The sequence below is a fragment of the Corylus avellana genome, chromosome 5 (assembly GCF_965113065.1).
Source record: "Corylus avellana chromosome 5, dhCorAvel1.hap1.2, whole genome shotgun sequence".
In the NCBI taxonomy this organism is placed as follows: domain Eukaryota; kingdom Viridiplantae; phylum Streptophyta; class Magnoliopsida; order Fagales; family Betulaceae; genus Corylus; species Corylus avellana.
Window position 1 is genome coordinate 12577964 of NC_142494.1, and position 143670 is coordinate 12721633.

At 36.4% G+C, this 143670-nt stretch overlaps 11 protein-coding genes, 1 long non-coding RNA gene and 1 other non-coding gene across 16 annotated transcripts in view; 7 read left to right on the top strand and 6 right to left on the bottom strand.

Annotated features, from left to right (window-relative positions):
• Positions 1-7872: 7872 nt before the first annotated feature.
• Positions 7873-14819, top strand: LOC132180991 (shaggy-related protein kinase eta). The gene is made up of 12 exons (XM_059594018.2): positions 7873-8066; positions 9665-9757; positions 10262-10321; positions 10407-10679; positions 10763-10837; positions 10916-10972; positions 12198-12338; positions 12454-12504; positions 12588-12683; positions 13015-13098; positions 13395-13496; positions 14271-14819. The coding sequence occupies exons 1-12, from the start codon at positions 7944-7946 to the stop codon at positions 14364-14366; spliced, it is 1251 nt and encodes a 416-aa protein (XP_059450001.2). The 5' UTR covers positions 7873-7943; the 3' UTR covers positions 14367-14819.
• A 254-nt stretch (positions 14820-15073) lies between these two features.
• Positions 15074-21474, bottom strand: ASP1 (aspartate aminotransferase 1). Its single transcript, XM_059594017.2, has 10 exons — positions 21184-21474; positions 20289-20374; positions 18756-18962; positions 18318-18423; positions 17709-17813; positions 17437-17609; positions 16536-16695; positions 15524-15619; positions 15347-15441; positions 15074-15256 (listed from the first exon to the last, which is right to left on the bottom strand). Exons 1-10 carry the CDS (start codon positions 21355-21357, stop codon positions 15184-15186), a joined length of 1275 nt encoding a protein of 424 aa, XP_059450000.2. The 5' UTR covers positions 21358-21474; the 3' UTR covers positions 15074-15183.
• Positions 21475-29537: 8063 nt separating this feature from the next.
• On the bottom strand, positions 29538-29643 carry LOC148585795 (small nucleolar RNA R71). Its single transcript, XR_015912584.1, has one exon. It is a non-coding gene; the product is annotated as a small nucleolar RNA R71 (small nucleolar RNA).
• Positions 29644-43662: 14019 nt separating this feature from the next.
• On the top strand, positions 43663-47359 carry RPL16A (ribosomal protein large subunit 16A). Its single transcript, XM_059594762.2, has 5 exons — positions 43663-43772; positions 43912-44019; positions 44192-44234; positions 45533-45728; positions 46855-47359. Exons 1-5 carry the CDS (start codon positions 43770-43772, stop codon positions 47048-47050), a joined length of 546 nt encoding a protein of 181 aa, XP_059450745.1. The 5' UTR covers positions 43663-43769; the 3' UTR covers positions 47051-47359.
• Positions 47360-48658: 1299 nt separating this feature from the next.
• LOC132182918 (uncharacterized) lies at positions 48659-50706 on the bottom strand. The gene is made up of 3 exons (XM_059596286.2): positions 50394-50706; positions 49547-49657; positions 48659-49089 (listed from the first exon to the last, which is right to left on the bottom strand). The coding sequence occupies exons 1-3, from the start codon at positions 50619-50621 to the stop codon at positions 49009-49011; spliced, it is 420 nt and encodes a 139-aa protein (XP_059452269.2). The 5' UTR covers positions 50622-50706; the 3' UTR covers positions 48659-49008.
• A 520-nt stretch (positions 50707-51226) lies between these two features.
• Positions 51227-60932, top strand: LOC132183280 (DNAJ heat shock N-terminal domain-containing protein). Its single transcript, XM_059596682.2, has 9 exons — positions 51227-51612; positions 53040-53168; positions 53272-53401; positions 53851-53971; positions 54660-54741; positions 55624-55677; positions 57111-57149; positions 58275-58374; positions 60657-60932. The coding sequence occupies exons 1-9, from the start codon at positions 51385-51387 to the stop codon at positions 60785-60787; spliced, it is 1014 nt and encodes a 337-aa protein (XP_059452665.2). The 5' UTR covers positions 51227-51384; the 3' UTR covers positions 60788-60932.
• Positions 60933-67426: 6494 nt separating this feature from the next.
• On the top strand, positions 67427-68200 carry LOC148585796 (uncharacterized). Its single transcript, XM_088516762.1, has one exon. The coding sequence runs from the start codon at positions 67427-67429 to the stop codon at positions 68198-68200; it is 774 nt and encodes a 257-aa protein (XP_088372888.1).
• A 9075-nt stretch (positions 68201-77275) lies between these two features.
• On the bottom strand, positions 77276-78029 carry LOC132183225 (uncharacterized). The gene has a single exon (XM_059596625.2). It carries the CDS (start codon positions 77993-77995, stop codon positions 77327-77329), a length of 669 nt encoding a protein of 222 aa, XP_059452608.2. The 5' UTR covers positions 77996-78029; the 3' UTR covers positions 77276-77326.
• A 2133-nt stretch (positions 78030-80162) lies between these two features.
• Positions 80163-81283, top strand: LOC132183044 (uncharacterized). The gene is made up of 3 exons (XM_059596440.2): positions 80163-80269; positions 80429-80514; positions 80598-81283. Exons 1-3 carry the CDS (start codon positions 80174-80176, stop codon positions 81160-81162), a joined length of 747 nt encoding a protein of 248 aa, XP_059452423.2. The 5' UTR covers positions 80163-80173; the 3' UTR covers positions 81163-81283.
• An 11021-nt stretch (positions 81284-92304) lies between these two features.
• Positions 92305-97803, bottom strand: LOC132181445 (uncharacterized). Of its 4 annotated transcripts, none has more exons than XM_059594671.2 (5): positions 97527-97803; positions 95748-95920; positions 94613-94711; positions 94365-94516; positions 92305-92973 (listed from the first exon to the last, which is right to left on the bottom strand). In XM_059594671.2, the coding sequence occupies exons 2-5, from the start codon at positions 95916-95918 to the stop codon at positions 92586-92588; spliced, it is 810 nt and encodes a 269-aa protein (XP_059450654.1). In that variant the 5' UTR covers positions 95919-95920; positions 97527-97803; the 3' UTR covers positions 92305-92585. The 4 variants fall into 4 exon arrangements, with proteins under 4 accessions (XP_059450654.1, XP_059450655.1, XP_059450653.1 ...); XM_059594672.2 differs by having other exon boundaries at positions 97515-97803; XM_059594670.2 differs by having other exon boundaries at positions 95748-95926; positions 97515-97803.
• Positions 97804-100139: 2336 nt separating this feature from the next.
• On the top strand, positions 100140-101416 carry LOC148585797 (uncharacterized). Its single transcript, XR_015912057.1, has 2 exons — positions 100140-100350; positions 101253-101416. It is a non-coding gene; the product is annotated as an uncharacterized LOC148585797 (long non-coding RNA).
• Positions 101417-101962: 546 nt separating this feature from the next.
• Positions 101963-104194, bottom strand: LOC132181858 (small ribosomal subunit protein uS15-like). Its single transcript, XM_088516763.1, has 4 exons — positions 104105-104194; positions 102860-102970; positions 102622-102760; positions 101963-102150 (listed from the first exon to the last, which is right to left on the bottom strand). The coding sequence occupies exons 1-4, from the start codon at positions 104192-104194 to the stop codon at positions 101963-101965; spliced, it is 528 nt and encodes a 175-aa protein (XP_088372889.1).
• Positions 104195-137491: 33297 nt separating this feature from the next.
• The window catches only part of FTSH8 (FTSH protease 8), a 6778-nt gene continuing 599 nt past the window's right edge, over positions 137492-143670 (top strand). Inside the window, exons 1-4 of the mRNA XM_059593726.2 lie at positions 137492-137631; positions 139006-140195; positions 140267-140580; positions 143337-143577. Coding sequence (XP_059449709.1) covers positions 139008-140195; positions 140267-140580; positions 143337-143577 — 1743 coding nt within the window. The 5' untranslated portion in view covers positions 137492-137631; positions 139006-139007. The remainder of the gene's footprint in view (positions 137632-139005; positions 140196-140266; positions 140581-143336; positions 143578-143670) is intronic.

Genomic DNA, 143670 nt, shown 5'->3' on the forward strand with positions numbered 1-143670 from the left:
GGAAAGATACCGGTAAAATTCTTATCAAAATTAACAAACCAGGAATGATCAAAGATAGAGGTTTGATAGAGTAAGAATTTAAACCAAGCATCGACATAATCATAGTAGGTACAGGGAATCGAGAATCCGTTAAGGGACCTCGTGACAGAAGGATGGGTGCCCCATTCCTTTTCAGAAATAATCCGTTTGAAATAGACACTATGATAAAGTATCTTATTAGGATTAAGTCGATCAGGAATAGACTTGAAAGAGACAGAATCAGTCTGTTTTAAGACAGCTGAATAGAAGGCCAAATTTTTCTGTGGATGTTCAGGAATCCAGTGAAAATTTGGGGGAAAATAGGAGACGGCAATATCTCCGGGAGATTTAGAAGAAGAAGCAGAACGATTTAGTTCGACAAAGAACAAGTTCTGGTAGTAAGGGAGAACAATATATTCAGATTTAAAGACAGACGTTTTATCATGTCTTATGAAGGGGGGTCTTGGTTTATCAGCAAAAGGATCATAGGAGGAGGCAAGCGTACTGGAGTACGACATTTGAGAATCATAAGAGGGAGCAAAGGGAGCAAATCTGTTGGTTATGGCAACAGATGAAATTGGCAAGGAAGAAGCAAGGGGGGAGGATTCTGACTTTATAGTCAGAGCTTTAGAAACAGTTTTTTCTTTATTTTTTTTGTTGGCCATGGTGGCATTGCAAAAATTCAAAAGGAAGATAATTAAAATAAAAAAGGTAAAAACCTTTATAAAATAAATGCAGAATAATGTTAAAATTATTCTTTGTAAAACAGAAATAATAATATGCGCCATATGACAGGGAAAGGTATGATCAAAGAATTCTGGGTAAACACGACCGTTAGGGGGGTGTTTAGACAAGACAAAATTCTGATGGTAATAGGGTCCTCATCCGTTTCTAGATCTAAGGACTGCCTAAACTTAATATCCAACCTATTAACATCAATTTCAAATTTTGACGCAAAAGGTATTTGAATATTAACATCAAATTTAACAGTAGAAACACCAATTTCGTTAACAGAAAATGGATAAAGCAAAGCAAGAAAAGGCATACCAAGAATTACCCTTTCACCAATGTTTTTGATAAGCACAGTAGGAATATGAAAATGAATATCATCAAAATAGACAAATGCATTTTTCAATTCAAAATCAATGTGCAATTTGCTTCCACTGGCTGAATGCAACCGTTGTGTGGATTTTTGAAAATATTTGCTGGGAATGAAACCTTCTTGAATGCAATTCAAATCAGAACTGGAATCAATCAAAGCAAAAACATCAAAAGAATAATCAGGGGAAATGGTTATTCTGACAGTTGAATACCATCTCGGAGGGACAAATTTGGTAAGCATACTGACAATCTTAACATCATTGGACAAAGATTTATGACAGGATACTTCATCATCATGCTCAGAAGTAGTTTCGTTATCTGAAACACTTCCAGGAAAAATTTGTTTAAGATTTAAAAGCAAAAGTTTTTGTTGTAAATCTTGATTTTCATGCTTTACGTTTTGCAAAGCAATCTGCAAGTTGACAATATCTTTCTTGATGTTACTAATCTCATGCTACAAATCTGAGATAGTAACTACCTTGGTTTTTTGTTTTGAAAACCGTTTCAAGGTATCTTCAAGAGAAATAGTGCCGACAGGTTTTGCAACATCTTCTTTGGTCATGAGTTTCTTAAGTTTTTTAAGATACTCTTCTTTCAAATCAGGGTTTTCAATCTTTGAAATCAGGGTTAGGAGCAAGTCTTCTTGTTCTTCTGATTTCGACAAAACAGAACAGGTTTTTGAATTGCAGCAGGCATCAGTGCAACCAATTTGAAAACAATTTTCAGATATTTCTGATGCAGATTGATAGTCAGAATCAGAGGATTCTAGAAAATCATTATCAGAAGAATAATCTGAAAAAGGCATTGTTTTGAAAAATTCTAAAGATTTTTTGCTTTTCATCGTTATTGATGTTTAAAGCATTAATCTCTTTTTTAATCTTTTTGGGAGGTTTTGGGCACTTGTCAGCATAGTGTCCTTCTTCTCCGCAATTGAGACATTTGTTTTTTGAAAAATATTTTTCAAATTTAGATTGTTGTCTCCGTTTGGGAGGAGGTTTAGAAAATTTAGGTTTATTAAATTTTCTTCTCTTGTTAGTGTTGTAATATGGAGGGGGTGATTTCATGAGAGCTTTAGATTTCTTCCTATGCGTTTTGGAGGGAGCCATAGGAGGTAATCCAAACTGTTCACAGAAATTTCCCATTTCATATTTAGCTTTCTTGGCGTTCTTAAGCTGCTGTCTGATCATCTTTTGATCGATGCACATCTTATATATATATATATATATATATATATATATATATATATATATATATATATATATATACTCATAATTATTTATGTTTATATTCTCTTTGTTTCGTGTAGGACTATTTAGCATTTGCTGGAGATGATATTAATTTCCAAAAGAATAAATTGGACATTTATTTGGAGGAATCTAGGTCGGTGGATTTGGATGATACGTTTGATATCCTTTCATTTTGGAAAGGAAATCAATTTCACTATCCTAAAGTAGCTACTATGGCTCGTGATGTTTTGAGTATTCCTGTTTCTACTGTTTCTTCGGAATCCACTTTTAGCACTGGTGGACGTGTGATTGATCAATATAGGAGCTCACTTAAGCCTGATATTGCTGAGGCATTAGTTTGCACTAGAGATTGGTTATATGGAGATGAAGGTAATACCGTAATATTAGTTATTTGCATATTTAATTTTTTCGTTTACTTGTATTATTTTTTTACTACACTATAATAAAATAACACTAATTCTTCTAATTTTTTGATATAGAACTCATACAAATGAAGTTGGACTTGGATGGGAAAGAAGATGATGTTTTGCCAATTTCCTATGACATTCCAAATTCATCTGGAGCATAATCTATTAATATTTCTTAAAATGATCATATTTGTATTTTGTAGTGTTTTATAATTCATATTTTTGGACTTTGATTACATGGGTGGATCATGGATGCCTTCATGGATCCTTCAAGACTTCAAGTGAAGTGGCATAATAGCCATTGGCCCATGAGAACCTAATTTGCATTTTGTAATGAATTATGAATCTAATGTTGATGTAGTTTTGAGTTTTGTTTCTTTTGTTTCTTTTTTTTCTTTATTATTTTGTTTTTGTTAGCTTTTTTTTTATTATTATTTTTTATTATTATTTTTTATCTTTTTATCTTTTTCTTTATTGCTATGATGGAAATGTTGACACATTTTACCCCTCAATCTCATTCATATTTTGAAATAGAAATTTTAGTTTTGTCCCTACTTAGACTTTATGCTTTATGAGATATCAATGACTATAGATGTATGAAGGGAGCAATTTGATAGCAGCGCATGTCTTAAAGAGTGATTTGTTTAATTTTAAACATTAGGGACTGTTTTGATAAAAGGTTAAATCTTAGGGAATAGGGACCTCTTCAATATTTTTCCTATTTTTTCTGGCAAGAATTGGAGGCATTCTTGATCATCTGTTATGATTGTAATGGGTCATCAATGTATATTTGTTGTATCACATATTTTAATTTTAATTTGATCCCACTTTGTGCCTAAGGTGTGCAACAATCTTTTGCATCATTTTATACGCGTTGCGGGCACTTTAGCTTTTTCATTAATATTCTTGTGGAAGCTTCTTCATTTGTATGAAAATTGATCTAGAAGAAGAAAAACAGTGCAAATATCATGCAATTTTGAATTTTGAATTTTATTTTATTTTTTTATAATTTTATAGTTTAGGGTAATTGGGTCGTATCGAGTCGTGTCTACCCGATTAGACCCAATTATTTTAAATGGGTAAAACGGGTCGTGTCGGGTTACCTAGCTATTTTCGTGTCATAATCGTGTCAGACCCATTACCCGTTTAGCTAAACGGATCGAGCATGTGTATAGGCTAATCGTGTAATTGGTACCCGTGGGTCGTAATCGGGTTGTGTCAGATACCTATTTTGCCACCCCTAAGTGAGAGACCGAGACTGTCACTTGAGAGAGCAAGCAGAGAGACTAAGAGAGTGACCACTGACCGGTGAGTCGGTGACAAGTGGGAGAAGGTTGAGAGGCAGAGCCCTTAGGTTAGGTTGAGTTACTTTACTGAATGACGAGTGACAAAGTGAGAGAGGAGAGGCAGAGTGACTCTACCTTATCCCTTAAAAAAAAAAAAAAAAAAAAAAACCGGGTCTGGCGGGTCGACCCGCCATACACAAAATTACCGGGTCTTAATCGGGTAGACCCAATTACGACCCGAACCCTCTAAGCCCAAACCCAATACATGTTTTTTCGTGTCATGTTCATGTTGGGTTCGCGGGTCGTATCAAAATTGCTGGCCCTATCATCAGTTATAGATTTCAAAAGTGAGATAATAAAAGAAAGGGAAGAGCTAGGGAGCCAAACAAATGAACTTAAAATTTTTTTAAAACTGATGTGGTAGACCGTGAGTAGCAGACAATAGAGAGGGAATATCAATTTTTTTTTTTAATTTAAAAATCTTTGTCACGTCAGTTTGAAAATTTTTTTAAATTCATTTGTTTGACTCCCTAACACTTCCCGAAAAATAATTTTTCTAGAACGGTGGACTGAAAAGTCAAAAGGCACTACCGCGAGACTATAACTTTTGGAGATCTGTATAACTTTTGGAGTGTTGTTTTACTATCGAGAATAAGGCACTACTTTGCTACGACAAGAAGAAAAAGGGGTTTCAGAAGACTAATTTTAATACAAATTAAATACTTATATATATTTATTTATTGAACAATTGAAGTAGATAAAAATAAAGATGAAAACCATCACTCCTAAAGAAACATTCTATAAAGAGTGTATACCTATCATGGAACCATATATATTAATTAGATTCTAACAAAGATGAGGAATGAGGTCTACGCTCATACGTCATACCCTCATTCCAAAATTCAACAATCTTTTACTCCAATGACAATATATATAATAGTCCTTTCTTGGGTTAATTTGAATCATTGATGACAATTTGCATAGCCACCTTGAAATTAATTAAGCAATTTCTTTTTAAGGAAATCTTTACATAACCCTTCTTAAACTATCACTCAATTAACACTCAATTGATAATATTATCTTAAATTTTTAATTACGACAATGTCCCCTTTAAGCTGCTAAAAAATTGATAAGAGCACAATTAGCAGTCTGACCAAAACCACTTCTTGATTATTTTGGTGAGCCAATTTGATGAAAATGCTTAAAAACTCTATTTTCAGCCTCACCAATTTGATGAAAAAAAAAAAAAAAAATTGGTATGTGGGAAGCACGTGTTTTTTTTAATAACATGTAATTCTCACATCTTTAAAAGACACATATCACTCTTAAGAGTAATTTATAAAGAGAACTAGAGTCATTCCAAATATGACATATCTTTTAAAATTACCATTGAATTTGGAATCTGATAATCATTATTAAGTTTTGATTTATTAGTGATTTTCAAAGTCACGTCATATTTGGGAGGACTTTAGTCCTCCTTATAACATTACTCCACTCTTAAAGGTTGATTTGTAAAAACACTCATACAAACCAATTTGTATGAAATTTATGTCCCCGATTAAAATGGTAGTAAAATTCGTTCAATCCCTAACATCAATTAATAATTATTCCTCTTTTGCCCCTTTTCCCCTTTCCCTCCTCTCCCGCATTTAAAAAATATCATTATTCTCTTTATAGTGAAAATGTGTATATTGTTTTCGTTTTTAATGAATGATGTAGTAGACTACATAAGAACATACATATAGAATTTACCTCTTCATAGAATATACGGAAAATATCATATATTTTATGTATAATTAGGTTGATATTGGAATATTCTCTATTTATTGGTTGATTGTAATCATATATTGGGATCATAATCAAATCAATGTATTTAGACACTACCCTATAAATATGGACTTTTGTATTGTTGACAAATCAAGTTAATAAATACAATGTAGTCCTTAGGAATATTTCAAATGATAGACGTAGATGTCTAATACCGAACCACCCGTAATTTTTTGTATTTATTTTCTATATTGCTTCCGTTCATATTTCCGCATCATCTTAATTTCAACATGATATCAGAACTATTCATCGCCTCGAATTTAAATTGTTGAAAGTTTCTCCAACTTTATTTATAAAAATATCGAATGTCCCGTTGTATATGTAACACTAGCAATGACATAATTGAAAATTTTGGAGGTTGGAAAGGAAGTAAAGTTGTTGGGGGGCAGTTAAAAAGAAGGATGACCGGATTCCAGAAATAGCAAGCAAATGCATGTTGGTTGATTGGTACAACAACGCCATCATATTTCATCATCTAATATTATCTTCACGTATTTTTTTTTCCAATCATCTAATTGATTTGACAAACTATTTACGTCCCCATAATTAAACCACCCATTTCATGCTCTCTCATCTATTATCTATATATCATTACAAATAATGAAATAACCAAAATACAAAATCATATTTCAGCCCCCCATAATTGCTAAAATTGAAATTTTTTCTTTGTTGCATAGCTTATAACCGTGATACTCTTTCAAAATTGATAATTTGGAAAGTCTTTATGTGGGAGCATGTTCTTTTTGGGATTGAATAGAAAAAAAAAAAATTATTCTTTTTGGGGTTAAATTCATTTTACTCCCTAAGTTTTAAGAGTTTTTTAATTTGAATTCTAATGTTTAAAAATTGGCAATGTACTCCTTAATGTTTCAAAAATTTTCAATTTAGACATTCTGTTACTAATTTCCATCAAATTAGACAAAAATCTATGGAATTACGTAATTAATTTCAATGCTTTTTTTTTTTTTTAATTTCCATCAAATTAGAGGAAATTAGTATTGGAGGGTCTGAATTGAAAATTTTTAAAATATTAGGGGGGTACATTGCTAATTTTTAAACATTAATGTTCAAATTGAAAAATTTCTGAAACTTCAGGAGATAGAGTGAATTTTTCCATTCTTTTTGTTATTTTTTTATTAAAAAAATTGATATGATTTTTAAAACTATAATTAGTTTTTGATCTAATAATCATTTATCACAAATTTAATGATAATTTTAATAAAGAAAAAACAAAAGTCTTTCTTTTAATATTAAGAGAGTCTCACACCATTAACTAACATCATTAAGAAAACTTTGTTGTGTTTATGATAAAAAATAAAATAAAATTGGGTACAACACAAGAACAACTTAATTTGTTTTATAGCTAGCTATAACTCGTACCTTTAAAATTGATATGGGGACTCAATTCAAATATATACATCATGTCTCCAATAGATAATTCAATCGGCTGAAAATTACATCTTATGAAGTGGAAATCACTAGTTCGAATTTCATCTCTCCCTCTTATGCGGACATATATATATATATATATATATATATATATATACTAATTCCATTAATTGAATTAAATAGTTTATAAAAAAGAAAAAAAGTTTAAAATAATTGAATTAAACCAAAAGAAAAGAAAGCAAGGAAATAGTAAATTAATATAATGAGGTTCCATGTGACTCCTGTCTCTCTGTTTTCCATGCAAAAGAAGGGCATGAGTACCATCCCATTAGCCGATTTCAGACATTGATAAGACAACAGTGCCAAATGGTGCAATCCGATTGGTCCGTGGGGGAGCTAACCCCGAAAGTCGCGTGGGTCTTCTCTCGTTCCTGCTTTATCAAACATGCTGGGACCCATCACGGCGTTCGTTTGAGAGACATAGGAGGGAGAGAGGAAAAAGAAAATGGAGATAAATTCTAGTTTTAGAAGCTGACTAGGAAGGAGGACTGGAGGAGGAAGAGGAAAAAATTTAAAAAACAAAAGGATGATAAAAATAAAAAGGGAAAGAGAAAGAGAGAGGGTGTCTGGGAGAGTGTGATAGTGTGTGTGTGTAGGCTGTCTCTCACATGGCCACCATGCCGTTGGGGCCAAGCCATGAAGCACCAGAGCCACAAACACAAACACAGCCACAGATCAATGAGCCGCTGAAGCTTGTGTCCCGCCGCCCCTCCGATATGGACTCCGATAAGGTTCTTCATTTTCTCTCTGCCCTCTCCCCCTCCCTCTCCCTCTCTTCTACTTTTCCCTTTTCTTCTTCTTCTTCTTCTTCTTCTTCTTTGTTTCCTTTTACCATTTTACCCCTCTACCTCTCCGAGTGTTTTTGTCCGTTTGGATTGTCTTTGATCCAGCTCGGGACCTTTCTTCTTCGTTGAATTCTGAGTGATCTGGAAGTTTCGCTGCTTCCTTGCTTGGTTTGAGGTCGCCGGCGGTCTCTGATCGGAGTGATTTTCTTTTTCTTAACAATTTTTTTGCTATGTGCTTTTTCCTTTCCTTTTCTTTTTTTGGTGTTTTATTTTGATTTTGCTGGTTGAGATCTTCATCAATTTTCTCTCAGTTTACCGATAACCTTTGTGAGGAAAAAATAAAACAAATAAAATAGCTAATATTTTTTAAATTGCTTATTTCGTAGCCATAAGGTTATATTAGGGTCAGCTGAGGTACTTGGATTTTTATTTATTTATTTTCCATGGACTTCAAATTTCTTTACCTTTCGTTGTTCTAATATTTCTCAGTTATCGAACAGATCAATACGAGTTTTCTCATCTTTCGTCTAACACTTTCCTTTAATCTAAACTTCTTAACTCTTTTGAGTAGTTTGTCAATATTTTGAGGTTGATTGTATGTTGGATCTTCGATTCTTCACTAGGAATTTTGTGGCTCAGTGTTGGTGTTGTTACTCGTTTTTTTGGGCCATGGATTTTTCTGCGCATTGATTTTTCATGTTTTTTTTTTCCCTTAACAATGTTGTAAAATTTTTGAACTTTTGACCTTTTCCTCTTTGGTAGAATGTTATTTAATATGTACTAGTTTGCTTCATGTCGTGAATGTCCTCTGATTCTTTCTTTGGTAAGTGTCTTTGATTGGGTTGCAAGTAATTTATAGCATGTGATGCTTTCTTGTGAGCTATACCCATTTCGATTTTGCTTTTCCTATACATATGCTTGGAGCTCTTTTAGCATTGCGTTCTTCAATTTCGCATTCACCACCGTGCCAAACATTCCTAGTTTGTCGTTGGTATGCATTTGCTAGTGGGAAGTTTTGTTGGATTGTTGAGTCAGATTCAATTATTAGTTTGTTTATCATCAATGCGCAGTTGATGTACTAATAATTTTTTTTCTTTAACCACTGCTCGAATGTTGAGTCAGGTTAGATTCGTAATTTCTTTAGACAACGGGTGTCATCTCATTCATGAGGTGTTAAACATGGCAACTCCCAAAAATAGCATTGATAAAGATGGCAACATTATGTTTGTTTTTGTGACTCACCGTCAATGAACTTAAGTGCAAAAGTACTTTTGCATATAGGTACTTATATGTAAATAAGTGTGTTTAGTCTGCGACTGGATGTTAATTAGTACATAGATAATGGATGTTAAAACTGGTTTTATGCATGTTTTATGGTCAATTAAGGTGGGATTTTTGTAAGTGAGCCCGACTGCTGTTGGCTACAGTTGGGCAAGGGTGTTGTGTGAACAGATTGCTAGACATTAACAGGGAGAAGTTTCCTGCTTATTCTAGTTAGTATCTATTTTGTGGCTTTCTTCATCCTGTGGTGCTATGAATTGCAGGAAATGTCAGCTGGTGTTATTGAGGGGAATGATGCAGTCACTGGTCACATCATTTCCACCACGATAGGAGGCAAAAATGGCGAACCCAAACGGGTTAGGACCTGCTCTTTACTTATTTATTTTCTAGCCTTTTTTTTTTTTTTTTTTTTTTGCTGCTCCTCTAATTCCCTTTAATTGCAAAATTTTAGTATACTGTCGTTACTTCATTGGTTAGGGATAAATAGTTTTCAGAAATGAATAAGAGTAATGCTATTTAATAGACTGTTCTTTGATTGCCATAAACTTAATGATGTGGCATGAAAATGAGTTCTTGGATCAACACTTGTAGAAGAAAAAAAAAAAGAGACTAATTTTCACTGCCATGTCATCCCAATTATATGGTAGTTATATAGTAGTTTACTAAATAGCATTGCTCAATTAATAATGCAATGTAACAATTTTGTTTGGCCTTGGCCCTAAAAGGTGCTACCACATAAGAATTTGATGTAGTTTGAGTAGGATTTGGAATGTTGAATTGCTGATAAGGATTAAGGATTTTCTTTTGTGACTGTCTTATCATCTTGGATGTTGAGGTGTTTGTTGTAATGTTGCTTGCAGACCATCAGTTACATGGCAGAGCGCGTTGTAGGTACTGGATCATTTGGAGTTGTTTTTCAGGTACAGACCTATTCGTGTTTAAGGAGTAAAAACTAATTCTTGGTATTCTTTGTACTTTTGACCATCTGATATCACTATATTTTAGGCAAAATGCTTAGAGACTGGTGAGACTGTGGCAATAAAGAAGGTCTTGCAGGATAGGCGGTATAAAAATCGTGAGCTGCAGTTAATGCGCTTGATGGATCACCCGAATGTGGTTTCTCTGAAGCATTGTTTCTTCTCTACAACAAGTAAAGATGAGCTTTTTCTGAATTTAGTGATGGAATATGTTCCTGAGACTATGTACCAGGTTCTGAAGCATTACAACAGTGTGAACCAGAGGATGCCCCTCATCTATGTTAAACTTTACACATATCAAGTATGACTTGTTTTTTGTTAGCCATAGTTTTTTTATTTTTTTCTCTTTAGAATTCTGACAAATAAATGGAACATACTTCCCAGATCTTTAGGGGGCTAGCATATATCCATTCCGTTCCTGGCGTTTGCCATAGGGATTTGAAACCTCAAAATCTTTTGGTAAGATATCCACTGGTTGTCTTTTTCTTAAATGAATCAGAATGCTTTATCTGAACCTATTTTATATATATTCTGCAGGTTGATCCTTTCGCCCACCAAGTTAAGCTTTGCGATTTTGGCAGTGCAAAAGTTCTGGTATGTGTCTTCTTCACATTTTTAATTTTTATTTCATTCAAATATTTAACTACAAAAATGGTAGAGAGCACAGCTTGATATGCTGTGCCAGTTGGCACTATATGTTCAGAAGAGCTTTTCAACCTTTTCTCTATGGTCAATTGCAATTAAAGCTCCATGGTTTTTTATGCAAAGACCCATGATCCAAATGCATTTGCAGCCAAGGAACCATGAGATATGAGATTGTCAAGGCCTTGTGACATTTTTTTCCCTAAATGTAGAAATAAAGAAAAAGTCACTAGGCTTTTATTTCTTTACTTGTTTTATTAAAAAAAAAAAAAAAGGAAGAGACAGGGCTTTTGTTTCTTTGATATTGATTTCTGTTTAATCATTTTTATATAAAATGTTTGGGGAAATGTCACTTAACCCTCCTAAACTTTCATCGCTTTTGCAATCATCCGACAAAGTTCAAAAGATCTCAATTCATTATATCCAACTTACAAAAATTTGCAGTGTTAGCCCTCTCAATAGAATTACAAAATTATCTTAATTAAAAAAAAAAAAAAAAAAAAAAAACTGCACCATGAGTCTGGTGACCCACCCACCAGACCATTCCTGCCTTTTTTTATTAAAAAAAAAAAGGGAGTATTTTGAGAATTATCAAGGTGTCCGTTAGGATTTAATATTCCCTTTGCTTTCCATACTGAGGAGCAAAAGACCGAGTCATGGTTATTTTTCCAATTTTTTTATGAAACTCATTCTGTGTATGCAATTTAAACTAAAGCTTTCACATGTTTCTGTTTACAAGTTCAGGGGTGGACCTACGTTGAAGCTAGGGGGGTCCTTGGCAACCCCAAAACTTTTGAAATCCCTTTAAAAAAAAAAGAAAATTATATGTAGAAAGGCCTTGCAAAAAATGACTTCAAACCCCCCAAGGACAATTTCCTGGGTCCGCTTCTGTACAAGTTGAATTCATTTAGTATATGTATGTATTCTTTTAAACAACCTTATGCTTTTTCAATGAAAGAAAAATGCATTGTGCTATTACCTCTTGAGGAAAATTAATAATGATTGAAATTTGTGTTTAGTCTTGAAATGCACCTGTGTTTCTTCATGTAGACACTCTTACAGTAGCATGTTTTTTTATACAAAATAGTCTTTTTAGCTATCGCAGTTATTATACTTCCAAGTAAATTATTCCTAAAACAAATTTTTGGTTTTTATGATTTTCTATTGATGTCATCAGGTCAAGGGCGAAGCAAATATATCCTATATATGCTCTCGTTACTATCGGGCTCCTGAACTGATATTTGGTGCAACAGAATATACAACATCAATTGATATTTGGTCGGCTGGTTGTGTCCTTGCTGAGCTTCTTCTGGGCCAGGTAGTCACTTTGGAAAATTCTATACTGAAATCACAAATAATTTTCTCAATGGTACTTCAAGCCATATTTTCTGTAATATTTTGTTTGCTTCTCATAATTTCAAATGTTATGATAGCCATTGTTTCCAGGAGAAAATGCAGTGGAACAACTTGTAGAAATTATCAAGGTGAAGCCTCTTTATCTATATGAATGCTACTATGGAATATGCAACTATAGTAGCTATGTGATGATGTATTTACCGTCTTGCAGGTTCTAGGTACTCCAACTCGAGAAGAAATTCGTTGCATGAATCCTGATTATAAGGACTTTAGGTTCCCTCAAATTAAAGCTCATCCTTGGCATAAGGTGTGCTTTTGACTACCTTCTTTTATTTCACGGCAGTTGCTTAATGGTTTATCGGAATTGACTAATGATAGGAAGAGTAGATAAGCAAATAAGTGTGTTGCCTGGATGTTAAATCCTGCATACATTTTACATGCATCAGCAGACAATCATTTGACTTTAGGGAATGGTGAGGAGCTATGACAACTTCTTTTGACTTTATGTTCTAAACATTTTGTTGTCAATCAGGGTGGCCTGTTCATATTCTTTCTACTCTATCAATTACTATTAACTATGGTGTTGTCTTTTAAGTATTTTTGGATTGTTTGCATTTACAAATTGTTCCTTGGTTCAGGTTTTCCACAAACGAATGCCTCCTGAGGCAATTGACCTTGCTTCACGGCTTCTTCAATATTCACCAAGTCTTCGGTGCACTGCGGTGAGTTAAACTTCCTTCGATCAAATTTTATTGCTGAAGTCTCAAGATTGAAGCCCATTATCACAAGAGATCATATTATTTCATCTGCTTGTTCTATTTAAGATTTAATTAAGCGTACCTTGGTATGGTCTTTTGTTGTGGTGTGCGCTGCAACTTTTGAAATCTGCCCTTGCAATTTGAAGTTCAACTTTGTCCATTCCTTAAAAATTTCTTTACTAATGTAAGCAAGAAACATTTACCCCGTATCTCTATATGACCTTCCAATTTTCCTTCTTTTGTTGGTTTTGCTATTGCAGTTAGAAGCATGTGCACATCCTTTCTTTGACGAGCTACGGGAGACCAATGCCCGCCTTCCAAATGGACGCCCATTGCCCCCTCTTTTCAACTTCAAACAGGAAGTATGTTACGCCTTAAAAAAAAGTGAATCACACTCTTGGGGTTTGTATGGGAGACATGTCATACATTTTGGTGACCACGACGCATGTTGTCATTCTTCTCATAATACTGAAATTTAACTGTAACCGACTGTTTTAAATAAAACCAAGAAGAAAATCAGGTTCCATATAATTAGATTGAAGAAGAGAGATTTCTAATTTCTACCATAAATTCAGTGGTATAGGGATTTTTGTCTTTCTTTTATCCATCAATATCAGATACTTGTGCACTTGTGCTAATAGTCACCTGCGGCTTGGATTTTGGATCATTTCTTGTTATTGTAATCTTAGCATTTCTTTCTCTTTTCAGTTCCTGCTTGTAATTATGAATTATCTTGCCTTGTTTTGTCAAGTAATCGGTATTATAGATTAGTAGAGATCAGAAAACGGTTGTCATATACTGCATTAGCATTGTCTGACATTGTCATTATGCATTATTGTTGACCCTGGATGCTGATCAGCTTTATTCTTCAGAGACTGGAGCTCTGTTGCTCTTACTGTGGGCATGCTCTTAGAGTAGCCTACAAAGTGCCTATGTTTATTAAAATATATGATGAGAGGGCATGTTTTTGGTGTTGCATTTTATGCTCAAATGTTATCATATGGCTTTGGCAAGCGCATGGGTCCTACAAGGGCCTTTGCTTTGTCATTGACATATAAATCACCTTTTTCATTTTTAAGAGCATTAATTTCTGTGGTGGTAGATGATATAACTCTTCAATTCCAATTTGGTTTCAGTTACAAGGAGCATCACTAGAGTTGATCAACAGGCTTGTACCGGAGCACGTGAGGCGGCAGACTGGTTTCTACTTCCCGCATTCAGCTGGTACGTAAAAAGACAATGTAAACGAGGAATCAACTCTGTGGTAGTGATGGATGTGGAAAAAGCAAGGAGGGCATGTTTTGTGGTCTTATGTAACCGAGCGTTGTGACTTAAATGAGCAGTTTTTCCTTGCCCTGTGAAGATATGTATACTACGTCATTTTAGCCAAAAAAACAAAAAACAAAAAACAAAAAATACTGATGTCCCTATTTTTGTACATTGTTTTGATCGTAAAGATTCCAGTGGTAGGAATATAAAAAGTGATGCTATTCATGTCTCTTCATAGATAAGGGCTGAACTGCTGAAGAAGCAGCCTCTAGCAGAAGAAGCTTAAGAGGCTCCTTTACTAGTCTGGCGTGCCTTTTTATATTTCGTCATGGTGTACGTTATCTCTACATATACTTGTGCTACTCTCTGTTTTCCAACTATTTTTCTCACCTTCCCTTTATTCTTGGGATATTCTATTTGTTGGGTTCCAATTTGCTTAAAAGATTTCGATGAAGGAAATATCTGTGAATTATTCCTTCATATTAAAGCAATAACTTTTGAACTTAAAACTATTGAATATGAAGAGAAATGTTTATGCATCTTACATGTCAAAATCCTTGGGGGACCGACTTATTTTTAACATGGTCCATGTATTACAAGATGGATTGAATCCAAAATCAAAAGCCCCCCCTAATTATTATTAAATAAAAATGTAGGAAAAATTAGGAAGAGCACATGATGACGTCTCTTTTATTGCATCCTTCCCTGCTCATAAAAGGGATGGAACAGAAAGAACGTAAAAATGAAGAATTTGGCCTTTGTGTAGCGAGAGTAGAGTCTCTACGCAGACTTTGTGACCTCATGGATGGCATTAGCCAAATATCCAACATTGCCTGTAGTAACACCCGCCATACTGTTGTGCATGCACATATATATTATTAGCAAAAATCACCTCTCAGGAATTCATGTAGAAGAAAAGAAAATTGGTGGTCGGACACATTACCTGATGCGACCATTTCGAGTCATGTAGATATGAAATTCGTTTGTCAAACGATCAACTTGTTCAGGTGTCATCCCACTATAACAGAACATACCAATCTGTTTACAATAACCAGAATTATTAGAAATTAACAAATTCAGCAAATGGATCAAATTGCAGACAATCTTAAGATGCAGATACCTGTTTAGTTACGTGCTCCCATGATAAGGCTGACCCTGAATTTTCAAGATTTTCTCGTAGAGTTGTTCGCATTCCAATTATGCGGTCTGCCATGACCTGGAAAAAAGATGATAATCATAGTCGTCAGATACATCTAAGGAAGAATAATGATGATGAAAACTACACGATGAAATTTTACTTTAATTTTGTTTTTTTTTTTTTAATTTTACAGATCAATTTGATTTTCTTTTAATTTTTTTCTTAAATTAAGAAAAAAATGATGCAGCCTCATATCTCTACACCACACAATTACTCTCTCTCCTCACACACTGCTGCCATGGCAGCACAGCCTCCCCTTCCACCTAGCCTGTATTTTTCTCTCTCTGCTGCTAAAGGTGGTGTGACAATGTCTGGAGTCACCGTCCGCTCCTCTCAACCCAAACCTTCCTCATATACAACGAAAATCACACAAATTTCTTACCTTCTCTTTCGAGTTCTTTATCTCTCCTAATTTGTGATTCGAATGGCAGCACAGAGATGGGGTTTCTGCAAGTTGAATAGTGAAGGGCCTACAACTAGAAATTGATGGGCGGAGGTGTGTGCGTGATGTAACTTGAAGAGAGAATGGGGGTTGGGCCAGTTTCAACAGAAAATGGTTTGAGTTTTGGGTGAAAGAGATCCCTTCCAATTCTTGGTTTCCAAAAAAAAAAAAAAAAAACTGATTATTAGAGACTGGCATAGTTATTGCTGTGGCTGACAAAGAAGGGGAATGGGAGAATAGAAGAAATCATCTAGTACTTTCGTCCTAATGGGTTTTGATGTTACAAGCTGACTTAGCTGAATGTTATTGGAGGCCACAAAAGACCTAATTTAAGCCAGATCTTTATAAAAGTTATTCTCTAATCTTAAAAGCTTAGCATGTGACATTATCCCACAGAAGCATACAATGTCATGCCAATTTTTTTTATTTTTTTTTTATTTTTATTTCTTTTAAAAAAAAAAAATGCCAAAGAATTGTACTATGATAATCTACCTTAACTTCTTTGAGCCATAACTTCTTCAGCTGTGGATCACCAAGAATAGTTGAAACTACGAGTGCACCATGAACAGGCGGGTTACTATACATGGGTCTAGCAAGCTGCTGCAACTGACTTTTTACAGCCACGGCTTGTTTTTCATCTTCACAAAGCACACTGCAAAGCATAGTAAGGTATAAGCGAGTTCTTTCTTTCTGAATTCGCTTGACAAGCAAAAGAAAAGTCCGTGGATTAGCCATCTGTTGAATAATTTTTTATAAGTATATGCTGAATAATTTACCTAGCAAGTAATGTCCAAAATGCTACTCCACAAGAAACTAGACATGGCAGAATAAATGAATTTCCTAAACATCTTTCCATACACAGATTTCCAGGATTTTTGCGGGTAAATTATGATCAACTTTAGGAACCAAGATATTAACTCATCTTAATTAGGAAAGATGTTTCAATTAAAGTTCCCATCTTAATTCAATGTGAACTAAGATTAACTCATTTAGTTTGCATATAAAATCTAAAGGAATAAGCAGACTTTTGTGAGAAGTCTCGAAATGGATTTGATCAGTGCACAATAGTGTAATCATAAAATAAAGTTTACTCCCAAGAATTCATGCTCAATCGTCAATTATCACAATTTCAACACAAAAGACACAATATAATTGGCTTAAACATCAATAATGACTGATCTGCAGGTTGTCACACTATAATTCTATTGATAAATCATGTTCACCCAAGACATTAACCCAGGTAAATTGCTAAAATAATCCCCAATTAATGTGTTTACCATTAATTACAGGAGACAAAGTGTTAAAGGAAAGAGGCATGCAGTTGATGTTTGCTTATTGAAGACAGATGAAAGAGGAAAAGAAATCTGCATTCAGAAGAATAATGGATGATTACCTAAGGCATCCGACTCTCTGGCCGTAGAGTCCCATATTTTTTGCATATGATTGAGCAATTCCAATTAGATGTCCATCATCAAGAAAAATCCTGATGGACTTTGCATCTCTTTCTGGATCACCACTGGCAAAACCTTGATATGCCATGTCAAAGAAGGCAAAATGACCCTTTGCCTAAAAATGTTTGTATTGTTCAGTATATAATTAATGAAGTGCTGAAAATTTAAAAAGGTTAAAAAACACAAAGTAATAATAATATCATTAAAAGTTTACCTTGAACTGGAATGACATCTCTCTCCATTGTTCCTCTGAAGGATCGACTCCAGTAGGATTGTGAGCACAAGCATGAAGCAGGAAGAATGACCCACTTGGAGCACTCTACATCCAATTTTTAAAGGGCAGGGAAAAGAACTGTCGATCAGTAATGAAGATATGAAAACAATAGCCAAATGAGTAAAACTAGGTTAGTATCAGTAGGGCTAGCATTTTTTTACACGAATATGAACTTGACATGAACCCAACATGAAATTAGTGAGTTAGGGTTGATGGGTCTAACCCATTTAATTTAATTGGTTGGTTATGGTTAATCTATATGACTATACCTATGCCTTGACATGACTATAACCTGACATGTGACACTAATGTTGATTATTTTTTACACAACCTGCTTACCCAACACAAAATTAGTGGGTTAGAATTGAGGGGTCTGACATGTTTAATAAAATGGGCCGGGTTAGGATTGACCTATATATAGTCTTATATACTCATACATTGATACGACCTGAACGCGACACACGAACACGAATTGTTAGCCCTAAATATCAGCAATTAGGTACAAATAACTAAATAAAGTAATTGGGAAATTAGATTTGTCTTGCTTACCTTTATGTCATCCATCAGTGCTGCAAAATCTAACCCCCGAGACTCTGGGTGATAGTAATGGAAGGTCCTCTGAGGTACTTGGGCATCTCTCCAGATGTTATGGTGGCTGTGAAATCTCATGTTAGAGGCCCAAAGGGAAAGCAACTATAACTTTCCGACTTTATTAACTAGTAAGGGAAGTGTGGGTTGGGGTTTGGGGGAGAGCATTATCAACAATTTAAGTGAAGAGAAATGCTATACACACTCCTACTCCCGCATTTTGAAATACAAACTCTCTAATGTGGCACTAAAAATCACCATTGGAACCAAAATTTAATAGTGATCAATATAAGATCCAACAGTAATTTTTAGTGCCACCGTCAAGGAGTGTGCATTTCAGAGTGTGAAAGTGAGAGTATGTATAGCATTTATCTTAAATGAAATATGGCCGATACTCACTTGGCCCAGGTAGGGACTGGTATGTAAATTTGTGAATCAGGACGAAAACGCTTTTGAAAGTCTGCAAAAAGTCGGCATGCACCAGTACCAGAGAGAGATTGTACTGCTGCTATTCGTTTATCTTTGATAAACTCAGAATCCTCCCCATAGGCCAGTTTCAGTGTCTCTTCCACCATATTGCCACTCCCTCCCATGGGAAGATACTCCCTGCCCGAAAGAAACAAATGTGCAAAGCATTTACATTGGTTCAAAGGGGAAAAAATGATAACTGATACTGGGTATGAATGGCTTAAAATATTTTATGCCTCCATTATGCCCATGGATGCAAATGTTTAAACAATTATATAACCAAAACTACCTTTTCGCTTCATGGAAACACATCCATGCAAGAATGTGTGTACTAGCAGGAGAATTTTTAAGGAAGGTACTAGCAAAAAATTGGTTTCCATAGACTATAGCAATGTCTTACAAGAGACAAAAAAGTACACATATATATGTCCCTCTTTTGAAGAGTTGTTTTACTTTTATTTTTTAATTCATAAATAACACCATGGTCCTCTACCACTGCCGTCAAACACCTGATAGGGTTCATATTATTTACTACCATTTTATAGACTACAGAAAATTTTCATTTTTTCAGATTCAGGGCAGAACCCTTTCATTTATATATAAAATACTGATGCATTCACATGGTACAAACCTAAAGAGCAAATTTCAGATAGTTTAGGAAAATAGATTGCGAAAGAGAGGAAGAAATCATTTTAAAGGATCTCGGGGCACTCTTTAATCAATGTTGTTTACTGGGTGAATAGTTGATGCGATTTATATCCCACAATATAGAAAATTCTGACCCAAAGTCAGCAACCAGAAACTCAATACTATAGCATGATACACTGATGGCAAATAAAGATCCATTATCATGACCAGGCTTATACTAGGATCTGATGTCGATTCTCAGCAGTGCAATATCAGCTACTCAGGCTGCCCATTGCTAACCCAGTGTGTACTAAAAATTTAACTACCGAAAATCTACCTGAGTAATTACCATAAAAATGTTGACTGTAATAACAAGTTTTCCTGATTCCACACAATTGAAATTGCACGCATATTAGATGGACTACACCATGACCTCTCCAAGAAACATATAAAATAAAATAAAGCAAAGGCAACCCAAACCCACTAGCAAAGAATAAAAAGTTAAAATTCAAAGAGAACCAATAGTATCATGATTTCAGAATAGGGACATTGACTTGAACATGATAAAAGATGAAAAGAATCAAATTGGTTAGTGGAGGATAAAAAGGTAAAGCCAATGGGACCACCACAAAAGTTGCAAGTTCTATGAAGCATATATCTCACAATACCATCACAAAAATCCACACATATAAACGTAATTATTATACAAAAACTGCAGTACATTAAAAGGGAATGACATTAAATATTATATAATGCATGCAGTGCAAATTTACAGATAAAGCGCTCAATCATGACCATGATAAACTGTTTTATGCGACAAGAATATAAGAAACTCACATATTTAACTTTCCAGCGATCCTCCGCTCTGCTTCTCTAACACACTCAAGAACAACCGGTTTTCCGTTATCATCACGGTAAGCACCCTTTTAATTTGTAAAGTAAAAGAGAGAGAGAGAGAATTAGAATGGGAATCCACTAAAGAACACAACTTGATGATCAACTCCTCGATGATCTATTTGGTTGCAGATAGAATTTCAGAAATTCAGAGAAACTAAAATTATTGAATTTGAAATTTATTCTTTGAGGACCATGGAGGTTGAGATTTTCACACAACAGAGCACAATTTTAAAGCTAGTATTGTTAATTTCAGAATTTTATTCCTTGGCTAAGTTAAGGTGTTTCCATCATTTAAAAGTTTTTTAAAAAGACGAGCGTTACGAGAGATAAGATTTAAATTTATTTTCTTTCTTTGGATTTCTCAGCAACCAAACGGAAATAACAAAAACCAAGAAAGAAGCCTGAATGAAAAATGGAAAATGTAGGAGAAGATAACAAACAAAAACTGAAAGTGTATCCTTGTCTTCTTTATCCTATGCATAGTTTTCTAGAAAACTCGAAACAGAGAGCATAGAACAACCAACCAACTGCAAGCGAAATTCTATCCCTCGCACTGTTTGGCTGCTAAGAAAAATGAAACGGAAATACAAGAAAAAGAGTATTTTTCCCCAGAGATCTTAGATTCGTCATTATTAAACAGCTCAAAGCTGCAATTTCAAGTCTAAACTCTTTGGCTTCTGATTCTAATAAAACAGTATCGCCTTTCTCTTTCAAAACAAAAAGAAAAGAAAAAATCTATTTGCCTAGCAACCAAACAGACAAATATGGCTACATAGTTATGGTTCATTTACAGTAACATTAATGTATAAGTGTTTGAAAGTAAAAAGGAGCTTACAACTCCGACATTGACTTTACTCGGACTCGGATCGGCCAGGAAGGCCTCCGTAACGCCGAGAATCGGATCCTTCGGAGCCGGCTGCACGCTCCGCCACCACGTCGACATCCACCTCGCTCCCAAGCCGGAGCTCCGCCTCGCCACCCGCCACGACGCCATTCCACGAAACGCCATCGTCTCTCTCTCTCTCTCTCTCTCTCTCTGTGTCAAAGGCGAGAGCTGAAATCTTAGTAAAAAAGTGTGACGAAGCGACTCGATATTCTTCAATTTCTTTGGGTGACAGACGAGAATTTGTTGCAACCGCCTTGAACTGCGTGACATTGTTCCAAACTTTAAGACGTTTCTGTGCAATTACCAGGATGCCCTCGTTCCGTGTTTCATTTTGTTTTTGCGACAGCCTTGAAAGTGAGTGAAGCTTCAGGTGGCTCACAAGTTAAATTTTGCCGCGTCACCTGAGCCGCTGATGTCATAGATTCAGTTTTCTGGTCAAAATCAAAGTCTCCCTTTCAAATAAAGTCTCCCTTCCTATCTACAAATCTTAAATGACAGAATTCACATTAGTCTCACTAAATTTATTAATCAAAATAAATAAAAAAAATCACTTTTTTTAAAAAAAAAAAAAAAAAAAATTATCTATCCACTTCTATAAAAAAATATCCTTATTTGTTTTAATATTCTAACTATCAACTTTTTACTATTTTATTTAAATATTTATTTTCAAATGTTTTCCCATTAGCCACACATTCTCCATGTCCATACTCCATACTCCTCTCCTCCTAGGCCACCTCTTGTCTCTCCGCCAAAACCTCAACCTCTTTTTTCCCACCACCAAAACCCTCTCCTCTAAACCTTTCTTCACGACTCTCCCCCTCAAACTCCACAACAACTACTCAAAACTCTTCAAACTCTCCACTACCACCACACTCAAATCCACAATCTTTGCCACTATTGCCATTGACGACAAGCTCCCAGACGCCATGCTCTCCTACTTCGACCCCCATCCGCGAGCTCCAGACCAACACTATCTCCAACCTCACTGATAGGGATAAGATAAGGTTGAGTTGGAATTATATTCTTATATTCCAACTCATTAGGATTAGACTGTTAGGATTAGATTAGATGAATATTTGAGTTGAAATAGAATTTCAATTATTTAGCATTAGGTTTATTTGAATATTTAATTATCTTTTAGGTGTTATCATGTTATTAATTGTAGTCTATTTATAGACCCTTTTATTAATGAAGAAGGCCGTGAATGATTTAGTCAAATTGTGATCTTCTCCTACTCTCAGTAGAGTATTATGGTGTTCTTCTACCCTAAATGAAGAATTGTGGTTTCTCCTACCTAAAAGGCAGTGAATGATTTAGGATTAGGTTTATTTGAATATTTGATATGTTATCTTTTAGGTGTTATCATGCTATCAATTGTAGTCTATTTATAGACCCTTTTATTAATGAAGAAGGCCGTGAATGATTTAGTCAAATTGTGGTCTTCTCCTACTCTTAGTGGAGTATTATAGTGTTCTTCTACCCTAAGTTAAGAATTGTGGTGCTCTCAAATCTCATCTCACATCACTACCCAACATCGGATACCTATCAATTGGTATCAGAGTCATTCCAATCCAATTCCGCACAAACTAGAAAATACCCCCATCAAGCCATTGCGACCACCCTACCGAAAAATTTCATAGCCATTACCACCATCCACCTCCCATTAAACCAAAATCGCTGCCATGGCTACAGATTAAGAGCGGATTCAAAAGCTGTAAGTCGATATGCTGGAGGTCAAGGAGTCCATTCAGAAGTTAACCCAAACTACTGATTCCATTCAACATATCTTGAAGGAGCTTTCAGCACACTTCGCCAAATCCCTTGGTGATTTTTCAGCACATTTCGCTAAATGCCATGATGAGTCTTCATGTCATCTAGAGAAAGAAACCAAGGAATTTAGTACTTCTTCGGGAGAAAACTCGATATAGATTTCATCGCCTGAGTCAACCCCGCTCGCCCAAGCCAAGACCCGCAAACAGGCCCAACCACCAAAACTCAGCAACACAAGCTGCACAACCCGTGCCACACCAATAATTATCGGAGCCCGTGTCCCACGACACCATCCCCACAAGCGCCGTTCCTTTCAACCATTGCCGACAGCCGCACGCCTCATCATCGCTCATCCCGGCCGCATATCCAACAAGCACCAAACCCATGAGCACCCACAATGCCAACCCACAGGCCACAACCCAACACCACCACAATTTAGTTCCTCGGATCGTTGCCTAAGCAAACGCAAAGCCCATCTTCACTCCAAACGAAGAAGCATCTTGAAGAAGAACGGCCTATTCACGAACTCTATTCAAAACAATAAAAGAAGAAGAAGATGTTTTGTATTCTTCAATACTCACTTCCTTGTCATTGGACAAACTTGTATCTGTTGGGGACTCAACTTGCTCTGGTTGCTCAACTTGCTCATCTTTTTCTTCCTCCTCATTGTTATCCACAAGGAGAGGCTCAGTTGTTGATGAAGATGAGTTAAGGAATGATATCTCAGTGGTTTTATCATTCTCAGTTTGCATCTCAGAAGTAGAATCCAATAAGGCCTCAGTATCATGTCAAGGTCCAGATCACACTCAAATTGAGCAATGCACTCTTTCAAAGGATCCTCCAAACTTGGCTCATTAAAAGTCTTAGGTTGCTCAAGGAATTTGTCAAGGTCTAGGTTACATCCAAATTGAGTAAAGCACTCTCCCAAAGGGTCCTCAAGACTTGGCTCATTAACTGTTTCCTCAACACTTTCTTCACTCCCAAGTGTGGTGGTGGCTTGGACATGCTCATGATCAAAATTGCTGGAATCATCTTCATCAATCATGTAGTGCATTTCAGCCATCAACTGACTTTGAAACTCTTCTTCCTTATTGTTATCCTCTATGCTTTCATTGTCCCAATATTGAGTCAATGGGGCAAGTTGATGTTTAGATGGATGTTCATTTTCACTCTGGCCAATCCCTTCTTCCACCCCTGCGGTAGCTTGCGTGTTGGCATCTTTGAGCTCTTGTATTATATGGGAGGTGAAATTCTTTAGCTCTTGTATGGTTTGGTTATTTGACTGTATGAATGCTTTGACTGTGTCTTCCAATGAGAATTCTTGTGGAGGATAATCATATGATGAAGGATGGTGGACTTGGTCATCAAACTGTGGATAATTTGGATGGTGCAGTTCATGAAATTGGGGAGCAAAATTTCTTGTAGCCTAAGGCGACCATGAGAAATCAGAATGGTTATTCCATCCTAGGCTGTAAAATAATTGCTAACATGATGATAAGAATTAGAGCACCATGAACATGGTCCATATGGGTAAAAACCTAATTCTAGGTGGAAAATGACTCTTTCCGCATATGGGCCGTACTCTGACTGTGCGAGTGCGCTCGAGCGCATGGCCAGTGCGCTCGATCGCACTTGTGCCTGCGATGGATCTCTTGTGGCGCAGCGCTCACATGCTGATGCTTGTCCGTGGGCAGGGATGCGCTCGAGCGCAACCCTGTTGGGCTCGAGCGCATATGCGCTCAATGACAAGGTTGTGCACTTGATCCTAAGCCTTCAGATTGCTCTTTTTTCATCTTTCTTCAAAACTTTGCAATTTTTCTCTTTAAAGCTGCAGTTTTCCCTCAGCAACCTACAAAACACTAAAAACAAATAACTAACACAAAACATTATATTATAACACAACTAAAGGTTTACTAAATGTAAATTAAGGGGCTCAAATATGCAATATTTAGCACTCATCAACATCCCTAAGGGCTTATTAACTCAAGTCAAAAAGGCTATGAAGCCAAACTATCAATCAACTTGAACTTCACACTTTTTGACACGAACACTCAATGCTTAATTAGGCAAGAGGTCCGGTTATCAGTGAAAAACCCAAAATGATCTTCTTTTTTTATTTTTTATTTTTTTATTTTTAATCTTGCAAGCCAAGGTTATTCATCAATAGGTCATCCCAAAAATCTCAAAAGGAACATGGTTAAGCTCAAATATCATACCTCACAGAAAACATGCTAATGTACTTATTAAAATTCAACTCAAAACAAGTGAAATCTCTTTTATCCAAAATAAGTCTAAGGACTCAGACTCCTAATGACATAATGATGCGTTCAACCCTTTAAGCAAGCTAATGAAATGCAAACCTTAGTTACAATTTAACTTAAACTTGACAGCAACATAGTACAATATTTTTTATTTTTATTTTTCAAAATTTTTTAAAACAATAAGACAAATAAAAGTAAACAAATAAAAACAAACAGACAAATTGTTTTTCCATACCCCCAAACTTGATTTACACATTCTCCCCAATGTGTAGTATAAAAATACATTACCAGAAATAAGGAAACATCAGAGTGTGAAAAAGGTTAGGGCGTCCCCCAAACTTAAACACCAAAACACATGTCAACAAAACTAACAGCAATATTTTCTCACAGAAACAAACATCAAAAGATTAATTGCTATCAGAAATAAAATGACAAGAAATAGAATGACAAAAGAAAAAGAACTCAGAAATGAAGTGTGAAAAATAAAAAAGAAAAATATTGTACTTTCCTTGATCATTCGGATGTCCAACCAATCCATTCCACCCTTTCTTCTTTAAAATTTGATAGCACTCTGGAAGGATGTTTCGCCATCTTATGTAGCCGACTTGCTTGCTTTGAATGATCTTCTTAGGAAAATGGTTCTTAGATTTTCGCACTTGTGTGCATAAGTCCTTGAGTATCTTGACATAAGATGGCTCTTTGAGACATTTAGGAGATGAAGCTTTGGGTTCTTGATGTGTCTCAAGAGGGACAGTGATGCAAGTAAAAGCTTCAGTACTCACTTCCTTGTCACTGGACAAATTAGGATCTGCTGGGGGCACAACTTGCTCTTGGTGCTCAACTTGCTCATTTTTTTCTTCCTCCTCATTGTTATCCACAATTTCCTCCCTCTCAAGTGTGGTGGTGGCTTGGACTTGCTCATAATAAGAATTTTCGGCATCATCCTCGTCAATCATGAGTGCCCTTCAACAATCAGCTGACTTTGAAGCTCTTCTTCCTCTATTATGTTGAATTCATCAACTAGCATCAATCTGTCCTTCCAACCTTGCAATTGCTTGAGTATTGGCCATAGTGGCATCTTTGATCTCTTGAATGGTTGGCTATCGACCATGGCGGAATTCTTAGGCCCTTGTATGCATTGGCTATCTGACTGTATGGCTTTATTGGATGATTGTATGGACTTGTTAACTATTTTCATGCATGCTTTAAGTGTGTCTTCCAATGATGATTCTTGTGGATGATAATTGCAGGATGGAGTGGAAGATTGGTTATCGAACTGCGGATATTCAGGATGGTGCAGTTCATGAAATTGGGGAGCCTAATTTCCTGTAGCCTAAGCTGACCATGAGAAATCAGAATGGTTGTTCCAGTCCGGGTTGTAAAAATTAAAATTTGATTCAAATCTCAGGCTGTAGAAATTAGTGTTCATTTGCTCATATGAAAAATTAGAAAATTGTCCCCAAGATGGACAATTATTAGAACAATGATAAGGATTGGAGTAGTACGAACATGGGCTCATGTGGGTAAAAATTGTGAGGGTAGTTAGTAGGAGCTGGTGTCCTATAACTAGGAGAAGCATGTTGTACAGAAAAATTATTAAAATCATCAAAATGAAAATCCATGCTTCACCCTCACTCTTTAGCATGCAAATATCCCACGTAAAATATTAATCTTTTTTTTTCTTTTTAAGAAAAAAAACTAACCAAAAAAAAAAACGACTAACACTATACCAAAAATAAACAATAAAAACTAAAACTTAAAAAATCACAAAAAAGGACCAAAAATAAATATTGGCAAAATTTTTTAGCTACTGTCAGTTTGTTGGTGCTGCCTGTGGAGGTGCACTCGAGCGCAAGGTGGATGGGATCGAGAGCAGAAGCGCTGATTTGTCTGCTGCTGCTGGTGTGCTCGAGCTTAGAAAGGCAGGGATTGAGCGCAGGCCGCAGGTGCGCTTGAGCGTACTAGATGTACGCTTGATCGCGCTTGCGTTGGTGTGCGGATGGCGATTTAGTAGAAACTACAAAACAATGACAAAAACAAACATAAAAGAAAAAGAAAATCCTTTTTTTTTTTTTAATTAGAAACATGAATAAAAGAAACAAATTGCAAAATTAAAATCCTAATTATAACTAATAGAAAGATAAAATTAATTTAGAAATAAATTGTTTTCAAAAATCAAACAAATCCCCGGCAACTGCACCAAAAACTTGTTGTGAAAATTTTATTAACTCGCAAGTGCACAAATCGTTTGCAATAAAGTGGTTGCAAGTGAGAGGTCGAACACAGGGATAGTGTTTTTGAAGAACACATTAGATCTGAACTAATTAAATCCTAGCCTAGTTCCGAAAAAGATTTGATTTTGGGGTTTTGAAAATCAAAAGACTAAACAGAAACTAACTAAAATAAAATAAGGGGAAAATACATTTTAACCCCCCAAACTATCCACCCATTTGCACTTTGACCTCCAATATTTAAAAAGTGACACTTGACCCCCCCCCCCCCCAAATTTTCAAATTGTTGCAATTCGATCATTCTGACTTTTGTTTTTCCAAAATGCCCCCATACCAAGTTTTTTTTTTTATAAAAAAATTAAAATTAAGGGGTGGCCGGCCACCCCAGTACCCGACTTCAGCCACCCCAGACCAGACACCCCTTCATTTTTAAATTTTTTTAAAAAAATTTTAAAATTTTTTTATTTTTTATTTATTTTTTTTTTAACTTGGGATGGAGGCATTTTGGGAAAAAAAAAAAAAAAAAAAGTCAGAATGATCGAATTGCAACAATTTGAAAGTTTGAGGGGGGAGGGGGTCAAGTGTCACTTTTAAACATTAGAGGACAAAGTGCAAATAGATGGATAGTAAGGTTTTGGAATCCATACTCATCAAATCATAACAACATACTTCCATGTTCATCAATATTATTCCGAAGTTCTCACAAATAAAATCTTGTGTATGTTTTACTATGCTTTAAATGTTAATAAAAATCATCTCATGTATCCATTCGTTGCACAAATCACAAAAGGAATCTAATTTCAATTAAATCATTAGATGTATCTGTAAATTACAAAAGATATCTAATTTCAATCAAAAGACCAAATGTATCTGTAGAACAAATCATAAGGGATATCCAATTATTTAGGCAATTAAAACCAAGCGATCAATTATGTGAAATTACCCCAAATCATTAAATGTATCATTGAATCACAAAAGATATCCAAGAATCATTTCATACATTGAAAAGAAGTAAAACAATTGAAATATTAAACCATAAAATCGGACAATAAAGACTTACATGAAAGTACTCTTGTTCTTCATTGATAAGACTTCATCCCCAACTTTAGTTGAAAATTTAACTCCACATGACTCTAAAAAAATAAAACCTAACCCTAAAGAAAAACTAAATTAAAAAGAGAATAGCTGTGGAATTTTGTTATCTGGGATTGTCCCCTTTTTGTTGAAGCTTTAGAGGTCTATTTGTAGGGCTTAGGAGAGTCCTAGAAGCCCTAGTAATCCGAGGAAATTTGGAGGTCTGTTTCTCAGTCCAAATAGAAGAATGAATTTGCAATCTGGCTTGGAAAAGGAGTCTTGTCTGGTTCTGATCGCACGAGTGCGCTCGATCGCATGGCCAGTGCACTTTGATCGCACTCGTGCATGCGTTCTTCCTTTTGCGGCGTAGCACTTGTGCTGTTGACTTGCTGGTGGGCGTGGGTGCACTCGAGCACAACCCAACTAGGATCGAGCGAATATATACTCGAGCGCAAGATGGTGTGCTCGATCCTACTTCCGTAGCTGGCTCTTTTCCAGCTTTCTTCCAACCTTTGCATTTTTTCCTTGAAAGATGCAGTTTTCCTTCAACAACCTAAAAACACTAAAAACACAAAACTAGCACAAGACATTAGATTGTGACACAGCTAAGGATTAAGTAATGTAAATTAAAGGGGTTCAAATATGCAATATTTGGCACACATCAGACTACTAGCCCATTGTGCAGAGCAATTACAATCTATCTCCGCATCTGCTCAATATGGTTTCACACTATAGAGGCACACCCACAGAGGATCCATATTTGCACATTAGGGACTTCTTTGACCTATGCAAAACACAGAATATCCAGGGCCTAACCGTATAAGGAATCAGGCTAATTCTCTTTCATTTTTTCTTAAAAGATAATGCTAAGCTTTGGTTAAATTCTTTGGCTGTAGGATCTATTCATAGTTGGGAGGAGTTGGCCACTAAATTTCTGAAGAAGTTCTTTCCAGCTCAGAAGACAAGGAAACTTAGAATGGAAATTCAAACCTTTCAACAGAAAGATGGAGATATTTTCTTTAAAGTATGGGAACACTTCAATGAGCTACTTCTCAAATGCCACATCATAACTTATCACAAAAGGATCAAGTACAAGCCTTTTATGAAGGTTTAAATGATTCTAATAAGAGTCTTATTGATTCAGCTTGTAGATGTGTGCTGATGGAGAAGAAGAGTGAGGAAGCCAAAGAACTATTTGAGACCTTAAGTGAGAACTCCCAACAACTCTCATCCAGAGGGAGACAAGGACTCAAAGGAAAGGGTGTGTATGAAGTGAGCACAACTAATGGAGTTCAAGCTCAGATGGTCACCATGGAGAGAAAGTTGGATATGCTTGTAAAAGCCATGATTGCTCAGAGCATTGCCGCTGTTCAACAAGTGGCACAAATTGAGGTATGTGCAATATGTTCCCATTTTGAACACACTACTAAGACCTGTCCCATGTTTCCATTTACAGATTAGGAGCAAGTCAACTATGTGGGACATAACAATTACTTTCCAAAGAACAACCCATGCTCCAACACTTATAATCTAGGGTGGCACAACCACCCTAATTTTTCGTGGAGTAACAATCAAAATGTTCTGAGCCCTCAAGGGCAGCAAAGGAATTTCCTACAGGGAAATAACTATCAGGCTCTGCCACAAGTAGTCCAACAAAATCCTAAACAGAAAAAGAATGATGTTGAAAGTACCATACATCATTTCTTAACTATACAACAACAAGTTAATACTCAAACTAAGGGTGTCAATGCAGGCGGTTTAACCGCCCGCTAACCGCTTAACCGTATTAACCGCTAATCGCCTAACCGCTATAATTGCCTAGCGGTTAGAGGTTATTGGGTTTACTAACCGTATTTGTTAACCGCTAATCGCCTTTTTATATAATATATTTTTATAATTATAATTATAAAAATATTTATACATATAACATAATCACTTGATCATTAAAGCACAATTTTTTTTTTTTAAATAATTAAATCACAATTTGAGTATTAATATATTATCACTATAATTTATATGATTATATCACATGATCAATTGATCATTAAATCATTTGATTATATAATAACAAATTATACATATATAATTTGATATAACTCATAAGTATACCAATTCATACTAATACAACAATTAAGAATCTAGAGACTTATTTTCAATGTATGTTATAAACTTATAAGTCTATATAAGTCTACATATGCATATGAATAATATAAATGTATAATATCAATACTTAATCATATGATTCAATGATAATTCAAATATTTTATTCAAGACTTCAAGTGAATCATATTATTAATGTACAATGATGATGTGATTCGTATAATATCAAATTAAGTAATTGACATTGAATTAAATAATGTGTTACTTATAAACACAATTTAAGTATTAATGTATTATCATTATACTTTTAGTAATTTATATATTATCACTATAATTGATATAATAATATCACATGATGAATTGATCATTAAATCATAAAATAATAATAAATAATACATATATAATATGACATAACTCATAAGTCATAAGTCTACAAGTTAATCATATAATTCATGTACAATGATAATCATAATTGATTCAATTGAATTAAACAATATATTACTTGTAACTACAATTTAATTAAAGCATTATTAGATACTTTAGGAATTTAGGACTTAGGAGTTTGAACATTACCATTAGATATTAAGTTCAATTCAAAGAAAAAAAATTATAAGTAAATATGATAATAATTTAAATAATTAATCATATGATATAATTTAATGAGATTATATGATTATATAATATCAAATTAAGTAATTGACATTAGATTCAACAATGTGTTACTTATAATCACAATTGAAGTATTAATGTATTTTTTGAACATTTTTTAGAAAAAGAAATTTAACCATGTTTTGAAAAAAAGAAAATTAACCATTTTTTGAACAATTTTGAATTTTTTGAACCATTTGTAACAATTTTTTTTTTTAAACTGAATCATTGATAGTTAATAGTTTTACCTTTGAACCTATTAAAAAAAATGATAATAATATAGAAGACAAAACTACGTCGTTTTGAACTTCTATATATTCATCTCTTTCTTCCTAACCCTAAATCTCATGAAAATCATCTCAAAATCACACTCAGCACAGCAGCCTCTCTAAGATTCTCACCGTGACACCGTCTCAACTCTCGTCTCTCAACTCCCTCAAGCTCACCCGCTGCTCACGCTTGGCTCAACAAAAATACTGGGCAGTTTCTTTCTCAAATTAGACAGCCAAGGTCAGTGGTTTTCTTTCTAGCTCATACCTAGATTATTTCGCGTTCATTTTCTTGGAGTTTTTGAAGTGCTCTGTGTATTGTGTAATTGCTACTTTGATTTTTGATTTCCTACTATTTTACAATTCTTTCGAATGATTTTGGGTCGTTTATTGTGTATTTGTTGATTATTGGAGTATGATCGAAATGGGTTTTGGATTATATTGTGTATGGCAGCTGTATAGGGTTGATTTGGTTTATATATATATATAGTCGAAAGGATAAAATCATTGAATATATAGGGATAAATTACATTTTCTTCTTGAATAATGCAAATAAAAATAGGGAGACATATTTGTTCTTTTAACTCCTTTACGAGGCTTTGACAAGGTTCTATGTAGGGGTGGGCAAATTAACCGTTACCGTTTAACCGGCCGTCTACCGGCTTCGACCGAACCGATATAAACCGTAGCCGATATGCCGATATCCTTATCGGTTAAAAAAAGTATACCGGAATTCGGTCCGGTCCGGTTAAGCGGTTCTTATCGGTTAACCGGTTAACCGATAAGAAACCGGATTTTTTTTTTTTTTTTTTTTTTTTAAGTCCTAGTCCCAAAACGGCGCCGTTTAGTCTTTTAGAGAGGTTTCCAAATTCCCACAAGTGACACAGGTTTCCGAATTTGTGTAATGGTGTTGCCCATGACTTATTTTCCTTTTGCTAAGTGACTTTAATTAGTTAATACTTTGTTTATTATTCATTAATGAATTTTATTTTAATTTGGGTTTGGGTAGGTTTGATTTTTTTTTTTTAAGTGATGGCATTTGATGAGATTTCTTTGCCTTTGGTAAAAGCATTTTTCATTAACTAGTTTTGCTAGTCTAATTAGCATTTATTATGTTAATTAGTCCATTTGCTTTGAAAAAATGTATTTTATAATATTAAAAAAAAAAAAAATTGAAGTGGATCAATATAAAAAAGTTTCAATTTTTAGCCCAAAAAACAAATATTTGGGTCACAACAAAAAGTATTTGGTCCCTAAAACAACTCATTTTTAATAAATTATTTTAGCCCAACAAAAAGTATTTGGGCTCTCAAAAGTAAAAAAAAACTCATTTTTGGTTTTTGGCCCCACAAAATAAATCAATATAAAACTCTCGGTTAAATCGGTTAACCGGTTTAACCGGACCGTTTAACCGTGTACCGTTTTAACCGAAATTATCGGTTAAAATTCTTATTGGTTCGGTATCGGTTAATAAACCGTTTAACCGAAAATTATCGGTTAATAACCGATAAGGTCCTTAACCGGACCGTTTTGACCGATACCCAGGCCTAGTTCTATGTGCTGCTTTATACATATAGGCCTGAGATAAATATAAGACCATGAGAAGGTTTGGATATAAGACATCAGGTCTTGCAAACCAATGCACACACAAGTAAATAGATATTTGCATAGTCATCCTGTCTATTGAACAAGTGTTTAGTAAATCTAATTAATCTTATAAATTGTTCTTTGTATTCTTTGATAACCCACTCAAAATTATGGCAGTCATATTGGCGGGATTGATTTGGTTTATATATTAAGAAGTGGTTGATTATTATTTGCTTAGAAAAAACAAAATAATTGCTAAAGCCTAAAGGAGAGCTGATTTTGTAAATTAATTTATTGATTTTTGTTCTTTTCCTTAGTTTTCTTGGCAACAATAAGGCTTCAATCTTGTTGATTGAGTTCTTTAAAGAAGTTGATGACTGTGGAATTAGAGTAAAGAGAATAGGTACTGGACATAGCTGATAATCATGTTTGCGTATTAATATGTGTTTTGGTTGATGGTTTGTATGTTTATGATGATGGCTTGGCTTCTTTACTGAGAAAATATATGAAGGCTAAATAGTTGTGTTTTATATAAGCATTTTTTAGGTGTGTTTTATATATATATTTTGGGATTTTGTCAAGCATCAATGAGTTTCAGTAGATTATTGCTAATCTCAGGTATGTTATTTGTTCTCTTTGTGTATATATATATATATATATATATATATACATATCTATTACAAACTCATTGATCAATGTTTTACAGCTCAATGTACATATCTATTAATTTAAGTAGGTTTTACAAATAGAAGTATGTATATTAAATTATTTAGTGGTGTTTATCAACTGTATTAGATGGAGGACACTTTGAGTGATGCAAGTATCTCGCCAACGAGTAACCCTCCCCCTGTTATGGAAGTGCAAGATGTTGAAACACATTCCTCTAAAAATGTTAGAAGTTTCTCACCTTCCCAACAAACCAAAAAACCACCTACAAATCAATCTATTGTGTGACTCAACCTTCAAGTTCAAGTGTTGCTTCACCTTTTGCCTAGAGGTTTGTTAGTAATGAAAGTTATCATTTTTTGAATTGACATAGTATTTTAATTACAATACAATTATATTAAGCACGTTTTGATATGTGTACATGCTTGTGCCTTAATATTATTATGTTTAAGTTTATAATTTTTCTTCTTTTGATGTCCACAGGATTTGCTAGAGGATCAAATGGGAGGATTGATGAAGTTTTAACATTTTACTTGTATCATTTAATGTTTTATTTGAACTTATTTTATATGTTTTGTGTTGAACTTTTTTTATATATATATTTTTTTTATATGTTGTGACAGTTTTCTGAACTTTGAACTCTTTTTTATATGTTGTGTTGAATTTTTTTTTCTTTTTATATGTTATTGTTGTTGTTGTTGTTTTTTTTTTTAAAAAAAAAAAAAAAAAGTTAACCGATTATGATTTAATATTTAAGGAAATTTTTTTAAAGTACAAGTAAATGTAAATTTTGGGTCAAATATTTTTGATTTTTCAATATGGGCTCTTTTTATAGCCATTGAGCCCAAGAAGACATTAAAAATACAAAAAAAAAAAAAAAAAAAAAAAAAAAAAAAGTGGGTAAAAAAGAAGCCCAAAAAGGCCCAAAAAAAAAGAAAAAGAAGAAGAAGCCCAAAAATGCACAAAAAGCCCTAAAGAAAGCCCAAAAACACCCAAAAAGACAAAAAAAACCCAATTTTGAAAAAGCGGTTAGGGAGCGGTTATCTATTTCACTAACCGCTGACCGGTGGTTAGTAGCTAACCGCTAATAGCGGTTAGTAAAATCTACTAACTGCTAAGACTGTTAGGGTTAGCGGTTATTGCCAATAACCGCTAACCATAACCGCCTTGACACCCGTAACTCAAACCAATCAAGCCATTCAGAGAATTGAGGCCAATTAGGGAAAATGGCCGAAGAGTTGAGCAAAAGAAAGATGAGTGAATTTCCAACCCAAACAATACCTAATCCAAAAGGCCAGGGGCAACTGAAGGCCCTAGAATAGTAACACTAAGGCTATTACCAATAGTCTAGTTGTAGACGTTAAACTTAGCGCTCTTGGGAGGCAACTCATTCCATGAAAAAGTGTCTTACATTCAAGTTTGGGGGTATGCTATAAGCCATACCTAGGCCAACCAGTTTTCTCATCTCCAAGTATGATCTTTCCATTATCTCTACACACTCAGGGTATTGTGTAATTCAAGTTCGGGAGTATGAGAGACACACACACTTTGTCCAAATTTTTTTAGTTTAGTTTCTATTTTATTATTTTTTTGTTTTTCTTTTCGTTGTTTTAGGTAGTTGTAGCCTTCACATAGGCCTGCGATCGAGCTCACCCCAAGTAGGCTCAAGCGCAACTACCCAATACCTACACTATCGCACTTGCACGAGTGCGATCGAGCGCACCAGCGCCTGTGCTGCGCGCACGAGTGCATCCACGCACACACACACCTTCTGCACGAGTGCGATCAAGTGCACCTTACAGTGCAATCGAGCACACTCGACCAGAGGCTCACGTAATCTATTTTTAGGTCACTTTCCCCGTTCTCCCCATCACATTTTCACCTGCGCCAATAGTCCCGTCCACCATTTTTTTTCACTCACTACACACACTCAACGCCGCCCAACTCCATCACCAGCCACCCACCTCCACCATCGTCCCTCCATCTCTATTTTTCCCTTTTATTCCCCCATTGTTAGCGTACCCCATATATACGTTCCACCCCTATTTTTCCTCCATTTTTCTCTGTTTTGTCAAGCACAATCAGTGGTGTTGGATTTGTTTATTTTGCAAGGGGTTGGGCTTGAGTTTACAGTTGCTTTGCATCACTGATTTTTGAAGCTGCACTCCAAGTGTTTGATAAAAGTACTGAACCAACTTACAAGATGCCTAGGACTCGAGCTTCATCAGCTTAGACATCTAGAGCCCAGCCCACTTTTGAGCAGAGGGCGCTCATTTTGGTGACCTCATTTGCGGTCTGAGATGACTTCAAAAATTTTGAAGCTACAAGATGGGCGGTCAAAGAGTTCAAGCGCCGTGAATTGAAGAGGTTGTTCAAACCAATTACCTCAACCACCTATGAGCTCCTGATCAAGCAATTTCATGAGCATCTCACTTATGACTGCAACTGGCCAGGCGTCATCTCATCATCCATTAAGGGAGTTTACATTGAGGTCACCACTATGGACATCGTAGCTGCTCTCAAGTGCCATGATGAGTACCCCCAATCAGAAGATTAGTTCGCAGTTTGTCCCTCACACCCACTATTGCAAACATCATTGAAGACATGTGTGAGGGACACTATGCTGATGAGCATTGCAACTATGCTAGCAAGGCCAAACTGCCTCCACAACTCTTGCTAGTGGATTTTATCCTGCATTAGAATGTGTGTCCCTTGGGACACAAGACTCAGAGACAGAACCTTTTTCTCACTGCACTATATGCATTTCATAAAGGCTATTGGTGCTTCATTCCTCATATCATCTGGAATTAGTTGCATAAGTTCTGGGACGGGGTGCATTTGCGAGGAGCTGTATAACGCTCCCAAAATTATCCTTAGCTAACCTGGCAGGGTTATTGGCAATTACCTCAGTTAAACCAAGTTGTGGCTAAATGAGGAATCGCCCTTCTAAGCATTATCAGAGTTAATGCATAAGAAGTTGATATAAATCTGGGAAAACTATTAAATCATGAAATTGACAAGTATATTGCTTGAAATTAAGACATAGAGCAACTAACAATAATACTAAACAAACCTGATAACCTTTAAAGTAAAGTCTGTAGTGACAGCCATGCCACTCTTTGGTTCTAGCAACAGATTTTCTAAAAAGGTAATAACAGCGTAAGTATAATGACTTAGTAAGTAAACCTCCTAATAAGGTATGATTGAGCCCATTTAAGCAGAAAGAACTGTGCAGTTTTAGTAAACATTAAAATAAGATGTTGTCTCCGTTAATACATCATAAAAATATTGGTTGATTAATGAAAGAGCGGTGTACTTCTGGCAGCAATCACCTAAGTATTTTAATGTAAAAAGACTAGTGTTTTATAGGTCATAATTTTCATGTATGGTCTACCCAAGATATTACCCCTTTTCAGCAGGGTTGGCGCTGTCCCAAGGGACTTGTAATACAATGCCGATGCTCCAGTCATTGTATGCTACTGTACATCCCATTAGTAGTATAACCGAGTCCGACCTCGGGTGGCCCACACCAATAATGGGCTTCGTTTGATAAACGGTTTTGCCATGATTTTGGCACTACACTATTCATCTCACTTTTTTTATTTTTTCAATATTCTCTTACTTTTTACATCACATAAATCATTTTTTATTACTATTCAAATAAAAAAATCACTACAAAACAATTTTTTTTTTTCATTTTTCCACATCAAATATTCTTACTTTTTCACTTTAAAAAAGAAAAAACATTCTTACTTTTTTTCACATCAATCACTTTTTGCTACAGTATCGAACCAAAACCAAAACAAAATTATTTACAAACGAACCCATGATGTCCATCTTATAGTGACCATCCATTAGGGAATGGCTGCGCCTGGTCACGAAACCATTGGATCCAAAGCCCACATAACGACACACACATTTGACCAAAGAATGAAGCCTATATAGTAAGCCCATGGCCGTTATACTGCACGTACCGGTGTACCATGTCATACAATGCATCTTATTAATCAGTTAATTAAGCAGTTACCAAGTAGTTACAAAAATGTAGACATGCTCATATCATGCTCGTGGCCAATAAACTGACATATCCCACGTTTTTAAGAAAAAAGTTCTGAGTTCGTAAGTATTTACTTACCTCGCACGCTCGCTTGAATCGTCCGACATTGCTAAATCTTGCTATAACGGAATATAACACGTTGTTATGCGCAGAATTGGAGGACCCTTACAAGTAAGATACTAGGTTAACCTAATGTAAAGGGTTACTGGGAGCTAAGTTGCACAAATGGCGCTAAGGCGGATGTCTGACCCCCTAATCATAAGTCCAGGCTCGAGAGCGTACGTCCGGTCAGTGAGTAGGCATTTCGGCCAAAAGCTCCTAACGGGGTTTTATGGTTTCTATAAAACCTATAGGCTATCATATCTCCTCATGGGCTATTAAATAAACACATGGATCGTAAGAAAACTCAACATCATACAATACAAGGAATCAAAGAAACTTTTAAAACTCTTTTGGAAACATTTCTTGATTTTGTAAGAAAAGACACAAGAACTTTGACAGGGTGCTCAGAACATGTAGAAAGGCAATAATGACGACAACAAGAGGATAAGGATAGGTAAGGGATTACCTTGGAAAAAGGCAAGAGCAGAACCTTTCTTCTTTCTCTCTCCCGAATCACAAAACTCACAAGGCACTCACACAAGTGATTCCAGAGAGCTTGGGGGCGGAATAATGGTTTCAAAGGGGTGGTGGGGGTTGGTATTTATAGGCCAGAAAAGTTGAGGGCATTACCAACTATTCTGAAAAGTAGCGGACGTCCGGTATTATTGGGGCATACGTCCAGTACTATTTATTTAACAGTCCAAAGGGTGCATCGTATGTACAGCCATTAACCAGTGGTCAACCGAAAAGTAGCGTATGTCTAGTGGTCTTCCATCGTACGTTCGGTACTAGAGACAAAGGTGTACATTTGGCAACCCTAGCGTACGTACAGTCAGAAAGGGTTAAGCTTGGACTTATGTTTCAAAATGAATTTAGGAGTTTTTAGGCTATGAGTGTGGGCTTAGGTCCTTTGTTATAAAATCGGGTTTTACATAAATTCTTTAGTCATTCTTTGTAGAAAATATTTTAATGAAAACAATTGTTTTTGTTAGGATATTACAAGCTGAGAGTACCAATCAATACATGGGGATTACATTTCTCGTTTCTACTCACTCACATCCTTCGGAAAAAGGGCATTAAAGGCACTCCAGCAGATGGACTCGTAATCGTACACCCGCAATTTGGCAAAATTCAGTGTAACTAGAGCTACTCACACATGCTACGGGCGCCAACAGCTGAAGCAGAGAGGAAGGAGGAGAAGGAGCCTATGGACATGGATGAGCCTGTAGCTGAGCAGGAGGAGGAGGAGACCGTCACCATGGGCATTTCAGAGTATCATTCCATCTGTGATGAGTTGGCATACCTCTGGTTTGAGCTGGCTAATTAGAGAAGGAAGGCTCGGGACGACAAGTTCGAGGCTGACCAAAGATTAGAGAGGCAAGAAGAATTGCTACGGTCCATTCTAGCATGATTGCCACCTGCACCAGGGGCATCATCTTCTACACCGTAGTGACGGATCAAGTACTCCTATCCCATGCATTGTTTTATTTTCTATATCCACACACTAAGGACATTGTGTCATTTAAGTTTGGGGGTTTGGATTCACATATTGTTCTTAAATATGCAGTTAATTTTTAATTTTTAGTTTGAAATTCGTTGGTGAACTTAGCATAATGAACACATAATCATGTGACTAGGGAACTAGAGTTGTGTTACCTTCCTTGTCAGCATTAGATATTACCTGTTTCAATTCAATTTTCGCAAGCACACTAGCATGTAGTCTGTGGGGTATGAAATCTGAAATCAATATGTGTGTTGTCATTTTCTTGGATGAAGTTGGGTAACTTGTTGGAAAAATAACCTTGGCATATTTCCTGTTTAATATATATATATATATATATATATATATATATATATATATATATATATATATATATTGATCATTATGAGATTTTCACTAAGTAACTGTATCTTTTGCCTCATTAAGCACTGAGAGCCTGTTTGAGATTGCATTTGAAAAATAGAGTTTTTAAGTAAAAAAGAGCTTTTTAGCAAAAATTTCATTTTTAAGCTTTTTGGCAAAAGTGCTTTTTGGCCATTTTTAAGCTTTTTGAACCCTTAAAAGTACTTTTAATTTTTTTACCAAACAAATACTTTTTTCTTCAAACGGATTTTTTAAGTGTTAAAAGCACTTTTAGATCTCTCAAATGCAATCCAAAATAGGCCTTGAGTGTTCATGTTAAAATGTGAAAATTTTGATTTGATTAAAAGCATGACTAGTTTGGTTTTGTAGTCTTTTTGACTTGAGTTAATAAGTCCTTAGGGTGTGTTTACACCTAATGCCCTAAAAACCATCTGGTTTATGAGCTATTGGCTTAACACTCGTTACATGGATCAATTAGAAAACTTAAAAGAACTAAGCATTGCATAGCCTGACTAAAAAGAAAAAAAATTATGCCTTGGTTATTTTATCCGATGGGAAGTCTAATGAAATTTGAGTATTGATGCATGCATGATTGTGATTAGTTTTTGAAACCTCATGACTATGTGTTAAGTTCACGGCATACTAGCTGAATCTTGTGATATCTCATAATGACATGTGTAGGAGATTGACTCTTAATTTCATGGAATTGTGAAGATGGAGTTTGTTGTGTTAAGCTTACTAATGAATGATAACTATGATTTTTATGATGCTGCATTTTTTGGGATAACATGTTTGCATAATGTTTGTGAGTAACATTTTTGTTAAACCCTCACGAGATTTCTTTCGTCCTCTAGGGATACCTAGAGGTTTAAAAGGCTTGTTACATACGCTAAATGCAATTGTACATCCCACGAAAGAATGATTTATCTTTTTATTTTTATGTTATTTTCAGTTGTATTGCTAAGAGAGTAGCAATATGTAAGTTTGGGGGTGTGATAAGTGTTGAATATTTCATATTCTAGCCCCTTAATTCACATATGTTAATCTCTTAGTTTTGTTATTATTTGATGTCTTGCTTTATTTTTGTGTTTTTTAGTATTTTTAGGGTTTTTGAAGAAAAACAAGTGTTTTTGGCAAGTTTCAAACTTAAAAGACAAATTGGGAAAAAACTAGAAGCTATAGGATCGATCGCAGTAGCGCTCGATCGCACACATAGCCAAGAGCGAGCGTAACCTTGTGCTCGAGCACCCACGCCAAAGATCGATCGGAGACATGCGATCGAGTGCACTCGTGCGCTGGGCTGCGGCATACGCATTCATATGCAGCCGTGTGAGTTGATTGGCTGCATATGAATGTACAAGGCTGTTCCAAACCCTATAAATAGACACTCTATTCCTTAAAATAAAGGGAGGAGAAACAGACACAAGCTTAAGATAAAGAACTGAAGGCTAAATCATGAAGAGTTTTGGGTTTTTCTTCTCTTCCCCTTTTATTTTGTCATGTAGTTAGTATTTTAGTTAGGGCTAAATTGAAGCCATAATCATGTCTCTTTAGGGTTGCAATATTGGCGTTTTTGTTATAATTATATTTTTGGTATTTAACTTGATTATTTATTGTTTAATCAAATTCTTCATATAAATGTGCTTGACAAACATAGGCATGTGTTTGGATTTGTATTTGTTATTTGTGTCAATTTGGATGACCTAGTCCTAGGCATAATAAAGTGACAAAAGAACCCCATCATAGGTTCTTGGATTAATCAATATGGAGAACCGGGAGTAGATACCGTGCCCTAGATTTATGCTTTCTTGAAGAACAACTTAGTGTAACGCTAAATCCTTTGAGAGAGAAAACAATTAGAGTAGATATCATGCCTAATTCATTGCTTATAGAAATCAATAGCTTAAGGAGTAGATACCATGCTCTTAAGTTGGCAAACATTAGGTATCTTGATATAATTGGAACGATTGCATATTGTTTATTTTATTTGAGTATGGTTAGCGGTGGATATCAAAACCCTACCCTTTTTAGTCTTAATGTTTTTAGTTAATATTTTATTTTAGTTCATTAGTGTAATTCAATTTGTGACAGTTGTTTTAAAACCGTTAATTAAATAGGAAATTACATTCTAAGCATAATTTCACAATCCTTGTGGGAATGATCTCGTATTGGTCTGCTATACTATCGTTTTGATCTTGTGCACTCGCGAGTAACATGTACCAAATATTCGCCTATTAGTTTAGGTGGTATTTGGCACAACATCGAACTCTTCTATTTTTTCTGTTACAAGGAACTCTTCGGATTGTAAGTAACCTTGGAATTCCGGGGTGTCAAGCTTGATGCCTGCTTCCTATGGAATAGCATGAGCTTGTGTTGTATGAAATCTCCTCCACGCCCTGCAAAAGGATTGACAGGTTCACTCTCAACGATAAATTTGTCTTTCGCCTCCACATACCACGGTCTTGCTTGATGACAACATCCGTTGTGACCACCCATGTTGGATAATCGGGTAGCGAGGGCTTTGACTTGATCCCTTATAGCCTCGAGTTGTTCCTCTATATGTTGTAAACGAATCACCAGTTGCTCCTTACGTGCTGCTTCTGTGTGCACGTATACTTCGTTCATGTCTGTACAACGGTTGCCCCTCCCCATTCATGAAAAGTAACTTGGGCTTTGATACCAATTGATGCTGCGTAAGCTCCTAATAGGCAAGAATAACAGCAAGAAGAAGGGATAAATACTCCTAAGATCGTGATAGTTTGAGTTAAAGAAATCTTTTCTATACGTTAAATACTTTATAGGGTTTGATTGAAAACAATGAAGAAACTTAACTCTAAGACTTCTTATTGATAAAATCTCACATATAATCAAAAGCTGCATTCTAGAGTCTATAAAGCATGTACTTATAGGCCACCAAATCCTAAACCTAAAATTTAATACGAAATAGAGTCGGAATTGAACTTGTACGAGGCACGTTCAGACAGGACATACCCCTGTTCGAACGATCACCCAAATAACTAAAATTAAAGTACGTAAAACAAGTAAAAACTGAAATATAACATAGGGCCGTCCGGACAGCTTGTGAATGGGATGCGAATGGACATATCGGGTTTTACTATGGTGACTTCCGAAAGAGGCCCGTTCAGACGGCTTGCGAACATAGGCTCTTTTGACTTAGTAAACATCAAAATTTGCAAACTCTCGTGAAACATGAATTTGTAGATCTTTGAACTAGCTTTCTAATGACATAAAGCTTGCTTCAATCCGAGGTCTGAACCTCTTGATATAGCCTTTTTAGTAGGACTTGTCAGGTGTAAATCATCGCTTTTCTTTATGGAATCCTTAACTTTCCGGTCTACATCATTTAACCAGCAAAAATGCGGATGGTTTACTACTCTGTAGCATTACTCGTAGCCATAGAGGGTAGTACTTTTATTTCCACTAACATTATTTTAATATAAAATATTTTTTTTTTCTTTCTTCTCTCTTTCTTTTATCATTTATTAGAATATTTAAATGGCTTTTTTCTTTCTTCTTTCTTTCCCTTAACATTTAATTTAAATAATATATAAAAAAATAAAAGAAACTATAGTAAATTTTATTTGACTAAAAAAGTTTTTTTTTTTTTTTTTTTTTTTTTTTTTTCTGAAGAAAAATCTAACTAAGAATTATCGTGGATCGGACTCCCTTCTTTTGGTCCATTCTGTTTGCGGATCCGGGCTCAGCCCAGATTACTTTTTTCCCCTTGTCGTCGTAACGCACAGAACTCACAATACTTCAATTCTGACGAGGGCATTCTCGCCATTCAGACCCAAATAAATAGCTTGTCCCAAAACCCTAGCATCCACTTCAGGCCTCCTTCCTCTCTCAATTTCGGCTACTGCGAGCTCTCCCCAATTACTCAGAATGGTCTCTTTCTCTCTCTCTCTCTCTCTCTCTCTCCCCTTCTCTGCCTTCTCTCTGTAGGTTTTGAAGTGTTTGCTAACTCTGTTTTCTGTGTTTTGTTTCCGTGCTTTTTGTGTTTCCCTGAAACAAAAACGAAAATCAGGCTTCGGAGAGGAAATTGAGTAACCCAATGAGGGAGATCAAGGTACAAAAACTCGTCCTTAACATCTCAGTCGGCGAGAGCGGTGATCGTCTCACCAGGGCATCCAAGGTACTTGTTTTCTCTCATGTATTTTTGTATATATTCATTTTGTTTAATAGATGAATGTATATATTCATTTCTATTCTCACATATGGTCTCGTGTAAATCGCGTGCTACCCACTTCTTTTTGTTGTATATGGTTTGATCGTTGTTAGTCATCTTATATTTGTTTTATATGTAGGTGTTGGAGCAGCTCAGCGGCCAAACTCCAGTGTTTTCCAAGGGTAAGTCTTTCTTTTCTTTTTCATTTTTTTGGGGGATGGGGTTGGTGGGTGGGGGTGTTTATCCTTGTTTGGTAGATGGGGGGAAGCGTGAGAAAGTAGAGGGAAGGTTTTAGATCTTTGATTGTTTGGGAGCCAGCGTAAGGTTCTCATGACTGAGTTTGATAAAACATCTTCTTGGTTAGTGGGGCCGTGTTGGATAACATTATGTTTTCTTGTTGGGTGCACTAATTTGGATATTGGAATTTAATATTCCTGTTATTTTCGTGAGTATTCTCTGCAATCAAATAGTGGGTTGTGATTATTTTGGTTTTGGAGGAAGGTTCGAAAAGAAAAGAAGTTGGCTTGCAATTTTGGATCATTATCTGTTTAGACCCAAGAATGTTAAAGCTCAAATTAGAGACAGGTTAAATGCTAAATGGTGCCTAATGGAGATGTTTTTGGCTAGTTAATATGGGTTTTCCAATTTTTGGAAGTTTGAAACACTAAATGATGTATTTCTAAGTTTCTCTTTCGCTATGTTTCTTTTCCTTAACTTTATCTGCAATCAAAGTGATGGGTTTTGTTGATTGGTTGAGTTGTTTTCTTGGCTCTGCTCTGACAATACAGTTTTTTCTTGGTGCATTCTAGGCTCGTTCTCTTGCTACAAAAAGAAATTCCAGTTTTTGTATTTAATGTTTTGCATAAACTAGTTCTACTACTGTTTGTTTAGAATTTTGAATGTACGCTGCTTTTGGGAGATAAAACCTGAGCATTTCTTTTGTACCTAAAGTAATTAATTCACCTTGAAAATTGAGAATTTCATATATGCTTATTAGAGACATCTGCTGCAATGTTTCATATACTTGTTGAAGTGTTGTTTATCATCACTATGTTCTTTTCCGTAAGCCTTACATGTCCTGAATGATAATGCGATAAAAATACAAAATTTTGGGTCTTGCATTGGTTGTGAAGTGTTTATTAGGGCATGTCTTGTGTTTGAAACGTGCATCGTGAAAAAAAAATTGCATGAAGTGCAGGAAAAGTGATTCAAGAGGTTCCTTAACTCTAATGTGGTGAATTCAATGATTTGTCTTTATTGAGTTTAACGTTTTTGAAACTGAAAAATTATGAACTTGAAAATGTTTCTTGTCATAAAAAAGTTACAAATTAATAGATTTTCGTTTTTCTTGTTTACTGGTATCAGCCAATGTGGTTTATTATATTTCATTTCATATCTTTCTTGATTTGTTCTGAGGTTTGATCCTTATGGACACCCCCCCCCCCCCCCCCTCTCTTCTCCTCATCTTTACAATTGACAGCAAGGTACACTGTGCGGTCCTTTGGCATCAGACGTAATGAAAAGATTGCGTGCTATGTCACTGTTAGGGGTGAGAAGGCAATGCAGCTTTTGGAGAGTGGTTTGAAGGTGAAGGAATATGAGCTGCTGCGGAGGAACTTTAGTGATACTGGATGTTTTGGCTTTGGTATTCAGGAGCACATTGATTTGGGAATCAAGTAAGCTAATATGTCCTTGAGCCTTCATTTATTCCTTCTTTGCCAAAAAGTGGACTTCTGTGCATTGAATATTGTATTAACTTGGTGTGATTTGGGTATTGCTTATGCAAACTTGATTGGTAGAACATAATGGCTCTCTTTTAAATTTTTAATATCTTGCTGTTGCTAGTTTAAAAATGGAAAAATGAAAACACTTGCTCATTTATTGTAGTTGTTTTTGTGGTCTTAAAAGAAGCAAAACAATCATCTAAAGTTTGTCAATAGTGCATGCTCGTTTCCTTTCCTTCGAGTCTGTGCTCTTAGAGAGGCGTATAAAGGAACTCTTTCCTCTTAAGATATAGAAGTTCAAGAAGATATTTGATAATTCCTTGTATCGTGATTTTGATGCATCAATGTGCTCCAGCATTGTTATAATTAAATTGATTATCCTTTGATTGGTGTCTAGCCCCATCTGATAAGCATGTCTAGCATAAGGTTGAATTATCTCTAATTAACTATTTTGGGCATTCCAGTACCACTAACATTTGTGAGTTGCCCAATAGAGATTGATGAAGATTACTGTTCTTCACCTGCTGGATTCTGTAATGGTCTGTTTGTGATTTCCAAGATGTTGTAGGTTGTACAGGGTTTGTGAAAGAACAAAGATGGCAGGGATTGACTTGGTGGATTTTTTTTTTCCCTGTATAGAATATTACAACCCAATTCATGTATTATTGCTCCAAATACGTTTGATTAGATGGGGACAAAAGTGGGGATATGGATTTGATTTGTGGTAAAATAATTAATAATTTAATTCAGGTGTAATGCATGGGTTGTCATTGCCCTGTACAGAATTCATCTCATTATGTGATCAAACTCATAATGTTGCTTATTTATGCATGCTTTTTATACTACGTAATGTCTTTCCAGTATGATGGATATTTCCTTGTCTAATTGCCTTCCTATGTATACCCTGATTAGTCCGGTAAGGAATTTGGTATGTATAAGCAATTGTTTGTTCATTGAGTTCCTTCAATGTTGTTAATTTTGGTTCCTATAATCTTGATGAAGGGTACTGTGCTTTTGGTTTACGGAGACTTTTCATTTTTTATTCTTCCTGTTTTTAATTTGTATCACTGTGTTTTAGGTATGATCCTTCGACTGGAATTTATGGAATGGATTTCTTTGTTGTGCTGGAGCGCCCTGGTTACCGTGTTGGCCGTCGTCGCAGGTGCAAGTCTCGTGTTGGGATCCAGCATAGGGTCACAAAAGAGGATGCCATGAAATGGTTCCAGGTCAAATATGAAGGTGTGATTCTTAACAAGTCCCAGAATATCTCTTAAGGCCTGGAAGGTTCTTGGGAAGATGCCATAAATTTTGATTTAGGTTGATGTTATGTAGACCAACAATCCTTTACTATTATCCTTGTTTTTTAATTGTTGGGAGAGCCTGGGATATGTTTTCTGGACCAAAATCAGTTGATTTATTTTGCTTCTTTATATGTTTTTGGCAATCACTGATTAACTATTGTGATAGTTTTAGACGGTTGATAATGATTCATGAATGTTGTACTTTGGTTTTCATGCATTTAGCATGAGCCTCCATTTTGTGTAAACTCCGGTCACTGAAGTGTAGGATTGTTCCATTTTGTACATGTGGACTCTTGGAGTTGGAGGATTTTCTTATGGCTTACATGACATGAACGATGGAACATGTAAACAAAGAAGAGAAGAAAAAAAAAAGAAAAGCCATGGTCGTCTCTCCCTTGTCTATAGACTGAAACACCAAAGCCTCAAAAACGAGTTGCTGTGGCTAAAGAAGATTTCTTCCCACCAACCAAATGGCCTTATTTAGATCTCTACATGAAAGCCGAACCAGGTGCTATGCCCGAACCCAGCACTTCTCTAAACCAAAACCAAAACCAGTCCTAGCCGTCCATCCCGAACACTGAAATCTTGCCGTTCTAAAAAATCAACAGAAAATGGAAGAAGCTTGAATATACAAAAAACAACCAATAAAGCTGTTGCCAAACCGTTCATGACACCAAAATTTTGCCCTTTCTCTGAACAACAAAACAACCGAAACATTTTTGTGCCGAATTTAATCGCGCGAGAAAAACAGAGGGAGAGATATCATTAAAGGTTGAAAGTTATCCACACGTTATCCACATTTATTCATTACCGCTACCCATGAAAGAACAAGACGATGTCCCCACGAAAGTTTAATGGGGACATTGTGCTATTCTTTTGTGAAATGGGGCTGAGAAGTGATTCGCGAAGTTACTTACCAATTAATTAATCTTTGAGGTGTTACATACGAATCTAAGAGTAACAATCATTCAAGTATGATAGTATTTATAAGGAATGATAAATCTTGTGGTCTGTTCTGTACATTGCATTCCTATATTTTCGCACCAACATTTTTAACTTTAAGTTTCTACTTCTATTGATCAAGATAAATTATTATATTGATGTGTTACAATCTTAGCTAATAGAATGCCCAATTTCATTGACTGCGAGCAATAAATTATGAACCTGTAAGATTTACGGTTTAACCTCTTTACTCACACCATAAACCATATTCAATACAAGTTGGACCATTTACATGCAGATAGTAAATAATCAATAAAGATAAGCATAGAAATCGATTGTATGCTATATGCTCAATTAAATAAATAAGTGAATAACAACTTTATTTAATAGGGCACTATCTCCAAAAAATCAGCCTGGACTAATTAGTGATTTTTCCATGATGAGCAAGCGATAAGAAGAGATTTCACTGATCTCCTCGGCTATCCTGATAGTGACGTGAGCAAATCCTAAAATTATTCATGGACCCCCACAGCAAATGAATTAGGATCCTCTCTAGTTTATTTGAACTAGAGAATATCTCGTTAGTTATAGTGGATGAGTATTTTTGTCTCCTCAAAAAGTGAAAAGACAAAAATACCTCTAAAATATAACTAACTGGAAAGGATCCTGTTTCACAACAAACATGATTATACTGGTAGCATCCTGTATTTATGTTTGCTGGGGCATCCACGATACATTTTCAATTTATGGGTGATGCAGTTCTACAATTTACTGCAAAAATTGAGCCATCTTCATTTCTCTTATGAAGAAGCATTTGGCATCTAAATTACAAGCACTCATAACCAACAAAAAAAAGAAGACCATCACAAAATCTTTTCACTTACATTTCATACAAAGAATTAGGGGAATCCATAAAACTACAACTGCTGCTCTATTCTTTCTTAATACACATTAAAAATCCTCATAGCATACGTTTGCAGAAGATCACATCAAGGAATAATAATCTTCTTGCCTGCATATATGGTGTCTCCTGTAAGCCCATTAACCTCTTTAATTGTATTTACAGATACCTATATCAGTGTCAGGGAAAAATAAAATAAAATCAAAAGCTCGAAAATAACAAGCCTATAGAGATAATTGATTACATATCTGCTCGTTTAGTAATAGACATTTTCTTGTATTTTTTCTTCTTTTCCCCCTTTTGATCAGTGTTTCCAGGAACAACTTTATTGGGGAAATGATAAATCTAGGGTTTAAGACAAGATAAAGTTTCTTAGGATTGCTTCATCCATAAATAAAGTCTTATTCTCTGTTTAATTCTGAGCAAATTAAAAAAATGTTTGTGGGGGTCCATATATATTAGAATTTTCAGGATATCAATTACTTTTCATGAAAACTTCTGAAAACATAGCTTTTGTGAAATGCACAACGAATAGTTTTCAGAACTTCTATCCAGAAATCTTTCTCTAGAAAGTAAGAAAAAATAAGTATTCAACATGAAATAAGTCAAGAGAGAAGCAAATATACCCCATATTTTCTAGAGAGGCCCCAAAGAGTATCTCCTTTAACAATCTCTATTGTTCTCTGCGGCAATTCAAGGACTTCTGGCACATTTTGGTCCTTAAACGTATGTGGTTTCTACAACAACACAATACAAATTACACTACAGATTTCTTCAATAGTACCAAACATTTCAAAAACAAATGTAATGCTCTTTCTGAAATATCGAAAAGACATAAATAAACAAAATTTAATAAAAGAAGTAATGGGTCTCTCCAAAACCTCACATTCAATATAAAAAATGCGAGTAGTGTGTCTCCTAAATACCTAAATATATATATACAAACATATCCATCCACACACACACACACATTAAAGCAATGAGTTTCTACAGAACATAACAAACAAAATCCTAAAGAACAAGGGTTTCTACAAATAATCAAACAAACGAAAATACAAGCAATTGGCTTCCCTAAAACATCAAAAGAGTGACTATGCAACCAATGAATTTCAAGAGTATCCAACAAATCCAAAAGAACAAGTAATGGGTATCTCTCAAACACGAGAAATAAAAGAGTGAAACAAGAAATCTTTCCAAAATCACCAAACAAATAAACAGCACAAGTAATGGGTCTCTCCAAAATATCAACAAAACATTGAACAAATGGACAAATCGACAATAAAAGCATTGGGTCACTCCAAAATATCAAACAAAGAAAGAAGTAAAAACAATTGATCCCTCCAAAAAAATGACAACATATATTAATGACAAATAATGGGTGTCTCTAATACCAGAACAAATCAATCGCACAAGCATGAGAGATACACTGGTTGAGGAAATGAAAGTTAAAAGTGCGTCATACTCGATACGCACCTTAGTAATGGGTTCTTGGGGAGAGAGAGGCTGAGCTGGTCGAATCGCCAGAGTTGACTCGCTGAGTGATTGGTTAGTAGTCCGAGTTTCATTTCTGGTTCTGTTGAGAGGGATTAGTGCTTTGAGAATGCTAAAGGCGATGCCGGAGAAGACCACGTACCCGGCGGTCTTGGCGATCGCTTTTCCCTTGGCATCTCCGTTGCCGGAGGCGTCGCGTGAGTTTGACATTAATGGTTGAGCGCGGAGGATTGTTGAGGGTTCGGATTTTCTTTTTGAGGGTTTATGGCTTCGACTCTTGAGAAATGCTTGGGTACACACACAAGCTTATACACTAATATGGCGACGTGGCACTGCCTATCAGGTAAAAAAAAAAAAAAAAAAACTTTTGAGCGCGTCTTCTTTCATTTTCCCTGACAAATGAAATGTGCAGAGAAATAGTCTGCAACGACAAGAAAGACATGTCATGTCCGTGATAGAAAACACTTTCATTGAGAATTTGTACAAATTAATCTCTTTATATTATGCCCTTAAGGAAGAGAATTATATTATTGAGTAGAAAGTAATTGATATTAATGTTAGATTTCGTGAAGAAAATTGGAGAGAGTTGATGATTGGGGGGGTCTCATACTCTCATGAATCATGATAAATAACTTTTGGTTTACGGAAAATGAAAGGAAAGAAAAAAAAAGAAAGAAAGTAAAAGACAAAAGCGGTTGCTTGGCGCGTGAGGCAACAATTATCCATGAGGTTGACACGTGCAATTGCTCTGCAAAACATGCTTCAGGCTAGATTCATCTTAGGTTCGTCCAGGTTCTAAGGACAACCTTTGGCTGTGAAGCTGCCATGTCAGCATTCACTCCTTTGCACGCCAGACTTTGTCCACAATTTTTTTGAAGTATTCCATTATCACCCTCCAAAAAAATCTCGCTCTTTTCTTCATTACCCACTCTTCCTGCCTGCCCTCGCACCTTTCACTCCATTGCATGGTCCAATGGCTCAATTGCTCTCCCCTGTGTGCACTGAAGCTCTCAAATTCCAAAACCCATTATTTAATTTGTGCTCGAGAAGTTCATGGGGCATGTTATCAAAGATCACAACTCCTTGGACTGTGTTGGGTCGTGGTGCCAAGAGAAGAGGCAGTGGCAGAGTCAGGGTCGCTACTGAGGGCTCGCCTTCGACCCAGTCGGTTGCCGAGGATTATTATGGGGTGTTGGGTCTGGTAATGTTCCAAAACACCTCACTTTTTTATTGTTTGTATGAAGAGAAAACCAACATTTTATGTTTTAAGATTTTCATTCTTGAGTGAAAAATATACTCCATTGAAGAAGGAGCAGCAACAAAGAAAGTTTACTGTTGATACTTTTTCTTGTATTGATTGGTTTTGATCCAAGATATGTATAAGTTGTCTAGGACTTGGCAGTTGCTGGATAGATGGACTTTTCAGCAGGCACACACAAACACGTGGTTGATTGCTTGTGATCATATGATTAAAATGAATATTATTCATGGTTGAAAGCAAATGACTTTTGGACTTCATATTCTAGAAATTTCTGGGAAGTGGAAAATCTGAAGGATATGAATGATGCTCTTATAAGCATATTTATCTTAATTTAGTTATTTTTGAGGAAATACCATTTATTGGTTGATAAAAGCTAGGTAACTATGGACAATACTTGGGGAATTCTAAAGATTAGATGTGTCCGTTGCAGTAGTGAAGCTTATATATGCCGATGCCTAGAGTTTGATGTTGAGAGACTATTAGTTAGTTGCAGTCTATCTGCGATTCTTCTTCCTAAAAATTCATTTTAGTGTTTTTGTGTCTGTTGGTGTGAATTGGTTTGCATTATGTTCCATCTCTATACAATGTTAAATTAAGGATTATAATCATATCATAATTACCTTTGTTCTGAGGTGTAGATATGATTTTGAATCCAAATTGAGCTTACATACATATTTCCTTATCTTTTTGAATGGCATTGGGAGTGAACAGGATCAGTAAGGTGGATAAAATTTGCCAACCCCATACGTTGACTTCTATATACCTGCTTTTTGTTAGCATCCACCATATTTTATTCTACTTTAGGTAATCCCTGGTAATGAGATAAGGGACAAGTCTGTTGATTACGGTACTCTAAGCGTGCCACCAAATTCTAAAATATTGTGGAAACCACTGCAGCACTGCCAAAAATCAATAGGAGATATCGAAGTTTGGATTGAGCGCTACCATATTGACACCCATCCTGATATTTCATTATGCTCAAGTGGCTATCCATTTTTCTGCATGAGTTTCCTTAGGGTGCTATGGAGTAGACGAATAACAGGGTGGCCCGTGGGGAGTATTTTTAAATGTATAGAAGCCCATGGTAGCGATAAAAGAACTACTTTCAATCGTGACGGTCATATTATACATACTCAATATAAAGCAGCCAAACAACTACTTTTTCAATCGTAGGGGACTGAGTGATTTTGTCAAGGGGTTAATTCTCATTTGTGCAATTAAGCTTTTAGCAAATTGATTCATTCATCTAAGGTTAGCTTCACTTCTATAAGAAAATACCTTTCTCTCTAGTTTTTCCGTTTCTAATTTTATAGACCATTTGTTGCCATTTTACAATGTCTAATCAATGTTTGGCGTGATGTTACTAGCTTCCAGATGCCACTCCAGGGCAGATTAAGAAAGCCTATTACAATTGCATGAAAGCTTGCCATCCAGATCTGAGTGGGGATGATCCAGAGACCACAAATTTCTGCATGTTCATAAACGAGGTCTATGCGGTGGGTTTCCCCCCCATTTGGCATGAAATGCTTTAAGCTTGAAGGAGGATTTGATTTAAATCTATTACCGTGCTTCTACTATAAATGGACTATTGCAGTGCAGGTGCTCAGCGACCCTGTGCAGCGCATGGTTTATGATGAAATTCATGGCTATGCTTTGACTGCAGTCAATCCTTTCCTAGATGGTTCCAGCCCAAAGGATCACACATTTGTTGATGAATTTAGCTGTATTGGTATGTCAGGACAATGGACTTCTAATTGTTTTGCGAATACGTTTTACTTCTTTGAGATTCTATAGCCTAAGTATCCCCACAGTCTGCAAAATATCCACAGCTCCCCTTTTTTGTGATGTCAGCATCATCTCTTTGTATTCTTTTTGATATTTTGAGAAAACGTGTATTATTTATTATTTATAAATCACTTCAAGGGTGGGTTTTCTATCTACTACAAATGGAAAAACCTTATCCAGGTTCTGATGCTGACATCTGATGGAAGTACCAAGGTGGTGCTTGTAGATATCAGGGGAACTAAAATATGATGTGAAGATATATATGCTCTTTCCATGGCAAGTAGCATTTATAGCAGCACCCAGAAAAAAAGAAGTAGCAATTGTAGCAGCACGCCCTTGCAATTGATGGGTTTTGATAACATTGAAATATCCATATCCTTGTGTTCTTCACAGGGTGCAAAAATTGTGCTAATGTGGCATCGGATGTCTTCGCAATTGAGGAAGACTTTGGGAGAGCCAGAGTCTACAGTCAGTGTGGGAAGCCTGAATTAGTTCAACAAGCAATTGATACTTGGTGGGTCCTACTGCTTCATGGATATTTCTGTTAAAATGAATTTGATGCTTTTTTTTTTTTCAGTGATTTAGTTATGATGAGCGTACTTGTTATACAAAATTAGTGTCATTACCAGCATGTGTTCAAGGCTCTAAACTATTTGTATTTTATGCTGCAGATGTAGTTACACCATATCCAGCTTCTTACAATTATAAATTTTGTGGCTATTGGCCTTTTTATGTTTAAGTTTAAGCCAAAAATGATATTTTTCAATCATATTTTGAACTTGTATGAAAATCAAATTTCAGCTGCAACGGTTTAAAAGAAAAAAATTATGTAGACTTGCTTATAACATAAATTTTGGAAGATGCTTGAGCCAAGGTTGGAAACCATCAGTGTAACTCAATGAATGTGGTTTGGCCGATTGCTGAAAAGCACTTTAGAAATACACACTGTGATTACAAAAGTGACTAGACAATATCTCACAATCAGACAACAAGTATACAAGTTAAAGAAAGTTAAACAAGTATTTGGAAAATCTCCACATTAATTGTTAATTTCTTATGCTTGTTGATGCTGCTGTTAGAAAGTTAAAAATTTAAAATCTTTAATTTTTAAAAATCATTCATAATTTTAGTATCCATTGCATGTTGTGGAATTGCTAGTTTATAAAAGTTTAGATAATTGAAAAACATCTTCTGTATTTCAGTCCAGTTGATTGCATCCATTGGACATCTGCTGCACAACTATCCTTGCTTGAAGATGAGATGCGCAGGGTTGAAAGAGTAAATGTAAGGCCCACAATAACTATATTTGTTTTCTGTTTCCATGTTTATATAACTATCTCCACCTTCATATTTTAATGCAACCATCTTGAATTTCTTAACTTGCTATAAGCTAGTTACTTGTTTCAGATTGAGCAAACTGATCTCAAGTTTATCTTATGATTTATACTTTCCTGATCTTTGAATATTTACATACCTTTCATACTTGTTAGACAAACCTTTTTGATGTTTAGTATAGCTCAAGCTGTTGCTTTACTTAACCGCGATCTTGAATGTGGTTCCCTTGAAATCCTTGAGCTTCTTTTATTGATACGTTAAATCTCTGAATATGGTTGCTTTCTAAACCAAATGAGGAAAGATGGTCAGACTTGTGGTAAATACTCAATACACAAGTTAGCAATGTGATGAAGAGCTTTAATTGTGGGCATTAAAGTGTATAGGTTGTTGGTCGTTGATGGAGGTGGAATTTTCTGCTGCCAGCTATGAAGCGGCAAATGATCTCTGTTGCCCTCATTTTTATTAATTTTATTAGATAAATTAGATTTCACTGAATTTAAAATTTTACTCGCTAAAAGTAAAAGTTGTGTGCCAAGGAAAAATTCTCTTCCTGGATTCTTTCCTTGTTTGGTTTGAGATAATCTATTTTTATGAGTGTATCCTCTGATATTTGATATCACTCTTCCCTGCTCCGATCTACATATTTAAATTTGGTAACTCAGCAAGATATCTAGCTGGCAGGAATTGTCCATGATAAGGTCACTTTTGTTTATGATGGCATGTGCATAGATTTTGTTTTTTTTTTAATTGACAAATTAAGAATGGTATTACCATTGTTTCTCTTATCATTTTAATAACTGAAGAAGTGGTGGTTTTCTGTTGGATTATCAGGTTGCATTTATGCTCTCAGGAATGGGATCAGCAGCCGTTGATGTTTTCCGAATGGTGAGTGTGCTAATTGTGTTATTTTGACAATGTTATCAGCTTTCCAAAACAAAAAGGCTTTTTTCTTCCTATTTGTTCCTAATTTAGTTGGAGAAATTAATGCTTAGTTGAGTTAGTTGTATTTATTTTTAAATTTTGCTGTTATTGTGAAGGTTTACTAAGTTCTTCTAGGTTAATTGGAATATCTGTAAAAAAACGACTCTTTAAAATAGCATTTCTTCATTCCTTTTGTGCCAAACCCTAGATTTAGATTTCAATGTAAAATCTTTAGCAAACTCAAAACCACCCAGTGGTTAATGTGGTTTTGCTAGTTTGGCCACAGGTGCATGTCCATGGGTCAAGAAAACACTTAGATTTTGTTAAGAAGAGAAACACATAGGGACAAAGAGTACATTAATATAGATATTTGGACACAACTTTAACTCAAGAGCCTAAACTAATGGGGCTTGGGTCCACTTAGGTATATTAACCACCCTCTCTTTATACTTAATCAATATGAGACAAATCTCACAAGTGCACTCACAACAAATTTTCTTCTCACTTGCGAGTCTCTTCCACATTGACCAAACTCTCCCTCGTGTGTGAGTCCTTTACACAATAGTGTCAGATGCACAGGACACTCCAAGAGCGGAGCCAAACTCTTTTACTGAAGTCAACCAAACATGTTAAACCAAGACACTTGTATAAGCAACGAGAACTAACCATGGCTCTGACACCAATTGTCAGGAAGAGAAATACCTAGGAAGTCAACAAAGAGTATATTAATATACATATTTGGACATCACTCTAGCCCAAAAGTTTAAGCTAATAGGCTTGAGTTCACTTAAGTATATTAACCAGTCACTCTTTATACTTTACCAATGTGGGACTTAAACCTCTCAAGTGTACTCATAATAGATTTCACTAAGAATCTAGCACATAACAAGGTACAGGAACTGCCCTTTCACCCTTCAAATCCTAGCCCAGAGTACACGCAAAAATCCCTCTTTCTTGCACTTGGGATTCTCTTACTCGAAATAACCCTAAAAGTACAAACATAACCAAACCACAATCGGGTTGATGTAGCCAGTTGAATTCGAGAAGCTGTAACTTATCACTTGTACATCTTGAAACAGTTTTTTTTTTTTTTTTTAATAAGTATGGAACTTTCATTGAAAGGAATAAGGAAAGGCCATTGATACATTGAGAGCATACAAGAGTTTTGCAAGAGAAAGGGGTATCTTGAATCGGTTCTGTTATGCTAAAGAGGTGATTTTCTATGGTGACAAATGAAGTAGTCATGAGCTTTTTTTGGTATATTTTCCCCAGTTAACTCTCCTTTTGATGTTCATCTTCTAAGAATATCTTTCAATTTAAAAAGTTTGAGCTGCTCGCCTATCTTTTCTTTGTACCAGCTTACCATTTTAATTGATTTACACTTACTAATGCGGCAGGCAAGTACTCGGTGGGAAAAGAGGCAAGCAAAAGTTTTGGTAAGAACTCATGTATTCCTATTTTTTCCCTTTTGTTTTAATTTTTCTCTTTCTTTCTTTCTTCTAAGGAGGTGTTGTATTTACCTACATCTTCATTTTATTCCAAGCTGATATTTTGTGAATTGTTACCTCTGTATGTGTGACTATTGTATATGTTTAGTTTTTCTTACACCCAATTCCATGTTGTTATCATCTATTTAAATTTCATGCATTGCTGAACCACATGGTATAGATTTCCACTCAATTTAAATATCATTTGTCTTTGGTAAAATGTCAGAAACATGCTTTTATAATGTAGACCAGCCATCAGTTGGAATGATCTGTGTTATATATGGCAGTAACAATGCAAAAGTTCAGCTTCATCATTTGTTTTTGCATAAAGATGCATTTTGTGAATGGTTACACCATGGTTGTTTCTGAAAAGAGTCAGCTTCCACCGAGTCAGCAATGATTACTTTATCATGCATCTATTTAAAGAAAGGCAAATGTGAAGAAAGAGATAATTGATTGAAATGATTCAAATCAACTAATAATTTCTACCATCCCTTTTGTCATAATATCTTGTATAAATCCTTCTCTCTTTTTTTTCCTTGCAATATCAAGTTAGAAAAATTCCAACCTACATACCTTATCAAACATGACTCCTATGGCCCTGGGAGTTTCTACATACATGCAAGGTAAAAAACAGAAAGGAAAACCCTGACAGCCTAAATCATACCACACACCAAGTTATACCCAAGGACTCTTTGTACTTAACAAAAAGGCTTAGCTTATAAATGTTTAGTGCAATCTTTAAAAGTGACAGTTGAGGACAATGGACTAATTATAGAACATTAGATGGGGGAAGGGGAAAATGTAGGCCAATAGGATCCGGCCCATCTTATAAACATCATGTACTAGAATTCACGTATGGTGCTTTGAGAAAGATCATTTCGGTAAAATGAAGCAATGGTTTCCTAAGATATCCTGAATGCTCTATTTGGAAGAGCTCTCTTTATGCCAACAACTTCGCTGGTTTTTTATTTTTTATTTTTGAACTAGTTCATAGGTATATTATAAATATGCATTTTTAGTTATTCATTCAGTTAATAGATAAAACAAATGATAATCCTGACTTTGTTGCAGGAAAAAGCTAAACTGAGAATGATGAAGCAGAAAGGTTCTGATAAAAGTGAACCATACTGGAGCAATCTATGGGGCAAGCCCAGGGACTACCAAAAATCAGGTATGAGGAATTCTGTAAAAGAAAATTTCTAGTTTTTTTGACTGACGTGTCAAAAACCATTCTGGTGAAGTTTTTATTTAATAGCATTTTTTACTTTTACGTTCTTTGGTTTATTTCTTGTCATTTAAGTTTTTATTGCCATTTTCCTAGTAATTTCCAGAGATTATATTAGCTAGTTTCTTTAGATGTTATGATAAAATCTGTCCATAGGGAGCCAAATATTCCTGCTATGGTACAATGAAGCCCTCAGTAGTCTTCCTGCCAGAACTTATATCTTTTTTCCCTGTTGATCAGTGAAGAAATTCCAGGTTGCTTCCCATCTTAAACATAATTTCTCTTCATATTCTTTTTTTCTTTTGGTCCTTTTTCTTCTTTATCCTTTTTTCTGTGAAAAAATTTCCTTCTTCTTGTTCTTTTCTGTTTTTATATTCATTTTTGCTCAGTTCTTTTTCTTCTTTATCCATATTTTTTGGTGCAAGATCCTTCTTCTTCTTCTTCTGTTCACACTAGCACGCATTTTTTTGGGTTTCTTTCTTTTAGTGATGGGGCAGGGGTAGATCTTTAGGACACACTTGTGTATATGCATTCTCTAGTGACCAGTGTGGTTCCTTAGTAATCACCTTGGCTTTAGTAAGTTTTAACAGCCCCTTCTTTTTAACTGGATGCCACCTTGGTTTTCTTCACTTCATCTTAAAATGGAAGTCCGAAGGGCATAAAGGATGGTTCCAAGAGTAATTTGTTGGGAGCAATGAACTGTAGGGATTATATGTATAAAACACTCTGGAAAAATCCCAGCATCAAGAGAACATGGCTAAGAATCATGCAAAACATAAAATATGCAATAGAAGCAAATTTACATGCAAGTTGGCTACCATAAGGAAGATGGAGGCTCATTTGATTTCTTTCCTTCTTCTAACTAAAAACAGTTAGGGTTTGGGTTTTGTGACCTCTAAACCTTCTCCTCAATATTTGATTAAAACACCAAGAGTGTGAGGCTCTCAAAAGTGTGCATTTAATGCCCTACATAAGCTCTCTATTTATAGAACTGGATCCTCTCCAGTTCAAATGAACTTGAGATTATCAATTTAATTATATTTGAGGGGTATTTTTGTCTTTTTACTTTTTTGAGCGGATAAAAATACCACTTCAATATAACTAATTAGATATTAATTCTCTATTTATAAGCACATGTAAACCTAATGGAAGTAGTACTAGGAAAAACTCTAGCCCCCATTACATATACACGGCCACTAGGGTTGGGGTCTGTTTGGGATTGCGTTCGAGGGGCCTAAAAGTGCTTTTAACGCTAAAAAAAGTCGTTTGAAGAAAAAAGTACTCGTTTGGTAAAATTTAAAAGCGCTTTTAAAGTTCCAAAAAGCCTAAAAATAGCAAAAAATGCACTTTTAACAAAAACTTAAAAATGAAGCTTTTGCCAAAAAACGCTTTTTGGCTTAAAAACTATATTTCTCAAACGCAATTTCAAACAGGTATTTAGTGTGCTTTTGTCATTAGGTCAATTCTAATATGGGTAATAGTCAGCTTGGGGAGGAACTTAAAGGGAAAAATAAAACTAGCTCCAATAGGCCTAAGATACTTATATCTCTTGACTTGTCATAGGTTATTATGAATTATAATTAATTTCACTAAATAATTGTAATTTCACTTTAGAGTTTATTTTTGATTATTCAAATACTTCCAATGACTTCTTATATTTTGCATTTGACCCGACCCATCTGTAAAATAATCCGAAGTTGAATTAAAGTCATAAAATAACTGTCATTTTAATTCATTATCTCTTGATCCTCGAGTGCCCAACTTAGTCCCTTAATTATTCTCATACGTGTGGAATCTCATTTCACTTTGTAATATAGTTTTAGTAACTCTAACTAAAATACTCAAACCGATATTAAGAATAATCAATTCCATTTCTATTTAGAAGGGATATTTCATATTGATTTGATAAAATCAAAGAATTATGGATTTCATCTTGAGGAGTAGTTAGTGATCCCACAAAATGCTACTTGTGATCGATCACCCAACACATCGAGGGAGGATTGAAACCGGCTGACAAATACTAAAACGACGTTTTCTTTGTCATTGCAAAAGCATATCATATCAATTGCTTTGGAGGCTCATGAGAATGATTAGATATTGCAACAGCCAACAGGCATATTAAAATTGAAAGCCAACTGCTAACTGCTTGGAAGTTGGAGTGTGGTATCTACTACTTGCTTTGATTTTAAATATAAAAAACTCAAAAGCTGACATATTGTTTGTTGCAGAGGAAGAAGTGAAAGAGAGAGCAAGAAGAGCTGCTGCAGCTGCCAGAAGATGGAGGGAGTACTCAAGGAGGGGCGTCGATAAACCGCCAACCTTTAAACTCCCAGAGACAATCTCCGACAATGAAGATTAACCACCATATCCATATACAACAATTCTACAATCAAAATGTAACTAATTTATCATCCATACCTTTCTTCTCTACTCGTCTTTTTCATTTTGTATTAATATGGTAAATACAATAAATTGATTCAATGAAAAGAAGATGATTTATAGCATGGTATGGTATCTTATGATAATTTGTTTTATGGAAAATATACAAATTAAACACTTCAATTTAACCCTCGCTATCTCACTCACCCAACACTATCGTTAGAATATTTTATAGTTTTTTTAAATTAGGTTCATCAATATTTTTCTTAATAAATTATTTCCCTTTATGTTAGAACATTTTTATTATCTTTTATTATATTTTCTTGTAGGGTTTATTTCCTTTCTTAATTAGTTTAGGTCTATTTTAGGGTTTTTTTTTTGATAATTACTTATCGTCTCTCTATAAATAAAGAATTATATAATATTGTTTTATACAATTAATATAGAAGATGTAATCTATATGTCTCTCTTTTATTCCTTGCAATTTTTTCACCCCTAGTTGGCGTTGTGCAATTACTGTGTTTGTGGGTTTTAAAAACACACAATTTTAAAGGTTGAACTGTAATTTTAATTATTGTGTTTTCATTAACTATGTTTTGAAATTGCTAATTTTTTTAAACTGCATATTTTGAAAAGAATAAACCAAAAAGAAACTAGAAAAGAATAAACTTGTGGGCAGGAATGGTAGGTTATTTTCGAGTCGTACTTGTTAGAGGTCTTTCAATACAACTTAACAAAATTGGTCAGACTTTCCGACGTTGACTTAAGGTATGTTTGGGATTGTGTTTGAGGAGCCTAAAAATGCGTTAAACACTCAAAAAGTCTGTTTGAAGAAAAAGTAATCATTTAGTAAAAAAATTAAGCGCTTTTAAATGTCCAAAAAGCTTAAAAATAAAGTTGTTGCTAAAAAGCACTTTTTGACTTAAAAACTCTATTTTTCGAATGTAATTTCAAACATGCTCTTAATATAACGCATTAAACCTAATTGTTAGGTTGGACAATTTGTTCAATAATGGCACAAGTATTTACCCTTAATCGTAATTTTATTTTTATTTTTATAGATTAGCCTTAATCACGATTGAGAAATTGAAAAATATTTGCATAATGATTTATGGACAAAGTTTTCCTCCAAATTTGGTTGGAAAAATTTTATTCAACCTAGTCTATAAAAGTGACATGTGAGATGCACATGCTTTTTTAATAGCAGGGATAAAGTTGAAATAAATTTTATTAAAAATTCATGTGCATCTCACATGTCATTAAAACTAGCTCAGAACTTGCGCAATGCGTGGAATTATTTATTATAATTTAATTTTAAAACTTAAAACAAATCTCCATTGTATTTTTTATTATAAGTCAAAAAAGTTGTGTAAAAAAATTTATTATGCCTATTTCAATAATAAGAATAAAAAAAAACATACTAAAAGTTATACAATAGTATATTATTGAGCATAGTGACACAATTACATATAAGATTGCATGAATATATAAATCACATAAAAATATACTATCATAAGAACCATATATAATTTTAGTTTTAATCCATATAAATTAAAACATATTAAAATATTCCCATGTGTAATTTAAAATGGAAAGAAAGTGTACAGAAAAAAGAAAATAGCAAGAAGAAAACCTAGAATCAGTCAAAACATAAGACCCTTAATTTATTTTAATTTAAGCACATTAAAAAATACATAGTAAATCACAAAAAAAAAAAAAAAAAAACATAAAACTTTGACATCAATTAAAACATAAGACCCCAAACCACTCTTTGGTTGTCTCCACTAGGGTCCTCTCGGAATGGCTAGGTCAGGAGTGTAAGTCTTCTGCCGGTTTTTAGGCCGGAGAGAAGGTGGGGGACAGTATTCATTGATCTAATATGGTTGCCCTATTGAGGAATGTGAGCAAGATAGCAGAGGAGTTAGAAAAGTTATGTGGGAAGTTTTCTTTGACTGAGACAGAGGAGGGATTGATCATATGTGAAGGGGAAATTGCGGAGGGTCGGACTAAAAGGGAGCAATGTCTGGTGGGTAAGATTGGTGGAGAGCGTAGGGTCAATAAGGAGGCTTTTAGATTTGTGTTATCTCGGATATGGCGGCTGACTGGCACGGTGGTGTTTAAGGAAGTGCAGTATAACATTTGGCTTTTCGAATTTGAGGAGATTGATGATAAGAGACGAGTGCTTGACGGTAGGCCCTGGTCTTTTGATCTGCAAATACTGGTGATTCAGGAGTTCGATGGATGTACTCTGCCTTCGCAAATGGAATTCTCCCATTCACCGTTTTGGTGCAGGTCCATGAGATGCCTTTGCTGTGTATGAATAAAGCGGTGGGTATCAAAATAGGTGAGTCTCTGGGCTGAGTAGAAGATGTCGATGTTGCGGGAGACGGTGTAGGTTGGGGTCGTTGCCTCTGTATCTATGTTAACATAAACCTTCATGATCCTTTGGCAAGAGGAAGAGCACTGCAATTGGGAGGGAAGACGCATTGGGTTCTTTTCAAGTACGAGAAGCTCCCCATGTTATGCTTTGACTGTGGTAGGTTACTGCATGGGAAACAAGGGTGTCCGATTAAGGCTCCCTATAGGAGGAATAATGAAGCCGGGGTTAAGGAGTGGGGTGTATGGATGCAGGCAGATGACTTAAGAAGAATTAACAGCAGCACTGGGAGCGGTGGTAATACTCATTCGGCGTAGAGATCCCATGACGGTGGTGATACATTACATGGGTGGGGTAAACATGGAAGCCCTAGTCGGTTCAGTAACGGACACGAGGATGCGAGCAGTAAATGCTCGGCTTCTTTCCTTGTGGAGGATGCGCGAATGGTGGGAGGAAGATCAGCAGATGACGCGCAGGGGAACCAGGCGCATTCCACGTCTCCTTTATTAGGGGAATCTGGCAATAAAGGTGATATTGGTTTCCATGCAGGTGTGGATGGTGATGTGGAAGGGCTCACAACCAGAAAAGGAAAACAACATTATGTGCCTAAAAGAGTTGTTGAGGAGGAGAATTATGAGGGGCTGAAATCAACGGAGATTTTGGCGAGTGGGGCTGACAGAAAAAAGATAGTTAACGTGGGGAGCTACAATAATTCGACAGAAGGTGAGGTGGTGGTTTCGAATATGGGGGTTCTGGAGGCTCATGCAAATATGGCGTTTCTTGAGCAAATAATTCACGTGGGGGAGGAGGAGCCAAAGAAAAATCTCAAACAGTGGAAAAGGAGGGCACGGGTTTTGGTGGGTGGCAGGGCAAATTTTTCCCACTCTCACAAGGGTTCTTACAAGCGAAAGGCTCCAACTCAGGAGGTTTTGGAAGCTGAGACGGCGAGACAAAAGAAAAACTGCAAGGGGGTCTTGGTGGAAAACATGGAAACCTTGGAGATGGCAGTGGTTGCTAAGCAGCCCCGCTAGACCTAATGAGTCTCCTAAGCTTGAACTGCCGAGGGCTTGGGAACCCTCGAACAGTTTGAGACTTTAACCAAATGGTTAAGGAAAAGAAACTCATCTTTTTGTTTCTAATGGAAACCATTAGCAACAAAAAGCGAATGGAGCTTTCGAGAGTTAAGTTTGGATTTGAAGGACTTTTTGTGGTGGAGCCTGTAGGGAGAAGTGGTGGTTTAGCACTATTATGGCGGGAGGTGGGGGATCTCGAAATTCAAAATTATTCTCGGCGTCATATAAATGCCATTGTGGGGTTGTCGGACAATGGGGTACCATGGAAGTTTATGGGTTTCTATGGGCATCCTGACCTTACGAAACGAGTAGAATCATGGTCTCTTCTCTCACATTTAAAAATTTATGCTTCGTTTCCATGGCTTTGTGTGGGAGATTTTAATGAGATCACTCATCAGTCTGAGAAAGTGGGTGCAAGCCGACGGAGAGAAGGGTAGATGGAAGCTTTTTGGATAGCTCTAGAGTACTGTCATTTGGGTGATTTGGGTTTCTCGAGTCCAAAATTTACTTGGTCCAATAAACGGCAAGATGATACCTTTACTCAAGAAAGGTTGGATCGAGCCGTTGGGAATAGCGAGTGGTGTGCGATGTACAAGTCGGTTGGGGTTCAAGTCATGGCAGCAAGGGCTTCGGATCATAATCCTCTCCTAATCTCCTTCAATAATAAGCAAGCAAGGTGTCCAAGGGGAAGAGGAGGCTTTAAATTTGAAGCTAGTTGGGTTGTCGATGAGGAATGTGGTGCTATTATCCAAAGTGCTTGGGAGGGGGGTGATGTAGGAAGGGGATCTATGTTGAAGGTTAGAAGCGGCTTGGAACGATGTCAATCACGTCTAAAATGGTGGAGTAGGGCAAAATTTGGAGCAAATGATAATATGGTAAAGGAGAAGACTGAACAGCTGGCTAACTTGCAGAAATTGGAGGGACCCGAGCACCATGCAGCCATCAAATGTCTCCAAGAGGAGATTGAAACCTTGCTGGAATTTGAGGACACACGACGGAAACAAAGAGCCAAACAAAGTTGGTACTGAGAAGGAGATAGAAATACCCCTTTCTTCCACGCTTGGGCAAGCCACAGAAGAAGAGTTAACACCATTAAGTGGGTGGTTGACGAAAATAGGAGGGAATGGACTAAGGTGGAGGAGATCAGCAATGCCTTTGTGACACACTATTAGAGCTTGTTTACTTTTGAGGGGACTGTGGGGAAAGAGGCTTTTTTGGAAGGGTTGAACGCCATTGTCACGGAAGGTATGAATGCCAATTTGTTACGGCGATTTGAGGCAATAGAGGTGGACCAAGCTTTGGCGTAAATGCATCCATTAAAATCCCTGGGACCGGATGGTTTTTCAGCCGTTTTCTACCAAAATTATTGGAGTACGATACGTAACAATGTTTGTCAAGCTGTACTTGATTTTTTAAATGAGGAGATTTTTGATAAAACCATAAATACTACTCATATAGCACTTATCCCTAAAATTAAAAATCCCTCACGAATTATGGAGTTCCGCCCCATAAGCTTGTGTAATGTTATTTATAAGCTAACTGCAAAAGTGTTGGCTAATAGGCTGAAGACGGTGTTGGGGGAGGTTATTTCCCCAAACCAAAGTGCATTCATCCCCGGGAGACTTATCACGGACGATGTTCTTATTGCTTTTGAAGCCCTTCATACTATGGATACCCAATTGGTAGGAAGGGAGGGTTATATATATGGCTTTGAAGTTGGATATGAGTAAGGCCGGTGATCGGGTTGAATAGGATTTTCTAGAATTTGTCATGAAAAGGATGGGGTTTGCTAACCGGTGGATTAATCTAGTAATGATTTGTGTTCGTACAGTGAGATATTCGATCCTTATTAATGGGCAAGCATATGGGGAAGTTATACCCACCCGAGGTTTACGGCAAGGTGATCAATTATCACCTTACCTTTTTTATACTGTGTGCGGAAGGGCTCAGTTTTGCTTTGCAATGGCAGGAGAATGAAGGGGGCTTTACGGGTTTGCCTATTACTCATGGGGGTATAAGATTAAATCACCTTTTCTTTGCAGATGATAGCCTATTGTTTTGCAAAGTGAAAGATTCGGAGTTGAGATGTCTTTTACAAGTCCTTGAGGATTATGAGAAAGTTTTAGGGCAAAAATTAAATAAAGAGAAGACCTCTATTTACTTTAGTAGAAACACTCCAACCGACACTCGTAGGTCCATATCACGAGCTGTTGGAGTGCCGACGACTCAACGCTATGAATCCTCTTTGGGCTTGCTAGCGCTGGTTGGGAGATCGTGACTACGTTCCTTTGAAGGAATTAAGGGGCGAGTTTGGGATAAAATGCATGGGTAGAAGGAGAAGTTTCTTTCACAATAGGGGAATGAGGTGCTACTCAAAGCGGTAATACAGGCAATTCCCACATATACCATGAGTGTATTCCAATTACCGAAGATGTTGTGCAAATAGATTAATTCTATGATGTCAAAATTCTGGTAGGGGGATAAGGAGAATGGCAGCAAAATAGCTTGGATGAGTTGGGAGAAATTGGGGAGGTCAAAGGAGTCGGGGGGGCTGGGTTATAGAGATTTGGAATGCTTCAATTTGGCTTTGCTCGCAAAACAAGGGTGGAGGTTGATCCAACATTCAGAGTCTTTAGTGGCAAAAATTTTTAAGGAAAAGTTTTTTCCCAATAGCACTTTTCTTGATGCTCCGATGGGGAAAAAACCTTCATATGCATGGCGTAGCATTTGGAATGCAAAGCCCTTACTTCGGGAAGGCATATTGTGGAGGGTGGGTGATGGGCACTCTATTTCTATTTGGAGTGACCGGTGGTTGCCGATTCCATCTACATATGCGGTACAATCACCTATCCGGCTCCTTGAGGGGAATGCAAAGGTGAATGAGTTAGTTGACAATAATACCCGGCAGTGGAATATCCCTTTGGTGGAAGCTATTTTTTGCAAGGAGGAGGCTAGCATCATCTGCGGTATGCCAATCTGTCCTAGTACTCAGAAAGATCAACTGATTTGGGACCCTGCTAAGAACGAGAAATATACAGTTTAGAGTGCCTACTTTGTTGCCTTGGAGGTTGGTGCTTGGTATTTGGGAGGATGCTCAAAGGGTAGGCCATGCAGTATTGTATGGAAAAGGCTTTGGCGCCTTGGAGGTCCAAGGGTTGTGAGGACGTTCATGTGGCAGGCTTGTAGCAACGTGCTGCCAACGAACGCGAACTTGCACAAACAGAAAATTTTGGCGGACCCTTTATGTTCGATTTGTAATCGAGATCCCGAGAATATGGAGCATGCATTGTGGACTTGCCTGGTAGCGCAAGACGTATGGCATAGAAGTATACGAAAGCTTCAAAAGAGTAGTACGGCCGAGTTGAGCTTTCTGGACATGGTTGAGGGGCTATTGGAACGTCTAGATGCGGCGGAACTTGATATGTTTGCCTGCACTGCAAGACAGATATGGCTACGAAGCAATAAGTGGGTATTTGAAGGGGAGTTTTCTACCCCAGCCCAGCTGTTACAATGGGCTTCAGACCAGGTAGAGACAGCCAAGGCCGCTGTTCAAAGAAAGCACCCCGAAGGACAGCCGACTTGCCCAAGAACACTGGTTTGCTGGAGACCGCCGCCACTGAATCTTTTGAAATGTAATTGGGATGCAGCCATCGACTTGGTGGGGAAGAGAATGGGGATAGATCTTGTGATTCGGGACCATGGTGGAGACGTGATTGCAGCAAAGTGTTCAACTAAGCAGCATATTACCGATCCCATGATAGCTGAAGCTGTTGCGGTAAGGACAGCAGCTCACTTTGTTCGGCAACTTGGCTTAGAACAGGTTATTCTTGAAGGGGATTCACTCGGGGTAATACAGAGCTTGCAAGGGGAGGAGAAAAACTGGGCCTTGGTCGGACATATGCTAGATGATGTAAGGATCTCCCTCAGCAATTGTCAATCCTAGCAAGTACTCCATGTCCGAAGAGAAGCGAACTCAATAGCGGATAGGCTAGCAAAGGCGGCACTGCAGTTGAACGAGGAGCATCAATGGTGGATGTCCATCTCTTTATGCATAAGGGATATTGTAATGGCCGATAAATGTTTTGATAGTTGAATATTATTTTTGAGTTCCACTACAAAAAAAAAAAAAAAAAAAAAAAAAAAAAAAAAAACCCCTTAAGACCCATAAAACATATTAAAATATTTATTCCCATGTGAGTTGTTTTATCTCTTTCATAAAAGAAATAGATAAAAAAATCATGGAAGGAATATTGGAACACAAATAATAATAATAATAATAATAATGAAAAATAAAGTCAATTAAATTTACGAAAGAAAAATAAGAAATTTAAATGAAAAATAATATATAAATTAGAACATAAAATAAGGAAAAAAAATGAAAAATAAAACAACATGAAATAAATATTTCTTTCTCTATATTTTTCCTAGATCCAATGAAATTCAGAGGTATAGGAAAAAAAGTATTATCAAATAAAGTTTTCGTCTTTTTTATTTTTTTTTTATTTTTCATTTCCACTATCCTTCACATATATAACATAAAATGAACTACTTTTAGGACCAAAAAAAAAAAAAATCAATGAACATCAACATAATCTAAAAATTCATACCTCATACCTCACACCTCTTTTTTACTATAATTTCCTTCAATTCAACGTAAAATTTACAAAAGAAAAACAATCAATTTGAATAAAAAAATATATATAAGTTAAAACAAAATATAAGGAAAAAAAAAAAATCAAAGAATGAAATAACATAACAACATATATAACGTAAAATGAACTACTTTTAGGACACACATAAAAAAAAAAAAAAAAAAAAACTCAATAAACATCAACGTAATAAAAAAAAAGTCATACCTTATACCAAAAATAATGATAGGAAACTCTCTCTCACTATCATTTCCTTGAATTCAATGTAAAATTTACCAAAGAAAAATAATCAATTTAAATAAAAAATAATATATAATTTAGTAGAAAATTTAAGGGAAAAATAAAAATGGAAGAACATAACCACATGAAATAAAGATAAAAAACTAAAAATTAAATTTTTAACATAATTGAAAGTATTGTCTTTTTCTGCAGTATACGTTTCCCGATTCCAATGAAACCTTGAAATCCAATGTCATTCATTAATTAAGCATGTAAATAGAAAAATGAATTTCTCAATGAATAACAATGTAAACTAAAAAAATCTCAACTAAAAATAAAATAGAGAACTATCTCTCACTATCATTTTTTGAATTCAATGTAAAATTTATATACAAAAAAACAAAAAAAACAAAAAAGTAATCAATTTGAATAAAAATAAAGTATAAATTAGAATATATATATATATAAGGAACAAAAACGAAAATGGAAGAACATAACTACAGGATAAAGATTAAAAAAAAAAAGTAAAAAATGTGAAAAGAATTATTCTAGCAAAATAATAATAAATAAATAAAAATAAAAACAAAAACAAAAAACAAAAGAAAAAATAAAAAAAATAAAAAAAATAAAAAAAGAAAGAAAGAAAAGAACTGAAGCATATTGTTTCATTCAGAAACAACAATTGAAAACTCTCTCTTTTTTTTCTTTTATCCTAAATTGAGTGTAAAATTTACAAAATAACGTTGAGATATAAACAAAAAGCAAGAGAAGAAAAAAGAAAAATAAAGAGAGAGAGAAAGAGAGAATTTTGAAACTTTTTTTTTTTTTTTTTTTTGAGAAAAACATAACATTTTATTCAATAATATCACAAGCATAACACTCTTACATAACAGGGCAAAGCTCTGAAGCAACCATAGCATTAAGCTACAAGATTTCCAGGTTTAGTGTAAGATTCGAGACCAATCCGCTAACCCATGATTAAAATCAGATTTAGTACTAAATCTGTGATAGACAAACTCAACCAAATGCATGGATAACAATTATTCCTCGACCTTGAGAGAGGAAAGACTCTCATGCCGAAACTCTTCCTCCAGGACCTGAAGGCCAGGATAATGATTATATCCACAATCCAAAGGTCTGGACCAAAACTAATTAACCCGAAGGTGAGCCTTATTACAAGCCTAACAAAACAAGAAAATTAAACAATACAGGGAAAAAAAACACACCGAAACACAAATATATCTTAAAGAAGCAACAAAACAGAAAAATAAAACAAGAAAAGAAACAGCACATTCTGATTATGCACATGTCGAGAACCGAAAACTAAAGGGGCGTTGGAAGCTTATTGCGGCGGGGACTCGTCGAAAGGCCCCAACAGTGGACGGTGGGCGGCAAACAAACCAGCAAAGCAGGACCTGAAAACAACTACAAACAAGAAAAAAAAAAAAAGGGAAAAAAAAAAAACAAGGAACCACCAAAACAGGAAAAAAAGAAAGAAAAGGAAAAAGGAGCACAAAGTGGGAAGACGGTAGCCGGAAGGGAGCCGAACCTGTGCAGGCTGGAAACTGTTGTGTAAGGGGCGTGGGAGCTCTACGCGGTGGGGACGCATGAAAGAAAACCCTAATAGCGGGTAGCGAAGCGATAACACAGATTGGCGGCGACCACAGACAAAATTCGAACCTATAAAGAGCCAAAACAAGGCCAAGGAACCCGCTGCACAAAATGAAGGCGGGGGAAGAAAAGGGGCAGGGAAGGAGCAAAAATGGAGAAAAACAGAGGAGGAAAGGAGCGGCAAGGAAGGGGAACAGAGGAGGCGCCAGGGCTAGGGCATCAGGTAAATAACTAGTACCGGAGCGAGGAGGACGAGGGGAGGAGGGAGGCAGCCAAACAGCCAACCCTCCTCCCCTATGTGGCTAAAGGGTTTCGCTTTTCTCTCTGATGGTTAGAGAGAAAAGAGACGGCTAGGGTTTTTCTCACATATAATTTTGGAACCTTTTGTTTTCTTCACTAAGACATTAATTAAATGCATCATAAATAAAACCCCCAGGTTTTAATTGTAGGATATAGAGAAAGCAAGAGAAGACATAAAGACAAATAGAGACAAAAAGACAAAATTTGGGAACCTTTTGTTTTATTCATTAATACAATTAATTATAAATAAAACCTTTACGTTTTAATTATAAAATTTACAAAAGAGAAGTAATCAATTTGAATAAAAATAATATATAAATTTGAAAAAAATATAAGGGACACAAACGAATAGAGAAAGTAAGAGAAGATAAAAAGAAAAATAGAGAGAGAAAGAAAAAGAAAAAGAAAAAACTCAATGAATATCAACATAATCTAAAAATTCATACCACATACCTAATACCTCTTTTTCATTATCATTTCCTTCAATTCAAATTAAAATTTACAAAAGAAAAATAATCAATTTGAATAAAAATATATATAAATTAGAACAAAATATAAGGAAAAGAAATCGAAGAATGAAATAACATAACAACACACACACACACACACACATATATATATATATATATCGTAAAATGAACTACTTTTAGGACACATAGGAAAAAAAAAAAAAAAAAACTACTCAATAAACATCAACGTAATAAAAAAAAAAGTCATACCTCGTACCGAAAATAATGATAGAAAACTCTCTCTTACTATCATTTTCCCTAAATTCAATGTAAAATTTACCAAAGAAAAATGATCAATTTGAATGAAAAATAATATATAATTTAGTAGAAAATTTAAGGAAAAAACAAAAATGGAATAACATAACCACATTAAATAAAGATAAAAAACTAAAAATAGAATTTTTAATATAATTGAAAGTATTGTCTTTTTCTACAGTATACATTTTCCTGATTCCAATGAAACCTTGAAAACCAATGTCATCCATTAATTAAACATGTAAACAGAAAAATGAATTACTCAATGAACAACAACGCAAACTAAAAAATCCTCAACTAAAAAACGAAAAAAAACAAAAATACTAATATAATTGAAAAGAACTATTCTAACAAAAACAAAAAAATCAAAATAAAAAACAAAAACAAAAACAAAAACAAAAGAAAGAAAAGAACTTAAGTATATTTTTTCATTTAGAAACAACAATTGGAAACTCTCTCTCTCTCTCGTGTTTTTTTTTTTTTTTCCTGAATTGAGTGTAAAATTGACAAAATAACGTTGAGATATAAATAGAAAGTAAGAGAAGGAAAAAGAAAAATAAAGAGAGAGAGAGAGAGAGAGAAAGAGATAATTGTGAAACCTTTTGTTTTCTTCACTAAGACATTAATTAAATGTATCCTAAATAAAATCCTTAGGTTTTAATTGTAGGATATAAATAGAAAGCAAGAAAAGACAAAAAGACAAAATTTGGGAACCTTTGTTTTCTTCATTAAGACAATTAAATATATTACAAATAAAACCCTTACGTTTTAATATAAAATTTACAAAAGAGAAATAATCAATTTGAATAAAAATAATATATAAATTTGAAAAAAAATAAGGGACACAAACGAAAACAGAAAGCAAGAGAAGATAAAAAGAAAAATAGAGAGAGAAAGAGAAAATTTGGGAACACTTTGTTTTCTTTATTAAGACAATTAAAGATATTACAAATAAAATTCCTACGTTTTAATTGTCTCACAATATTGATATATAAAGAGAGAGAATATATTTTTTCATTCAGAAACAATAATTGGAAACTCTCTCTCTCTCTCTCTTTTTCCTAAATTGAGTGTAAAATTGACAAAATAACATTGAGATATAAATAAAAAGCAAGAGACGAAAAAAGAAAAATAAAGAGAGAGAGAGAGAGAGAGAGAAAGAGAGAATTTTGGAACCTTTTATTTTCTTCACTAAGACATCAATTAAATGCATCCTAAATAAAACCCCTAAGTTTTTTTTTTTTTTTTTGAAGAAAAATCATTCTTATCTCATTAATAGAGAAATCAAGAGCATTAAAACTCTCACAATCACAGAACATAACGTTCTAAAAAATCCTAGCCGAAGCTAAAAGATCAAAGTCGTAACTAAAAAATTACACATCAAAGACGCCAAACATCCGCTAACCTATAACTAATTTTCAGTTGGAATAACAAATTTGCGCTAGGCAGACACAAACTAATGCATATGTAGCTCTTATTCCTCGACCTTGGGATCAAAAGGACCCCATGCCGACACACATCCTCCTGAACCCGAAAGCCAGGATATCGTTCACATCCACAACCCCAGGGGTCTGGACCAAAATAACAAGCGAGGAGATCAAGAAAGAGGACAAGGCCTTATTACAAGCAGTAAGAAAAATAAGAAAAATACAGGAAAAATCAAAGCAATACAACTAAAAATTTAAAAATAGAAGTACACTAGGTGGATGACAGCAGCCGGAAGAAAAGCCGATTGCTTGCTTGCCGGAAACCAATGCGTAGATGGTGTTGGAAGCACATCGCGGTGGGGACGCGTGAAAAGACCCAGCAAAAGACGGTAAACGGCAAAGCTGGTGCGAAGGAGATCAGCGGCGCACTCAAAGAAATTGGGGGGAAGTTTGAGTGAATCCCCCATGAGCGGCACCCACAAAGTGTGCCCAAACAAAACCTAGCAAGAAAAAATAAACAAGCAAACAAAGAACAACAACAGGGAAAAGAAAGCGAAATCCAAAAACAAACACAAAAAAGAAAAGAGACACAGATCGGGGAAGAGAGGGGGGGAAGGAAATGGGGAAGGGAGGGGGGAACAGACAAGGAAAGAGAGGGGGAAAGAGAGGAGGGGGGGGGAGGGTTCCCCCTCCCCCTCAGCTATGCGGCACTTCCTTAAGCTCTGCTAGGGTTTTGGTAATGGCAATGTATTCCTAAAAACCCTTAGGTTTTAATTGTAGGATATAAACAGAAAGCTAGAGAATACATAAAGACAAATAGAGACAAAAAGACAAAACTTGGGAACCTTTATTTTCTTCATTAAGACAATTAAATATATTACAAATAAATTTTTTACATTTTAATTGTCTCACAATATTGATATATAAAGAGAGAGAGAGAGAGAATTTCGGAACCTTTTGTTTTCTTCATTAAAATAATTAAATGCATTACAAATAAAACTCCTAGGTTTTAAATGCCCAAAACTTGTTCATTCCTTAAAACACCACGTGTCGCAATTATAGGCACTCTCTAAAACATGGGTTCAGGACACGTGTCGTAATTCTAAGCACTTTCTACGTGAAAACTCGGCTTATTATATATATACACACACAAATAAAACCCCTACGTTTTAATATAAAATTTATAAAAGAGAAATAATCAATTTGAATAAAAATAATATATAAATTTGAAAAAATATAAGGGACACAAACGAAAACAGAAAGTAAGAGAAGATAAAAAGAAAAATAGAGAGAGAAAAAGAAAAGTTTGGAACCTTTTGTTTTCTTCATTAAAACAATTAAATAAATTACAAATAAAATTCATACGTTTTAATTGTCTCACAATATTGATATATAAAGAGAGAGAGAATTTCGGAGTATTTTGTTTTCTTCATTAAAATAATTAAATGCATTACAAATAATACCCTTAGATTTTAAATGCCCAAAACTTGTTCATTCTTTAAAACGCCACGTGTCGCAATTATAGGCACTCTCTAAAACATGGGTTCAGGACATGTGTCGTAATTCTAAGCACTCTCTACGTCAAAACTCGGCTTATTATATATATATATATATATATATATATATATATAAAACCCCTACGTTTTAATATAAAATTTACAAAAGAGAAATAATCAATTTGAATAAAAATAATACATAAATTTGAAAAAAAATATAAGGGACACAAACGAAAACAAAAAGTACATAAGAGAAGATAAAAAGAAAAATAGAGAGAGAGAGAAAATTTGGAAACCTTTTGTTTTCTTCATTAAGACAATTAAATATATTACAAATAAAATTCATACATTTTAGTTGTCTTACAATATTGATATATAAAGAGAGAGAATTTTGGAACCTTTTGTTTTCTTCATTAAAATAATTAAATGCATTACAAATAAAATCCCTAGGTTTTAAATGCCTAAAACTTGTTCATTCTTTAAAACGCCACGTATCGCAATTATAGGCACTCTCTAAAACATGGGTTCAGGGCACGTATCGTAATTCTAAGAACTCTCTACGTCAAAACTCGACTTATATATATGAAGAGGGACACATATCATTTTTATAGATTAGGTTGAAGAAAATTCCTCCAATCCAGTTTAGAGAAAAACTTTATCCATGATTTATTTAAGGAAAAATTACAGTTTACCCCCCCAAAGTTGTCAGCGATTTGCAATTCGACCTTCAAAGTTTCAATTTTTGCAATCTACCCCCCTAAAGTTTCAATTTTTTTCAATTTAGCCATTCTGTCAGTCAAAGCGGCTTTGACTGACGGAACAGTGATCACGTGCGACGCACGCGATCACTGTTGGCATTTTGGGGACCAAAATGCCCCCCATCCCCTGTTCTCTCTCTCTCCCTCTCTCTCTCTCTCTCTCTCTCTCTCTCCGTTTGATCATTTCTTTTTTGTTCAATATCAATCTGAAACCTTTCGAGCTAGATTTCATCCGATTCCGATCTGAAACTGCACGCTGGGACGGCATCTGAATCTTCTCCAATCTCAGGACTGACGAGCAATTTTTCTTTTTTATTTTCTTTTATTTTCTTTATATATATATATATATCTCCAGAGATTCTTATCTCATTCCATTCCAGTGGCTCAACCAATAACCAATGGCGAAAACTAAAACATCCATGGTTTCCCGGTAGAACCCCATTTCGCCCAAGTTGTTGCGAAACCGGAAAAAAGAAGCAGTTTTTCACACAGCTTGCTAATTGTGCAGGTCCCACTTGTATATCCTATTTGGCCGAAGAAGCATCGGACAGGTTGGAGAGGTTGGAGTTCTTACCTTCTTGGGACTCCATGGACCAAGATCTGCTTTCATTATATGGGCAATACCGATCTACTTTAGTATATATATATATATATATATATATATATTCTTTTTTATTCTCATATGATATTCATGATTCTGAAGTTTAAAAAACTCAATAATTTTTTTTTTTTTTAAAAAAAAAAACTCAATCAATTTACAAATTTTATATACTATCGATCTGTTCCTTATTTTCCCTACCGATCTGTTTCTTTTTTCCCTACCGATCCATTGGCTCAACCAAAATAAAATTTTCGTTTTCCAATGAATTCAAAGCCAGAAAAAAAAAAAAAAAAAAAACTTTCACAACCAAAGCTCTCGAAATTCTCTTTTCTCTCAGTTTCTCTACATCCAAACGATGATTAAATCTCAACCTCTCTCTTCGGAATCGGCCGGCCAGCATTAAGATCAAAGGTGATCTCCGACATGCTCGTCGTCGTTCTCGGCAAACACAAGAGTGAGAGTCTGTGGGATGGGGGGCATTTTGGGTAGAAAAGTGTTAGAAGTGATGGAGGCATTTTCGGTAGAAAAGGTCAGAAGTGATCACGTGCGTCGCACATGATCACTGTTCCGTCAGTCAAAGTGGCTCTAACTGACGGAATGGCTGAATTGAAAAAAATTGAAACTTTAGCGGGATGGATTGCAAAAATTGAAACTTTGGAGGTCGAATTGCAAATCTTGACAATTTTGGGGGAGTAAACTGTAATTTTCTCTTTATTTAATGAGTTATTGAGAAATGACTTTCTTTCTTTCTTCCTTTCTTTCTTTCACCTAACGGCTCTAGAAATTCAAATATAAAAAGTGCAAGTGTGGTTGTAAAGTAGAAGGCTTTTTTTTTGTCGTCTTCTCTTTAGCCTCATGATGAAGCTAACATTCTCCAACCGTGGGTCCATTTTCCTTTTTCCTTTTAGATTCATTCTTGTCGATAACTTAAGTTGTTCAACATAAAAGTTAAAAATCAATACAGAAAATTAGGCGAAAACTAGATCAAATTATTAATTAAACCCCAAATGAATACTACAAAATTTCCAAGGAGGAGAATAATAACCAGCCTGCACCAGCAATTCTAACAACATTCACACTCTATAAGAACAAAAATATATATTAGCGAACAAAAAACAAGCAATGAAAAAGAGCATCTTCAACACTTTATTTACACTTACAGAGTTTCAACAGAAAGGCATCCTTAAAAAAGAAAAACCCAAGAACAAATTAAGGGGGGAGAGGAATGAAAGAGTTAGTGTTGGTTATCTCACAGTTGAAGCAACTGTATGAGCCCAGAACCTGAGTTGATCTTTCATATCCATTTCATTACCTGGAGCTGGAATTTTCCAGTTTTTTAGACGACCCAAAACCTCCCAAGCCTCAGACAAATAAGGCCTTGAAACCAAAGTCTCATTAATTTCTCCCTCTTCCTCGCCATCTCCACTGCCTTTCCTTCCCAGTCTTTGCAGGCCGGGGATGATTGAAACCAATCTGGAATCCTTCTCTTCCTCGGAAAACACAAAACCCAGATCCATAAACCCCTTAAGCTCCTCAAACTCGAGGTCTGACAAGCTCTTAGCGCTTGCAAGTTTTCTCCTTTTTCTTTCACTCTGTCTCTTCTTAACCCTCTCTTCCTCTTTAGAGAATTCTAAGACTTGTTTGTCAGAAAGAATTGTTTGCAACTTTGGAGGTGTGGACATAAGTGAGACGGAAGAGATAGAGAGGGAACCATAGGAAAAGCTTCTTCTTGAGCTCGACAATTGATCACTTAGTGACCTCACATGGAGGGTTCGCGGCAACCCTGAATATTTTGCTTCTTCTTCCACTTCCTGATCAGCTGCCTTTGTTGGTGCATCCATCGGGTTGTGAGACAAAAATCTTCTCTCAAACCAATACGAATCCAAGAGCTTTACAACTTCTTCCGCACTCATTTTCTATGGCAACAATATTTTTTGGTAATGTGTAGATAAGAGGACCCCTTCTAACTTATAATTCATTGTATTACCACTATAAAGGATAAAGGGAGTGGTTCAATGGTCCAATTTTTTTTTTAAAGTGATTAAGCATGTATTTAAGCGTGTCTTCAAATTATAAGTAATCCACCTTCGTTCTCATTGATTCTCTGATAGGGCTGAGTCAGGCTATGGCTCAGTCGGACTTGAGAGAGCACATGCGGTTTTCACTGTCTAGTTACCTCCTATGCAGCTCCCAGTGAGTATGTACTATTATGGTCATGTCCAATTAATCGGTAACTGGTAAGGAAAGTCAATTATTTATTTATTTGTTTATTTTTATGGCATATATTTAAAATTGCACCCCACAAAATATATTCTAAAAACTTTCTAAGTAAAACGGCATTATTGCGCGTCAACATCATTCCTATATTTCTTGAATAAATTCGTTGTCTTTAAATATTCTAATGGCACTTTCTTTAATTCAATAAAAATACTGATGGCTAATGCTAATATTTGGGGTCTTATCATCGTTCCTTTCTTGTGCCGTGACCCCCATTCCGCACCATGGGTTGGTTGGTGGTGATATGTCTTGTCCCACAAAAATAAAATAAAATAGATAAAGGTTGATATTTCAAATAAGAATAAGAGATAAGAAGGACTTAAGACTTGCTGATGCTTTAGATTAACCTGTTTTGCTGAGAAGAATTTAAAACAAAGTGATGTGTTTGTGTTGGTCATGTGGCTACTGGATATCATGTAAACTTACATTATTTCTTTCTTAGATAGTTTGAAATGTTTGGAGGTTTATTAGTTCGTTTGACTACATCTATTACAAATTAATGAATGATTTGTTAAAATGATGGATCGAGATGTACAGTAAAATATGAAATTACCTTTCACTTTCTTAAAACTATTATGATATAACATAAAATGAATAAAATAAAGGTAAAACTTTAGAAAATTTCTATCAATTGAGGGGTATCAAACTTTCAATTATTTTCAATTATCTCATTCTATTAGGATTTTTCGTTAAATATTAATGTCAAAATTTTCAAAATAGTGTTGTTTTTTTAGGAAAAACTTCAGAAAACCTTTCTAAACTTCAAAATTCCCAAAATATTGCAAATATGTTTATATATATATATATAAACTTCTGGATCTTTATAATTTTGGTTGTATTTTTTTTATATTAAAAAATGAGTATTTTGGAAAATTTGACAAAATTTAACAAAAAATTCTAGCGAAATTGAATAATTAAAAAATAAAAATAAAAATTAGATACCCTTAATTGAGAGTTTTTTATTTTTATTTTTTTTGACATGTCTGTACAGGAGGGGAGAGGGAGATTTGAACTAACAACCTCCGCTTCATAAGGCGTGATCTTCAGCCCATTGAACTAGTCTTTGAGGATTTAATTGAGAGTTTTTGAATTTTAAATTAAACAAGGGCGGGTCTACTTTTAGGAGTGGGGGATGAATGTCCCCCCAAAAGTTTTAAAATTATTCTCCTTAGAATATATGCGTTTTATAAACTGAAACTGAAACATGGGGTATTTTGCAAGATAAAGGTTACGTATTAATTGCAAAATGCCATATATATATATATATATATATATTCTCGATCATTTGTCAATTGCTGGTTTTCAAACTCAAAAGGCAATTGATTCTTATTCATGAGATACAAGACAAGTCACTACTGGGAATCCCTCCACAGGGAAGAAGTAAGAGGAAGTGGAAGACAAAGTTGTTCCGGCGCCGTCAAGTTGAGGAATTATATTTATCTTTTTGTAAGCTCCACTGGTGAGGTATAACTTTTTATTATTCCATACCTAAACTACCGACCACTTGTGTAGGAAATTGTAGTATTTAAAAAGGGCATTGTAGTAATTAAGGAAAATAAAATGAAAACCAGGAACCCTATTCTTTTCTTTTCTTTGTTGATATATATAGAATTGATTCCTTGGCACGAGGCAGGAGGCAATTGATGAGCATCTTGATCGAAAGGGGGCAAAGTATCCTGCATGTTTTACATAAGAATATATAAGACAGAAAAGCAAAAGCAAGAATGAAAGTATTTATTCACTCCACCTCCACACGTACACATAAATGGAATAAAATGAATATAAAATGGTAATAAACGTTGATCTGGTGATCGATGATCTCGAGGGAGGAAAGCATGAACAATTCCACCAGACGAGGTCTTGTGAATTGGTATTCTACAAGTCCAAGGGGAGCTCCTGCTACAAATTATGTCAATCTCTATCTCTATCTCTATCTCCATCTCTATCTCTATTATTATGTGAATGTATATGTGATTCTGGATTACTACGTACTACTTCGATCTCCTTAATTCTCTATCTCTCTATATATATATAATCTGTTTCTTTTTGTGTACGTACGTGATGAGCAGGATGTCTGGGCAGGCCCGCTTAATTCATGGGGACAATCTCAGGACAGAATCACAACTACTGGGTCCTCTGCCTTAGTACCCGCCCGGTAATCTATTTATTTTTTCAGGAATATTTTCACCAATCCATCAATAACCCAATTTATTTATTATTTTTGTTGTACGTACGTAGCCTTTCAGGACAAGCTCTCTCGGCGGGGCCCAGACAAATGAGCCAGCTGGTTTCCCCTCCAACTCCAGGATTCACAGGGCAACGGAATTCGCAGGAGAACTCCAGATTAATGAAGCGTGATGATCGTCAGAAAAAGTTCAGGAAAGAAATATACAATCCTACCCCGAAGAGGATAACAAGGAGGCTTAGCTTGTACTACAGAGACAATAATGCGAAGAAGAACAACTTGAATCATGAAGCGGCGAAAGGGAAAGAGAATGCAGAGGATGAGGAAGATAATAAGAGGTGTCCCATTTGCTGGGAGGATTTTGAGGAAAGAGAGGAGGTGACGCTAACCCCATGCAATCACATGTTCCATGAGGGCTGCATCATGGCTTGGGTCAACACCAATAGTCACTGCCCACTGTGTCGCTATGCTTTTAGCGACCAAATGAAAGAAACTACCTCAAGCCTAAACAACAACAACAACAACAACACTATTTCATATGCGGCAACCACTGGAATTACTGCAGCAGACCTAATTTATATAATAACTGCAATGGACGATGCTCTTCAATGGGGCTAATTAACATGTGTACGTTTGATCTCAAGTACTATCTATGGCAGGTATGGAATGGAATAATATTCCAATGAATATGATCGATGAATTATACAATGGAATGAAAACACACGATTACAAGGATCAATTTAAGTGCTTCATTTTATATGACTAATTCCAGGTACCCATGCCTTCCAAATTAAATTATGATTGAAATTTGCATAAAAATAAAGGATCGATCATCCAAGTTGTCAAGCCCCACACACCCTTTTGCTTCCCAAAGTGACTTTTCTTCTCCCAAAATCTCCACCGTTTGTCTTGATCATTTTAATCATACTCGTCCCTTCCACCTTATTGTATTAGAGAATTCACAATGGAAAAGCAAAATGTTGTTTTTATCTAAAATGGCTCTTCAAATTTGTAAAAAATTCCCTACATTGGATTAGCAAAAATAAAAAGGTAAAATGGATATTTGATTAGAAGAGGAAAAAATAAAAAATAAAAGAATAAAAAAAGTTAAATGTAGCTGCATTTTTCAAGTAAGCTATTAATAATATTATATTATTGTTATTTACTTTCTTTGGTATTCTAAGTCTATTAGGTTAATCTTTTCTTATTCTACTAGGTCTGTATTATTAGCCTATATATAGGCCCCTTCTGTACATTATACAGTGTGATTCAATATATAACCTTATTTTCAACATGGTATCAGAGCACAGGTTTTGAATCACTTCAAATTTTTTCCGCATCTAAATTTTTTTTTTTAGCGCCGCCAGTGTTATCTGGCGAATCCTTCCCTCTGTCCCTCACGATTCTCTATCTTCTCCTTGAAGTTTTCAGCGGATCACTATACCGCTTAAAAGCCCGGAAGACAACCGTCATAGAGTCGCCGCACACATCCCATCGGAGTTCTCACACGCCGCCCAAAGTTTCAGCAATTCCGCCACTGCCGTTCCACCACCGGCCGCCACGATGGTCCGATTGCTTCTCTTAGCCCACCAATCGATAGATCTACTCCTGGTGACTCTAGAACTACAACCAGAATCCAATTCCAGCCAACCACGCACCCTCACGCGCCACTCATAGTTCTGCGCGTGAGATTCACGCGCCATTCGCCGCCTCATCCAGTCGCACGTGCTCCACATGCGCCTGTCACTCCCACTTGCCACGTCAGCCCTAAGTGCCAAGTCAACCCTAAGTGCCACAACAGCCAAAGTGCCACGTCTGCCCTAAGTGCCACATCAGCCAAAGTGCCACGTCAGCAGTGCCATGCAAGCAGTACCAAGTCAGTCCTTGCCACATCAGCATTGACTATTGACTTTTGCCATGGTTGACTGTTGACTTTTTTGTTGACCTTCAGAGTTGACCAGATGCTTTCTTACCTATTGTTTTCGTCCTGATTTCATATTTGTGGTCTGTTTTTGCTTTTGAGCCTTCTAGATGGCACAAAACGAGATTCTTAATCATGTTCAAACTGTATTGGATGGCACAAACTATATGGTGTGGTCCTAATCTATGCGTAGGTTTCTTAAAGGCCACAAGCTTTGGCTTTATGTGACTGGGGAGGTCAAAAAGCCAATTAAAGGGGCTTCTGAGTCAAATGAGGCTTTCACTACTCGTCTTATTGACTGGGATAACAAGCATCATCAAATTCTTACATGGTTTCGTAATACCACTATCCCATCTATTTCAGCGCTTTTTGGAAGCTTTGATGAAGCAAAGGGTGCTTAGGATATGCTTGCTTCTTGTTATTCTTCTGTAGATGGTGCTCACAAGTATCAGCTTTTGTTTGAGCTTTTCCATCTGAGGGAGGAATCTTATTAGAATATAAATGATTTTCTTGCTCGCATGCAATTTTTGTGGAACCAAATTGATGTTTCTGATCCTACTTGAAAGGATCCCACTAATGCTGAGATGTATGTTACCCGTAGAGATCAACATGGCCTTCACCAATTTTTGATGGCCTTGTGTGATGATTTTGAGCCTGTTCATGTGCAACTATTACATCGTTCTCCTCTTCCCACTTTGGACACTGCCATCTTCGAACTTGTCTGTGTGGAGACTAGATCGCAGACTATGTGCTCTCAGCCTAGTCATACAATGTTGGCTGCACCATCCTCTGGCTCTTCGTTATTCCAGCGAGAGCATTATGACAGGTCAAGTACTCCTCGATTCCCTCCTAAATATCGCGATAACAACTACTGTCGCTATTGTTGACGTCGAGGGCACACGATTGACAAGTGTTGGCGTAAGGAAAGATCTAATGCACCCACAACAGTAGTTGCTCATACTATGAGTGGTTTATCTCCAACTGCTTCATCTCCAGCTGCTCCCTCTTCAGTTGCTCCCTCTGGCCACGCATCAGGATCCAGTGTCACCCTATCTGCAGCTGACTTCGAGACAATAGTCAACCAGGTCGTCCTATCTTGTTATGGTAATGCATCTTTCTCTGTCCTCTTAGTTTTGCCAAGTACCTCTTCTCCTTGGCTCTTTGACTCTGCTTGTTACAATCACATGACACCTCACCCTACTTTCTCTACCACATCTGTACCATCACCTCATTCCTCATTGATTCGCACACCTGATGGCTCCATTATGACTGTTAAAAATATAGGCACTATCAATACACATTCCCTTTCTATTCCTGAAGTTTTTCATGTTCCTGAATTGTCCTTCAATCTTCTTTCTGTTGGCCAATTGTGTGAACTTGGATATGGAATTGTTTTTACTTTTCTGGTGTCATGTACAGGATCCTTGAACGAGTCAGACCATTGGGACCGGGCATAGAATTTGGCGCATATTCAAACTCTCATCCTTACATCTCCCCGCCACAGGCGTCTCTGCTGCTGCCTCTTCGTCATCACCATCTCTTGTACTTTGGCATTCGCGTATTGGTCATGCATTTGCCTCTCGTGTTCAACTTTTAGCTTCACTTCAAAGGGTTTCTTAGGTTCAGTTTCCAATAATTCTTTTGATTGTAGTTCATGTCAACTTGGTAAACAACCGGCTTTGCCATTTAATAATAGTGAGTCTCATGCTACTGCTTCTTTTGATTTAATTCATTTTAATGTTTGGGGACCTTCTCCTATTGCTAGTATGAGTGGTTCACGTTATTTTGTTATTTTTGTTGATGATTTCTCTCGTTACACTTGGGTGTTTTTAATGAAATCTCGTTTTGAATTATTGGACATTTATTGTACTTTTGCCAAAATGGTTGAAACCCAATTTCCAAAACCTATCAAAGCTTTTTGTTCTGATAATGCTTTAGAATATACTCAACATGATTTTCAAGCTATTCTCAAACATTATGGCACTGTTCTTCACTTGCCGTATCCAGGCACCTCACAACAAAATGGTTGAGTTGAACGTAAACTTAGGCACATTTTAGACACTGTCCGTGCTCTTCTCATTTCCACATCTATTCCTACCCCGTTTTAGGGTGAAGCCACTCTTATGGCTGTCTACACGATCAATAGGTTGCCTACCCCTATCCTTGATAATTGCACTCCTCACAAGCGGTTGTTTGGCTCTATCCCTTCATATCACCATCTCTGTGTCTTTGGTTCTACTTGTTTTGTTTTACTCCAACCTCATGGGTGCACCAAACTCGAGCCTCGTTCTCGGTTGTGTTGTTTTCTTGGATATGGAGTAGAACAAAAGGGCTACCGGTGTTATGATCCTGTATCTCATCATCTTCGCATCTCCCGTCATGTAGTTTTTTGGGAGCATCAACTATTCCATGAAGTCGGAAAATTCAGCATGCCATCCGTCCCTTCCTTTACTACCCTTCTTGAGTCTCCTCTTTCTCATACTCCCACCACCAATGTCTTGCCAGAGTCTCTCTCGCTCGAATTGCAGTCATCTAATGCCCTCAACACTACTTTGCTTGCGTCACTAGGTTCTGATGCCCTCGACGCCGCTTCGCCTATGTCCCCAAGTTCTTCGCCTGCCTCCCTAGGTTCTGTTCCATCCGAGGATCCAGTCTGCACTCCACCACTTGACCTTCATCAATCCACCCGAATAAGATCTCTCCTATCTCATTTACAGGATTTTCATTACTTTCATGCCTTAGCTACCTTGCATGAGCCTTACTCCTTTCATAAGGCCTCTACTAACCCTCTTTGGCAGGCTGTGATGAAAGAGGAACTTGATGCTTTACATAAGAACAATACATGGGATCTGGTTGACTTACCTCTTGGAAAATCTGTGGTTGGGTGTAAGTGGGTTTACAAAATCAAGACTTGTTCCGATGGTACTATTGACAGATACAAGGCTCGACTTATGGCCAAAGGTTTTACTTAGGAATATGGTGTGGATTATGAGGAGACTTTTGCTCCAATTGCTCACCTCTCTTTTGTGTGTGCTCTGTTGGCTGTTGCAACCTCTCGACATTGGTCACTTTGTCAAATGGATGTCAACAATGCCTTCCTTAATGGTGATTTAAGTGAAAAAGTCTATATGCAGCCACCTCCTACATTATCTCATCCAACAAACAAGGTTTGTTGTCTTCGTCGAGCTCTATATGGACTTAAGCACCTCGAGCATAGTTTGCTAAGTTTAGCACCACTATCTCTCGCCTTGGCTACTCCATCAATTCTTATGATTCAGCCTTATTTATTTGTCGCACAGACTGGGGTACCATACTTCTTCTACTATATGTTGATGACATGATTATCACTGGAGATGATATCACTGGTATTCAAGAACTTAAATAGTTTCTTAGTCAGCACTTTGAGATGAAAGATGTTGGCCCTCTTAGCTATTTTCTTGGTCTTGAGATCTCATCTTCTTCTGATGGTTATTATTTAACACAGGCCAAGTATATATCTGATCTGCTTTCCCTCTCACAGATAGTAAGATTGTCGACACACCAACTGTAACAATCCTAAGTCCCTTTAGAGTATTTTTTAGTTGACTCGTAGATTTTTTTTTTTAAAAAAAAAGGGTTGGCTTAGGTTAACAATGAGAATGGACAAATTAAAAATATATAATAATAATACATAATAATAATAGTAATAATAATAATAATAATAAGTAAATAAAATAAAAGAGTTAAATATAATAATAGTATATATATATATATTGAAGCCCAGCCCTAGGCGCCGACTACCAAAAGAAAAAAAAAAAAAAAAAAAAAAAAAAAAAAAACCCTAAGCTCCTTGAAAACCTATTTCCTCTGATCTTCTACTCAGCCTATTTAAAGGAGTGAAACAAGCTTGCCGCACACCAAGAGAGAAAGAAAGAAAGAAAAAAAAAAGAAGGAACTTTCCTGCCGCTCACTTTTCCCTCGTCACGTTGCTCTCCCTATGTGTGTTAGGTATGGCCTCACAGAATTGCTTTTCTTCATCTGATATATATATATAATCGTTAATAGCACAATTTTGAGTCAAATTTCAGCATCTTACCTTGGTTGTCGTGTAGCCTTGTAATGGGAAAGAGATTGTCTTCTTGTTTACACCTCACGTGCAGCTACATATATATATATATATCTAGTGATTTGAAGGAATTATAGATATATATACATGAATACTTTAAAGTGTATATATATATATATATATAATGAGTTGAAGGATTTCAAATATACATACACCTGATTGTTCAATATATTTGGTAAAGTTATATATATATATATACATATAACATGCTAACGGACGTGTATATATATATATATGGTATTCAAGTTGTTCACCTATATATATAGATGGGGTAGTGGGCAGTGTAAATATATATACATACATATATATATATATATATATATATATATATATATATATATATATATATATATAGTATGAAAGAACTTAAAGTATATATACATAAAGGAGTACTACTAAATAAAATAAATTCTGAAAATTTTATGAGAAGATATACCTAAATACCTAAGTAAGTTCATTCTCAATTTATTAGCAAGCCAACTCATAATAGTAGTAGAATATTTTGTGGTGACGTGTATGAAGGTAGTAATGTGTCTGTATTTCCTTCAGGAGATTAGTTAGCAGTCAGAGGAAAATTTTACTGCAGTCAAGAGGTAAGTGAATTTATTATCCCTTCCATAAAAATTATCATGTCATGCTATTTATGCAAATTTGTTTTCAATTGCAAATGATTATTTTGTTTATATTATGGAATTTTGCTACATGCATGACAAGTTTGAGAAAAAGAAATATTGTGAAAATAGTGATGTTTCTAAAGAGAATTTTGAGACAATGACCATAAACCCTCCTACATATTGCCCTAGAGAAGTACAAGCAATGAGAAAAGAATGTTATAAAATGAGGGCACATGTAGGGAGGAGTGTATTTTTGGCCCAAGAGAAACAAGAGAAAAGCTCGGTACCGATGCTAAGGATGGAGGCGCAACCGCTGAAGGAGGCTTTGCCAGAAGGTGGTTCCATCATAGTTTTATTTTTTTGCCATGCTGAGTGCACCCAGAGTTAATCGGCTGGCCAGGGGACGGGGCTGCGGCCACAGTATCTCATCCCAGGTCGCAAGGACCGCGCAACCCTAGTATATGGGGGTAACAGTATACATGGGCCCTAGTATGAGATAAAAACTCATAAATTTTATTGATGAAAATATATTTTAATTGCTTTCTGTTTTCTTTAAAAATATACTGGGAACATATGTAGTTATGAGTTCCATTTTTCGAAACGGGACAAGGAGTAAAACTGCTCATGGCTGTGGATTTCACTTACTGGGCCCCCTTTGGGCTCATCCGTTTTTATTTCTTGTTTCAGGTGGTGACCAGGCTGCACTAGGAGGCCGGAATGGGGGCGGGCGTATTTAGGATTTCTTATGATTTCATATTAGTCAAGTTAATAAGTGCGTTGGCACAGTTTTCTTTCAGAAATTGATAGATTTATTTTAATAAGGATATCTATCTCGTTGTGAGACATATTTCTGTTAAACAAGAATATTTCAGTTTGGTTATTATTTTTAGACATGATATTCTAGACTTTCATGCATTCATTGTTATACTAGTATTGTTTAGTTGATAAACCTTATGGATCTTTGCAAGTAAGAAAATCATTAACAAACCTAACCCTAACGGGATGGGGATGTTACACCAACTGAGCTTAATACTCGTCTCACTCCTCATGATGGTGAGTCTCTTCACGATTTTACCTTATATCGGCATTTAGTTGGTAGTCTTGTCTACCTTATTGTCACTCGATCTGATATCTCGTATGCTGTCCATCAGATTAGTCAATTTATGGCTGCTCCTCGCTCCACTCATTTCTCAGCTGTCCTCCACATTCTTCGGTACTTGAAGGGGACATTATTTCATGGGCTTTATTTCTCCTCTCAGTCTCCTCTACAACTGCATGTAGGGGTGGCAAAATGGGTACCTGACACGACCCGATTACGATCGCGGGTACCCGTTACACGATTAGCCAATACCCAGACACGACCCGTTTAGCTAAACGGGTAATCAGGTTTGACACGATTATGACACGAAAATAGCCGGGTAACCCGACACGACCCGTTTTACCCGTTTAAAATAACCGGGTCTAATCGGGTAGATACAACCCGATTACCCTAAACTATAAAATATAAAAAATAAAATAAATAAAATTCAAAATTGTAATAATAATACTAATACAATAATACATCAATATAGTCAATGCAAAAAATTGAGTTCCAAGAGATTAAAGGCTTTAATAAAGGATAAGAAATATATATATATATATATATATATATATATATATATATATATTGGAAATTAGTTACTGTAATTGACAAATTGTACTCCAAAATAAATTACTAAACTCATAATTTCACCTAAACTTAAAAGTTAAAAGTTAAAAGAAGTAAGTTCATTTATTAAAATAGTCCACTTATTATTTAGTCCCACATGTAACAAAAGTGTTAAAAAATTAATTTAAACAATGAAAATCATAGTTTTCTTGTTGGCTTTCTCTTTTGTTGGTAATTATGTATTAACTTATTTCTTGAAGCAGGCTTCCTTGTCCCCAAAGGCTGAAAATGGTAAAGTAAGTCTTAAAGTCTGTACTTAAAAAAAAAAAAAAAAAAAAAAAAAAAAAAAAAAAAATTCCAGGTCTGGCGGGTCGACCTGCCAGACACGAAATTTCCGGGTCTTAATCGGGTAGACCCGATTACGACCCGAACCCGATTAACCCAAACCCAATACCTGTTTTTTCGTGTCGTGTTCGTGTCGGATTCGCGGGTCGTGTCAAAATTGTCGGCCCTAGCTGCATGCTTATATTGATGCTTATTGGGCGGGTGATCCGACAGATCGTCGCTCTATCACTGGTTACTGTTTCCTACTTGACACCTCGCTTATCTCTTGGCGAAGTAAGAAACAGATTGTTGTTGCTCGATTTAGTACTGAGGCAGATTATCATGCTCTAGTTGACACTACCGCGGAGCTTCTTTGGTTGCGATGGCTATTACAGGATATGAGTGTCTCTCTTTCTTTTGCTACTCCTATATACTGTGACAACAAGAGTGATATTCAGTTTGCTCATAATGATGTTTTTCATGAACGGACAAAATATATTGAGATTGATTGTCATTTTATTCGTCATCATCTTCTTCAAGGCTCACTACAGCTTCATTCTGCTACGTCCCGTGATCAACTCGCAGACATCTTTACAAAGTCACATCCTCCAGGGCGTTTTCGTGATCTTGTGTCCAACCTCAAGTTGGTCTCTCGCACTCCACCTTGAGCTTGTGGGGGGTTATTAATAATATGATATTATTGTTATTTACTTTCTTTGGTATTTTAAGTCTACTAGGTTTACCTTTCCTTATTCTACTAGATCATTATTATTAGCCTATATATAGGCCCCTTCTGTATATTATACATTGTGATTCAATATACAACCTTATTCTCAACATAAGCCATTTTATTTTGTTATTTTTCTCACCTGTTTTCTCTTTTTCCTAAATCTTTTTCCACTTTTCAAGGGGTGATTGGTTGTTTTTAGTGTTTTTTTTTTCATGGAACTGGTTTTTTGAATTAAAATTAATAAAAAACTAAAAATAAAATATTATTTTAATAGAATAGATAGAAATATAGCTAATCCGATATAGAGACATCTAAAAATCCATTAGCTAATAAACTAGATAAAAGTGAGTTTTGAGAAGCTATTTTACATAAAAATTTGGCTCCTTCATTGTGAATACTCTTAATTGCTCCCAACAACCACGCTAGCTATTGCGGATTACTCTTCTCACGCCCAAATGCCAATGGTAAGATTTAGCCTTTCAATCTCATCCGTTAATTTGTTAATCTCATGATGAGTTGCTATTGCACACATTATACGACCCGGATCCAGCTTTTCACTACCGCATAGATGCTGTTATCGCAAATTGTACCATTTTGGGTTTAGTAAAAATAGGTCTTTGTCCTAAGCGGTGCAATTTTAATAAAATATAACTCTTGCCCTATAAGACTTACGCCGTTACACCAATGGCTGGAAGATCAAAAAGCTAGTTGAGTTTTGCAAGTTGAAGGAGAAATCTCTGAGCAAAAGAGAAGAAAATAAAACACAACGTTCTGGAGATGCATTTGCGCAGATGGCAGTGAGCCTTGTTGCAGCATGCAATTCTTTTTTATTTGTGCTCTCTTAAAATCAATTTCAGTGTTTTCTTGGTCAAGGACGGACATTCTAAACTTTAACACTTTATGTTAAAGAGAAATATGTAAAGACATACATACCGGACCAGAATCCTATCTCGAAGTGAAAAACAGCAATTGGAGCACCCTTAAAACTGTTAATTTGCAATAAGTTTAAGAAAATGTATAAGAAAATGTCTCTTTTTACAATCACTTAGAGGACTCCTGGTGATGGTAATTTATGAACTTTCACATTGTTTTCATCATTGTTCAGAAATCAGTGCTGACTCATTTTTTAAATTTCTTCCCTTTTATGGTTCTCATGTTTTGAGTTTGCGGCAAAATTCATTTAAAAAGTATGTCATGTAATCTCGAACAAGAGCACATAGCATGTTAGGTAATTATTCACCGTGATACTCCTATGATGATGATTGGGGGATGGTTCCTACAAATTTTCTTGTCATTAGCTACAGAGAGGTCTGAGACGCATGAGAAGAAAAAGTAATTTCACAAGCTTTCCATAGTTATATTCTTGTCATAGGAGGAAAGGGGATAAGGATAATGGGGGAGAGGGAGAAAGTGAAATCATAGATTAAATTAATTATCATTTTTTTTTTTCAATTCTTTTTGTGTTTTGCTGCACACCCAATGATTTTCCTTATTTCTAGGAATTTTAAATCTTGATGTCAAATTAAATAGGTGAAACAATTTGGCATCTTATTTTGGAATCATGATTTGGTTATGAAGTATTTGAAATGCCTTTTATAATTCCACAAATTATACCCATTAAGCATGTTCTGTCTCTAGAAATATTACAAAGTTCCACTCAATAATCTTCGCCATATTGAAATGTGATTGGTAATTTGGTTTGTTACTAAGCAAAACTAATCATCTATAATTTGGTCGGGCCACTCTCTTTCTGCCTTTTAAAATTTGAGTCAGAATGATTTTCTTCAATACTTTTTTATCTCTAGAGAGCTGCATTGTCTTTCCTAATTTGCTTAGTTTTCATGATTTTCTTGTTATTTTTTCTTTTTCTATCTGAGCGTTTCTCTTGTATACCTAGATTACGCCTTTTGCTTTTTAATAATATTTTGATTACTTATTAAAAAAAAGAAAAAAAAAAAAAAAAGTGCTGGGATGGAGTCACATTTTTGGATAACAAACTGTTTCTTTAAACAAACTTTGGACTGTTCATTTAGGTGAAATTTTGCTAGATGATGAATAATCATGCTTGTGATAGCTCATAATAACATTTTCCCCTTTCCTTTTGCTTAGTAGGAGGATCTTGTTTGTTAAAAATTAATATACTTTAATTGTTAATATAAATACATGCAAGAGTCACCCATTTTTGAGCATTTGAGAGTAACAGTTATAGAAGATATGATATATTTGATACATGTGCGAGGACTTGCTGAGCATGTTAGGTTAAGCTTGAGCTCAGAAGCACAGCTGCTTTTTGTGGATCTTGAACATGATCCTCCAAAGGTTGGTTCCTGCTGTAGGCTACTAAGGCCCACCTTGGCTCTTATGCATGCATGATTAGGTAGTGAAGAACCATGGAGAGCTTTTCGTATGCTCATTGAATAAATAGAATAAAATCACAATGAATTTGAAAACCATGTACCCATCTTCTATTCATCGACGAATTTCTGCTTAGGTGTGTCTTCCTACTTCCATGTATTCACTGCTTCTTCCAATGTTTACATATTACATTTCCGATAACACCACAAACAGCAAACATGCCAAAAAGAGAAAAGTTCATAATTGTTGAATATTCTGGGAGCAAAGAGCAGCCAATTGATATAAGATCGAGAAAATTGCTATGAACACAAACTGTTTCTAACTACAGCATAAAAGAAAGCAAGTTATATAAGCCAATTAACACTAATGTTGCCAAGCCATGTGAAAAGTGGAAACTGAGCCAAAGCAATAAAGAGCAAGAGATAGTGGTGCCTGCTCGAATCATAACTCCTCACTTCTGCAAAGAGGACTCTCTTCATCGTCTTCACTAAGAAGATACCCATGCATAAGCAGGTCCAAGGCATTAAAGCATAGTACGAGTATCCCCATATTATCTTCCCGAGGACAGCCAAACACATTCCTGTGAAAGTATATCCTGCATAAGCCACAATGTCCAGCAAGGGTGCCTCCCCACTACCCAGTGAAAGCAATGTCACTTTCAGAAGTGCGACTTGCAGAAACCACCCAAGCAATCCCTTGATAAACAACCAGTTCAGAGCTTCTGGGCTAAACCTGGCAATAAATGAAAATGTTTTAGAAAATGTGCAGACCAAGAAGAGAAAAAGGAAATAAAGGAGATGGAGTGCTGAAACATTAAGAAAATGAAATGATTTGATTTCAACATTGTATCAAGAAAAGGAGACAACACCAAAATAATAACTAAATAACAAAAATTGATGTCACAAAACGGAATTCGAAAAGGACCATGAGGAAGTTCACGCAGCTTCTGCAACTGAACAGAAGGATAATTCTAGATTCACTCAATTGTGAGAGGTGGAATCAACCAACACTTCTGACGAGAAAAACTTTTATCAAACCTATCCAAGCTTTATGATTGATTGCAAAGGCAAGATTCTGCCCCAATAACATGCAGGTCTTGAAAGAATAATGACCAACCAGTAAAACAAGGTGGTCTGGCCAGCGGACAAGGCCCAAAGCTGCATCATACCCCATTTGGAAAAGGGTCTGGTAAACATGCGGTACCCCAATTCACAGTTCCAGAACCTCTCTCCCATAGGCCATTCATTAACAGAAAGAAGATAAATCTATACATATTTAGAGAACCTGTGAACCACTTTTCTAGCTCTGGTAAACATGCGGTACCCCAATTCACAGTTCCAGAACCTCTCTCCCATAGGCCATTCATTAACAGAAAGAAGATAAATCTATACATATTTAGAGAACCTGTGAACCACTTTTCTAGCTCTTGTTTAAGAAGAGAGAGAAGAAGGGGGGGGGGACAAAACAGAAAAATTGAACCCCTAAACACAGCTGGGGTGAAGAAAAAAGAAAAATATGCTTATACTTGGTCATAATGGCTACAGTGTTACCATTGCAAACAGGCAACCACCTCTGACCACCTCTAGCACCATACTGCCATCACTAGTACGTCTTCACTGTTGTTTACAAACTTTAACCTTTACAGTATATCACTTAAGCTTTAAAATGCAGTGAAATTCTTATTTGGGGAGGGGGGGAGGAAGAGAGAGAGGGAGAGAGAGATGATATAGCTCCCAGAACTGCCATCAAATAGCCTGAGTAAATAATGCCATATTTACTGTCAATATTAGCACTTTGGAAATACTCAGATTTATTTTGGAAGCAAAGACAATAATCAATTCTATTTAATTTGTGTTGATTCCAATAATCAATCTGAAAAAAAAATCAGCTTCCAAGGAAAGGAACTTTTTCTATGCTGACTACTTCATACAACGGTATGCAGTGAATTAGGATTATGACCACAAGATCATCAAAATGCAATAGTGAAAAATATAGCAATTAGACATAAGCATTGCTCACTTTAATGCTAACAGAATTAGGGAAAATAATCAGTTTCATGTGATCTGAAATAAAAGAGGAAGATGACTACAATTACATAAATATTAGAAACAATATTCACTTACTTTCCCTGAAGACCCAATGAGAAGCCAGCAAGAACAACATAGGTACCAAATGCCATAAATGGAATGTAGAGGTCTGGCGCATTTATGTCATAAATTGGGGGTTTATAAGAGAGCCTGCCACCTACTGGCTCAGTTATCCGTGTCCAATGGCCCTGAAGACAAGGAAAATAAGAGAGAAAGATGTAACTACTATAGAAGGAAAACAAAATGGGTCAACTAGAGGAAAACAGAATGTGAATAGTGCCTACCCTGTGCAGGAATGGAAACAGAACAACCTTCAATTTGTTCCTCACATAGTGGTCATTCACTTGGAAATAATATTGGGGATCTGAGAAGTACCGACTTATCTGTTTCATTTGTGCACAAAATATCAAAGATAAAGAACAAACAGGATCAAGAATGCAATCGAAAAAATGCTTTTGCACAAGATAGCCCAGAAATTTAAGGGACTGACTCTAGGATTTTTATGACTTTTATACAAGGGGCTTGAGATGTCCATCAACAATGAAAGAGTCAAATATATTTTTCACATAATAAATCCAAAATTTCAAAATGAAGTGGAAAAGAGTAAATGGAAACCTAAAATAACACAGCTAGAAGTAAGGAGTAAAGAAGGGGGTGATTGAGTGTATGATCTTAGATGGGACAGAATGGCTGAAACATGTAAGTGGCTAGACTCAATTAATTTAAAGGATCTACTAATCCAATACTAATTTAAATAAGATTAGAGCTTAGTTGAGCAATAGCTGTAGTTGTAAGTAGCCTTTTAGATATGTATATGGTATTCTCAATAATTGGTTAAGAGGAAAGGCAATCACATATTTTGATTTAAAAATATATACATATAATCCCTCCATCCTATAGATAGATAGTGGGTTTCCTTTTTATGTTGTCCCAAAATAGATGAAGGTTTTAAAAATTGAAAGCATTTATCCATTTAACTTCCCAAATCCCCTTAAATTTGAACCCGTGTTTCTTGGCCCATCTAAGGGTATTTTAGAAAGTTCTTTTTCCATTAACATGCATGTTACTTGCAAAGTTTCAACTACTATGGGACTGAATGAGTAACAAAAAAAGAGAATTATCATTTTATGTTAAATTTACGGTGATGTCCCCAACTACCTATGTGTGTATTGAACTGCTAGATAAAACACAATTAACTAATCCAAGATGGAGCATCATGCTACCCTTGAATGAACAGTTTTGAAAATAAACTTCAAATTTTGCTAATTCTGAAGATCCCTAAATCAACTAAGATCCTGTCATATAAAAAAATATAACTTGGAGCACATACATGACAACATCCAAGTTATCATGAATATTATTTTCTTTCAAGCTTAAACAATAATGGTATCTTAGATCATAAACTTATGTGCTACTTACATTGCTTTGCACATATTCAGAGCTCGATCCTAAGATTTTTTCTCCATATGCACCCAATCCACCTCGGATAAGCCCTGAACCAGCTCCATAAAAAGCATTTCCAAATGGATTAGGCTGAGAATTTGTTGGCGGTATTGTCACCCCAGCCTGGCTTCCTACATTGTTGTACATTTCTGTAACTGAACCAAAAAAAAAAAGTTTACTATAGCATCCAAAAGGATAGATCAAGAAGAAGCGCTGTTTGGCCATAAGATTCTTATTTGAGTCATCTAAAGAGGCCATATTGTGAACTTTTAGTCAATTTTGTTAATGCCAATTAATAGTCTGTACAGTGTCAGATAAAAAATCAAGCATGAAGACTAAAAGCTTCTTAACCCAGGTGTTGCAACCAGAGAGCTATTCCATATTTTAATTGTTAAACAAAAATCTATGACAACAAAGACAAAGAGAACAATAAAGCTGGGGTTGATCTGTGTTCATAGATTGTTCAAAAAAACAATCAAAAATAAACCTACAGCATTGATATTTTTCTTTTGAGTATGGCCTCTTTAGATGACTCAAACAAATTATGAAACAAACATTCTCTTGTGAGGTACTTCAAACAAATTTAAGTGCTCTATTCCCCTACACCTACAAGGACAACATTGAACTGGATGTTTGTTCAGAAAAAAAGGGTAAACTCAGAGAAGGGACATCAAATAGCCCAAACCCAAAACCAGGCACTAAGCCAAGCCAGTTTATGGCCAATTTCTTTATTTGGATTCATTAAGTAAATGAGGAGAAAAACGAGATTTTTGCTCTTTTTTGGGCAGGGGGGTTGTGTGGTGAAAGGAGAATCACAACCAAAAACATGGCCGAAAACATAAATAATAGATTTCAAACACTTTAATGGTTTGTAATCCACAATGAACATGAACAATCAATTATATCTGATGGCATGCACCAAATCAAAACCAGGGTATCTAAACCAAATCCTCCCTAATCTGGGACTTCAAAGGTGGCCAACAAATAAAGTTACAAGCCCACAACAGTCAAGTAGACAATCCTATAAAAGGTTTTCTTTTCTTATACAGCTGTATGTCATCCCTGCGGCTGTCGTCCTCTACAAATTTTTCCCCTAAAAATTTTTAAAGGTAACTACTTCTAGTAAATGTTTTTGACCACATCTGGTCCACAAGCATCTGGTAAAATATTGGTGAACCATTTCTTTCTAAGTTTCAATGTATGGCCGTTGCTCCAGTTCAAAAGAAGGATATGGAATGTAGATATCTGATACTATCCCATCTAGGGGATGTAAACGAGCCGAGCTTGGGCGAGCTTGGCTTGTCCGGGCTCGGCTCGTTTACTTTGAGGCCAGGCTCGAGCTCGACACGAGCCTAGAAATGTTGCTCCAGCTCGGCTCGATAGGGTTGGAACCCTGCTCGAGCTCGAGCTGGTCTATTTTGGTCGAGCTCGAGCTCAAGCTCGATTAATTTTGGGATGTATATGTACATGCATTTGGCAAAAATGATTCAATCCTAGAATTTATATTATGTGAAAGACCAACACCCATCTGTTTAATAAGACGAAGATACTTTTTCTGCTCTAATTTCATCAAACACAAACCATGATTCAGTAAAAAACAGAAACCCCAATACCTATCTATCCAAAAATATTTACACATTTTTCTGGGCAACCAAACAAACACATCAAACGGCAAAACCCCAAACCACCCACCACCCAAGAAGAAACGGAGAAAAAAAAAACAAAAAGAAAAGAAAAACCCACAAATCTTATCACCTCCTCCGCCTCCGATCCGCGGCGTACTGCGAGAGTGAAACGACCTCCGAGAGCGGCGTGGACAGCGGGGTTGGCAGCGGCAAGTTCCTGGAAACCGGGCACGAGCCGTTCAGCTTCAGCCAGGCGTCGAGGTGTGTGGTTGCTGCGGTGGTGGAGGTGGTTGCTGTTGGGGGCACTCGGGGAGTGGTAGGAGCGGCAACAGAGATAGGAGGCGAGGAGGATGGTGGAGACTCTGAGAGGAGAGTCGAGAGAATGGACAGATCAGAGATGATAGATTTAGGTTAAATTTGGGTTTTCTAATTTGCAACAGTTGAATTTGGAAAAATAATTAAATTTTAAATATTAACGGTTTGATTAGTTTTACTAAAATGCTTATCCCATGTGGCTGTCTTTAGATATGGTGTGCTTGTTCAATATGATCCATTGATTATATATACGTTTTCAACATTTAATATTACTCTTCAAACTAGATCAAATAAGATAAGTTTACGGTGTCTCTGTTACACCATATACATACTTCGTAGTAAATGCTTGATAGCTGTCATCCATTAATACCATCAAACGGCTATTAGATCATTAAAACATTTTGGACGGCGAGAATCCACTGACAAAGCGCATGCATTACGGAATTAATCCTGGAATCTATTCACCTGAAATTAATCCTCTGTGTGCGTCTGATAGTGAAACCGGTTCCATGCAAGCATAGTAGATGATCTATACTGTTTATTAGGATCTTGACTTTCTTATTCAATTTAGAACATTAGATTAATAAGCTTATTATGTCATGTGGAGCACCATATAATTCTTTCAAATTGGTTTACACTTATATACTATAGATTAAATTCAACGGCCAAGATTAAATTCAATTAAATTGGTCGGCTACGATTAAATTTAATAAAAAATTCAAAATTCAAAATTTAGGAATTAGGAATAAAAATTGTGTTATGTAGTATTATTTAGGGTTAATTTGTTATTTCAATTTCAATAATTACGATTTAAAAAATTGTATTTTTTTCAATCGCGTTTTTTTTCTTTTTTTTTTTTTTCTTATTTTAGATTAAGTATTTTTCAAATCACAACGTAAGACGCTTTATGTCACACACTGATCACTATTATCATAATACATATAATATTATTTAGTTAATATGTTAAAATGTTAATGCTTAACACGGGTCAAGTATATAACGTCAATATTAATATATATTGTATCTTATATGTGAACATTTATATACTTATACAGTTATATGATTGTATCATTATCTAATTTATATGGGTAATGGGTCAATGTTAATTCTTACAACTTATATACTTATATTATATGTTCTCATTATCACGATTCATGATATATGATTTAAATTCAAATTGTTAAGTTTTTACTTACCGTAAATTGTGATTATAATGTATAAATTATAAGAAACATATTAGTTACTTAATTATTAATCATTTAATCTAATAGTAATACTCAAACAGTCAAACTTTAAGTAATAAATTCATAATTATCTAATGGTCATACACTCATACTTAAATTTTATGATCATATTATCTCACAATTAATATTAATATTATCTTAGATCTAAGATCATGTGATACATCATATATGTTTTATAAGAATAAAGTATATAATTATAATGTATTGATTAAATAACGCAATAACTTATACAAATGTACCATATGATTATATAATGATTAATGATTATGTGATATACCATATACTATTCAAATTTCCAAAGTATAAACTATCTAATTATAATATTTGTATTAAATGACACAATAACTTATATGGTTGTACTATATGATTATATCATATGATAAAATGATTAATGATAATATCATATATTTCTTATTATTTACTATATATATATATATATATTATATATGTATACATTAATATATATATATATATATATATATATATATATATACACACACATATGCATAAATAACAAAAAAACAAAGGTATATAATATATTTGTTATTATTGAGTAAATGAGTAATGTTGACTATATATTGTTATTTGTTACTTAATAAAAAATATACGAGCCAAGTCTAATAAGCGAGGCGAGCCTTATACGAGCTTGCTCACGAGCTTAGCCGAGTCAAGTCAAGCTTGCTTTGTTTAATATTCAAGCCAGTATTTGTGTTCATGAAACGCTTCATTTAATATTCGAGTCGAGTACGAGCCGAGCCCGAGCTTGCTCGCTGTAGCACCTCAGATTTTGAAAATCTTATTTTAGAAATATTAATTTGATGCTATGATTATATTAATATTCATATTAGGCAATGATGTTAATTCTTGGGAAATTTATGATATTACCGAGAGTGATAATTAGAGAATGGTAATTGGTAATAATATGATAGTAAAATGGAAGGTAGAATAATCAATGGTAGGTATAATAGTAGATGGAGATTTATAGATGGATACTAGTAGATGGAGATTTATAGATAAGTGCTAGTAGATGGAGATTTATAGATAAGTACTAGTAGATGGAGAATTATAGATAAAGATTAGTGGATGAAGGTTTATAGATGAAGATTGGTAGATGGAGATGGTTTCCTATAAATAGAGTCCTCACCCTTCACAAATTTCACCACTCCACTCCCTTCTCTTCCACATATTCTTCATTCTTCCGTTTTCTACTCGGTCTTTCTTCTTTCTGAAAGTGTTTACACGAAACAGAGAGAGAAAGGGCGAGACAAAGCGTTGCAAGAAAGAAAGAACACGAGAGAGAACGGACTTGAGAAATTAGTTTGAAAGATATACTAGTAGTGTTAGTCAGATTGGAGCAACTAGATCCTTCAGACCACTTTTAGCTTCAGTCTAGAAGTAAGTAAATTCACTACCCCTTCTAAAATTACTTCATGTCATGCTATTTATTCATTCTTGTATCAAACTGTAAATGATTATTTTATTTACCTGTCATGGAGATATGTTGCATGCATAAAGGATTTCTAAAAGAATTATTTAGAAAGTTTCTATTTCTTTAAATGCTTTCTAAGTACACAAGTTTATATTTGGAAAAGTTTCCATTTTTTAGAAAAGAAAGTTGAGAAAATGATGATGAATATAAGAAAGAAGAATGATGATAAACCCTCCTACATGTTGCCCTAAGATTCATCAAAAGAAGTACAAAGAAAAGTACAAGAAATGAGTTAAATGTTTATGAAATGAGGACACATGTATGGAGGAGAGTATTTTTGGCCCCAAGATAAGATGAGATGAGTTCGGTACCGATACTCGGATGGAGGCGAAACCACTGAAGGAGGCTATGCCAGAAGGTGGTATTCCATCAACATGACCGTTGAGTGCACCAAGAAAAGAGTTAATTAACGGTCGGGCATGGCTGAGGCCACAGTTCAGTGCCATGGTCACAAGGACCCGCAACCCTCGTACACAGGGGTAATAGTGTACATGGGCCCTAATATGAGAAAATGATAATATAATTTCAACGATGATATACTATGATGATTTACAATGATGATTTATAGCGATGCATTATGATGATGATTTATAAAGATGATTTATGACGATGATCTAATATTAGATGTAATAGTACGTATATGCTACGGAAGATGCAACCGTACATACATGTATTATTATGGCTGGATGTATATTTAATTATGAAAACAATTTTCAAAAACTGATAACAAGGAGCAAAACTATTTATGGTTGTGGATTTTACTTGCTGGGCCCCTTTGGGCTCATTCAGTTTTATTTCTTGTTTTCAGGTAGAAAGGACGCTGGAATAGAAGGCCGGAATGGGGGCGGGAATAATTATTAACTTTCAAAGTCTTTTCATATCAATTATTGTAATAATATGATATTCCGCAACTAAAGTTTAATGTTTTCTAATCTCGCTTGTAATAAAATCTCTTGAATAATGTTTTATACATTTATCGTATCCTTTAAAATTAAGTACTCTGATAGACCTTATAGATCTTTGCAAGAACTTTTGAAAAAGAAGAAAAGTGGCAAACTCAGCCTTAACGGGCTGGGGATGTTACACTCGCGACACGCTTCGCTCACTTAACAGCCCTAATCCCATCCAAATATTCTAATCATAGGAAGGATGGGAGACTATAGTCTCATTCAAGAAACCATGACCATTCCTCTACCTAATCCCTTACAACCCCACACCCCCTTCCAAAAAAAGTGTAGGCAAATAAATGCACTTGGCGATAATTTCTATCTTATCTTCAACACAATAGATGTTACCTTGCAAATCATACAAAATGAAACTCACATACTATAATTCAAATATACAATATATAGAACAAATTAAAAGATAAAAGTTCAAATCAACAAGTTTAGATTTCACATAAATAGAAAATAGAAAAAGCAATATCATAAGGATCCTAATTCAACCACAGTAATCAACCAGTTCTATATGTGAACGCAAAGCATTAAGATTATCAAACACATAATCTTGAGAGACTTACTATTTCCAGACAGGAGGAAGCTTCTTTGTTTTTTTGTAGTAGCGAGCAAGCCTGTGAATCCTGCTCTCAACCAGAATCAACCTGAACTTCGAATCCTTATCCTTCCTGTTCCTCTCAAGATGCTTCGGGATAGACACTGCCTTCTTGATAAAATGGTACAGATCCTCCGGAATTTCAGGTGCAAGGCCTAACCAGATCAAAATAAGAAACAATTAAACAAACCAAACAAAAAGATACAAAGAAATTCTACAACAAAAACGAAAAATCCTAATGTGCCCCAAACTAGAATCATATGTTACTTGAAAATTATATAAATAGAATCAAAGCTTTGAATCTCACCATTTCCATTAAAGAACCCAACAAGAAAATAGGTAAAAATAACCAATTCCCATGCTAGCTCGAGTCCAACATCTTGGGGTCAATCAACTAATGTCTTCAGTAAAACAAGTAGAAACCATACGAAATCAATCACGTCTTATATCTATCACTTTCATATCATCACAATTCACACAGAGCATATAACTTTTTTTTGGTACACCAAATGCTATTAAGAATATATGTCGCCAAAAAATTCCCATTCCATTACGCCCGGCCCACATTTTCTCAGAATCCCAAACAGAGCTTAAACCCATAAAAGAGATTGAAAAAAAAAAGGTACCGTGAGCCTTGAGAATGCAAAGGATCTTGCTTCCATTGATACTCCTCACTTGAGCAATACCATGCGAGTCACAAAGAATCACACCGATCTGCGATGGTGTCAGACCTTTCTTCGCAAACTTGCCAATGTTTTCCTCAACCTTAAAACGTAACAGCCCAATTCAATCATCATCAAAAGTCAAGAAAATAAACACACACATTAACACATATCACTCAAAAAGTTAGGTTCTTATCCATACATCCTGAGAAGAGATCTTGAGCCGGCGTGGAGGTTTTGGGGCTGTCGGAGATTTCTGGAGGAGTTGGGGCTGTTGGCTTCGATCTCGCTCTCGTCGGTGACGCTCTTGTTGCTAACGTTGTCGTCGTTGTCTAGTTCTATTGCCAGCGTGGAGGTTTTGTGGCTGCCGGAGATTTCTAGAGGAGTTGGGGTTGTAGACTTCGATCTCGCTCTCGTCGGTGACGCTCTCGTTGCTGACGTTGTTGTCTCTATCTGGTTCTGTTGCTAACGTTGTCGTGTGGATTGTCGGTTGTTATTGGTGCGGTAAGCGTGGACTGTCGGCTTACTGTTAGTTTTTGGTGCGGTGAGCGTGGAGTGTCGCATTCTTGGTACGGTGAGCATGGATTTGGGCTTGTTGTTTAAGCATTCTTGGTTCTGGTTTAGTGCTTGCTGGGTGGGTTGCAGTTTGGACTTGGGCTTGCGGCTTGGGCTTGGTGTGGTCAACAATCATCAAATTAGGATTGCTATTTGGCCTGCTTGGACTTGGGCTTGTTGGGCTTGGGCTTGGTTGCTGTTTGGGTTGCTAATCTGGTGGGCCTGTTACTCCTTTATCAGGTTTTATAATTTCTAATTTTTGATTTCATCATGTTTTCTAGCGAGACTTTTGGGGTCCGTTTTACTGGAAAAAAATTATTTTGCTTGGGAATTCCAGTTTCAATTATTTGTTACGGGAAAAGAGTTGTGGGGCCATATTGATAGTAGTGATCTAGCTCCTACAGAGACTAAGGAGTTGGCTAAGTGGAGGGTCAAGGATGCACGTATGTCCTAGATCTTAGGGTCTATTGATCCTCTTATTGTGCTCAATCTGAGGCCTTATAAGACTGCAAAGACTATGTGGGAGTATTTGCTGAAGGTTTATCACTAGGACAATACCGCACGCCGTTTTCAGTTGGAATATGAGATTGCTAGTTACACTCAAGACAATCTCTTCATTCCAGAGTATTTTTTTGGTTTTCAGAATTTGTGGGGAGAATTTTCTGATATGGTTTATGCGAAGGTACCTGCTACATCTCTCTCTGTTGTTCTGGCTGTTCATGAGCAAAGCAAGAGAGATCAATTCCTGATGAAATTGCGATTTAAATTTGAGGTTACTCGCTCAAATTTAATGAACCGAGATCCTTCTCCATCTTTGGATGTTTGCTTTGGAGAATTATTTCGCAAGGAACAACATCTTCTCACATAGGCTACGTTCCAGCAAGATTCCAACCCGAATCCAGTAGCCTATGCAGCCTATGGGAAAGGGAAGGGTAAGGATATGCGCAAGGTCTAGTGTTTCAACTGCAAGGAGTATGGTCATATTGCCGCCAACCGTGCAAAGAAATCTTGCAACTACTGTAAGAAACCGGGCCACTTTATCAGAGAATGTCCCACTCGGCCTCAGAATCGTCAAGCTACTGCCTATCAGGCTTCAGTGAACACCTCTTCTACTCTAGTGATGTCCTCAGCTTCTTCGTCTGCGGCCGGATCAACTGTTCTTACTCTTGAAATGGTCCAGCAGATGATCATGTTAGCCTTTTCCACCTTAGGGCTCCAAGGTAATGGTACTAGTTCGTCTAAATCTTGGCTTATTGATTCTGCTGCATCTAATCATATGACCAGATCGTCTGATACTCTTTGCAATGTTTGTCCATATCATGGTTCATCCTATATTCAAGTAGCTAATGGGAGTCATTTAGCTATTAATGAAGTAGGAGATATCAATCCTTCATTCAAAGATGTTTATGTATCTCTTGGACTTTCTAATAGTCTTATTTCAGTTGGCCAGTTAGTTGAAAAAAACTATGATGTCGATTTCTCTTGTGACAGTTGTCTTGTGCAGGATCAGATGTTGAGGAAGATACTCGCGAAGGGGCCTAAAGTGGGCAGACTATTTCCACTACACTTTCCATTCCTAATTGTTTATCTTTGGCTTGTATGACAGTTAACACTCCGAACGAAGTATGGCACAAACGTTTGGGTCATCCAAACTCTGTTATTCTGTCTCATATGTTAAATTCTGGTTTGTTAGGCAATAAAGAACGTGTTTCTAAAAATTTGTTATTTGACTGTTCTGTATGCAAACTTGGTAAGAGTAAGACTCTTTTGTTTTCTTCACATGGTAGTCGTGTTGTAAAATGCTTTGATATTGTGCATAGTGATGTATGGGACACTTCTCCTGTAATTTCTCATGCTCGATATAAATATTTTGTGACATTCATAGATGATTTTAGTCGGTATACGTGGGTCTATTTTCTTCGGGCCAAATCTGAGGTCCTATCTGTTTTTCAGACCTTTGTAGCATATATTGAGAACCAATTTTTTACAAATATTAAGATTTTGAGGTCTGATTCTGGTGAGGAATACATGTCCCACAAGTTTCATGATTTCTTACACCACAAAGGAATTGTCTCTTAGCGTTCTTGTCCATATACTCCTTAGCAAAATGGGGTGGTGGAACAAAAGAACCGACATCTCTTGGACATTGTTCGCACCTTATTGCTTGAGTCCTCTATTCCACCTAAATTCTGGGTTGCGGCATTATCTACTGTAGTTTACTTAATTAATAAACTGCCCTCTCAAGTCTTGAATTTTGATTCTCCTTATTATCGATTGCATAGTCAGCATCCTAGCTATCTTAATTTGCATACTTTTGGATGTGTTTGTTTTGTTCATTTACCTCCTCATGAACGTCACAAACTTTCTGCTCAGTCTGTTAAATGTGCCTTTATGGGTTATAGTATTTCTCACAAAGGTTATGTTTGCTATGATCCTTGTTCTAACAAATTTTGTATATCTCGTAATGTTGTTTTCTTTGAGAATCAATGTTTCTTTCCTACACATGTTGTGTCATTACCTGAGATTAGTATTCTACCTTGTTTTGATGAATTGCCTCATCTGCCTGAACGGTTCAAACAAGGAATTGTGTATACTCAACGTTTACCGACTTTGCCCCTTCCCGAGACTGATCCTTCATCTGAAACTATTCCGACAACTTCTCCTCAGATTCACCCTCCATCTGAGGCAGTTCCTAAGTCTGGTCCTCGACAATCTGCCAGAGTATCACGTCCTCTTGATTGGTATGGTTTTTCCCACACTTCTTTTAATGCTACTTTGTCTTCTATTTCCATCCCTACATGCTTTTCTGAGGCTGTTAAATATGAATGTTGGCGAAAAGCGATGGATGAGGAACTTCGGGCTCTCTAGGACAATCATACATGGGACGTGGTTTCTTGCCCCTCTAATGTTAAAGCCATCGGTTGTAAATGAGTTTACTCGATTAAGCTTCGCTCTGATGGGACTTTGGATCGGTATAAGGCATGATTAGTTGCTTTTGGGAACAAGCAAGAATATGGGGTGGACTATGAGGAGACATTTGCTTCGGTAGCGAAGATGACCACAGTGCATACGGTTATTTCTATTGCCGCCTCCCAAGGCTAGCCACTTCACCAGATGGACTTTAAAAATGCTTTTCTTCATGGTGATCTCAAAGAGGATATTTACATGACTCCTCCTACGAGTTTGTTTTCTTCTCCATCTGCCACTGTGTGTAAGTTATGGCTTAAAACAGGCTCCCCTGGCATGGTTTGAAAAATTCAGGTCTACGCTGCTTCGCTTCTCCTTTGTCCAAAGCCAATATGACTCCTCTTTGTTCCTTTGCAAGACTCTGACTGGTCTCGTTCTTTTACTTGTGTATGTGGATGATATTGTCATTACTGGCACTGACTCCAGTTTGATTAACCATCTCAAGCAGAATCTTCAGACTTCTTTTCATATGAAAGACCTTGGTCTGCTTACGTATTTTTTGGGGTTGGAGGTGCACACCGATTCTTCAGGTATATTCTTGAATCAACACAAATATACCTTGGACTTGATTAGTTTGGCTGGTCTTCAGGATTCTTCTTCGGTGGATACCCCTATGGAGGTTAATGTGAAATATTGAAGTGAGGAGGGTGATCTTCTTTATGATCCGACGGTGTTCCGACAGTTGGTAGGCAGCTTGAACTATTTGACTATTACTCGGCCTGATATTTCCTTCATTGTCTAGCAGGTTAGCCAGTTTATGCAAACTCCGCGCCATCTTCATTTAGCTGCGGTTCACTGTATTATTCGCTATCTTTGAGGGTCACCTGGCCATGGGTTGTTCTTTCCAATCGACTCTCATCTTTGCCTTGTTGCTTATAGTGATGCGGATTGGCCGGATGTCCTGATAATGGGCGGTCTGTCACTGGTTGGTGCATGTTTCTTGGTGATTCTTTGATTTCTTGGAAGAGTAAGAAACAAGCTTGCATTTCTAAATCATCTACTGAATCTGAATACCAAGCAATGTCTGCTGCTTGTTCTGAGATTGTCTAGCTTCGTGGGCTTCTGGCTGAGCTTGGTTTTTCTCAATCTGATTCTACTCCTCTTTATGCTGATAATACTAGTGCTATTCAAATAGCTACTAATCCTGTTTACTATGAACGTACGAAGCATATTGAGGTAGCCTGTCATTCTATTCGGGAAGCCTTGGACACTAGTGTTATATCTCTTCCTTATGCTTCCATTGATCTCCAGATAGTTGACGTATTCACAAAGGCCATAACCCGACAGCGTCATCAGTTTCTTGTGGGCAAATTGATGCTTCTTGATCGACCAGCATCAATTTGAGGGGGGATGTCAGTCAGATACGATATATATATATATATATATAGTCTCTTTAGTTATGGCATATTTTTGTGTTATAGCTATAGTATCTTGTAATTAATAGGTAGATTTAGTTGCCTTATTTGTTCTCTTAAATTGCTGTAATCGCTGAGATACAGCCTGTAATTAGCAAGACAATTCCTATATAATATGAGAAACCCTCACATTGAGAGGTATTCAATACAATTGACATGCTCGACCTTTTCCTGGTCAACCTATCCTTGCACTAGCTTTCCAGAACATAAGATATACTATATACTATTTATCCCTATATAGACTCTTCATAATTGATCAGTTTCAGCAACTTCAATTTGTTTTGCATCCCTTATAACTTCATTAGTTACAAACCAATGAGTGATTAGCACTTTGGCACATAAAAACTCCAATTGCTCCTAGCATCTGAGCTAGGGTGTCAATCCAAACTCAGAATAGACAGGATATCCATTCTTTAGTATTATAAAAATTAACATATCAAAGAAAATTAATGATCCCTATATGATATTTTGCACTATTTAGCTCCAGTAAGTGACTAACCAATAGTACCATCCTTACACAACAATGTCATGGGACATATGAAGCTCTCCTTATTTATTTCAATGTCTTTGGTGACACTTATCCCCCCTTGTGGTTCCCTCTGTTAATATTTTTCGAATTAAAGACTGCTTTATGATCAGTAACAAACAACCATATTCTGGAAATATGGTGTCTCAAGGGTTATGCAGTTTGGAAAGGAAGTCAAAAGGACAATGCTATGCATTCTGACTTAATTAAAATACTTTCTCCTCAATCTAACCACTGCACCAACTACGGCACTAAGAATTTAACCCTCTCCAATAAACAAAATTACTCCCCAACAAAACCTTACCTCCCACAATCCTAGTTCTTGAAATCTCATCCAACCAACCCTAACTCTTTCTTCAAAACCAAATAATTCTGCATAATTCCACACAGAATTCTAATTATGAACATTCTCATTCTTCATGAACCATCTCCTACCCTAATATGCATTTATCTCTACAACCCTAAAATAATTCCAGAGCTCTTCAAATTTCAGTAAAAATTCAAGCTCCTTGACACTACCCAAAACAAAAAATTAAAGAGAAAAAAAAGCCCAGAAAGTTACCCTTACATAAATTTTCATAACTTCTTTTTCAGTACTAAGCAATTGATTTTGTCGACGATTACAAATACGGTATCCAAAAATTGCAGTCCAAGCACACCCGAGCTAATGAATTGAGAAACTAAGCAATAAAATCCAAAGATACATTCATTTCCGAGCCAAATTATTTAGCCCTATCCATTAATCTCCAAATCTAAAAGAATAAATCCAGACACTAGATTCAATCATGAAATGAAGAGCTCCGTAAAGCAAATTGAGTCTCTAATTCAATTAATTTCAGGAAAAATCACATAGATCTTTGAATCCAAACGCAAACATAAGTAGCAAAAAATTAAAATTAAAAAACACATCTAGATACGTACATATATATATACGTAGACGCATACATATAATTATTTGTGCAGAGAGAGATATGCAAGCATACCGATGGAATTTCGACGAGTTTTTCTCGAGAGAAGATCTGAGCTCTGGCGAGTTCCGGTGATGGGTTGTGTTCGTCCACGTAAAGTCACAATGAAACTAAGAGAAGATACAATAATGAAGTGAGAAAAATAGAAAGAATAAATTTAAAAGAATGTGAATTAAGAACGGAGTGGTAGGACGTGTCATGCACGTGCAAATGCACCTTTATTTTTTTGTCTTTCTTGCATCACGGGGCCAATAACGAGTTGACACGCATAATTAGTTTGAAAATTTGAGGGGATTTATTTTACATTGAGAATAACTTCTATATAAATGCACCCAAACAGAAGTTCAAATTTTTTCATTGTTCCAAAACTACCGGCATAGGCACTGAGAAAAACAGGCCGGAATTAGTAAAAATAAAAATTGCTCATATTCTTGACAAACAATTTCAAGGCAGATTGTTAGTTCTTGTGTTGGCTTAATTCAGTTCCAAAATGTAGAGGTTACTGTCCATGGGCTCAAAGACTTATATAGAATGCTTAGAATCAAACTTTCACCGTTCATAATGTAAATTCATGTGTCATGAACGTTCCTGCAAAATTTCAACTCAATTGGACCACAAACGCCCATCGATTGGAGCTGTTGATCAAAGCTGGACAGCATTTTTAGAATGCGGTTTTCTTCTTATTGCAGGCCATGTCTGGACAGGGTGTTAGGCTGTTCAAACAGGCTTCCCAGCATGCATATTTTTGTTCCGCAAGGCCCTATCCGGACATCCCATAGAAAGAAAAAATTTAAGAGAATGAGAATTAAGAAGTGGGTGGTAGGATATGTCATGCACGTGCTGATGCACTTTTATTTTTCGTCTTTCCTGCATCACGGGACCAATAACGAGTTGACACGTATAATTAAATTGAAAACTTGGGGGGGATTTATTTTGCATTGAGAATAACTTCTATAGAAATGCGCCCAAATAGAAGTTCAAAATTTTTTTTTTGTTCCGAAACCACCAGCACTGAGAAAAACAGGCCGAAATTAGCAAAAATAAAAATTGTTCATATACTTAACAAATAATCTCAGGGCAGATTGTTAGTTCTTGTGTTGGCTTAATTTAGTTCAAAAATGCAAAAATGACAGTCCACATGCTCAAACACTGATATAGAATGCTTAGAATCAAATTTCCACCGTTCAAAATGTAGATTCATGTGTCCTGAACGTCCCTGCAAAATTTTAGCTCAATCAGACCACAAACGCCTATCGATTGGAGCTGTTGATCAAGGCTAAACAACATTTCCAAAATGTTATTTTCTCCCCATTGCAAGCCATGTCCGGGCAGGGTGCTAGGTTGTCCGAGCAGGCTTTTCGGCAAGCATATTTTTGCTTCGCAAGGTCCTGTCCGGACAACCCATAGAAAGAAGAAATTTAAGAAAATGGGAATTAAGAAGTGGGTGCTAGGATGTACCATGCGTGTGCAAATGCACTTTATTTTTTCGTCTTTCTTGTATCACGGGACCAATAACGAGTTGACACGCATAATTAATTTGAAAATTTGAGAGGATTTATTTTGCATTGAGAATAACTTCTATAGAAATGCACCCAAACAGAAATTCAAATTTTTTTCTTTGTTTCAAACCCACCTGCACCAGCACTGAAAAAAACAGGCTGAAATTAGCAAAAATAAAAATTGCTCATATTCTTGACAAACAATCTTGGGGCAGATTGTTAGTTCTTGTGTTGGCTTAATTCAGTTCGAAAATGCAAATGGTACTACAGAATGCTTATAATCAAATCTCCACCGTTAATAATGTAGATTTATGTGTCATGAATGTCCCTGCAAATTTTCAGCTCAATCGGACCACAAACGCTCATAGATCGGAGCTGTTGATCAAGGCTGGATAACATTTTCAGAATGTTGTTTTCTCCCCATTGCAGGCCATGTCCGGACAGGGTGCTAGGCTGCTTGGACAGGCTTTCCAGCAAGCATGTTTTTGCTCCATATGGCCCTGTCCAAACAGCCTATAGAAAGAAGAAATTTAAGACAATGATAATTAACAAGTGGGTGTAAGGACGTGCCATGCATGTGCAGATGCACTTTTATTTTTTTCTTCTTTCTTGCATCACGGCACCAATAATGAGTTGACACGCATAATTAACCTGAAAATTTGGGGGGATTTATTTTGCATTGATCACTTCTATAGAAATGCACCCAAAGAGAAGTTCAGATTTTTTCTTTGTTCAAAAACCACCGGCACGGGCATTAAGAAAAACAGGCCGAAATTAGCAAAAATAAAAATTGTTTATATTCTTGACAAACAATCTCAGGGCAGCTTATTAGTTCTTGTGTTTGCTTAATTGAGTTCCAAAATGCAGACATTATAGTGCATGGGCTCAAACACTGATATAGAATGCTCAAAATCAAATCTCTACCGTTCATAATGTAGATTCATGTGTCACGAACGTCCCTGCAAAATTTATACTCAATTGGACCACAAACGCCCATCGATCGGAGCTGTTAATCAAGGCTGGGCAACATTTCCAGAATGTTATTTTCTCCCCATTACAAGCCATGTCCGGACAGGGTGTTAGGTTGTCCGAATAGGCTTTCCAGCCCATGTCTGGACAGGCTTTCCAACCCATGTGCAGCCAAATTACTGTTTTCTTCCCATTCTAGCCCATTTTCGGATAGGGTGCTAGGTTGTCCAGATAAGCTTTCTAGCAAGCATATTTTTGTTTTGCAAGGCTCTGTCCGTATTGCCCATAGAAATGAAATTGAAGATAATGGGAATTAAGAAGTGGGTGGGAGGACTTCTCATGCACGTGCAGACGCACTTTTGTTTTTTCGTCTTTCTTGCATGACGGGACCAATAATTGGCTGACAAGCATAATTAATTTAAAAATTTAAGGGGATTTATTTTGCATTGAGAATAACTTCTATAGAAAGGCACCCAAGTATAAGTTTAGAATTTTTCTTTATTCCAAAACCATCGGCACCGGGACTGAGAAAAACGGTCCGTAATTAGCAAAAATGAAAATTGCTCATATTCTTGACAAACAATCTCAGGGCAGATTATTAGTTCTTGTGTTGGCTTAGTTTAGTTCCAAAATGCAGAGGATACGGCCCACTGGCTTAAACACTTATATAGAATGCTTGGAATCAAATCTCCATCGTCCATAATGTAGATTCATGCATCATGAATGTCCCTGCAAAATTTCAGCTCAATTGGACCACAAACACCCATTGATCGGAGCTGTAGATCAAGGTTGGAAAGCATTTCCACAATGATGTTTTCTCCCCATTGCTGACCATGTCCAAACAGGGTGCTAGGCGGTCCGAACAGGCTTTCTAACAAGCATATTTTTGCTCCGCAAGGCCCTGTTCGGAGAGCTGATAGAAAGAAAACATTTAAGTGAATGATAATTAAGAAGTGGGTGGTAAGACGTGCCATGCACGTCCAGATGCAGTTTAATTTTTTTCGTCTTTCTTGCATTACCAGACCAATAACAAGTTGACATGCATCATTAATTTGAAAATTTGGGGGTATTTATTTTGCATTGAGAATAACTTCAATAGAAATGCACCGAAACAAAAGTTCATATTTTTTGTTTGTATCAAAACCTCCGGCACCGGCAAAGAGAAAAATAGGCCAAAATTAGCAAAAATAAAAATTGTTCATATTCTTAACAAACAATCTCAGGGCAAATTGTTAGTTCTTGTGTTGGCTTAATTTAAGTTCCAAAATGCAGGGGTTCTTACCCACAGGCTCAAATACTGATATAGAATGGTCAAAATAATATATCCACCATTGATTGTGTACATTCATGTGTCATGAACTTCCCTGCAAAATTTTAGCTCAATCGGACAACAAACACGCATCGATCGGAGCGGTTGATCAAGGATGGACATCATTTCCAGAATGGTGTTTTCTCCTCATTACAGGCTATGTTCGGACAGGGTGCTAGGCTGTCCAGACAGGCTTTTCAGCAAGCATATTTTTGCTCCTCAAGGACTTGTCCGGACAGCCTATAGAAAGAAGAATTTTAAGAGAATGAGAACGAAGAAGTGGGTGGTAGGACGTGCCACGCACTTTTATTTTTTGGTTTTTCTTGCATCACGGGACCAATAACGAGTTAACACGCATTATTAATTTGAAAATTTGGGGGGATTTATTTTGCATTGAGAATAACTTCTATAGAAGTGCAACCAAACAGAAGTTCTGATTTTTTCTTTGTTCCAAAACACCGGCACCAGCACTGAGAAAAACTAGCCGAAATTAGCAAAAATAAAAATTGCTCATATTCTTAACTAACAATCTCAGAACAGATTGTTAGTTCTTGTGTTTGCTTAATTCAGTACCAAAATGCAGAAGGTACTATCCACAGGCTCAAACACTAATATATAATGCTCGGAATCAAATCTCCACCGTTGATAAAGTAGAGCTGTCTGTCATGAATATCCCTGCAAAATTTTACCTTAATCGGACCACAAACACCCGTCAATCGGAGCTATTGATTAGGGCGGGACAACTTTTTCAGAATGCTATTTTCTCCCCATTGCATGCCATGTCCGGACAGGGTGCTAGGCTGTCACGGAGAGGCTTTCTAGCAAGCATATTTTTACTCTGCAAGGCCCTGTCCGGACAGCCTATATAAGGAAGAAATTTAAGAGAATGAGAATTAAGAAGTGGTGGTAGGGTGTGCCATGCACGTGCAGATGCACTTTTATTTTTTCGTCTTTCTTGCATCACGGCACCAATAACGAGTTGACACGCATAATTAATTTAAAAATTTGGGGGGATTTATTTTGCATTGAGAATAACTTCTATGGAAATGCACCCAAACAAAAGTTCAAATTTTTTGTTTGTTTCAAAACCACCAGCACCGGCAAAGAGAAAAATAGGCCAAAATTAGCAAAAATAAAAATTGCTCATATTCTGGACAAACAATCTCAGCGCAGATTGTTAGTTCTTGTGTTGGCTTAATTCAATTCTAAAATGCAGGGGTTCCTACCCACAGGCTCAAACATTGATATAGAATGCTCATAATCAAATATGCACCGTTAATAATGTAGGATCATGTGTCATGAACGTTTCTGCAAAATTTCAGCTGAATCGGACCATAAACGCCCATCGATCGGAGCTGTTGATCAATGCTGGACAACCTTTCCAGAATGCTATTTTTTTCCCATTGCAGGCCATGTTCGGACAGGGTGTTAGGTTGTTCATACAAGCTTTCCAGCAAGCATATGTCCAGACTGCCCATAGAAAGAAGAAATTTAAGAGAATGTGAATTAAGAAGTGGGTGGTAGGAAATGTCATGCACATGTATGTGCACTTTTATTTTTTTATCTTTCTTGCATCACGGGACCAATAATGAGTTGACATGCATAATTAATTTGAAAATTTAAGGAGATTTATTTTGTATTGAGAATCACTTCTACAAAAATGCACACAAACAGAAATTCAAATTTTTTCTTTGCTCCAAAACCATCGGCACCAGCACTAAGAAAAACAGGCTGAAATTAGCAAAAATAAAAATTGCACATAATCTTAACAAACAATCTTAGGGCAAATTGTTAGTTCTTGTGTTGGCTTAATTCAGTACCAAAATGCAGAGGTTACTGTCCACGGGCTTTAACACTGATATAGAATGGTCAAAATAATATATCCACTATTGATTGTGTACATTCATGTGTCATGAACGTCCCTGCAAAATTTTAGCTCAATCGGACAACAAACGCCAATCAATCGGAGCGTTTGATCAAGGATGGACATCATTTCCAGAATGGTGTTTTCTCCTCATTGTCCGAACAGGGTGCTAGGCTATCCGGACAGGCTTTTTAGCATGCATATTTTTGCTCCGGAAGGCCCTGTCCGGACATCCCATAAAAACAAGAAATTAAAGAGAATAGGAACTAAGAAGTGGGTGGTATGACCTACCATGCACGTGCTAATGCACTTTTATTTTTTTTTTTTTCGTTTTTCTTGCATCGCGAGACCAATAACGAGTTAACACGCATTATTAATTTAAAAATTTGGAGGGATTTATTTTGCATTGAGAACAACTTCTATAAAAATGCACCCAAGCAGAAGTTTAGATTTTTTCTTTATTCCAAAACCACAGGCACCGAGACTGAGAAAAACAGTCTGTAACTAGCAAGAATGAAAATTGCTCATATTCTTGACAAACAATCTTAGGGCAGATTGTTAGTTCTTGTGTTGGCTTAATTTAGTTCCAAAATGCAGAGGTTACAGCCCACTAGCTTAAACACTTATATAGAATGCTTGGAATCAAATCTCCATCGTTCATAATGTAAATTCATACGTCATGAATGTTCCTACAAAATTTTAGCCCAATTGGACCACAAACGCTCATCGATCGGAGCTGTAGATGAAGGCTGAAACGCATTTGCACAATTCTATTTTCTCCCCATTCCTGACCATGTCCAAACAGGGTGCTAGGCTATCCGAACAAGCTTTCTAACAAGCATATTTTTGCTCCGCAAGGCCCTATTCAGAGAGCCCATAGAAATAAAAAATTTAAGAGAATGATAATTAAGAAGTGGGTGGTAAGACGTGCCATGCATGTCCAGATGCAGTTTAATTTTTTCGTCTTTCATGCATTACCGGACCAATAACAAGTTGACACGCATCATTAATTTGAAAATTCTGGGGGATTTATTTTGCATTGAGAATAATTTCTATAGAAATGCACCGAAACAAAAGTTCAAATTTTTTCTTTGTTCCAAAACCACCGGCACCAGTACTGAGAAAAACAGGCCGAAATTAGCAAAAATAAAAATTGCTCATATTCTTAACTAACAATCTGAGCAGATTGTTAGTTCTTGTGTTTGCTTAATTCAATACCAAAATGCAAAGGGTACTATTCACAGGCTCAAATACTGATATATAATGCTCGGAATCAAATCTCCACTGTTGATAAAGTAGATCTGTGTGTCATGAATATCCTTGCAAAATTTTATCTTAATTGGACCACAAACACTCGTCGATGCGGAGCTGTTGATCAGGGCGGGACAACATTTTCAGAATGCTATTTTCTCGCTATTGCATGCCATGTCCGGACAGGGTGCTAGGCTGTCATGGATAGGCTTTCCAGCAGGCATATTTTTACTCTGCAAGGCCCTGTCCGGACAGCCTATATAAGGAAAAAATTTAAGAGAATGAGAATTAAAAAGTGATGGTAGGGTGTGCCATGCACGTGCAGATGCACTTTTATTTTTTTCGTCTTTCTTGCATCACGGCACCAATAATGAGTTGACACGCATAATTAATTTGAAAATTTGGGGGGATTTATTTTGCATTGAGAATAACTTCTATAAAAATGCACACAAACAGAATTTCAAATTTTTTCTTTGCTCCAAAACCACCGGCACCAGCACTGAGAAAAACAGGCTGGAATTAGCAAAAATAAAAATTGCTCATATTCTTGACAAACAATCTCAAGGCAAATTATTAGTTCTTGTGTTAGCTTAATTCAGTACCAAAATGTAGATGTTACTGTCCACGGGCTTTAACACTAATATAGAATGGTCAGAATAATATATCCACCATTGATTGTGTACAGTCCTGTGTCATGAACGTCCCTGCAAAATTTTAGCTCAATCGGACAACAAAAGCCCATCAATTGGAGCGGTTGATTAAGGATAGGCATCATTTCCAGAATGGTGTTTTCTCGTCATTACAAGCTCTGTCCGTACAGGGTGCTAGGTTGTCCGGACAGGCTTTTCAGCATGCATATTTTTGCTCCTGAAGGCCCTGCTCGGACATCCCATAGAAAGAAGAAATTAAAGAGAATGAGAACTAAGAAGTGGGTAGTAGGACCTGCCATGCACGTGCTAATGCACTTTTATTTTTTCGTTTTTCTTGCATAACGAGACCAATAACGAGTTAACACGCATTATTAATTTGAAAATTTGGGGGGATTTATTTTGTATTGAGAATAACTTCTATAGAAATGCAACCAAACATAAGTTCAGATTTTTTCTTTGTTCCAAGACCACTAGCACCAGCACTGAGAAAAACAGGCCAAAATTAGCAAAATTAAAAATTGCTCATATTCTTGACTAACAATCTCAAGGTAGATTGTTAGTACTTGTATTGGCTTAATTCAGTACCAAAATATAGAGGGTACTATCCACTGGCTCAAGCACTGGTATATAATACTCTGAATCAAATCTCCATCGTTGACAAAGTAGATCTATGTGTCATGAATGTTCCTGCAAAATTTTCGCTCCATTGAATCATAAACGCCCGTCGATCGGAGCAGTTGATCAGGGCGGGACAGCATTTTTAGAATGTTGTTTTCTCTCCATTGTATGCCATGTCCGGATAGGGTGCTAGGTTGTCATGACCAGGCTTTGCAGCAAGCATATTTTTTCTATGCAAGGCCCTGTCCGGACAGCCTATATAAGGAAGAAATTTAAGAGAATGGGAATTAAGAAGTGGTGGTAGGGCGTGCCATACACGTGCAGATGCACTTTTATTTTTTCGTCTTTCTTCCATCACGAGACCAAGAACGAGTTGACACGCATAATTAATTTGAAAATTTGGGGGGATTGATTTTGCATTGAGAATAAATTCTATAGAAATGCACCCAAACAGAAGTTTAGATTTTTTCTTTGTTCCAAAACCACCGGCACCGAGACAAAGAAAAACATGCTGAAATTAGCAAATATAAAAATTGCTCATATTCTTGACAAACAATCTCAGGACAGATTGTTAATTCTTGTGTTGGCTTAATTTAGTGCCAAAATGCAGAGGTTACTGTCCACGGGCTCTAACACTGATATAGAATGCTCGGAATCATATCTCCACCGTTGATAATGTAGATTTATGTGTCATGAATGTGCCGACAAAATTCTAGCTCAATCGGACCTCAAACGCCCGTCGACCGGATCAGTTGATAAGGGCGGGACAACATTTTTAGAATGCTATTTTTTCCCCATTGCATGCCATGTCCGGACATAGTACTTGGCTGTCACGGACATGTTTTCCAACAAACATATTTTTGCTCCGCAAGGCCCTGTCTGGACAGCCCACACAAGGAAGAAATTTACGAGAATGAGAATTAGGAAGTAGGTGGTAGGACGTGCCATGCACGTGCAGATGCACTTTTATTTTTTTGTTTTTCTTGCATCACGGGACCAATAATGAGTTGACACGCATAATTAATTTGGAGGGATTTATTTTCAATTGAGAATAACTTTTATAGAAATGCACCCAAATAGAAGTTTAGATTTTTTCTTTGTTCCAAAACCATCGGCATCGACACTGAGAAAAACAAGCTAGAATTTGCAAAAATAAAAATTGCTCATATTTTTGACAAACAATCTCAAAGCAAATTGTTGGTTCTTGTGTTGGCTTAATTCAATATCAAAATGGAGAGGTTACTTCCCACGGGCTCAAACACTGATATAGATTACTCAGAATCAAATCTCTACTGTTCATAATGTAGATTCATGTGTCATGAACATTCCTGCGAAATTTCAGTTCAATCAGACCACAAATGACCATCGATCAGAACTGATGATCAAGGCAGGACAACATTTTCAAAATGTTGTTTTCTCCCTAGTGTAGGCTATGGTCAGATAGGGTGCTAGGCTGTCCGGACAGGCTTTCCAACAATCATATATTTTTTTTCCGTAATGCACTATCCAAAAGCCCATAGAAAGAAGAAATTTAAGAGAATGGGAACTAAGAAGTGGGTGGTAGGATGTGCCATGCACGTGCTAATGCACTTTTATTTTTTTGTCTTTCTTGCATTACGGGACCAATAACGAGTTAACACGAATAATTAATTTGAAAATTTGGGGGGATTTATTTTGCATTGAGAATAACTTCTATAGAAATGCATCCAAAAAGAAGTTCAGATTTTTTTTTTGTTCCAAAACCACCAGCACTGGCACTGAGAAAAATAGGTCGAAATTAGCAAAAATAAAAATTGCTCATATTCTTGACAAACTCGTAGGTCAGATTGTTAGTTCGTGTGTTGGCGTAATTGAGTACCAAAATGCAGACGTTATAGTCCATGGGCTCAAACACTAATATAGAATGCTTGTAATCAAATCTCCACCGTTAATAATGTATATTCATGTGTCATGAACGTCCTTACAAAATTTTAGCTCAATCATACCACAAACGTCCATCAATCGAAGTTGTTGATCAATGCTGGACAACATTTCCAAAATGATGTCTTTTCCTCATGGCAGGCCATGTTCGGACAGGGTGCTAGGTTGTCTAAACAGGCTTTCCAGCAAGCATATTTTTGCTTCGCAAGGCCCTGTCCGGACAGCCCATAGAAAGAAAAAATTTAAGAAAATGAGAACTAAGAAGATGGTGGTAGGACGTGCCATGCACGTGCTGAAGCACATTTATTTTTTCGTCTTTATTGCATCACGGAACCAATAATGAGTTAACACGCAAAATTAACTTGAAAATTTGGGGGGATTTATTTTGCATTGAGAATAACTTCTATAAAAATGCACCCAAACAGAAGTTAAATTTTTTCTTTGTTAAAAAACCACCGGCATTGGCACTGAGAAAAACAGACCGAAATTAGCAAAAATAAAAATTGCCATATTCTTAACAAATAATCTCAGGGCTGATTGTTAGTTCTTGTGTTGGTTTAATTCTGTACCAAAATGGAGGTTACGATCCACGGGCTCATACATTGATATAGATTGCTCGGAATCAAATCTCCACCAATCATAATGTAGATTCATGTGTCATGAACGTCCCTGTGAAATTTCAACTCAATCAGACCACAAACGACCATCGATCGGAACTGATGATCAAGGTTGGACAACATTTCCAAACGATGTTTTCTCCCCATAGTAGGCCATGTCCAGACAGGGTGCTAGGCTGTCTGGACAGGCTTTCCAGCAATCATATTTTTTCTTCGCAAGGCCTTGTCTAGAAATCCCATAGAAAAAAAAATTTTAGAGAATGAGAATTAAGAAGTAGGTGGTTGGACGTGCAATGCACGTGCAGATGCGCTTTTTTTTTTTCGTCTTCCTTGCATCACGGGACCAATAAGGAGTTGACATGCATAATTAATTTAAAAATTTAGGGGGATTTATTTTGCATTGAGAATAACTTCTATAGAAATTCACCCAAACAAAAGTTCAGATTTTTTTTTTTTGTTCCAAAACCTCCGGCACCGGCATTGACAAAAACAGGCCGGAATTAGCAAAAATAAAAATTGCTCATATTCTTGACAAACAATCTCAGGGCAGATTGTTAGTTCTTGTGTTGGTTTAATTCAATACCAAAATGTGGAGGTTACTATCCACAGGCTCAAACACTAATATAGAATGCTCGAAATCAAATCTCCACCGTTGATAATGTAGATTCTTGTGTCATGAACATCTCAGCAAAATTTTAGCCCAATCGGACCACAAACGCCCATCGATTGGAGCTATTAATTAAGGCTGGACAGCATTTCCAAAATGATTTTTCTCCCCACTGCAGATTATGTCCGGATAGGCTGCTAGGCTGTCCGGACAGGCTTTCCAGCAATCTTATTTTTTCTCTACAAGGCCCTATTCTAACAACCCATAGAAAGGAGAAATTTAAGGCAGTGTTTGCCAATGGCCTAGGCTGGTACTGTACTTGGGCTGGTACTATAGCACTTTTTTAGGAATATGTGTTTGATTGGTTTTAGTGAAAATGTTTTGTTGGGGAAAAGTGAAAAAATATATTTTATATGGAGGAATGTAAAAAATTTGTTTTGTACTGATTTTTTTATTTGAATAATAATAATAAAAATGAATGATGTGGTATAAAATGTAGAAATGTTTGGATTAATTTTGAGGTAAAATGATTTTTTTTTTTTTGGGATTGAGGAAGGGGCCTGGCATAGTACCGGCCCAGGCAATTGGCAAACACTGTCTAAGAGAATGGAAACTAAGAAGTGAGTGGTAGGACGTGCCATGCACGTGCTGATCCACTTTTATTTTTTCGTCTTTCTTGTATCACGGGACCAATAACGAGTTAACACGCGTAATTAATTTGAAAATTTGGGGGGTTTATTTTGCCTTGAGAATAACTTCTTTAGAAATGCACCCAAACAAAAGTTAAGATTTTTTTTTTTGTTCCAAAACCAATCGCATCGGCATTGAGAAAAACAGGCAGAATTAGCAAAAATAAAAATTGTTAATATTCTTGACAAACAATCTCAAGGCAGATTGTTAGTTCTTGTGTTGGCTTAATTTAGTACCAAAATGCAGAGGTTACTAAACACGGGCTCAACCACTAATATAGAATGCTTGGAATAAAATCTGCACCGTTGATAATGTAGATTCATGTATTATGAACATCCTTACGAAATTTTGGCTTAATCAGACCACAAACGCCTATCGATCAGAACTGTTGATCAAGGCTGGACAGCATTTCCAAAATGTTCTTTTCTTCCCATTGCAGGCCATGTCCGAACAAGGTGCTAGGTTGTCCGGACAGGCTTTCCAGCAAGCATATTTTTTCTCCGCAAGGCACTGTCCAAAAAGCCCACAGAAAAAAGAAATTTAAGAGAATGAGAATTAAGAAGTGTGTGGTAGGACATGCCATGCATGTGTAGATGGACTTTTATTTTTTCGTCTTTCTTGCATCATGGGACCAATAAGGTGTTGACTCGCATAATTAATTTGAAAATTTGGGGAAATTTATTTTGTATTGAGAATAACTTCTATAGAAATGCACCCAAACAGAAGTTCAGATTTTTTTTTTTGTTCCAAAACCTCCGGCACCGGCACTGAGAAAAACAGGCCAGAATTAGCAAAAATAAAAATTGCTCATATTCTTGACAAACAATCTCAGGGTAGATTGTTAGTTATTGTGTTGGCTTAATTTAGTACCAAAATGCAGAGATTACTGTCGACGGGCTCAAACACTAATATAGATTGCTCGGAATCAAATCTCCACCGTTGATAATGTAGATTCTTGTGTCATGAACATCCTTACAAAATTTTAACCCAATCGGACCACAAATGCCCATCGATCGGAGCTATTGATCAAGGCTGGACAACATTTCCAAATTGCGGTTTTCTCCCAATTGTAGACCATGTCCAGATAGGCTGTTAGGCTGTCCGGACAAGCTTTCCAGCAATCATATTTTTGCTCCGCAAGGCCCTGTTCTGACATCCCATAGAAATGAGAAATTTAAGGTAGTGTGTGCCAATGGCCTAGGTTGGTACTGTACCTGGACTGATACTGTAGCACTTTTATAGGAATATGTTTTGTTGGGGAAAAGTGAAAAAATATATTTTATATGGAGGAATGTAAAAAATTTGTTTTGTACTGATTTTTTTATTTGAATAATAATAATAAAAATGATTGATGTAGTATAAAAAGTAGAAATGTTGGGATTAATTTTGAGGTGAAAGGATTTTTTTTTTTTTTTTGAGGAAGGGGCCTGGTACAGTACTAGCTCGGGCCGTTGGCAAACACTGCCTGAGAGAATGGAAACTAAGAAGTGGGTGGTAGGACATGTCATGCATGCGCTGATCCACTTTTATTTTTTTCTTCTTTCTTGTATCACGGGACTAGTAACGAGTTAACACGCGTAATTAATTTAAAAATTTGGGGAGTTTATTTTGCATTGAGAATAACTTCTTTAGAAATGCACCCAAACACAAGTTAAGATTTTTTCTTTGTTCCAAAACGAATGGCACCGGCACTGAGAAAAACAGACCAGAATTAGCAAAAATAAAAATTGTTAATATTCTTGACCAACAATCTCATGGCAGATTGTTAGTTCTTGTGTTGGTTTAATTTAGTACCAAAATGCAGATGTTACTGTACACGGGCTCAAACAATGATATAAAATGCTTGAAATAAAATCTCCACCATTGATAATGTAGATTCGTGTGTTATGAATGTCCCTGCAAAATTTTTGGCTTAATCGGACCACAAATGCCCATCGATCAGAGCTGTTGATCAAGGCTGAACAACATTTCCAAAATGTTATTTTCTGCCCATTGCAGGCCATATCCGGACAGGGTGCTAGGTTGTCCGTACAGGCTTTCCAGCAAGCATATTTTTTCTCCACAAGACATTGTCCAAAAAGCCCACAGAAAGAAGAAATTTAAGAGAATGAGAATTAAGAAGTGGGTGGTATGATATGCCATGCACGTGTAGATGCCTTTTATTTTTTCATCTTTCTTGCATCATGGGACCAATAAGGTGTTGAGACGCATAATTAATTTGAAAATTTGGGGGGATTTATTTTGTATTGAGAATAACTTCTATAGAAATGCACCCAAATAGAAGTTCAGTTTTTTTTTTGTTCCAAAACCTCCAGCATTGGCTATGAGAAAAATAGTCAGAAATAAGCAAAAATAAAAATTACTCATATTCTTGACAAACAATCTCAGGGCAGATTGCTTGTTCTTGTGTTGGCTTAATTCTGTTCCAAAATGTAGAGGTTACTGTCCATGGGCTCAAACACTAATATAGAATGGTTGGAATAAAATCTCCACCGTTGATAATGTAGATTCTTGTGTTATGAACGTCTCTGCAAACTTTTGGCTCAATTGGACCACAAACGCCCAACGATCGAAGCTGTTGATCAAGGCTGGACAGGATTTCTAAAATGCTGTTTTCTCCCCATTGCAGCCCTTGTCCGGACAGGCTGCTAGGCTGTCTGGACAGGGTTTCCATCAATCATATTTTTGCTCCACAAGGCCCTATCCTGACAGCCCATAGAAAGGAGAAATTTGAGGCAGTGTTTGCCAATGGCCTAGGCTGGTACTGTACCTAGGCTGGTACTGTAGCACTTTTTTAGGAATATGTGTTTGATTGGTTTTAGTAAAAATGTTTTGTTGGGGAAAAGCTAAAATATATATTTTGGATGGACGAATGTAAAAAATTTGTTTTGTAGTGATTTTTTTATTTGAATAATAATAATAAAAATGATTGATGTGGTATAAAAAGTAGAAATGTTGGGATTAATTTTGAGGTGAAAGGATTTTTTTTTTGGGGATTGAGGAAGGGGCGGCCTGGTACAATACTAGCCCAGGCCATTGGCAAACACTGCCTGAGAGAATGGAAACTAAGAAGTGGGTGGTAGGACGTGCCATGCACGTGCTGATCCACTTTTATTTTTTTCTTCTTTCTTGTATCACGGGACCAGTAACAAGTTAACACATGTAATTAATTTGAAAATTTGGGGAGTTTATTTTGCATTGAGAATAACTTCTTTAGAAATGCACCCAAACACAAGTTAAGATTTTTTATTTGTTCCAAAACCATTGGCACCGGCATTGAGAAAAACAGGTCGGAATTAGCAAAAATAAAAATTGTTAATATTCTTGACAAACAATCTCAAGGCAGATTGTTAGTTCTTGTGTTAGCTTAATTCAGTACCAAAATGCAGAGGTTACTGTCCACGGGCTCAAACACTGATATAGAATGCTCGGAATAAAATCTCCACCGTTGATAATGTAGATTCGTGTGTTATGAACGTCCCTGCAAACTTTTGGCTCAATTGGACCACAAACGCTCGAAGCTGTTGATCAAGGCTGGACAGGATTTCTAAAATGCTATTTTCTCCCCATTGCATACCATGTCTGGTCAAGGTGCTAGGCTGTCCGGATAGGCTTTCCAGCAAACATATTTTTGCTCCACAAGGCCTTGTCCGGACAGCCCACATATGGAAAAAATTGAAGAGAATGAGAATTAAGAAGTGGGTGGTAGGACGTGCCATGCACGTGCAGATGCAATTTTTTCATCTTTCTTGCATCACCGAACCAATAACAAGTTGACACGTATAATTAATTTGAAAATATGAGGGGATTTACTTTGCATTGACAATAACTTCTATAGAAATGCACCCGAACAGAAGTTTAGATTTTTTCTTTGTTCCAAAACCACCGGCATCGGCATTGAGAAAAACATGCTAGAATTAGCAAAGATAAAAATTGCTCATATTCTTGACAAACAATCTTAGGGTAGATTGTTAGTTCTTGTGTTGGCTTAATTCAGTACCAAAATACAGAGGTTACTATCCACAGGCTCAAACACTGGTATAGAATGCTCGAAATCAAATCTCCACCATTGATAATGTAGATTCATGTGTCATGAACGTCCTTGCAAAATTTTAGCTCAATCGGACTACAAATGCCCATCGATTGGAGCTATTGATTAAGGATGGACAGCATTTTCAGATTGCTGTTTTCTCCCCATTGAAGGCCATGTCTTGACTGGGTGCTAGGCTGTCCGGATAGGCTTTCCAGCTAGCATATTTTTTCTCCGTAAGGCACTATCTAAAAAGCCCACTGAAAGAAGAAATTTACGAGAATGAGAATTAAGAAGTGGGTGGTAGGACATGTCATGCACGTTTATATACACTTTTATTTTTTCGACTTTCTTGCATCACGGGACCAATAAGATGTTGACACACTCGCAAAAGGAGCCGTCACAGAAGTGTTTTATAATATAATATAATATACGCATAATTAATTTGAAAATTTGGGGGGATTTATTTTGCATTGAGAATAACTTCTATAGAAATGCACCCAAACAAAAGTTCAGATTTTTATTTTTTTGTTCCAAAACCTACTACACCAGCACTGAAAAAAATAGGCCGGAATAAGCAAAAATAAAAATTGCTAATATTCTTGACAAAGAATCTCATGGCAGATTGTTAATTCTTGTGTTGGCTTAATTTCGTACCAAAATGCAGAAGTTACAGTTCACAGGCTCAAACATTGATATAGAATGCTCGGGATCAAATCTCTGCCGTTCATAATATAGATTTGTGTGTTATGAACGTCCCTACAAAATTTCAGCTTAATCGGACAACAAACGCCCATCGATCAGAGTTGTTGATTAAGGCTGGACAACATTTCCAAAATGCTGTTTTCTCCCCATTGCAGGCCATGTCCGAACAGGGTGCTAGGCTGTCCGGACAGGCTTTTTAGCAAACATATTTTTGCTTTGCAAGGCCCTGTCCAGAAAGCCCATAGAAAGAAGAAATTTAAGAGAATGAGAATTAAGAAGTGGGTGGTAAGACGTGCCATGCGTGTGCAGATGCACTTTTATTTTTTCGTCTTTCTTGCATCATGGGACCAATAAGGAGTTGACACGCATAATTAATTTGAAAATTTGGGGGGATTTATTTCGCATTGAGAATAACTTCTAAAGAAATTCACTCAAATAGAAGTTCAGATTTTTTCTTTGTTCCAAAACCACCAGCACCGGCACTGAGAGCAATAGGCCGAAATTAGCAAAAATAAAAATTGCTCATATTCTTGACAAACAATCTCAGAGCAGATTGTTAGTTCTTGTGTTGACTTAATTCAGTTCCAAAATGCAAAAGTTATTGTCCACAGGCTCAAACACTGATATAGAATGCTTAGAATCAAATCTCCACCATTCATAATGTAGATTCGTGTGTCATGAACGTGCCTAATTCTTAACAAAACCAAGAAATATTTTCAAAAGGCTTTTAAACTCCTCTTTGATTCTTGTTGTATGTGTTTGTTTTGAGCCTAGGAAGGAGGATAGCAACTCATAGCCTTAGATAGGAGCATAAACACATGTTGGGGGGTTTTTGGCCGAGTCTTACTCCCTGGCTGAATGCTGAGCCCTTGGGAGTGAGCGCTCGCCCAGAGAGGAAGCCACTCGTCTTCTTAACCCCAATAGTGTGGTACAAAGTTTTAGCAGCTCTTTTCATTAGATGGAACCTCGTAGAGTTCTTTAGTACTACTTATAACAATGATTCGTGTTTCGTTATAGTAGGGATTCACGATGTCGGAGAACTCGAGCGAGCAAACGAGGTAAGTCAACACTTACAAACACTTTCCTTAAAAACATAATATATGTCAGCTGACTGACCACACGTATGGTATGAGCATGTCTACTTTTTGTAATAACTTGGTAACTGTTTTAATAGCTGGTTGATAAGATAAATTGTAAGACATGGTATACCGGTACGTACCGTATAATGGCCACGGGCGTATTCGTGACCGGCGCAGTCATTGCCTAATGGTTGATCATTAAAGGACGTACATCATTAGTAGTGCGAGCCATTCGAGGTCGAACTTGATCGGGTTGCTAGTGTTATGGAAGGTAGCATGGTCGAGACATCGTTATTGTATTACAGGTCTCTCGGGACAGCGCCAACCCTACTGAAAATGGGTAATATCTCGGGTAGACCATATATGATAATTATGACATATATAGCATTAGTTTTATTGTATTAAAATACTAAGGCGATTGGCGCCAGTAGTTCACCACTCTTTTATTAACCAAACAATACTTTTATGGTGCATTAATGGAGGTAACACCTCCTTTTCAATGTTTACTAAAAATTGCATGTTTATTTCCACTGAATAATAATGAGCTCATGTCATACCAAATTGTGACGTTCACTTACTAAATCGTTAGACTTATGCGGTTATTACTCTTATAGGGAGCTTATTCCTAGAACCAAAGTGTGGTGTGGTTGCCATTACAGACTTTGCTTTAAGATCTTCATGCTGTTATTAGGTTTGCCTTACATTAGTGTTAGTTGCTCCATGTCTACAAATTGAGGATTATACTTGTACCTATAATGATTAATAGATTTCTCAGATTTATTTCATCTTCTTATGCATTAACTCTAATGATGCTTAGAGGGGCGATTCCCGACTTAGCCACCAGTTGCTTAAATTAGAGTAATTGCCGCTAACCCTGCCTGGCTGGTCAAGGCCAGTTTTGGGGGCATTATAGTATGGTATGAGAGCATACGGTCTTGCCGATCGTAGCGAATAATCTAAGAATAGGCTGCAAGACCCTAGGTATAAATCTTAAAAGATCGGAGCATAGGATAGACTTAGGTCCTTTGATTGTTGTTTGATTGAGGTGCGGGCTAAAGTAACAGCCTTCTTGATTGCTTAGTATAGGGTTGGACAGGATCGCCTGCTCTCTGTTACAGGCACTTGATCCCACTCTACACTCAGATGCGCGATGGATGCTGGCGCTGGGCAACTGTTCGAGAATGACCAATAGAGTACGTGCCTTATGCATTCGGATATAAGCCTTACCCCATCAAACGCACGATTTCGACTCAACCCTTTTGGAGGCCGAAGTCCTTACCACTTTCAAGGAGGGAAAGCACAAATAGACTCCAAGAACGGCCAAACAGTGGCAAAATGGTAAAACCGCAACATATCAGCGGAATGTATAATCCTCGTAAGGTATAATCCCTACCTTAGCGCGGAAAGGAAGCAGGAGATGCACACACACCTAAATCGGATCACGGACGAGTACACCAAGATGGAGTAAGAAGAGATCCAACTGCTGAAGGCAGGAGCCCTGCCAGCTGGGTCTAAGCGACAGAAGGCTGCTTTCCTTTCCAGCATTGACAAGGACTACGAAGCATACCCATTAGTAGAGTCGATCGGGGAATGCTAGACTTAAAGGTTGGGTAGCTTTTAGATAGACGGTTACGAGATAGTTAGGTTACGCACCGTACTTAGCAGTATTTTTATATTAGATGCTCATGTGTTTCCCAAAATGAATTTCGAAAAGAAAATGAATTTCACTCATACCTCGAATTTCACAAAATCGATTTTCGTATCAATCCCAACTAGCCTTGTTTTGATACCCCAATTGTTTTAAGAAAATACCTTGCCTTTGAACTGTTGGTTTCAAAAAAAAAAAAAAAAGTTTTGGGCCTCAGGCCGAGCACTCACCTCGAGCCCTACGCGTTTCCTCTTTCAAAAAAAAAAGGTCGAGCCATTTCGGTCATGTCTCCCTGAGTTTTAAGTTCCAATTCCATCTTTTAAACAAGGTAGTGCTTCTAACCGTTTTAAATTCGAAAATACCAGTTTTGCAATTTTAGGGTTTTCGAATTGGGTTTTCATCTTTCCTTGATTTTTGGTTAGGATTGAGTATCTAAACGTTTACTTGTTGTGTTAGGATAGCTGTAGTTATGATTAGAACCCATTTCCCTGCCCAAACCACCAAATATTCGGATTTAGGGATTTTTGCCATAAATCCAAAATCCTTGTGTTTTCTTGACCCCACCATGCAATTGATGCATGGGTTATGATGACCAATGAACAAAAGCCACTCACTCCCTTAACCAATTTTGACCAACCCAAAACCCTAGCTTTTGAATTTGAGGGTTTTGCCCTAAATTCGAAATTTTTAATTTTGTTATCTCAATTGGGCCCTATGGGCCAATTAAAGCCTAAACCCTTTAATTGGAAGCCTGATGTACTTTTGACCAATTGGATTCAGGAGTTTTTGCCTGAATCTGAAAATGACCCAAAATACCTCTCACACTTAAAATTGGGTATTTTCGCCTAATTTGGGGACGACCTAATTCTGTTCAAAAGGGTCGGGCCTACCTATTGAATTGAGCCTCAAACCTTTTTATTGAAAGCCTAACCTATGAATGTAGCCGTTTGAATTTTGGCATTTTGTCCGAACTCGAAAATGACCAAAATGACCTTCGCGCTAAAACTCTTAACTCGCATCTTGAGGTCACCACTATGAAGACTTTCCCTTGGGGTAGTACTAAACACCTCGAGCCATCACCCTTAACCCAAACGAATTTCGGTATTTTGTCTGAATTCATAAATTACTAAAATACCCCTTAGACCTGAACCCTAATTTCTATAATTACCCAATCACCCCGGTATCCTCACATCTTGAGGACATTGTTATATTAGACTACCTCAAGGGTGGCACCATTCGTTTAAGTGCTATCTTATTTTAATACCAAATTTACCAAAACACACTCAAAGCCTAGACCTAAAATTTCCATGACTTATCAAGTACCTTAGTGCCCTCGCATTTTCAGGTCACCATTATTTTGGGTTACTCGAAGGAATCAAATATTTTGTCAATTTTGGTGTTCTTGTCAAATGACCGAAATACCCCTACCCCTAGATGACCCTACCTTGCCCAACTCTCGCCCCTAAGGGCATCCTTGTTATTAAAGACCCCTATTGACAACCTTGAGATTAAAGTCAACCCCAACATTTGAAACCCACCAACTCTCACCTAGTCAAACTTAGGTATTTGGCCTAAGAGTTTGAAATGACCTAATTAACCTTGCAACCGAACCCGCCTACCATGCTGTTGAGCAATTGGTCGAATTTCTAAACTCCAACTGACCCCTTTGTAACTCCACTAAGTTTTCATTTCAGACATCCCGATACCTCCTTCCATTCTTCTTAACACCTGAGGGGAGGAATTTCATAGTCTAGGACTAGGCTACCACTCATGTAGTTAGAAGAATTATTGTTAAGGTTGCACATAGAATTGATAGCGATGGTTTTTGGCACGAACAAGAGCAAGAGCGTCATCTTCATCTTTCTCATACCTGACCCGATTCTGTAAGACCTGAGCCCAGCTCCAGGAGGCCCAGGATCTCCCAACTTCGACTCGGATTTGGAGATGGGGGAGGCGGAGGCCATGAAGAACGAGTCTCCAGCTCAGAGCTATGACCAGGATGCTTCTGCAGGGATCAGTTCGAACACCGATAACGAAGACGCTCAACTTACCTACGACCGCACTCGCTTCAAGGTCGCCAAGGCAAAACGTCGACACAACTCTTTTTACAGCGGCTGTAACATCATTATTGAGAGGGGGATGAATGTGTCCGATGTGGGCAACCACGCCCCGAGGGTGCAAGAAGCACTCGACTTCCAAGGGTGGTTGCTAATGATGGAGGATCACTGACTACCTACATTCCAGATAGTTCGCGAGTTCTATGCGAATCTGCATGATCGTAAGATGGATTCCTTAAGGACTTGGCTGAGGGACAAGCCTATCACTGCGACCCCGATATTATCAGCCAGATTACCAAGAGCGCCACTAGCATCGAGAGCAGCACCAGGGGGACGCACAGTTAATGGAGCCTCCTCGTCCACACCAATGAGTGACCAGTCATCTGTTCACTTCTGAGTTTTCTCTTACATTCATCTCCCTCAACAACCCTAATTTCACCCTCAAATCTTGCTTGATTTTATTCCTTCGTGTAATGATTCTTACGTTTTTCTCTATTTCTCCTCTACATCCACTACAAAATCAATTCGTAGCTTCAATGAGGTACATGGCCAAGGCTACCATGGACTCATTATAGTCCACAAACCCACTCATCAACTCGTTGTTGCAAGGCAATCACTTTGTTGGCTAGAAGATGGCCAAGATAAAACTGAGGCCTTGAATGCAACGATGCCGAAAATGCCCATCGACGTGGTCGACAACTTCATCTTCTAGATGAGGCCATTTTTCACACGATGGAGCTTGAGCTTGAGTCGAGTGGCTCGACTCGGCTCGAAATTGCCCTTGTAGCAATCCCGAGTATGATCTTGAGCTACTATACCTTCCGAACGAGCCATGTTCAAGCAAGGCTTTTCTAGCTCGGCTCGAGCTCGAGATCGACTCGATTATATGCCCTCTAAAATGAGCCAATTCGAGATTTCCAAAACTCGGCTCGGCTCGATTGCAGGCCTAATCCCATCCATTTTGTTCCTCAGAAACTGATTTTCATCCTGCAAACTCACACAAATTTTATTAGTATCAAACAATTTGGTTATTAATGGATTATTCTCTACCTTCAAAGATTTTTCGGTCTTGTAGGCCGAGTCCAACAGATTTTAAGAGATATGTTTTCCTCTTCAGCTACAGCCAATTGCTTCAAGAGTTCTTTGCACTTCTTCCTAGCATCTGTGAAATTTCTGACAAGAGTGTCATGGGACACAATATGGCTGCAACTTTTCACTGAACCTTCATCTAAAATCTCCTCATAAGCATTGCCATCTGTCTCAGCTGAAACAGAATCACTGGAACCTTGAATGGTAGCAGGGAATGCCATGCAAACAACTTTCTTCCCTTTTTTGTCATCGGAATCATTTGACTTTAATTCACCACTCAAGGATGCATTCATGGTGTTTTCTTTTGCATTCTTTAGGTTTCCATAGTCAGCCTTGATGTGACCATATCCCTAACATTCATAGCATTGAGGAAAATAAGATTTCTTGTCTTTGTAGGATTTATTTCTTGGATCCTTTTGAGGTTCTCCTTTGATTGGCCACTCTGATGATCTTCTTCCAGCATTTTTAACATTCTTTAGATACTTCTGGAAGTTCCAGGTTAGCATAGCTATTGGTTCAAAGTCAAATGACTCATCATCACTCGATTCTTCATGAACCACTTTATTTTCCTTCTTGGTGGTTTTCAGTGCTATGCTCTTAGCTTTGGGAGAGAATCTCATGCTCTCATAAGTTATGAGAGAACCTATCAATTCATCAACTTCCAGTAGCTCTACATCCTTACTTTCTTCAACCGCAGTTATCTTGGTGTCAAAACGTGGAGGAAATGATCTAAGAATTTTTTTCAACCACTCTTACTTCAGGTACTTTCTCACCAAGCCCTCGCATAGAGTTCACAATCTCACTTAATTTGGTGTAGAATTCACCAAACATTTCATCTTCCATTATGTTCACAGTCTCAAACCGAGACATCAACATCTGAAGTTTGGCCTTCGTCACTCCCTTTGAGCCTTCGTGAGTCTTCTTAAGAATATCCCATGGTTCCTTTGAGGTCTCACATAGAGTAATTCGTCGAAACTCATCTGATGATACATAGTTGAAAATGCAACTTAACCCACGATTATTCTAGTTGCTCTTCACTATATCCTCTTTGCTCCACTTTTCAAGATCACCATTTGGTCTTTCAAAACCCTTTTCAATAGTAACCCATATATTATTATTAAGCCCCTTCAAGTAGGTTTTCATACGGACTTTCCAATGAGCATAATCATTTCCATTGAAGATGGGAGGAGCATTGGAAATTGAAGTATTTGGCTCCATAACAAAGAGATCAACAAACACGCTCAAGGTGTTAGTCAAATACCGAGTGAACCCGCTCTAATACCAATTGAAAGTTTACTATGATCGTGTTCTACCTCTAATAGCCAACCAAGCAACAAAAGAAACTATGTCTTATAACAAACACATAGCATGCACAACGGAATTTTAAAACATCACAAATCTAGAAACATCCACACACCACAACACAAAGATTTGTTTACGAAAATGGAAAACCCTTTGAACATATCAAAGGTAAAAATCACTCCGAGGCAGTCAAACCTAGGAAATCACTAAATGAAGATTCATAGTTACAGAATAGACGATACTCACAACCTTGAGGACCTCTAAACTTAGTAAGAACAACAAGCTTCCTAGCTTGTCTTCATCATGACCATCTTCAAGCAGTGCATCTCCTTACCGACCCTTCGGTAGACTTCTTTCTTCAAGCGTCCATAGCAGCAAACTTTATTGTAGATGAACAAGCAAACTCGTAGAGAGAAAACACCTTGAGACTTTTAGAGAATAGTGCTCAAAAAAATAATACCCAAAAGTTTGCAGTGAATAGTGATAGGAAGACTATTTATAGGAGACCCATTTTCTTTGTCACGTCCTAACGGGACACTTTCCCGTTATGACGGAATGAACCGATTCGTAGATTTGAGAATTCAACGTCCTAACGAGAAAGCAGTTCCGTTATGACGGGAAGAACAAATGTTTCCTCTTTGTCACATGTCTCGTCTTAATGCACCAGCTGACGGGAAACTAGGGAGTCCAAATTTGGTCCCGTTACATGTCCCGTCCTGACGAGAGAACATAGGCTTCAATTTTGTTCTCATCACTTGTCTCGTTCTGACGAGCTTCCTGACGAGAAACCAGGGAGTTCAACTTTGCTCCCGTTACTTGTCCCGTTTTGATGGGGTTCCTAACGAAAAACTAAGGAGTCCAACTTTTGCTCCCGTCACATCCTTGTCCTGACGCAGTTCCTGGCGAGAAACCAAGGAGTCCATCTTTGCTCTCATTGTATGTCTCGTTTTGATGGCACTCTTGATGAGAAACTAGTAACTCCTCGTTACTTGTCTTGTTCTGACGACACTTCTAACAGGAAAACATGGAACACTTCAAGAACCCTTAAAAACCTAAGAACAACTCCACAAAATACCACAAAGTTTTAAACAACATAAGCATACAAGAAATATCATTGAATAGGGCCAACCTAAAACCTAACAAATACAATTCAAACACTAGATAAGTATTGTTACAACTTTGAACTCAAACTTCGTTACTTATCTTTAGGATGATTGGAGTGATCATGCATTTGACTATTGACAGGAGCTTTTAAAGCTCTGGCCCAATGTATTTTAGGGCCTTAGAGCATTCCCAGTAGACTCTCTTATAGGGAGTCTGTTCCCTAAATTTAGGAAAAATGTCAAAAAATTGCAAAAACCAACCCACAACAGACTCCTTATATGCTTCCTTAAACCATCAGCTGCTACAGTTGAACCCAATGTTTTAGGTTCAACTGTAGCAATCCTTGTGATTATTATATTCATAAAATCATTATTATATTCATAAAATTATTTTCTACCTCTAATGGGTTTGCGAAGGAGGAGAAGACCCATTCGAGGAGAAGGAGAAGAAGCTGAATCGGATGGAGAAGACCCATTCATAAAGCTGAATCGGTCTTCTCCTTCTTTTCCGTCTGAGAAGAAGCTGAATCGCAACTTCCCAAATAGAGAATGCAAAATATTCGCATCTTCATTTCTTCTCCCTTTGCCAAACAGAGAAAGCTTAAAGAAAAAAATAACTGGGTTAGATGAAAACTCGGAAAAAAAATAACAGGAAAAATATTCGCATCTTCATTTTCCTCCGTTTCTCAGGACCCAAACAGAGAACTCGGAGAAGATGAGACGATGCAGTTCAAAGATGAAACGATGCAGCAAAAACCCAGACCGATCAAGACCCAACAGAAACCCAGAAACCCAGACCTATCAAACCAGACCTCATGGTTCTCATATATGCTCACCAAACTTCACCATTCAGGGAGATCGAGAGAGTTAGGCAGAGAGTGAGATGGAGATGAGTGAGGTAGAAAGGGAGAGAGGTGCAGCTGGAGGGGAAAGAAAGAAGACGGAGATGAGATGAGATGAGAGAGAGAGAGAAAGAAAGGTTAAATTAAAAGAATAAAATATAAAAAAGTAAAATAAAAATAAAAATATTTTAATCATATAGGGAAGCATTTAGGGAAGCTATTGGGGTGCAAATTGACATAGAAAAGCAAAAAGTAGTTTGAATCCTTAAACTTAGGGAATATGACCGGGTAGCTGCTGGGAATGCTCTTAGGTGAAACTTTGAGATGGGGCCTTATTATTATTATTATTATTATTTTTAAGTAAAAAAATATTTATTTTAATATTATTATTATTATATTTTATTTAAAAATCATTCTTCTTGCTTTTTGGAATGCAAAATTACTGATTAAGTTTTTATAATCAAGATTTTCTAACATCCTTTTTTCAATTGATAATATGGCTAATCCATTTAATCTCTCTTGTGACATTGTTAATCTTAGGTAGAATTTTATCAATTTTAATTTTAAAAAACATCTTTCTGTAGAAGCAACTGTAACAGCTATTGTCAATAAAATTCTATAAGCGATGCATGCATTTGGGAAAAAATCAAGTCTTTTTATATAATTTAATATGTCAATTGAAGCACTTTTTTGCATCAATATTTTTCCATTGGCTTGTGTCATAAATATTTGTAACAATAGAATTAGATACATCAATAGTATTTTCATTATCTTCTAATTCTTTTTGATGAATTTCTTGTTCTTTTATGAGTTTTTCACCTAAATTATCCTCTATATTTTGTTTATTTCTAATAACAAATTTATTTAGAACTCCTCTTTGAGATTCAATCCGTTTCTCTACTTTTTTTTTTTTTTTTTTTTTTTTCCAAATGCATATTTTCTACTAGTAGACATGTTTGATTAAAAATAGAACAATAAATCAGTGAGCCAGAGACTAGAGGTTCTTGGAGATTTCTCATTTTGGAGAGGAAGAAGGTTTTGGAGAATTAGCATGAAGGTTCTTGATCTTCGAAAGAGTTAGAAAAATTGCAGGCTAGATAATAGATATGAGTGAAATTTCTCGTTCTTATGTGAAATTCCAACAACAAAGAGATAAGAGACAACCTACATTCCACTTTGAGAATAAACAATACTATTTGATTCCTCTTTTAATGTGAAATTCCATTACTTAGAGACAATAGACGTTGGTGATAGGTTTTTTAATAATATTTCATTCTCCAAATTCCATCAAAGAGACAGAGACGTTGGTTAGAGATTTTTTTTTCTTTTGAATAATTTATTTATTTATTTTTTTATGCTAGTCCTTATTAAATTGGGCCTTATTACTTATTTACCATTATTAGAGTCCTTAAATTTTTATGGAAATTTTTTTTGGGCCTTATTAAAAAAAAGTTTACCAAAATTTTTTTTTGGGCCTTATTAAAATTTTTTTTGAGGCCTTATTAAATGGGGGCCCTAGGCAACGGCCTAAGTCGCCGGCCTTGGAGCTTTATCGCTTAACAATTTTAATCCTTAAATCCAGTATGTGCAGGGCGGGGCGGATGGGTTGGGTTGTGCGGGTTTCGACAGGTTTTTCCCACTCCTACTTATAATATAGATTTATGAAAACAAGTTGCACGTATTATTCTGTCATTTGTTGAAAGATACAAGTATCCTCGTGATTATATGTAGAGAAAACTTCACAAAATCTTCATAAACTTTCACTCGTTTTGACACTATTTCTCGAAGTTTAAAAACTCTCATTAAGAGTATGAACTTTAAATTTGTTTCAATTACTCAATTCCATTAGGATTTTCCGTTAAATTTTGTCAAAATTCTTAAAATAACATCTTTTTATTTTATTTATTTTTTTAAATTACCCAATTCCATTAGGATTTTCCGTTAAATTTGGTCAAAATTCCTAAAATAACAATTCTTTGTTATGTAAAAAAAAAAAAACATTGCAAAGATGTTGCAAAATTTTTGCAAAGTTTATAAAAATCTTTATAAATTTTTATTTTATTTTATTTTATAATAAAAAGAGGGGTATTTTTAAAATTTTGACAGGATTTAATAAATTTTTTTAACTAAATGAAATAATTGAAAAAAATTGAGAGTTCGATATCCTTAATTAAGAGTTTTTAAAATTAAAAGAGTAATTTCAAAATGTGTTAAAGTTAATAAGAGTTTTGTAAAGTTTCTCTTAACATGAGTCATCCATCTCTCTGCGTCTATTTCTTTAAAAATGTAATATGTAAAGCTTGAAAAAAAAAAAAAAAAAAAAAAAAAGAGACTAGCTAGTAATCTTTAGTCACAAATGCAACACGTGTGGGTGTATTTTCTTCAAAATCCTTGGCCATTACAAATTTCCAACCCCACCACAAAACAAAACAAAAAAAAAAAGGTTTGTTGTTGCCGACTTTACAAAGCAGAGTGGGAGGAAATAAGAAAAAAATCTCACCAAGTAAAACGGGCGAGGTAGCCCTTTGCAAAAAGCGCCACGTATACCATCCGCAAACCACATCCAGTCCCTCTAAATTACACTCAACTCTCCCTCTACGCCCCAAAGGTCCTCTCTGCTTCCAAAAGGCCAGAGCTTGTTATCTAACGCAGATACACGCATACTTGCTCCACTCCCAATCCCTCTGCTTCAAGGTACACCCTTCTGCTTCTCTTTTCTCTCAATTTCTATTCTTATCTTAAATGGGTTTATAATCAGATTGTTTCATCTTTCTTTTTCATTTTTGACAAGAGAAAAAATATTTTCTTCATGCTATTTATGGCTTCAGTTTACTCGAATTGTCGTTAAATCTCATTTTTGTGGTCAAATTATTTGTGGGTAATGGAGAGCTACAATCAGGAGCAAAAGATCATGTTTTTTTTTTTCTTTTTTGTTGTTTCAGTTCGGTTTGTGTTTGGTGGTGTGTATCAGTGTATGATTTCTCCCAGCTCTCCATATTTCAAATTTCAAGCTTTTTGTGGTGGCAGAATTGCTTGTATAGATATGTGTATATTAGTGGTTTAGAGAATGAAATGAAATTTCAAAATACATATCATTACATAGTGTATAAGAAATCTACGCAAGAAAATCGTAAGTATATAAAAAGTATAAATTGAATGATTTGCAGAAGTTGATTTTTAATTCCTATGTATGGTATCTGAGATACTACTGTAGGAGAGGAAAAGGAAAGAACACTTGGAATCTTCCACTCAGGACCTTAACCCCAACCTGTTTGTTATGAGGTTCCAAGTTTTGTTTTCCTTTTGTGCTATATGTTGGTGCTGAATTGATTTGAGTTTTCTAGCATTTAATTTCAAGTTTTTTTTTTTTTTTTTTTTTTCAGGAAAAAAAAAAAAAAAAAATGAATGAGCACTTTTAGGATAAAGGAAGATGAAAAAGAAATGGTGGTATCAATATAAACTGATAGTATTAAGAACAAGAAAAATAAAGTTCTATGTTGTTGAAAATACACATTAATGGATAGGTTCCAGGTATCATAAGTTTTGAGGTTGTGTTGATATACTCTTCGGTTTGCCTTGTATAGAAACTTGTCTGTGTAAGGCATCTTTTTGTTGTGGTTGTTTATTTCTCTTTTTGTTTATTGGAAATACTAAATTGTAGATGAAAGACTTCCTGTCCCTTGATTTTCTTGTCATAAAATCTTGAACTGTTCAGACGGTATAAATCAAGTAATTCTTACTTATCAAAAAAAAATCTTGAACTGTTTTTAATTTCACTCTTGTCATGGTAATCTATAATGAATTTTGTTCTTTAAGTAAAAGATATGTCTCCTTTCTTGAAAGTATTAAGCACCTGTCGGATAGCTTCCATTAGCTGTCCATGTTGCTTCTAACCTAAGCTCCCTCTTCCTTGCATGGTTTTCTCAAAGTCAATGTTTGTTCTCATGCACATTGACTAGACTGCTTAATCTTATTCTATATGTTATCGTTTATAAAATTCATGTTTATATATAGCACTAATACCAGTGTTATTTTCTCTTAGATTTTAATTCCTTTTTCTGGTTTCAGGGATGGCAGCATCATCCGCGTGCCTTGTGGGGAATAGTTTCTCTACCCAGAGTGCAAAAACAAGTTTGAGCAAAGATATCTATGGGAAGTTGGTCTTTCCTTTTCCACGCCTTCCATCATTTCGTAAGGCCTCGAAAGTAGTTTTTGCAAAGGCATCTTTGGACCAGATGCACCATGAACGAAGAAGAGACTTTCTAAAGTTGTTGCTTGGAAATGTTGGAGTTGGTGTGCCTGCTTTACTGGGAAGTGGGAATGCGAAGGCTGATGACCAAGGGGTTTCTTCCTCCAGGATGTCTTATTCTAGGTTTTTGGAGTATTTGGACAAGGACAGAGTGAAAAAGGTTGATTTGTTTGAGAATGGAACCATAGCTATTGTTGAGGCTGTTTCTCCTGAACTGGGTAACCGGGTTCAGCGAGTTCGCGTGCAGCTTCCAGGGCTCAGCCAGGAACTCCTTCAGAAGTTCAGGGAAAAGAACATTGACTTTGCGGCACATAATGCCCAAGAAGACTCTGGATCTCTGCTATTCAATTTGATTGGGAATCTCGCTTTCCCTTTAATCTTAATTGGGGGACTATTCTTACTCTCAAGGCGCTCATCTGGAGGCATGGGTGGTCCAGGTGGACCTGGATTCCCCCTTTCCTTTGGCCAATCTAAAGCCAAGTTCCAAATGGAACCAAACACTGGAGTGACATTTGATGATGTTGCCGGAGTAGATGAAGCTAAGCAGGATTTCATGGAGGTGGTGGAGTTTCTGAAGAAGCCTGAAAGGTTCACAGCAGTTGGGGCTCGTATTCCAAAAGGGGTTCTTCTTATCGGTCCTCCTGGTACTGGAAAGACTCTGCTAGCCAAGGCGATTGCTGGTGAAGCTGGTGTTCCATTTTTCTCCATCTCAGGTTCAGAGTTTGTAGAAATGTTTGTTGGTGTTGGTGCCTCTCGAGTCCGTGATCTTTTCAAAAAGGCAAAGGAAAATGCTCCTTGCATTGTTTTTGTTGATGAAATTGATGCTGTTGGACGGCAAAGAGGAACTGGAATTGGTGGAGGGAATGATGAAAGAGAACAGACTCTTAACCAACTTTTGACAGAAATGGATGGTTTCGAAGGTAATACTGGTATCATCGTTGTTGCAGCAACTAACAGGGCGGACATTCTCGACTCTGCCTTACTGAGGCCTGGACGGTTCGATAGACAGGTGAGGATATGTCATCAATGCTTATTGCTCCTATTAATAGGGAAAGTACTGAAGTTTGTACTCTATTGCAGGTAACTGTTGATGTTCCAGATATACGGGGAAGAACGGAGATCTTAAAGGTTCATGGTAGCAACAAAAAGTTTGATTCAGATGTTTCTCTTGATGTTGTAGCCATGAGAACACCTGGTTTTAGCGGAGCAGATCTTGCAAATCTCTTAAATGAGGCAGCTATACTCGCTGGTAGGCGTGGGAAGACGGGAATTTCATCTAAAGAGATTGATGATTCAATTGATAGGATTGTGGCTGGAATGGAAGGTACAGTAATGACAGATGGGAAAAGCAAAAGTCTTGTGGCATATCATGAAGTTGGGCATGCCATTTGTGGGTAAGTGTCTTGTTGTTTTTGATAAGTAATGTATTTTTAATTAAAAAAGTAAGGTGCTCCTAAGTACACATATAGTATACACAAGAGGCTCGAAACGAGCAAAAGAAACCCAAATGATACAGCAAGAGCACCCACAAATCCTCATACCCGACAAGCCCTCAAACCAAAACCCACAAAACAACAAAGCCCAAAACCCCGTGAGGCACTCAATACTAGAAAGTGTGAGTCTTGCCTTTCCCCCGCCTAGAGGATGCTCCCTTAGCATCATAGTTGACGGAGCATTCTAAGTTCAGAAGCTCCCTTCTACCTTTTACCTCCCGAGGTTACCTCTAAGGGGTACCCTTAACAAATGTCTTGTGGTTTTGTTTATTTTAGAATCCTCCATATAATATTTTTACAAGGCCATGTTCAACTTTGAAAGTTTGCACACTACACTTGTATATGATCTTTCCCCCAACATTTTTTTGATAAGAACACAAGCATGTTTTTTTGTAAGGTGTTCTGGCAGTCTCCTTTAAGTGCATCCATACATCCTTTTGTACAACAGTTCCTGCAATGACTGTTACCGTACCAGTGTTTGCTTTTGTTACACAAAGGACTCTGTTATTCCTCATAAGCCTTGCAAATGTAAAAATAATAGCAGCTATGGTCAAATTCCCATTTAAAAGCAAATGTATAGTGCAGTTGACAACGTAGTTACAATTACTGTTTTTTTTTTTTTTTTTTTTTTTTTTTTTTTTTTTTTTTAAAGTAATCAAGATATCATTAAAAACATAAGGTGGCTGTAGGTACATTGAGAGTATACAAAAGAAGCCACCTAATTAGTAGAAGCAAAAAGAACTAGAAGTTCATGAAAACTAATCACCAAAAGAAAAACAAAAGCAATTGTCCAAAGATATCGGGTGTTGAAAAATAAAAACTTAAATCTCCTCCAAAGTCCTCTCACGGTACTCAACTTTTGTCATTCCTTTTCCTCCAAAGAACCACAAAAGACACGAAGGTATCATCTTTCATACAACAGCACTTGAGTGTTGCCAGTAGTTGACCAACAAGCATACAAGTAGACGACTTGTCTAGGCATAACCCAAGACAGTGCAAATCAACTAAAGAAAACATTCCACATAGCACAAGCAACCCTACAATGAAAAAGAAGATCACAAACTCTCCATACAACACTAATATACCACAATGACGCGCTGCTTTTTCATCTCACTTTCCCTAAATACAACACCCGAAAAAACTAGGCAAAGACATCCACCTCCCCCAATCATGAGTCATTCTAGTAAAGTTCACGTTCCACTGAAGGGAACCTCTAGGATTTTCCAAGTGATTCGCAACAAAAGCACCTTTGTGCACACAATACCAAATAAATCCGAAAAGGCTTTCTTAAGGACCAAATCCCCACCAGAGATCATGCCAAATCCCCACACTTTGGCTTTCACTGAATGTAGTTACTCTTACTTCTGTGAAATATGCATTGGTAGCATTGATCATGCAACTGCTTACGAAAAAAAAATGTAATCATGCCACTAGGGCAGATAAACAGCATTAATTGCCAATAAGTAAAGCAGTTTTTAGCATTCGAGGGACATGGAAGTACATTTGATTACATCCCTTTCAAGTGGAGAATCAGTGAATTTTGGGGTTGTAGTTGTGTACTCTGAATCCACCAAGACAACTACTAGCTTGCCTATCCAAAATATTATTTTAGGCTCCGGCCACCTTGCTTATTGCAGCAAATACATGCTGAATTCCTCCAACCCCACCCAAAAGAAATCCGCTTTTTTTGCACAATATTGCCGTCATATATATCATAGCTATATACTATCTGGACGTTTTCCCCTCTCTCTCCACATGCGTTGACACCTGCTTGCACATACACACAGCCATACATGGCATACGTGATAGGAGTTGCAGCACTTGTGACCATAGGAGTTGAATGTACAAATTTTCAATCTGGTGCAAGTTTTGCAGGATTCATCACACATACCAGAATCTGCGTGGATTTAAATCAAAGGGGTTTAAGAAATGTGTCAAATGTTAAAAACCATATTACTATTGAATATTTAAAATATAGCCAATGGTCCATAGACCAAATGGCATCTCCTCTCCCCTAAATCAAGGGCTGGAAGGTAGAAAAGAAAAGGTGGATATGGGCTCGATCCCATAGGGGTGGGTACACATGCTTATTTATATTTTGTATGTAGTGATACCTTATCTTTATTTGTTGTTAAAAGGCTATATTATTTATATAAAATTGATAATAACTTCTAAATTTTTACATTTAATTCTTTTTCTTTTTAATGCTAGTATGATCAAACTTTCTGAAGCCTAAATTAAATAGATTTGAAATTGAATCCTAAGAATTGGATTTGAAGTTGAACAATTTAGATATGATATGGCATGACTATTGAATCTTATTAAGTGTAATCCAAGTCAAGCTTGGAACAGGATCCAAGTTATTTACAATTTTGCATAGAAGTGGCATTATTTGGTACTATAATGCCTGAGTGGGTTTCATAGTCACTGATAACTACTTGTGTCTTCTCTGACCTTTGTGCCACTGATAACCCTCCATAGTTTCTAAAGCTCACCATAATTTTCGCATAGTATTGTATGCTATCACTTGTCTCTTCTCTTCTCTGTCTGTTCTGCCCATAGTCTTCCCCAGCATAATTTAAGTGACCTTTCTTCACATGTTCTCTGATAGAGTTCAAATAATTTATGATATGTTTTTATCCTTTTGTTCCGTGCAGGACTTTGACTCCAGGGCATGATGCTGTTCAGAAAGTGACCCTAGTTCCACGTGGTCAGGCACGGGGTCTTACCTGGTTTATTCCTGCTGATGATCCTACCCTGATCTCCAAGCAGCAGCTCTTTGCTCGAATTGTTGGTGGACTAGGAGGCAGAGCTGCAGAGGAAGTGATCTTTGGTGAGCCAGAGGTGACAACAGGTGCAGCTGGTGATTTGCAGCAGATTACTGGTTTGGCAAAACAGGTTACACAATTTTGCTTGGTTCTCAGTTTAAGTGTGGTTTTCCGCTTCTATCTAGGCATTTATCTAGGGGGTTCCTACTTTAATTTTGTAGCC

Excerpts from the sequence above, each read along its gene's own strand:
- LOC132183044 (XM_059596440.2), top strand. The coding sequence starts at position 80,174 with ATGATCTCGAGGGAGGAAAGCATGAACAATTCCACCAGACGAGGTCTT. Across the intron at positions 80,270-80,428 it reads GAGCTCCTGCTACAAATTAT|GATGTCTGGGCAGGCCCGCT; the intron begins GTCAATCTCTAT and ends CGTGATGAGCAG. Across the intron at positions 80,515-80,597 it reads TCTGCCTTAGTACCCGCCCG|CCTTTCAGGACAAGCTCTCT; the intron begins GTAATCTATTTA and ends GTACGTACGTAG.
- ASP1 (XM_059594017.2), bottom strand. The coding sequence starts at position 21,357 with ATGGCGTTTCGTGGAATGGCGTCGTGGCGGGTGGCGAGGCGGAGCTCC. Across the intron at positions 18,424-18,755 it reads CCAGTCCCTACCTGGGCCAA|CCACCATAACATCTGGAGAG; the intron begins GTGAGTATCGGC and ends GAGATTTCACAG. Across the intron at positions 15,620-16,535 it reads TATGGCTCAAAGAAGTTAAG|GTCATGGCAGACCGCATAAT; the intron begins GTAGATTATCAT and ends TCTTTTTTCCAG.
- LOC132181858 (XM_088516763.1), bottom strand. The coding sequence starts at position 104,194 with ATGACCATACTCCTTGCAGTTGAAACACTAGACCTTGCGCATATCCTT. Across the intron at positions 102,971-104,104 it reads GCATAGGCTACTGGATTCGG|CAACAAGAGCGTCACCGACG; the intron begins GTTGGAATCTTG and ends CGACAACGTTAG. Across the intron at positions 102,761-102,859 it reads TCAAGATCTCTTCTCAGGAT|GTTGAGGAAAACATTGGCAA; the intron begins GTATGGATAAGA and ends TTACGTTTTAAG.
- RPL16A (XM_059594762.2), top strand. Across the intron at positions 44,020-44,191 it reads GTCTCACCAGGGCATCCAAG|GTGTTGGAGCAGCTCAGCGG; the intron begins GTACTTGTTTTC and ends TTTTATATGTAG. Across the intron at positions 45,729-46,854 it reads CACATTGATTTGGGAATCAA|GTATGATCCTTCGACTGGAA; the intron begins GTAAGCTAATAT and ends ACTGTGTTTTAG.
- LOC132183225 (XM_059596625.2), bottom strand. The coding sequence starts at position 77,995 with ATGAGTGCGGAAGAAGTTGTAAAGCTCTTGGATTCGTATTGGTTTGAG.
- LOC132183280 (XM_059596682.2), top strand. The coding sequence starts at position 51,385 with ATGGCTCAATTGCTCTCCCCTGTGTGCACTGAAGCTCTCAAATTCCAA. Across the intron at positions 55,678-57,110 it reads CCGTTGATGTTTTCCGAATG|GCAAGTACTCGGTGGGAAAA; the intron begins GTGAGTGTGCTA and ends CTAATGCGGCAG. Across the intron at positions 57,150-58,274 it reads AGAGGCAAGCAAAAGTTTTG|GAAAAAGCTAAACTGAGAAT; the intron begins GTAAGAACTCAT and ends ACTTTGTTGCAG.
- LOC132182918 (XM_059596286.2), bottom strand. The coding sequence starts at position 50,621 with ATGTCAAACTCACGCGACGCCTCCGGCAACGGAGATGCCAAGGGAAAA. Across the intron at positions 49,658-50,393 it reads CCCAAGAACCCATTACTAAG|AAACCACATACGTTTAAGGA; the intron begins GTGCGTATCGAG and ends GTGTTGTTGTAG. Across the intron at positions 49,090-49,546 it reads GCCTCTCTAGAAAATATGGG|GTATCTGTAAATACAATTAA; the intron begins GTATATTTGCTT and ends ACACTGATATAG.
- LOC132181445 (XM_059594671.2), bottom strand. The coding sequence starts at position 95,918 with ATGTACAACAATGTAGGAAGCCAGGCTGGGGTGACAATACCGCCAACA. Across the intron at positions 94,712-95,747 it reads CTGAATATGTGCAAAGCAAT|ATAAGTCGGTACTTCTCAGA; the intron begins GTAAGTAGCACA and ends CAAATGAAACAG. Across the intron at positions 92,974-94,364 it reads TCATTGGGTCTTCAGGGAAA|GTTTAGCCCAGAAGCTCTGA; the intron begins GTAAGTGAATAT and ends ATTTATTGCCAG.
- LOC148585796 (XM_088516762.1), top strand. The coding sequence starts at position 67,427 with ATGTGGCAGGCTTGTAGCAACGTGCTGCCAACGAACGCGAACTTGCAC.
- LOC132180991 (XM_059594018.2), top strand. The coding sequence starts at position 7,944 with ATGGCCACCATGCCGTTGGGGCCAAGCCATGAAGCACCAGAGCCACAA. Across the intron at positions 10,838-10,915 it reads TGAAACCTCAAAATCTTTTG|GTTGATCCTTTCGCCCACCA; the intron begins GTAAGATATCCA and ends TATATTCTGCAG. Across the intron at positions 13,099-13,394 it reads CAAGTCTTCGGTGCACTGCG|TTAGAAGCATGTGCACATCC; the intron begins GTGAGTTAAACT and ends TTGCTATTGCAG.